The 144179-nt window shown below is 42.0% G+C and overlaps 1 protein-coding gene across 2 annotated transcripts; it reads left to right on the top strand.

Moving 5' to 3' along the window:
• The first annotated feature begins 54104 nt into the window (after positions 1–54104).
• Positions 54105–140184, top strand: CD44 (CD44 molecule (Indian blood group)). 2 transcript variants are annotated; one of them, XM_058663177.1, is made up of 19 exons: positions 54105–54412; positions 88212–88377; positions 91942–92075; positions 98190–98258; positions 100923–101156; positions 105476–105595; positions 107660–107788; positions 109150–109275; positions 111340–111453; positions 111932–112055; positions 114559–114671; positions 116089–116220; positions 118809–118910; positions 120738–120827; positions 121678–121884; positions 125848–125913; positions 129113–129184; positions 131414–131492; positions 137147–140184. In XM_058663177.1, the coding sequence occupies exons 1-19, from the start codon at positions 54340–54342 to the stop codon at positions 137349–137351; spliced, it is 2355 nt and encodes a 784-aa protein (XP_058519160.1). In that variant the 5' UTR covers positions 54105–54339; the 3' UTR covers positions 137352–140184. The 2 variants fall into 2 exon arrangements, with proteins under 2 accessions (XP_058519160.1, XP_012782505.1); XM_012927051.2 differs by lacking the exons at positions 105476–105595; positions 107660–107788; positions 109150–109275; ... (5 more) ...; positions 120738–120827; positions 121678–121884 and having other exon boundaries at positions 54145–54412.
• Positions 140185–144179: the final 3995 nt, after the last annotated feature.

The following is a 144179-nucleotide window of genomic DNA, read 5'->3' as shown; positions in this document are numbered from 1 at the left end:
CATGCTAATGGATAAACCAAGCTAGGACCATCTTTGGGGAGACTGGTACAAGAGAATAATTGACATAGACACTCATTAGGGCCGTCTACTAAGATCAGAGGTCACTATGCTGATTCCCATACCCAGAGCTATAAGGCAAGGTCACTCTCACCAAGCCTAGATACAGGTGCTAATATTGGGGAACCAGGATGTACTGGAAGAGGCTATGATATGCCTAGTAACCATGCAAGTCCAACCTTTGCCTCTTTGCTCCATAGAGCTGGAGGCATCCAGGGAAGTTTTGACCAGTCACAAAATACAAAGAAGCTGCATATTTTTGTATTTTTGAGAAAGCGTGAATCATGTAGTAATCTCACCGCACTCAAATAAAATATTTTCATTTTAAATTTTAGTTCATACTTTGAATTAAGGCAGCATAAACTTAGGGTCTCTCAACTCCTATCTTTACAGCAGCTGTCTGCAAAGAACCTCCTGGAGTGAGTAAACAGCAACCTCTCTGTGTGGTGAGCATTTAGCGCCTCCTGAGACCACATTTTCCAAGGGGTGGGAGGTGAGCCACTGGTGGGAGCCAAGATGATTTTAGGTGATGTGTGGACACCATTAATTAGCACTGAATCACACCCAAAATATTCCATTTCCAGCTTCTTGCAGTCCTTCTGATTATGCAATAAAGTTTTGCTGGTTTTCTCATTTTTAACCTCTCTGACACTTTCCAATTCCCGCTTTTAACAGTGATAGCAGACTTCAGGATCGGGGTATCAGAAGTAACCCCCTGCTGATCTATTCTTCATGTAACCAAGAAGATCTTCAGAGAAACCAAATTATCTCTCCACTTACGGCCCTCCAATGCAGAAGAAAAGCCCAACTCCCTTCATGGCACTCAGGGCTCCTCTGGTCTGAGATCTCACGCTCCAGCCTCACTCTCTTGCTCCCCTCCACTCGCTACTTAACCCACAGTGGTTGGTGCCTAGATTAGTTTCAGGATCTTCTTGCTCAGGTGCCCAGGTGTCAGCTAGTTCACAGGTACCCAGGTGTCAGCATCAGTTCACATCCTTCTCCTTTCAGACTTCTCCCACCTGTCTGTCAGCTTTGCAGTTGAGGGTTCCCTTGCAACTCAAATTGCCTCCTGCTCTGCAGGAGGCAGGTAGGTTTCCTGATGCAGAAAGTTGGTGTTTTTATTAATGTGTAATTTGTGTTGCCTACTTCCTTCATTATGCTACCCGCCACAAAGTCAGAAACTGCTGAACCCTCAGTACCCAGAACAGGGCCTGACATGAAGTCAATGCTTACACCTCCAGCACACGCTGAACGAGTGAGCACTCCCAGCTCGCACTAGTCCCTTCTGCTTGCTACGGCCCATTCTTCCATTCTTCGCTACTCCTTTTTAGTCCTCCTCCTTTTTCTGGCAAAGCAAACAGACAAACGAAACCAAGCCAAAACCTGGGAGATGCCAGAGCCCCCCCTCCCCAGCTGTGTGGGAATACTAAAACACATGTGCATTTGTGTTAATTTTTTCCCTTCTAGATTGGCCATATGGGGTATGGAGCGTCAAGGGAAGGGAATCCGGGGAATCTTGACCTGGCTAAGCTTTTGCTTTGTCCCAGCCAGCTCTCAGCTTCCTCCCACCTCTTGTTGCTTCTGTGTGCTCCCACATTCCTGCCTGGTGAGCTTTACTCCTCTGCACAGTGGGGCATTGGACTGGGCTGGGCTGGGGAGAGCCCACAGGCTCCATGTTTCCAGCCTGACCTCATCATTGATTGTGCAGCCCAAGAAACATGTGTGCTGGGCTGTGATGAATGATAAATCACATACACACACACACTCAGATCTAAGAGTCTGGAAGGGAGAGGGACAATGAAGGAAGGAGCCAGGGAGGCCCGCCCGGCCTGGAAAACTGCAACTGTTGGCTTGCTTCCTGCTGTCATCAGACCATCCCTGTTGGGTTGCCAGGGAGATGAGGAGGAACATTCTGGGGAGACCTCCTCAGAGCGTGGGTGGCTGCTGAGAGCTAGTGGGCCGGGACAACACCCCAATGCTCAGCCCCACCCCACCTTCCACACCCCAGAAGCAGCCATACACTCCCTGGAATGAGAGGGGCTGCCTTTGGAATTCAAACCAGGGCTGGCCCACATCTCCTGTCTGTCCCCGGCCTCTGGGAGGGGTCCATTGCTGTACCTCATATTTGAGCATGCATTTGGGTTACAAGGAAACACCTGTACTTTGTTGTTGTTTTGTGTTTTGTTTTGTTTTTTCAAGTGACAGGAGAGATTGCCCCAGACTGAGCTCAACTGGTAGTGGTGGCAGGGGTGTGGGCTCTGGGTGAGAGAGTGAGTTCCTTAATCACTTGGAAACTCTGGCCAATTAAGGGAAAAGGTGCTAGGGTTCCCCCCTCTGGCTGTGCTTGCTGTCAGTAGCAAAATGTGACTGGAAGTGGCCCCAGCAAGCTCAGAGAAAACACCACACCACCTAACTGCTAACTCACTCCACCACTGCTCGCCCCCATTTGAGGAGCCTTTAGGAGCAGACGGTAATTACATAATAAAACCAGTGAACACGCCTCACACTTTCATCTTACCGCTCTGTTCCCACTGCCCCCTCCAGACTGGTCGGTTCTCATCTTTTCCCCACATGAAGTAGGTTCCATCCAACCACCTACCCCTCAGCTCCATTTTACAGACCAGAAGACAGAGGCTCTGGGAGCTACCAGAAGAGCAGCAAGAAAGTATTATTTCAAGTGCAGATCCCATGACCCTAACTGCACGGTGTTTCCCAGTTCCCTTGTGGTAGACAAGTTCCTTAACAAAGTGCCTCACGGGTCTGAAGCCTGAAACCGCAGGGCTCACTGATGTGGCTTAAACGGCTGATCCAAGTCAGGAGGAAGAGAAGTCCAGGTCTCATGCGTACCCAGTGTTTATGTGTGTTCCTCGCTTGGTCTCCATAGCAACTGGCAGAAACAGAAATGCTTGCTGGGTATTTGTGAGGGGGTGAGAAGACAGCCCTCCAAGATCCGCTTTCTTTCAGCCCGCGGGATGACTTCTACCCATCAACTCCGTGACTTGTCCCAGCAGCCACTGGGTGGGGAGGAGGTTTCAATCAGCTGGAAAGGGTGAAGCTTTCCAATAGGTATTCGAATCACGCAGGACGGGAAGGCCTCATCTCCTGCTCCTTCTTTGGTGCAATTATTCATGGTGTCAGGAAAGGGGTTTGTGTTTATGAGCAGGGTAGGAGAGGTTGTGGTTTCCAGCTTTTTAAACCACAATGTACAGGGTGTGTCTCCATTTTTCTTATAATGTCCAAGTACACATCATTACCTAGTGCTCCCTGAAGAATCTAAATTGCTTTATGATATGTATGTGTCAGTGATGGGAGCAGAGGTTTTGAGCCAACAAACAGCATCTTTCTCAGAAACCTCCCTCTTGAATGCATTTTTCACGCTGCCTTGGGAAGTCATGGCTTCTAACCAGAGAGATCCAAGCACTGGCAAGGCTCAGGAATGGCCATGCAGGGCCATGATTACAGCCGTGACTCAGCTCCACCTGTGTGTATCATCGCTCAGCATCTCAGTTTGTGATTAGCATATAATTTATGGGGTAGTGTTCATGTTTTACATGATGGAAGCTCTACTTTGAGCACTTGGAGAGGAACAAAAATGAATGCCACTCCTGGCCCCCAGCCCCTAAAGATCTTACAACCTACTTAGCTAAACTCCTAGATAGCACCCAGCCAGGCATTACACATGTAACATGTGGCCAGATAATGAAACCCATGTGATAAACTCAACCCCTAAGTGGGACCCCAGTGGGACTGGATCTATGGGCAGGCAACCTGTAGGGACCACACTCAAGAATCTCACTTGGTGTTTAATGTATGGCCATGGCTGCCCTGCATTTCTTGATGGATCTTTCAGCTTGGGTTCTGTAAGGGAAATTTCATGGGACAGGGGTGATCCTGCCTTCTGCTGCTTCTCACTAGGTTCCTGGTGTCCCAGGGTTGGCCTAGTTCCTATCCACTTTTGGCCTATCATTATTGCAACCCATCACCCAGTTTGGTAGACAGGGAATCTTCTATCTGCCCTCAGCCTCTGCCCCCTGCAGGAGTCCAAGAAGGATTGCAGGGAGGATCTCAGTTGGGTGTGCAGACCACAGTGCCTTGGTGAGGAGTGCTGTTTCTTCCCTTGAATGGCAGTACCACAGTGCGTTCCGAAGGCAACTGGCTGAAGTCTTCTCACTACCCCATTCGTGTTACCAATGTCCCGCAGAGGGAAGTTGGACTCCTTTTATACCATGGGTTGAAAAAATGGGCTGTGGGAAGGAGAGATCAATTTTTCTGGCTTGACTGAGTTGACTTTTCATTTAGTACTGGGAGTCCACAGTCATACAGCTGGCTTAGGGTCTGGATTAATATACTGACTTAACTCCCTCCCCCTTTCTGTCCTCAGCAAGCCTTCAACAACTATTATGAGTAAAGCTTATGTATACCAATCCCGGTTTCCCATCATTTCAGAGGGTTTTGTTTGTTTGTTTTATTGTATTCTGCTCCTCAAAACTCATGTCAAGCATAAAATAGCCAAATTGACTTTGATCTTGCTGTAGTAACATTGTCTTATAGCTACATTTATTTTAAAGAATGCGTTGATTTATTTGAAAGGCAGGGTTACAAAGAGAGAAGAGAGACCAAAAGGAATCTTCCATCTGCTCATTCACTTCCTAAATGACTCCAATGACCAGGCCTGTACCAGGCTGAAGGTAGAAGTCAAGAGTTTCTTCCAGGTCTCCCACATGGGTGTTAGGGGCCTGACCTCCTGGGCCATCTTCTGCTGCTTTCTCTGGCATATTATCAAGGAGTTGGATAAGAAACCAAGACATAAACCAATGTCCTTATGGGATGCCAGCGTCACAGGTGGTGGCTTAACCTGTTGTGCCAGAATATTGAGACTATCTTATAAATACATTTACAGAATCATGATTTTAGGATTTACTGTGTATGTGATACATGTACCACACTGTTATTAACATGAGTATGTTGTGGAAAATCAAGCATAATTTAACACTTGTGTTGTAACTGTCTCTGTGCAATTTTCTTTAGAAATTGGATGGGCTGTGGCTTTGTTCTATAAACAAAGAGTTTATGCATTGAAAAGTATCATTTTGAGAAGAAAGCATTGCAAATAATGAGGCAGGAGATTCCTCACAAATTATCCCCTTCCAATATGCCCTCTCTTACTGTTCATCATCTGGATGACTGACTGCATAGTAAATTAGTCCTGGCACACATGTTCATAAGGTGTCTGTTGAACCCCATTTCCCAGGCAGTATACAAGAGGGAGAGACACATTACAGATTCCTCTCTATAAGAAGTTTTAAGATCTTTTCCTGGGGAAGAGCTATAAACATGTAGCTGAGGAAAGAAATAGCCAAGAGTTGATGCACACCTCATAAGTCTGGCTAACTTAATGCCACCCTACCACCCCCAGCACCAACCTGTTAGCCCAAGAAGGCAGCTGGGCTCATGCTGACTTTGGATAGGAGTTGATTACTCGCAGTTGGTTGGGACCTGCTGTCTACAACCTGCCATACAGAGTGGCTTTCTGTTTGCTTGTAGATGAACACTGATGTTGGAGTTTCCCTGTGGCTAACAAATATTCTCAAGGCACCCAACATATGAAACACCATGCTACATTTTAGACTTACACATCCCGCTCTCAAGACATTAATGATAAATGAGAAAAGGCTTATAGCTAAACAGATGACTAAATCACCGTATGTATGAAACTGGGCAGCAAGTGACAGTCACAAGTCAGATCTGAGCTCTGACCCATTTGGACTCAAGGATTTTGACCAAGCCCTACTCTCAACTTTGGGGTCTTTCATTGTAAAATGTATTTGTGTAGGGGCAGTGGAGTTGTCAGTCTGGTCTTTAGGTTGTCTTTCTGTTTTAAAATTCCCTGGCATGTTGAACCTTCTGTAAATAATCCATACCACATTGGCAACAATCTTCTTGACTTGTAGCTAGCCTCTCAGAAATGACAACAGAAAGTTTCATAAACGGGCCAGCATAGCGGTACAGTGGGTTAAACCACTCCCTGTGATGCTGGCATCCCATGTAAGCATCATTTTATATCACGGCTGCACTGCTTCCAATCCAGCTCCCTGTTTATGTGCCTGGGAGACCATGGGAAAATGACCCAGGTATTTGAACCCTTGTCACCCTTGTGGAAGACTCAGATGGAGTGAGTGAGTGAACCCGTGATTGGAAGTTCTCTCTCCCACTGTCACTCTGCCTTTCAAGTAAAGAAATAAATCTTAAAAAAAATATTTGTAAACATGATCCAAAACCCGAATGTCCTAAAGTACCAACATTCCCATCTTTATGGTTCAGAAGACGAGAAGTTGGGGATCAAAGTGTCAGGAGGCTGTCTCCTTCCGAGCACAGTGAGAGCAAACCTACTGATGATCCATGCTTCCTCAGTTCCTTGCTCGCTGCCCATCTCTGGCATTCTCTGTTTTGTGGAGCCCCACCTTCATGTTCACATGATGTCCTGCTCTGTGTGCCTGTTCAAATTTTCCCTTGTTATAAGAATATAAATTATGTTGAATTAGGCGTCCACCCTAACCAAGTTTAACCTCATCTTACTAAAACAGTAGTCTTCCCTTATGTGCAGGGTTTTTTTGTTCCATGTTTTCAGTTATCTGTGATCAACCAGTGTCTGAAAATATCAAATGGAAGATTCCAGAAATAATATATGGGTTTTAAATTACACACCAGTTTGAGTAGTAGTGTGATGGAATCTAATGTCCTACCTCAGTCCACCCAGGACTGAATCATTTTTTTCTTTGCCTGAAAAAAATCAACCCTGCTTGTGCTACTCATCTGTTAAGCCACTTAGTAGCTGTCACCATTTAAAGTGTGACATAAGCTGTACCAATAATCCAGGGCTTGTGTTCAAGCAATTCTTATTCTCCTTAACTAGGCTGTCAAAGTGCAATAGGAGTGATTGCAATTTGAACAGTCCAAAGAAAAGCCATAGCTCTTTCAAGTAAAAAGGTGAAAAGTAAAGAAAAAAACTGAGTTTGTTAAGATCTACATGAGAATGAATCTTCTGTTAATGAAATGCTAAAAAAGAAAAGAGAGAAATGCTGGGTAGTTTTTCTGTCATACTCAAAATTGCATAATTTATAGATGCAGAACGTGATAAGTGATAAAGATACTAGGTTGAAGATGACTGCATTGTGTTTAAAGAGCCTGGGCTTAAAATATGGCTCCCGACTCTACCTTCCTGCCAATGCATGCGCTGGGAGACAAGCATGGTGGCTAACGTTGTTGGGTTCCTGCCAACCATGTGGGACACCTAGAATGAGTTCCTGACTTTGATCTCAGCCCAGCCCCAGGCATTGTAGGCAGTTATGGATTTAATCAGCAGATGGAAGGTCTCATGCTTCTTTTGTTTTCTTGTTCTCTTTGTCCCACTGCCTTACATATAATTAAATTTAAAAATAAAGATGGGGAAAGGCACTAAAATTTATTATGGATAATATATGTAGGAAAAAACACAGCATACAAGATTTGGGGCTGTTTATAGTTGCTGCATCCAATGGGATTCTGTATTCAAGGATAATGAGGCATAACTGTACAATCTCACCTTAATGAAGTACAATTGCAAGAACCCTATTTTGAAACAAGGTCATACTCTGAAGTGTTGATTGATGTCACCATTTGAATTTTGAGGTACACAAGTCAACCCATAACAGCCTGAAACTCACTGTAATCTTTGAATCTACACTAGTCAGTGTTTCATTGTTATAGCAAAGTGCCTGAGGCAAGTTAACTTTATAAAGACCAGAGACTTATTGTGGCTAACATTTCTGCAAGTTCATAGCTCAAAACTGGGAAGGCCTCACTGTTTTGGCTCCTGGAGACAGTATCCTTGCTTTTGAGCCTGAAAGTGGAGCAGAGCATCAAGTGACAAGCCGCAGGGAGCATGTGTGCCATTCATCTCTGTGAGGTCGCCATAATGGTTTGGTCCTGGAGGCTCTACTCTAACATCAGTGAAATCTAATCAGTACCCAACCAAGCTCCATTACTGGATTCTATTTCTACCTTCTTAATATCACTAACAACAGATTTGGAAAGAGGGGGCAAATATTCCAACCATGCAGAGTAGTTAGTGCATTCTCATCCAAGATAATAGTTTTCATCTCAGACACTGTTTTTTTTTAATAGTATTTATTTTTATTTGAAAGGCAAATCCAAAGACAGAAGGTGATACAGAAAGGTCTCCATCCACTGTTCACTCCCCAAATGGCCACAATGACTGGAACTGAGCTCATCCAAAGCCATGATCCAGGAGATCCCTCAGCATCTTCTACACAGGTGCATGGTCCCAAAGACTTGGGTCATCCTTCACTGACTTCCAGGTCACAAGCAGAGAACTGGGTGAAAAGTGGAGCAGCCAGGACATGAACCAGCACCCACATGGAATGCTGGTCCTTGGAGGTGAAGGGTTAGTCAATTGAGCCATCATTCCTGCTCTCAGGCACTAGTTCTGATCCAGAATCACAAGAAAAGGTAACAGGAATTAATCTCATGTTTTTTTTCTTGGATACAAGTTATAATAATAGAGATTAGCCATATGCCTGTCTGTCTGAGGAGTGTAGATTAAACTCTCAGTGATCATTATTGAATCAGGTGTTTTACCCCCAAATGCAAAACCTACAAAATAACATTTTCTAGATTCTCTCAATGGGCATGAAGCACAAAAAGTGATTGTTAATGTTCAGTGTTGATCAGATGATTGTCCTTGCAAGTATCCCTTAAGCCCATCCCATAAAAATGAGGTGATCTCCCACAGGACTCCTCTGTTGTGTAGTGGGAATGCAAGGGATTAAACGTTGAAAGACATAGCCAGAATGTACTTTGGCTGAGAAGTTGCAGCTGGGCAAGACAGGAAGTGAGCTTCTGGAAGCACCAAAAATGAGTCCTCACAGCCACTCTTAGCACTTACAGCATCAACACTGTCAGATGATGAAAGCTGCTGTGGAAATATAAGCAAGTGGAGAGATGTCTGGCTTGAGTCAGCCAACTTTGGTGCTAGAGGGAAGATAACTGGGAGCAATAGGAAGCTAATTGTCTGTGTCACTGTGGGCAGAAAGGAAGTGGCTGGGGATCTAAGAGGCAGCTTAGTCTGTCCAGGGATGACCTTCACTCTTGTTTTGTCTGCTGAGGCTGTCAAGGGAAACCTGGCAGGATGACCAAAACCAAAGCCTGCTCAGTACCAAAGGAAACTGAAGTGAGGGATTAATCTCAGGGTGTTCATCTAAAGCATAACTGTTGCTGGTTGAAAGTTTATCATGGGGTGGGGTGGTGTGACTGAGGTGGAGCAAGCTTGGTTTCAGAGTTTTATTTCTGGTGAAGCTGTGTTCTCTTCCATGGTGTAGTAAGTTGATACTCCCGGTTTTTCATTTCCCTCTAAAACCCCTGTTTGATAGCACCCTGTCACTCTGATTCTTGCATTGGTCAATGCAACTTTCTTTGACTCCGTCAAAAGCTTTAACAGGACTTGCTCATTTCTGCTTGCCCCACTTGTCTCCTACTGTTTCCAGGATCCCCTACTCAGGCTGGCCTGCTGGAGGCAAGCCAGAGGCACATGAGAGGGAGTCAAAACATTCAAATGAGGTCATCATAGTCCAGTGATCCTTGGTCACCTAATAAATTGATGGCAAGCCCAGGAGTGAGTTCAGCTGACATCACAGGAACCCAACCCAGACTAGCAGGACCACCCAGCAAGCCTGGGGAATGATAAGAAATCAGGAATGGTTGTTATTTCAAGTCACCAAGTTTGAGAGGGATGACTTGTTACATGGCAATAACAAGTTGGCAAGAATGTCCTTCAAACAGGGATAAAGAAGTAGTCATCAACTGAGTTTAAGCTGTGTCCACTGTTGGAATTCAGTTATGACTCAGAAACTTCAAGAAGCTGATGGGGCCCATCCATCAAAAGGCTGTGTGTATGTGATACGTGCAAAGATATAACTCATCAAAGGCAACAAGTCAAGCAGAGGAGATTGGCCTGCGAACAAAGATTTAATTACTGAAGGATGAGAAGATTCCCCAGAAAGTCAGCTGTGCTAATGAATTCTGGTTTGGACTTAATGGATTTTGGTCAGAATTGAAAATACAGGGAAAGGTAGAAAGATGTAAGTAGAGGGATTGTTCCAGTAACAACTAAGTAGGACATAGGGGCACAACTACCCCAGCTTTGGGATCAGCACTCAAGCTAGTAAGCTAGCATAGCATTGGGAGAAATTGGTGAACCACGCACACGTGAGCATTCAGAAGGATTCAGCACCCTGATCAAAGACAGGACATTCCCCAGGAGAGAGGACTTAGTGACCTTTATAAATTGCTGAGTCAATTCAGTATTTATGAAAAGATTTATTTATTTACTTGAAAGGCAGAGAAGGAGAGATTGAGCTACTCTGCTGTTACAACTCCTCAAATGCCCATAAGGGCTAGGGCTGAGCTAGGTTGAAGCCAGGAGCCCAGAGTTACATCTGGGTCTCCCACATAAGTAGCAGGGCCCATGTACTTGGGCCATCTTCTGCTGCTTTCCTGAGCACGTTTGCAGTGAGCTGAACTGGAAAATGTAGCTGAAACTTGATCTGCCAATTGTGATACAGGATGCCAACACTGTAGGTGGCAGCTTAGCCCATTATTCCTTAACACTGGCCCCCAGTATTTTTTGCATTTATGCATTCAACAAATAATGAGTCCTATCCTGATCTCACTGTACTAGGTTCTGTTGAGGGGGACATGTATAAGACAACGTCCTGCCCATGAAAAAACCCACAGATTGATTCTCATTAAAATCAGGTTTTATCTTGTGTGCTCTATTAGGTAATAGCTGTTTACAGTGCTGTTTGAGGCATACATGAGAGGCTCAGTCTTAAGCCAGAGGAATACTACAATTGATTAGTGATGTCTACTTTGGCTATATATTAGAAATCCTGATGATCTAGATTTATATCTTGGTTCTATAACTAGTCTTTAGTCACAGAGCCATGAATCAGGCCACTGATACGTGCTTTATGAGAAAACCTATCTCCAATTTCTTCTCTGGAGGCTGAAAGAGAAAGGAATGAATGGATCCTGAGGAACAGATCCTGTGGTCTGACTTGGCATTCTCCTTTTAGCCAAACAGAGGAGCATGATATTTCCTCTGTATTCATTTCTACTCTTCTCCTGTAAATCAGAAAGACAATCCTGAAAACCCGAGGTTGGTGGGAAGAAAAATCCATGAGTCCAAAAATAAGCTCACCCACCTGCAGTAGCGTAACAAAGGCTTTGCAGGTCTAGGAAGCAAGTACTGAACTAGTGAAGCAAAGCACTGAGTTGGTACCAGTCCGTATCAGCACGGCACCAAACAGGCAGCAAAATGAAGAAAATCCACCAGTCAGGTGTCTTTGTTCAGCTAGTCAGATCTCTCAATGGGCTTTGGACATGGTTCATCAGTAGCCTTGCTGAGAAGCTCAGCATGTACTTTGATACACAACATTCAGGCAATCACAGGCAGAGAGAAAAATTTTTTAAGATATATTTGTATTTGAAAGGCAGCTTTACAGAGAGAAGCCGAGAGATAAAGAGAAATAATGAGGAAGAGAGAGAGAGAGATAGAGAGGGAGAGATAGATAGATAGATAGATAGATAGATAGATAGATAGATAATAGATAATCTTGTGACTTCTGGTTCATTCTTCCTAATGCCTATAACAGCTGGTCTGAGCCAGGCCAAAGCCAGGAGCTGGGGACTCCATTTGAGTCTCGCACATGGATGACAGTGACCCAAGCACTTGTGCCATCATCTGTTGCAACCCAGAGTGTGTATTCATGGAAAGTTAGTTGGAAAGGGAATCAAGATTTGATCCCAGGTGTTCCAAAATGCATCATGGGGATCCCAAGCCACTATACCCCAAATGCCTACCATTCAAAACACTGAATAATGCCAGGGAGAAACTCTCATATGGCAGCAATGGAACTCACTCTCACTTCTTGGAGCCACCATCCTCGCTGTGAAGATCCATCTAATCTTCCGACTGATGCTGGATTTCGTGTCTTTCTCCTACCCATTCCCCAGAAGGACTTAGATCCTAGGTGGTGGGAATAATTCAGACTCACCCAGTACAGCTCGGAACTCGTTTGTTTCTTAATGATAAAACATCAAGCCCATCAGTGGAGCATGTCAAAGTAACTACGGCTGGAAATGGAACCCATGGATAGTCATGGAAAGGTGTGAACTCTTCTCTTAGAACTCTGACTCTTCAAGTTTCATCCTTGCTGTTAAAAGAAATCTGCAAAGCTATAAGTGAACCTTTGAGAGGAACAAAATATGATTCAAACTTCCCTATGGCCGAATGTGTGGGGTTTGCATCATGGGAGTTAGCATCCGGTCTGTGAAATGCAAAATCACATTCTCCTGGAAGCATGGCTCTGTCATTGCTTGGAGCCAACTCCCTCTTGCTAATTCCCTGCAGGGAGTGGACTCCAAAACCGCTGGCTGCATGTCAAGTGCGTACATGTGAAATGAGAGAGGTTGTTCCAGTCAGTCACTAGAAATAGAGCCCGGCAAGAGCCCTAAACTTGGAAAGTACAGTTCATAGCAGTTTTTTTTTCCTGCTAAAAATAGAAAGATAGCTTTGCTGTGGAAGAGGCGGGATTTTGGTGTCCTGGGCCAGGAAAAGGAAGAAAGCTGCCCTGACCCATGGGGCAGCAGAGCTTTAGTTGGGTGAGAGGGTGGAAATAACTTTCATATTTGAGAAGTCCATCTCATAAGATCAGGCTTAAGTACCTTTGGTGTGACCATCCTGTTGTCTTTAACATGAAACATATGACTCGTCCACTCTTACCTTCATGTTGAGACCAGTGTGCTGAGTTGCCACAGCTTGCTTTCGGCGTAGAGCCCGAGGTATTCATACTATTTGTACTAGCTCCAAGAATAACCCAAGATTTTGGGAGAGGTAGTAGACCGATACTTAAGATGGTGTTGGGTCTATTGACTGGACAGTGCTAGGAGGTCTCATATTATCACAGGAATATGATGTTTGCCTTGCATACCAGGTAGGGTGTACAAGGAGAGTGCAGTTGCCAGCCATTAATCACTGGTTCCACCTGACATCACATAATTCAGTTCCTCCTAAAGTACCACTCAAGTATTTCTGATCAGTCTTAGAAGTGTGTCAATTACGCTTATACCCAAGCCATTGCCCTTTCCATTTGACACATACCATTTTTCTATTGTCCACTTCTGACCTCTTTCAATGGGCTCTCACATCTGTGATTCTTCTATCCAATAACTGTTTGGAGATGGCCCAAACTCAGGCCTTCCTGTGTATACTCCAGGTGGGCATTACTCAGCTCCATGGTGCCTGCAAATCTGTGCTGTTGGAGTTTTTCTCTTAGCTTATCTTTCCCAAGAGCTCTCACATGGAACCTACCAGGAGCTAGACTCAACATGAAAACATCTGTGATATCACTATAGTGGATTCCAAATCGTTCTACCCCTGGCACAATGAATGCTTGAATTGAATTTCTCTACCCAAATCCTTTCTCCTCAGGATTCCAGTCTCAGCTCTGTTTCCAATTTGATGAATGACCCTGAGCAAAGTATTTAACCACTCAGAGTTCCAGCTCACATTTCTGTAAAGCATATGCTAAATGATTGCTATAGTCTCTTCCATTCTAAAACGTGATGGTCCTTGGAAGCACAGTGCTTTGCCAACTAATACTGAAAAAGACATTAAATTCTAACATGAGTCAAAACTAGCTAGGTGTTCTGTAAATAAGATGATTATTTTCTTTCCTCTTTCTGATGAGAAATGGGTCTTTCCTAGATTTCTCAGAAAAATATCAGATATGCTCAAAAGGAAGCCGTTACATCTGCCATTTTCCTCTTGTCCACTTCTGGTCTCCTTCAGCGGAATCTCATGTCTGTGATTATCTCATCTGGTACCAGCTGGAAGAATGCTCACACTCAGGACTTCTTCTGCGCTTTAGGCCAAGTAGCCCAAAACCTCTAGATACTTCCAGGTTCTGTGGCATCACGCCTTGGTGACAGTACCTCGTGTTTCTTCACCCTTGCTGAACATGCTCTAGCTGCACCACCTGCATTCTGATCCTGGGAAATGCTGGACCTCTTACCCCAGAGCTTTGCCAAATTCTCGTTGTCACACTTGGAATGCTCTTCTCTTAGCAATCTATCTCTAGCTCTTTTCTCGTCATTGAGATATCCAGGGTGTCTTCTTGGCATATGTCCACTCCTCCTTAACTTGTTCTGTTCTAGGGGTTGGAAAACTATGGCTTATGAATCAGATCTGTCTATGCCTATTTGTTTCCATATTGTCTTAGTTTGTCCTTGTTCTACCATAACAGGGTGGAGTATTATGAGTGTGTATAAGTTTTAGGGACAGAGATTGACTCACAAACCTCAAAGCAGTTACCACTTGGCCTTCACATAAAAGGTTTACGAACTCCTACTTAATCCATGGCATCTTTGTTTATACAACACACCAGTGCCTGAATTGCTAGCTCAATCTGCTCCCTTATTTCTTGCTTGTCTCCCTCTACCTGCAAGTTGAAGGGCCTATCGATTTTGATCTGTCTGCTTTTTGTTAGTTCTTAATACAGTGCCTGGCACAGAATCAATACACAATGGTAGACTAGATGCAGTTAGGTCTGTTTTGTTTTGCTCTGTTAAAGCAATATGAAGTTTGGTGTGAATCTTAAAATAAACCTTTACCATCCCTACAATTCTGAATACATTCCCATGACTAATTATCCACATGTGGTATCATACGTTCCATCTGGAGAATTCACAGGTCTGGAAAATAAGGGAGTGGATGTAGAATTATCTCCCTTAGCTACTGCAAGAAATAATCTCCTTAGAAAATTGTTGTCTCTCCTTGCTGTGGCCTTGAGCTATACATGTTTGAAGGTCCTGGTGCCCAGAGAAAGACTGCTGTCCCTAGCAACCTTAGTCACAGTTCCAATACATTGTATGCATTCTTTATTATTGGCCATCATGGGCACTTCATGTCCCTAAAATATTGGACAAAGAGGGTGACCACATTCCTAAGGGATAATCCATGTGCTCTACACAGCAGAGGCGAGAAGGACCATGTTTGAATCTTAAGAAATTCCAAATACAGATGATCAGGGACTTAAGAGTACTCTATGCCTTTTAGTTCTGATCATTAGAAAACAGTGACATCCAAATAAAGAGAGTTCCATGCAGGATTCTCATTTTGTGGTTATGAAGGTTTCGGCAACAACAGGTAAAAAGACCTCGCCCAACCAGGGTTCTGGAGGAGGTTTTGGGAAGCATAGAATGCGTGGTAGAAGAAGGAAGCTATGATTATAGCCTTAACCTTAATGACTAGGTGTAGAACTGAATGCGTTGCCTGGAGATGATAAGTGGTTGAGGGAATCTTACAGCAGTTGAGACCAAAAAGGCTGGACTGAGGTGAGTGATTGTTATTTACTCCTCCCAGTCTCCTTCATGCCTTTCTCCAAGTTTCTGTGTGCCCTTGGGGAAGGATCTGTAGAGTTCTACCACAGATTTGCTTTCTTTGAAGAAAGCACCTGGGAAGGGGGAGGGGAGCTTTAGTGTTGATAGTTAACTTGGAAGTGAACTCTGGGAAGGCAAAGGGAAAAAAACCAATAGAGTATTGATTAAGGATCTGGTAATTGTGGGCAACTGTAGAATGTAAGTGCTTTGAGGACTCTGTGAGGCACTGTTAGTAAGGGTCCCAAAATGATTTTCACCAAGGTTGGGGAGTGCAGGGCCTTTATCCCTTGATGTAGATTTTGAAGATGCCAACTCTTGAATTTCTCCGTTGTGCCTATGTTGGCTAAGTGGTCTTCTACAATTTTAGAGGACGTCCCACACAGCAAAGTTGAAAATGACCAATGTCCTTGATATGGGACCCAGGCAAAGTCACAGAATGAGTCCACCAACTGGTGCTAAAGTCAGCTGGACTAACTGTACATGGCACTGCAGGTTATCAGCATCTTCCGGTTTCTTTCAGATGCAGGACTCTGTTATGAGCTAGAAGAGAGGAGAGTAGAGATGGAAGAAGGGAGAGGGGAGAGACACAAAAAGAGAAAGGAGAAGGGAGAAGAGAGATGAGTGAGGAAGCTCCCATCTGTTGGTTTTCTCCCCCCAAATATTTACAACATCAAGTCAAAGCAGTGATCCTGGAACACAAAGCAGATCTCCCATGTGGGTGGATGACCCAAATCACTGGAGCCATCTTCTGCTGCCTCCCAAGGTGTGCATTCATAAACTATAATTAGGAGCAGAGGAAGGACTTGAACCCAGGCATTCCAATATGGGATGTGAATTCTTCACTGTTGGCATGGCCACTAGGCCAAGGCCCATCCCTCAGTTACTCTTTTGAGTGACCATTTGTTTTGAGCCAACACTCTAACAGAATGAGCAAATCTTAGAAATGAACATACAATGAGCTAAATTCTAATCAACTAGTCTAGACAAGGTCTCATGTCGCTAAACCCACCACCCACACACTAATTTTTTATTATATGTTAAGAGACATAGTTTCAACTTTCTGTGATCATCAAGATCCAGGAATTTTGAAAACCTGTGCTTTTGGTGCAGGTTTTCTTTCAGAGATAGAGTATAAGTTTATTAATTATTTTTTACATGTGTGGCTTTGAAGTATTTGAGGAGTTGAATTTTATTTTGTGTTATTTTTATTTGACAAATAATTTTACGCAATTATGGATATAAAGTGATATTTGATATTTGTTTGCATTCTGGAATTATTAAATCAAACTATTAATGTATCTGTCAGCCCACATGTTTATCAGTTTTGTGGTGAGAACATCTAAAATCTCATCTTGAAGCATATGATGCATTAATATTAATTAAAATAAGAATTATATGCAAAATGTCCCCCAAAGCGTTCCTCCTGTCCAACTTTAAATGTTGATCAACATTTCCCCTTCTCTACCTCCTTCCATTAGGCTCAGAAAACTGCCATTTTACTATCCAGTTCCATGAGTTTGACTTAGTTAGATTCCACTTTTGGGAGATCATGCACCATTTTGATTTTCTGTGCTTGGTTATTTAATTTTGGGTAGTGCCCTTCGGATTAATCTATGTTGTTTCAAGTGACTAATTCCTTGTTTTTAAGATTGAATAGATTTCTAGTACACGAGTGTATGTCCATCACATTTCACATTTTCCTTAACTTCTTATATATTGATGGGCAACGAAGCTATTCCCTCTCTTAGATATTATGAATAAAGTTGCAGTGAATATATGACACTGTAGGAGAAAAGCAGCTTTTTTTAAAAAGTGAAAATTATACAATGCTTAGTTTTCTAAAACTATCCAAAGAGACATTTTCGTTCTCATTGACAACCCAGGTAAACCTCAATACTATGTTCGAGAATTTCTTACTTTATAACTTGTGATAAGAGGGAAAGATGTATTCTCAGATTCTCTTGTAGCTAAAGCAGTCATATGAAACCTGAGTGCCACTAATCAGGTACCTAGCCAGAGAGAAGGATAATGAGGCAGCTTTCTAGCAAAGATGGTGGTAGCAAGAGCAGGTGTTTTGACTTGGTAGTTATGATGCTGGTTAGGACTCCTGAGTCTTGTTTTGGGGTACCTGGGGTTAATACTTGGCTCTAAATCCTAACTCTACTTTCTGCTCATGCAGATCCTAGGAAGAAACAGTGACAGCTCAGATAGTTGGATCTCTGGCACCCAAGTGAGGAACCTGGGTCAAGTTCCTGGCTTGCTGCTTTGTAAAACCCAGCCCAGTCCAGACATTGCAGGCATTTGTGTAATCAGTCATGTGATGGAAGTTCTCTCTATCACATAAAAAAGGAGATGGCAACAGCAGCAACTCCACCTATGTCCTCAAAAATTCAATTTCAATTTCAGCAGACATCCATGCCTGGTTTTTAAGGCAGAAACAATGCAAGTGCCCAGTGTTGACAGTGGAGGGGTTTGATCAGAACCAGCTCTAGGCATGATTTTGGATGTTATCTGTGACTGTGTAGATTCTAATCCTGGTTTATTTGCTATGGAGTGTTCTGTGGGCTAATCAATATCTTGTTAAAAAAAAGTCAATCCTAATTCTGTTCCTCATTTGTTGCCTCAATAGCCAGATTTGGTGTCTGTATTTTGAAAATGAATGTACTCAAGTAAGAAGGATTTTTTCATGTATAGCCTTCATAGACATATAGTACCTTATGAAAATGACTTTTCAAATTAGTAACAAAAAAGAAGAAAGAAGGAATAATGCTAAGTTGTCAGTTTTAATAAATTTAAAAATACTTTATTGGTATATGAATCATGTACCACATTTCTGTCCCTGTGTAGAGGAAGGTTATAGGTTATGGAAGGGCCCACATTTAGGGCTCTGATGGGTTCTGTGACCTTCTTTTGGGTAGATAGGCAAATTCTGAGAGATCAAAGAATCACAAAAGTGCTAACAGTTGGATTATCATATTTTCTATTTCTATACTTTCATTGATCATGATTTGTGCCTCCTTTGTATATCAAATCTAACTCTACCTTTCCTATAATTTCTGTGTGTGTGTGTGTGTGTGTGTGTGATATTTTAGTTCATTTCTCCTACTAAAACTCTCCTGCCTCCATCTTACTGAGTTCTGCTGTTCATAGTTGCAGGTGTCTGGAATTCTCTCCCTCTTCTGGAACCCCTTGTGTACTAAAGGATAAAAATAGGCAAGTATTACATGGAGCCATGCCCATGCAAGGTGCTCAATAAATATTTGCTTCCACATGCCAACTCAACTCCAAGTATTAACTTCTTCCTTGCTCAAATATTCTGCCCTCTTCCTGTCCTTCTGGAGTATCATGACTAAACTGTTGCACAAGTAAGAAAACTCAGTTTGAATTTCTTTAGCAACAGAGTAAGGAGAGGTTTCTTTTTTAGAACATAAAGACCTTGGTATCTTCATTTTCAACCCAACTTAATGGTCAATCAACTCAACTTTCAGTTGGATGACCAGTGGTTTCTAGCTATGATACCATCTGTTATTGTGGTCACTGAGGGAGACATTAGCGTCTGGAATATTGGCTTTCAAAGGGCGGCTTGCAAACCAGCAACATCAGCCTCATCTGGAAACTTATTGGAATTTATATGAACATTCTCCGGCTGCACCTCAGGTAAAAAAATCAGGAATTTGAGGGAGGCCCCAAAACTGATTGTCTCCATGTGGTATGGTTACACTCAAGTTTGAAAATGATTGTTTCATAAGTGACTCTAAACCAAGGTTGCTCTTTGTAGTCAGCATGAGGGCTCTTTTAAAATAACATCGGGGGGTCCTGTATTATGGCTCACCTTGCATACACCAGGATCCCATATGTGTATGCTCGTGTCCCAGCTGTTCCACTTCCCATCCAGCTCCCTGCTTGTGGCCTGGGAAAGCAGTCGAGGATGGCCCAAAGCCTTAGTACCCTGCACCCATGTGGGAGACCCTGAAGAATCTCCTGGCTTTGGATTGGCTCAGCTCCGGCCATTGCGTTCACTTGGGGAGTGAATGAGCGAATGGAAGATCTTCTTCTCTGTCTCTCCTCCTCTCTGTATATCTGACTTTGCCATAAAAATAAACAAATTTTTAAAGATAAATAATTTTCAAGATAAATAAATCTTTTTTAAAGATAAATAAACCTTTTTTACAGATAAATAATTTTTAAAGATTTTTTTATTTTTATTGCAAAGTCATACATACAGAAGGGAGGAGAGACAGAGAGGAAGATCTTCCGTCTGATGATTCACTCCCCAAGTGACTGCAACAGCTGGTGCTATGCCGATCCAGAGCCAGGAACTTCCTCCAGGTCTCCCACACTGGTGCAGGGTCCCAAGGCTTTGGGCCGTCTCCGACTGCTTTCCCAGTGCACAAGCAGGGAAACAGTCGGGATTAGAACCAGGGCCCAAATGGGATCCTGGTACATTCAAGGCAAGGACTTCAGCTGCTAGGCCACCGTGCTGGGCCCTGAAAATAAATAGTTTTTTTTTTTTTAAAAGTGATCATAGGGTAGGGGTTCTGGTGTGGCCCAGGATACCTTGCCCAGGTCCTTGGGCCCACCTGTGAGAACTTGTCCTCCTCAGTGGAAAAACGGAGTAGTGGCCCTAATGAATGTGGAGGACATGGCAGCCCATTGAAGCCTGCAGAGGACATCTGGTACCATAGCAGAGGAAGGAGAACAAAGCAAATTGGACAACTACTCTAGCCAAATTATGACAAAAAACATCTGGGTGAATTGGAAGGGTTTCCTCATCCTTGGATCAGTGAAATCAACAGCATTTCAGAACTATACAAACCACCTGGGTAGAACCCTTAGAGTATGCACCATCCTGGCCCTGGGTTGATACTGGGATGCAGTTCATTTGTCTCCCCTATTCCCCCAGAAACAGGAAGAAGAAATAGAAAACTTGGAAACAATGATCACACCCACTTTTCCCTAACCCTTGATTCTTACCACCCTGATCAACTATCAAAAATAAAAATAAAAAAGTTCATGTGTAATGAAATAAAAGACAAATAAAAAATTATAAAATTTATTTGTCAACAAACTTCATCAAGTTCAAGATGCTATGTTTCCGGGAATTTAACCATGGTGGTGGTCTTTTTTACATTATTAACTACAGAAAAAGGAATGCCCTCTAGATATTTTTGAAGCTTAGCAGATGAGAAAATATCAGAAGTGAAATCAGGACTGTGAAATATGTAACCAGTGATTCCCCATTGGGACTCTCACCAAATTGCCCTAGTCTGATGAAGAGAATGAAAATGTATTGTCACAGAAAAAAGACCCCTGTGAAGCTTTTCTGGATATTTCTTGGGTAATTTTGCCAAAACAATATCATCATAGCGGCTAAAGTCCTCGCCTTGAACGTCCCGGGATCCCATATGGGTGCCGGTTCTAATCCCGGCAGCTCCACTTCCCATCCAGCTCCCTGCTTGTGACCTGGGAAAGCAGTCAAAGACGGCCCAAAGCTTTGGGACCCTGCACCCGCGTGGGAGACCTGGAAGAGGTTCCTGGTTCCCGGCATCAGATTGGCGCGCACCGGCCCATTGAGGCTCACTTGGGTAGTGAAACATCAGATGGAAGATCTTCCTCTCTGTCTCTCCTCCTCTGTGTATATCCGGCTTTCCAATAATAATAAATCTTAAAAAAAAAAAAACAATATCATCAGAAACATATGTTAACACTCTTTGGCCCTATTGAAAGTCAAAAAGTGTTTTTCATGAACTTCGTACTTGGCTTGGCTACTTTGCTTTGATTAGTCATTTATATTTCTTGGTAGCCACTACCAGGACTGTCTTTGTCTTCAAGATTGTACTAGTAAAGTTATGATTTATATCCTGTTATAATTCTTACAGAAATGCTTCAAGATCTTCATCTCACTTATTTAAAATTTGTACTGAACTCTCTTGTCTGCAGTTATCTGGGCGCAATAATTTTGGCACCCATTGTTCCACTTTAATTTTTGAAATCAGAATTGTGTGACCTAAATCCATTGAGATTTCTGTTGTATTGGATATTTTCTTCATTTCATGATTAATTTCATTGATCTACAGTTCCCTTCAATTAGGAAGATTTTTTTTTCCTCACCGTTTGTTATAGATGATCTGCTGTCATGGCCTTCATTCTCAACAACATCTGGCCCTTATTTCAAATGAGTTACCCACTTTTAAATTACTGATTGCTTTGGAGGTTTTCCTGAATCTCCTTTTGGGCCATGCAGTGGTGGATTGAAGGCAGCCATTATGAATTGTGGGTGGTTCCTGGGGAGGCTAGAAGGATGATAAAAGCTCATGCACTATGACATTGGATGTTTTCGGCAAATCGTAAAAACTGACTTCTTCTGAAATATAGCCAAATTTAGATACATCTCTGGGGACAAAATTCACTGTGTTCTTTTATTCACTGGTTCCAGGAAAGCCCATGAAGAAGCTAATATCTGCTATAAACCATGGGGCTCCAAAAGGGTACAGCGGTGATTAACACAGAATGTTTAGTTCCCCATGGACTGAGCTTGTGGCTAAATAAGGGGCACGCACCCGTAAATGATCTTATAATACCAGGCGTAAGGCTTTCGAGAGGGAACGTAGAATGCCCAAGGGACCTAGATTTTGAAGTTAAGAGTGTATTGGATGTAATTATGCTTGTCCATAAGTAGCAAATTCTCCTTCTTACTTAAGTCCTGCAGAACAAGCAGTGGTTTTAGTTTTAGTAATTGGAAATTTGAAATTTTCCCAAGTAGGTGGCTCAAAGATGTAGTCAGAGCCTTTGTTCAATCATTCCTAGCAAAGCTTGAATGGTCTCCCAGTAGCAAATGATGCCTAGAGTTCCAGAACCCATTCTACATTGTGGGCAGGGACAAGAGGAGGATCAAATGGCAAATGCCAGGTGAGCATGTTTGCAGAGTGTCCAACCAATGTCCTATCTTTTTTTACTTCAGTTGCAACTCATGGTACTCTGAATGCAAGGGTGATGAGAAATGCTGTTTTTTGCTCTGCACTTTGCCAGTGCTGACCACACTGATTTCCTGTTAGAAGGAGGTGAATAGTGACTAGGGAGACACCTCCAGATATGCTATGCAGATGTGCTCAATTAGCTTGCAACAGTGAACCAGACCTCACCCCCCTCAGAATGCACACTTAGCGAAGAAATCAGGTAACACAGCTATTCCCACTTGAACCCTTAGAATGTTTTTTTTTTTAAATGCATCATCTTCATTCCTGCAAGGCAAATGTTGAAGAAAGTGTGTGTGTGTGATCCCGTTATATGGGTAAAGAAATGAAGATATTGAGATTTTGCACAATTCATATTGCTGGCCAAGTCAAAGCCTGGAATATGTTCTGCTTCTGAATCCAGGGCTTTTTCCTCTTCAGGGACACATCTTGCCTACCCAACGTGGGCCCCTGAGGGCTGCAGCAATGAGGAAAACTGTAACAGCGAGGCAGAAGTCTCTTCTGGGGAGAGGAAACACTGGTACCTGGGACCTCAGAGCAGCCAGACATTTAGTTCCAAGCAGGGGGATCATCCATTGCTCGATTCTTGTTGGCTTCTTGCAAGGGAAGTGATGGTAGTTGCCCTGCAATCTGGAGCTTGAGGAAGGAGTTCTGTCATTGTCTGCTAGGACAGCCCCACCCTGGATTAGTTCTCTTTTCTGTCCCAGTTAGGCCTGGCTGGTTCCTTTCCCCTACAGGAAGATCAAGAAAGAGCTGCATTATAGTCCCTTCTTGCTCTGGATTCCTGCAGAACCTCCTTGGTTGCCAGCATCACATGGACTTGGCTCAAGGTGCAACTGCTCTAGACAACCTTACAAGGCAGAGGTCCTGGCTTTGTCCTTAATGCTTTCACTATTCTTGCATCTCCTCCAAGCTATGGCACTGCAAGGGTTTCCGTCCTCCTGGCCTGTTCTGGATAGCCATAACCTTAATGTTAGATGCTGAAAGGAAAAGTGCACATTTTCTTTTTTTTATTAATTATTTTGCATTATGTGACAGTTTCATAGGCTCTGGGAATCCCCCCCCCTCCCCCCTGGTGGATTCCTCCACCTTGATGCAGTATTACAGTTCAAATTCAATCAAGATTCTTTCCTTGCAAACATATACCAAGCATAGAGTCCAGCTACTTATTGTCCAGATGGGTTGAACAGTTTCTTGGGGAGACCATTTCTGGTCCAAAGTCAGAGCTGGTAGAATATCATCCCAGTCAATTAAGAGTCCCAATATAACATCAACAGCAATTTGCAATATTATGGAATTGACATGGTTTTGAGTAACCAGTATGTTAAAAAAAAAAAAAAGCAAGTCCTAACCACAACCTATGATTAGCTCATTGACATCTCAATTTTAGTTTATATACAGGACTGGCTGCTATATACCTTAAAATGGCTATAAGGTGCCATTCAGCTGTCTCGTGTCTATTTCATTTTAGTATTTAGCCATTTGTTGTGTTGAAGTATAATTTTGCTGATCTTGGCAGATTTTAGGATAATTTAGACTGGCTTGTAACTCTAACAAGATATTTGTCGACATTTAAGGTACAGAACATTTTTCTTTTTGGGGTGGTTTGCAGGAAAATCCTCAACACCATGGAAAAGTGCACATTTTCTTCAAGGGCCAGCAGCAGGGTATTAAGCTCAGGAATCAAGCTGTGGCAATGTGGACACTCAGCCACTCCACTGCTGGTCTGCTTCTTGGAATGCCTGTAGAGACTTACTGAAGGCTAGGGACCCAGTTCAAGTTTATCTCCTTTGGCAAAGCTTCCTGATTCCTATACCACTGCCTTCCTAGAGTTGAACGATCCCTATTCATAGCTCTGAGTGCTTAGGGTAAAGTGGTTATCCCCTGACTTCAGCAGACTCATCTGTGCCTTCCACCACCCTCTTTCATTGTGTGTTCCTCACCTTCTCACGTACTCAGCACTTAGTAGGTCCTGAGTACACATTAGGTGTCAAGCATTCTGGAAGCATGTGATGACAGTTTTTGTCAATTCAACCTGATGATCTTGTTGAAACAGGACAAATATAAAGCAATTCATATTTGTTGAGCCAGACGCTGCTACAGGCTCTTTGCATCTATTATGCTATTGAGTCTTTCTAATAACCCTATGAGTAGGTGTACCCTCTATTTTTCTCATGAGAAAAAAGAGGTACAGAAAACTTAGTATGTTCAAGGTCCCACAACATCGACATGAGAAAGGAACTCTAACTTAAGAGCTCAAACTATTAATCCTTTCTCATGCATGCTGTATCTTTCTTCTATGTTATTAGAGAGAGAGAGAGAGAGAGAGAGAGAGAGAGAGAGAGAGATCTATTGGCTTATTGACCAAATAGTCACAGCAGCCAAGGATGAATTGAGGTGAAAGCCCGAGTTGTGATCTCCATCTAGGCCTCCTCTATGGGTGGCATGAATCCCATTACTTGAGCCACCACTGCTGCCTCATAGACTCTGTGTTACTATAAATCTGGAGTCAGGCCCCAGAACGAAGACTCACACTCAGATACTCTAATGTGGGATAGAGACATCTCAGCTGCAGGACCAGACCACCCCTATGTGTGTTTTAGTGTCAGTCCCCACCCTCACCCGCCCTGCCAGTCACACAGGAGCCAATAACATGAGCAAGACATCCTTCTATGGATTCAAACAAAAAGGCAAGACAGAACCTGCCTCAACCCTTAACACTCAATCATTGCTCAATTGCTAATGTAGCATGAGAGGTGGGAAAGAAGCGATGAGGGCTGGGCTAGAGTGAGCACTGGGAAGCACTTCCGTAGAAAAGGTGTGTCTCATGCACCTGGCAGGGTGCTGGGGAGTGTCGGGGTAATGTGCAAAGGATGGGCAATCAGCTTCAGGTTTCTTTTAAGGAAATGTCTAGGGGGGCTTCTCTGGACTCAGAGACCGTATCAGGACTTCTCGGGAATGAAGCCACCAGAAGCACTGGGCTCCTGTGAAACTGGGACTCAGTGGAGCTGGGACCAGCACTCTCACCTAAAGTGTGGGCTGATCATCAACTATCTTATCAAGATGTGGCAGGGAGCAGTGGCAGCCAAGAGACCCAAAACCACGGCGAGACATTTGCACTGCAACACAGCTGCTGAAATACAGGGAGAGTGAGGTGACTTCTGTTTCTTGATCAAGTTCTGATGAAGAACAGTTCTTAGCGAGATGTTACTTTGACCTTGAGAGTAGGGTAAATATTTTCTCTCTTACCTGAAGGATTTGAGGAAATGGAAACCAGACAAGAAGGGTTTGCTGCCACCTGTAACTATCTCTTCTTCATCCAGTTACTGCCACACTGTTGGAAATGCTCCCATTAGTGACACGTATGGGAACTTTGTCTATGAATTGCCAAATGAAAAATGTTTACATGGCCATAGATTCTATAGTCATTAAAAAGCATTCAGATTAATGGGAAATAGGATAGATATTCCTTTAAAAAATTAGGAATTGAGCCACCATCTGATCCAGCAATCCCACTACTCAAAGTGCACTGAAATCCCAGTACACTCAAAGGATATGAAACTGGCATATCAAAGAGATATCTGTGCTTCCGTGTTTGTTGCAGCATTATTCACAAAGCCAAGAAAATGAGTCAATCCAAAAATATACAAAAAACACAAAAAGAAATGATGCCATATAGAATACCAATAAGGCCCTTAAAAAAGGAAATTCCATTATACCTGACAACACATAAACTTGGGGGGCATTATGCTAAGTGCAATAAATGAGGCACTGAAAGATAAATACTTCCTGGTATAATTTATATGTGGGACTGAAAAAGCAGAACTCATAGAAACAGGAAGAGAAATAGTGGTTACCAGAGACCAGGGGTTAGTATGATTGGGGAGAAGCTAGCCAAGGCAAGGACATAAATATTGAAGGACAAGAGGAATAAGTTCTAGAGATCTATTTTACAAAACAGTACCCACAGTTAATAACAACATACTGTATACTTGAATCTACTTAAGAAAACAGATTTTATGTGTTATCACCATACAAAAAGTGTGCGCAGTAATGCCTAGGTTAAATAGCTTGATTTAGCGATTTTACATTGTGTGCGTTTGTCAAAACATCATACTATCCACTAAAGTACATATGAAACTTTTGCCTGGTTGAAAATAAAAATTTGAAAGTTATTAAGATTTTGTATTTCAGATTAATCTCTCAGTAGGTTTGTAAAGTACTCAGGGCCTTGTAAAGTAGTTTATAAGAAACCCACTTGAAGGAGTCAGGTTGGTTTGGATCCTGCCCGTGACTAGCTACACTAGCTTGGGAAACACGCTTACTCTCCCTGTACCTCGGCTTTCTTCACCCCTAAGAGGAACAATGCTAGTGCTTACCTTGAAGAATCACCGTGATTAAAGCAGTTGCTGATGCAAGTGATAGGAACGATGTCTAGCACACAACAAGACACACAAACCTTAGCTGTTATTCTTAGCTCATTTGGTAGGTAGGTCCTTCTCTGTGCCACACACTCAACTGACGACAGAATGATCCAGCCTTTTTCAAGTGATCTTTCAACTCTGAGTCTGACCATCACAAGAGGAGGCCCTCTTCTTTTCTATTCTCCCGAAGCATGCCATTCCTTATCAAGACACTTCCTTTTATATGTGACAAATGAGTGATACCTGATTGAGACAGCTTGAGAAGCAGTGATAGGATGCCTAGGAGCAGGGAGAGTAATATTTGTTAATGTTCTGCAGTGTACCAGATCATTCCCTTCAGGGATCAGTAAACATTATTCAATAAAGGTCCAGTCAATATTTTAGCCTTGTGGCCATCTGGTCTTTGTTACAACCACTTAACGCTGCTATTGTAACACAAAAATGTACGTAGGCAAACACATCACTGAATGGGCATAATTGTGTTCTAGCATAACTTTATTAGGGATAGCTACAATCGAATTTGATAAAATTATGTTTCATGGATTGCACAATATTTTCCTTTATCCAAACACTGAAGAATATCAAAATTATTCTTAGCTTGAGCCTTGTCCACAGACAAGCGGGAAGCCAGATTCCGAAGGGTCGTAGTCGCTGACCCTTGGGACAGAGGCCCAGATAAACTTCAATCTTGCCAGCGCTGCTGGGACTCATGTGCATAGGAGGAAATAGCCTGAGGATGCTTCCTTACTAGCCCAGGAACTCACAGTAGTGAGAAGTAAGGCCAAGGTTCAGTTCCTCTGCACATCTGCAACATGACGCTCTTGAATCAAATTGCTCAAATCCCCTTTGCAATTGTCACCAACGTGGGGAGAAGTTGGGAGCCCCACCTAGCATGACAGTGGAAGATGCCTTAAGGGTGGTTCCCTGTAAATGTGTGATGATGGCACATACTTGGGCCTTTTAGGGGAGCACTAACAGCCAGCTAGCAGCATTGAAGACAATGCCAGAGCATGGAGCAGGCTTTAACATGTTGACTTGGTATGTGGTGGGGGCAATAGTGTTGTCAGAACAGACTTGCTCTGAGTTCTGTGGTACTGGTGGTAAGAGCCACCACCATTCCTTGATCTGTAGTCATCAGGAAGGTTTGAAGAGCCCTACATGGTAGCAAGCCTTGATGGAATAACCAAGAATGGTGGGCTGCTCTCAGGATCTCTATCTCACACAGAACAAAAGGTGAGTGAGACGTGTGTGTCTCTAAGCAAACTCAGCTATGAGGGTTCCGAGAGGGAGTATTCATGGACTGGGCAATTTCAAGAGGGTCCTCTGGGCTTTTTCCCTCTGTTCCCTACAATCCTGAGCTCACAGCTGAGCTAGCTCTGTGTCCAGCCCTCCCTTCCTGATGCACACAGGAGATCCAGGTGTGCCTTAGCTGGAGCTGTTGCTGCCAGACTGCAGCACAAGTGCAGCTGTGGCTGCCCGTCCTCAGGTCTGAGCTTGTTTAGGCTTCACCAGGAAGTCAAACAGCCCTGCCCAGTGCAGTGGGTGCAGCCTGCCCTGGCAACTGTGGCAGCTGAACCTGTCTGAACAAGGGTGACCGAAGACCCTGGCACCTGCCCTATTTTGTGATCTTTTAAAATGGTTGTCTCTGACATGAACACTCTCGAAGTATAAAAATCTAGAATAAGACAAAAGAGGAAAGGCCAGAAAAGTACCCATGATCTCATTTGCACCAAATGGCTGTTCATTTTTCCCTTCAAGTCTTTTTTCACTGTGTGTGGATGTTACTCATCCAGATGGAGGGATGGGGTGAATGCTGGGGCGGGGGGGGAGGTTCTGGTGCTATCTTCTATAAGGCTGTAGGATGAGCATCTCTTAAAGTCAGAGAAAGCTTTGCCTTTGCATCATTTTTACCCATTATCTGTTTTGGCAATTTCCTTCCCATAAGTGAGTGCAGGGGAATGCTGAGCAGTAGGATCATGAAACCTGATGGATCACTGGATCCAGTCCTTTTAGGTAAGGGTGCTGGGGCAGGCTCTGTGGTTTTGAGTAATGGAAAAGCACCAGACTTGTTTGTAGCAAGTGTTGCTGTCCCAGCCCTGTGTGACTCATGTAGCATCTTATACTTGTCACTTCACCCCTCTGGGCCTCTATTTGTTATCCTATAAGATGGGATGGTTGGATTGGCAGCTCTTCCAGTTCTGGTGTTCTATGACTAAGGGATGGCACACTCACTGGCAGGTTCTAGAAGCCTCTGCAAGCATTGGCTGCTGAAGGGAAGTTACCTCCCTATGGTGAGTAAGTTAGATTCCGGTTCAAGGCCAGCAGAGGAGCTGAGAGGAAAGAGGCTCCAATGCTGAAAGCACCTCTGGGGTAGCCAGTTTCCCTGTAGTGGAGCCCAGACCTTCTGGGCCGACTCTGCCTTCCTGGTCCCACCCCTGTATAGAGAGAAGCAGCTGCTCCTCGGCCACCACTGAGCTCACCGCTCCTCTGCCTCTGGCTCAGGTTATTAACAGCCGGAACCAACAGCTGCCAGCTGCCGATAAAGTCCTTAGACATAAACCACATGATTGGGCAGAAAGAGGGCCCTCAGGCAGTGCCAGGGTCAGAGCCTGGGGAGGTAGGATGGGGCAGCTGGTAGACCTGGGGATTTTAGAGCATCTGGGAAGGGGCTGAGGGAAGCACCCATGAGTGGGCAGTCCTCCTTGTTTCACTCTTTGCTTTAGGATCAGCAGCTGGCTTTTGTCAATCTGGAATTTCCAGAGTCCTTCAACTCTGGAGGCCAAAGCAGCTGCAAGACGGGAGGGGCACTGTAAAAGGGAAGCAGTAGGGTGCCTCTCTCAGGGCTTGGGCCATTTCTCATATTCTCTTAAAGAAAGGATAGCAGCAGGGGCTGGTGCTGGGGTATATCAAGCTGCTGCCTGCAGTGCTAGCAGCCCATATGGGCATTAGTTTGAATCCCGATTGCTCTACTTCTCTGTCCTGCTGCCTGATAATCCACCTGGGAAAGCAGCAGGAGATGGCCTAGGTCTTTGGACCCCCTGTCTATGTGAAAGACTCAGAAGCAGCTCCTGACTGTGGCAGCCATTAAAGGAGTGAACTCGTGGATGGAAGATCTCTTTTTCTCTCTGTCTCTTCCCCTTTCTCTGTAACTCTGTAACTCTACCTTTTAAATAAATAAAATAAATCATCCAAAAAAAAGCAATAAAAGTCATATTGACCTAGCTATTTTGGGGCAAGTATTCCTTTCCACAAGGCAATTTGGGATGTTTCAGTGGTGTTAAAGTAGACAGGTCCACAGTTCTAGCTGACATTGTGCCTCAGATAGATAAAGAAATTTGACCAACGGTCCCTAGCTAGGCAATTGAAAGACTGCCACTTGGACTTAGGACTATCTTCCCCTGAACTTGGTCTCCTCACAGCCTCAGCCTTGTACCTCTTTGAAGCTTTGTGCCAAGTTGGTCAGGTATCAGGGACCTCCTATGGTAGCTTTCATTCTTTTTCTTAAAAAGGGGCTTCCAAACTCTATAAAGAAACATTTTATCTTTTTTATGGCTTCATGGTAAAAACATATATTTTTAGAATCAGATCTTCTGCAATTTTATGTTTATTTTTATTGTTTTTGCTTATTTGGAGAGAGAGAAAATCTTCTGTAAGCTGATTCAATCCCCAAATGCTCTCAAGAGCTTCTACTGAGCCAGGTGAAAGCTAAGAGCCTGCAATTCCACCCAAGGCTTCCATGTGGTTGACAGTACTTGAACCAGCATCTGCCACATTGCAGGACGCAGTAACAGGAACCTGGACAGGAAGCAGAGACAGATTCAATAGCAGACACTCTAGGGAAATATAGCATCCCAGGCAGAGGCTTAATCCACTGGTCCAAAGCACCCACACCTGCCCTGCCTTTTGCAATTTGAATCCCATTTCTGCCACTCACCATCTGTGCTGCAGAGGCCTCAGACCTCAAATGGGACAACACTATACGTCTTACAGCGTTAGAGCTGAATTATTAAAGAGAAGATATGTAAAGTACTGTCACACAGTCAGAGGTTAATGAATGTTGGATTAGTATAAGAACTAGAATAATAGGAACCTGAGTCAAACAGCCTAGGTCGTAGTAGTGCTTCCTCTAGTTACCACGTGTGGACTGGGATTTTGGACTTTGGCCACTCTATGTCTCAGTTACTAAGATTTTCATAGGGAATAAGTGAATGCATCCAAATGCATGTGTGTCTATAGACATGTAAATACACAGACATGTATGTATACAGACTATATATATATTGTGTTAATTGTTCACAAAAAATGCAATTAAAGGATAAGTTTTTAGTGAAAAAGTTTTTGCAATTTATACATAGGGTTTTTTATAATGTATGTTTTGTGTATAATGTACATTTTAATATCCTTCTGGATATGTCAAAGTAACATGTTTACTAAATATCTACTATGTGTCTGACATTAACATACTAGCATTTTAATATATAGCAATGGGCATAAGGAAGTTTCTCGTGGTGGTTTTGATCTGTGTTTTCTTAATGATCAGTGATGGTTGAGAGCATATTCTCATCTGTGTGTTGATTGAATATGTTCCAAATTTTATCCATCTGTTTCATTATATTTGGAGGCCAAAGAGGAGCTGTTACCCCTGGGCTGAGATGGTTTGGGCTCCAGCCTTTCAAGGAATACCCTACCTTTGCAAACAACTGCTCATGGCAGTGGTAAGGAAGGCTCATGTGGTCCCCAAGCTCATCAGACACCAGGTGTATAGAGCACCTTGCAGTTGATACACTTTACCTCATCTGATCATCATAGCAGCCTTGCACAGCGCGAAAGATGGAAGAGGAAATTGAGGTTCAGTGATGAGAAAACAGAGATGGAAAGGGATTAGCTCTTTTGTTTGAATATTCTATTTTAAAATTTTTTAAATTATTTTATGATACAGTTCCATAGGCTCTGGGAATTCCCTTCACCTCTCCTCTAGTCTCCTCCTTCCCCACTAATTTCCTCCGTATTATTACAATAGTATAGTCCTTCATAAACAGTCATGAGACCATCATTCTGCTATTTAAGTGTATCCTGACATTGTAGGTATGGACAATGACAGTAAGTCCAGCATCCTATCATCAAGATATGTTTAACAGTTTCCTTTGGAATCTATCTTTGATTTGGAAGGAGAGATGGATACTACATTGTATCTTCACATATGGATATTGTTTTATTTTTAAAAATAAATATAAACAGAGCAGAGTTTACATATTTCATAGGCATCATTTTAAGGGTCTGGCCCAGTTAGTGCTTGGGTGGGAAGTCAGTTTCTTAATATCATACTCACTGAGACAAATAGGCACTGATGTGTCACAGACTTGGCATGTGTTCACCTTGTCTCAGAGCCCCTGTTTTACTATCTATTCATGACTCCACAGAAAGGGTTTCATGATGACGAATTCCCTTACTGGTTCAGCAATGACCAACTCAGTGTGAGGGAGCGTTTGGGAAGGATTTCTATACTTCGAGGAAGTGAGGACATGGATCTCCCTCTTTTTGCTGGATGTCCTAATTCCTGGGTGGGATGCCCACAACTGTGGCTTGTGTCTAAGGACCACCGGGAAACCAGGCTTAAGAGACAGAAAGTCAAGAGACGCATGATACAGCACAACGACTCCAGGTCCACTATCATTGAGGCAATTGCTAATTCATTAACATTTCCTTTACTTCTTGTGGTGTGAAATAATTTCCTTGTTTGGTGGGCTAAAATGCATTTTTAAAAGATTTATTTATTTTTATTACAAAGTCAGATATACAGAGAGGAGGAGAGAGCACGAGGATGATCTTCCGTCTGATGTGAGCGCAATGGCCGGTGCTGTGCTGATCCGGAGCCAGGAGCCAGAAACTTCCTCCAGGTCTCCCATATGGGTGCAGGATCCCAAAGCATTGGGCCATCCTCGACTGCTTTCCCAGTGCACAAGCAGGGAGCTGGATGGGAAGTGGAGCTGCCGGGATTAGAACCGGGGCCCATATGGGATCCCGGGACGTTCAAGGCAAGGACTTTAGCTGCTAGGCTACAGCGCTGGGCCTTGAAATGCATTTTTAAAAATGATTTTTTTGGCAACTGAGGCAATCCCACCAATGACAAAGGGGATGAGAAACTGGTATGGAATAGGTAAAAGACATGATTCAAGAGCATAGATGTTAGATCCTTGCATTCCTGTTATACAAGTCCTGGCTAGGGGGTCTCGGTGATGGAGTACAGTAGGTAGGGTCCTGCCCTGGGATATTACTGCTCTTGTCCTTATGGATGCAGAAGACAGTGACCCAGCACTTGCCCAAACTGGAAAAAGTGAATCTGTGGAGGTGTTTTTCTCAGTCATAAAGCTGATACTTTGATTTCTTTCTACCTTACTTCTTCTAAAGTTTTCTTTATTTATTTGAAAGACACAGCGACTGTTAGTCTATTGCTCCTGTATACTCTGCTATTCCTGCGTAATTTATTTACTAAAGCATATGGGTTTTTTTTTTTTAATGCGCCCTGTGAGATCTGGAGCATGAATTACAAATGAAGTCAGCTAGGGTATTACAAAGCTCTTCAACAAATCTTGAAAGAGATGTGGTAACGACTGGATTTTTTGATTTTTCCACCCTATGACAGTAAAGAGACATGAGCGGAGTGAGAGAATTTGACCTTGCTGGATTATTGCAAGTCAAACTCATTTGCCTCAAGGAAATGTCTTTTGGGTTTCAGCGGCATGGTGTAGAGTCAATGTTAGTAATAATTAGAGTAGAAGTAGTATTATTTCTAATGAAGATAGCTTGAGTGTCAGTTGTGCTATTTAATCCTCTCTACAACTCAATAAACTAAGTATTATATTACCTTTGTCTTTCATTTGAAAAAATGGAAATTGAGAAAGATTAAATAATTTGTCCAAAGTCACACGGCCAACACCAGGTTTTAACCCAGTCATTGGGACTCCATTTCTACTGCTAACTTCATATGCAACCAAACTGTTCATAACTATTCCACCTTGGATAATTAAATGGAAGAAAAAGCATATTATGAATGTTTCTCTGCAAGTATTTTGTATCATTGTAACCCACAGAAGCAGCCTCAATGTAAATCAGTGAAGTATTTTAATAAATTATTGCTGCTTTCAGTAAAAAAAAATGCTAGACACAATTAAAAATAATGATTCTGGAATTTACTTGAAAAGGAGCAATGGCAGGGGGGGGCAATTAATTGGCCAGCTGTGTGGTATAGTCAGCTAAGCTTTTATCTGTGGTGGCTGCATCCCGTGTCAGTCCTTGTCCTGCCTGCTGTCCTGCCTATCCAGCTCCCTGCTCACGGCCTCAGAAAGCAGTGGAGAATGGCTCAAGTCTCTGGGACCCTGTACTTTCATGACAGCTGGAAGAAGCTCCTGGTTTCAGGCATCTGGCTACAGATTGGCTCAGCTCTGGCTGTTGTGGCTACTTGGAGAGTGAGCCAGCAGATGGAAGATTTCTCTCTCTCTTTCTCACCTCTTCTTTCTGTGTAACTCTGCCTTTAAATAAAAATAAACATAAAAATAAATCTTTTTAGAAAGAATAGACACCCAATGGAACAAAGCAAAAGAGAAAATGATATGTTTCATAATGGCCATGATGTTTTTAAAAAGCCTACTCACTTAAAATCAAACACTGAAATTCCATTTCTTTCTTTCTTGCAAGAACAAAAATAACAATTTCCTATAATAAGTGTGAGTTCAATGATGGTTTTTTTCTTTTACTGAAGGTATTTCCAGCACTATAGAGGCATTATCTTTTCAGGAAAAACAGAACAGATTTGCAGAGTTAGACCCATGGACATGTACGCTTATCTGTTGGGAGAAGGCTCACTGGGTCCACTGGGCAGGGGCGCTGGAACTTTGTCCCTGCTGAATAGTGGCTAGACCTGATCCATCTGGCAGATGCTCATGGGTTCGACATGTCAGGTAGGGTTCTCCTCCTCTCCTGAGCCCAGGCTGTTTTTAAACTTGAAGCTGCCAGTGGAAGTTCCTATTAGCATCTCACAAGAAGGGACACTATGGCACTGACTCCAGACCACTTGAATTCTGAAGCCCAGTGCAGCTCTAAGGTTTTCTGGAGCTTGTCCAGTGTGCCAAGCAGAGCTGTCCATGGAGCAGGACAGGCAAGAAGTAGAGACAACACTACCATACTCTTCTCCAGAGCATGCATGGAGAAGTAGGAAGAGAGAGACAAATGTCAAGACAAAGGATGGCTAAGAGTCTTTCTCAGCTGGGGGACTCAAAAGCAGGCAGTACAAGGAGCACAAGCCCCCGCGGATGCGGAGTGAACAGGGCTTTGAGTGAGACCAGCTTCCTTCGTTAACTCCTCTGCTTCTGGGCTGTATGTGAGCAAGCTGCTCAGTCTCTCTGATCCTTAGGGTTGCTGTATTTAAGCAACAATAGCCACACCTCTCATGCACAATTAAGTGGGATGCTCTGAGATGGTGCCTTACCCATCAGGTAACATAAATGAGGCCTATGTTGCTGTCTTTTTCTTTAACAGTGGGGATGGGACTCCCTGAAACCACTTAGCGCTGGCTTAGCTCCTGTCATTGCTCCAAACAACAACGCATTTCCTATTCTCGCTTGGTTCATGATGTAGGACTACTCCTACTCATTCTCCTTTCCTCTCCATCAAGGGACCATGATGGGAGAGGTACCATGAAGGTGAGGATGCCCTGAGGGTCTAAATGCGTGTGATCAGAATGGAAACACAGTTAATGGCTGCCTGCGGCCACCTGGGCCTAACATTGTGTAGGCGGGGGAAAAGAAGGGGACAAACCCAGGCTGTCAGAGTGGGGACAGTAGCACCACCCAGGGTGGGGAAGAGAGAGTGAATTTAAACCAAAGCTGGTGGGAGGAAAACCAGGCTGAGAGATATGAGTAAAGTCTATATGAGGAGAGGCTGAGAAAGGAAGGCGTAGAGAAGATGGGGCAAGAGGGACACAGAAATGTAAAAACAAAACAGTGAGGACTAGAGCACTCCGAAATATCTGAACAATTGCAGAGTCCCATCATCCTCTGCATCCTGGGGACATCAGCCCTCAGGGTCCAGCACTGTGAAGGCCAGCTACCTCGGGAGGAGAGCAGGCTCTGTTACCAGGACACTCCCCATTGGCTGAGGCAAGGCCAGTGGCATTGCTGCTTGATTTGTGTGCAGAACTCCATGCCCTCCTATGCCAAGGGTCTCCTTGCCCCATAATGCTAAAGCAGAGTGAAGAGAGTTGCTACTGTATGAACAAAGGTGAGAAACAGCGTGGGTGGTGTCAACTGCCCTTGGTATGATCTCAGGTAGGCCGGGAAAGGGGGCAGTGGGGACTTCTGAGCAGGGCAGACTTAGGTATGATTGGAACCGAAGCCACATTTCTTCCTGGGTCTTTTCCCCCAGTTCTTCCAGAGCAGTCAAAGTTCTCAAGCTGTCTTTTACATCTGCCATTTCCAGATGGACTTGCCCATGAGTGGTGGTCTTGTATACAGCCCTTGACCCAAAGGCCAAAGGGATTTTGTTAGAGTTTAAAAGTTCCCGTGGTGGGCTTTAGGCCAGTGGGTAGCTAGCTGGCAGAAGTGGTGTTGGAAGGGCCTTGCTTGGAAGATCCCATATTGTGATGGCGTCTTCTGTTTCCTGGGTTATTCCCCCTCACCATCCTTATTTCTCAGCGGCCACCTGGCTGGGCCCATCACAGCTTTGTACAGTGGGCTGGGTAGACACCTGGGCCAGAGCCTCCTCAGGCCTCACCGCCCACAGGTCTTTGATGAAGATGACTGGGGCTGTCTCTCCAGCTCTATCACAGGCAGGACAAATCCACCTAGCATGTGACGGAGATTGCGCTCAGGACCAGGGCATTTCTCTAGAAAGAATATCAGTGTCCCTGTGGGCATGTACATGCCTGAGGACACTCCTGGGTGCATGTGTGTATGCCTGCCTGGATATGCTGGTAATGCTTACTGCCTCTTAATATCTCTTTAAAGGTTCTTGATTCAAAACTACAACATGTACATACACAAAACCCCAACGGAAAACTTTTCAGATTACCAACAATTTAATACTATTACTATGGTTGCGTTGTGTTGTTTTAAAGAACTTTTATGTTTTGGAGATACAAGTGAAAATATTTACAGATTAAAAACATATGATGTCTGGAATTTGTTTCAAAATAATTCTGCAGAAAGCAAGACAAAATGGGCTAAGAGTCGGCAATTGTTGAAAGTGGGTCATGGGTATGTGTTAATTCATTGCCCTCTTTTTTACACACACACACACCTGTATTAAAAAGCTTCATAAAGTTTGAAAACATATATCCTTCTATTAAACTTCCACTTATTTGGGGGAAAATCATCAATAATTTTAACCTACATTTTTTTCAGTTGTTTGTCTACATATAAGTGTGCAGAGAAAGAAAAATATATCAAAAATTAGAACCTGGTGCCATGGCTCAGTAGACTAAGCTCCTGCCTGAGGCTCCAGCATCTCGCATGGGTAAACTAAGCTCTTGGCTCCAGAGCTCAGCTCTAGCCACTTTAGCTACCTGGTGAGTGAGCCAGCAGATGGGAGATATTCTGTCCCTCTTTCTCTGTGTCTCCTTCTCTCTATAACTTTGCCTTTTATATCATAACAAATCTTATAAAATAATTTTTAAATAAGGCCTTATTGATTTTATCAGTATTAATGTTTTATTCATTCTATTTCAGAAATTTTAAAATTATGGTTTGAACTAATTTGCTCTGATTATTCTTAAAAATTAGATATCTACAGTGAAATAGTTTTGAAAAGGGTTCTATACCATGGCTTCCTGCTGGAAATTTAAATTTACTTGGTAATGAACTACCAGAAAGCAGGGACTCCATAGCTTTGCTCACCACTGATTTCCAAAGCCTGGCTTTGGAAAACATTCTGTAAATAGAACATTTCTGTAGTAAAGAAATCTGTTAGCCTGTATGTAATTGAGTATTTTCCAAACACAGTTATCTGCAAAAGCCTTGAAATTAATATTTTGGGAAATGAATCACATTTTGTAAATGATATTAAATTGGGTTTCACAAGGTTGCATTGAGTTGGTAGAGAACGGCTATGTGGATTATTTCCTTACCTGGAAATGATGTATGAAGGGTCACAAAGTCAATCAGAGAGTTAAACCCGTGCTGGCACCCCATTGTCTTTCTTTTTGCTTCAATCCTTCTCCTGATGTCTTAGGTTGAACTTACCTGTTCCTCAGGTGGAGGAGAGTAAGCAGGAGTACTTGAGGCAGGCCAGGTGTCTCCTTTTTCATCAACAGAGTATGTGGCCTAGGAGGTGGAGAGGAGCCAGGGGTGGAGAGAGAAATACAGGAAAAAGGCAGTAGCTTCCTCAACTCCACCTTCTCCTCTTTTGCCTGGAGTCACAACTGGACTATACTTGTCAGTTTTCATTGCAGTCTAGTGCAGCTCTGTGATTGGATTCTAGCAATGGAATGTGAGTGGAAGTGACCTTCTCACTATCAAGCTTGACCCCCATGCTCTCTTTCCTTCCTCCATGTTCTCCACCAGCCAAACGGAAATGGCCCTGGCCAAGTTGGATATGGCGTATTTAATATTGCAGAGCTTGCATCAGCCTGGATTCCCTATCACATCTTCCCAGAGGTTATGATGATGGAGAGGTGATTAAAAAATTATTTCAAGGGCCAGTCTTGCAACTCATCAGCTTAAGCTGCTCCCTGTAGTATCAGCATCCCGTTTGGGTGCTGGTTCATGGCCCAGCTGCACCACGTCTGATCCAGCTCCCTGCCAATGGTCTGGGAAAAGTGGCAGATGATGTCCCAAGCACTTGGATCCCTGCCATCTGTCTGGGAGATCTTCATGCGGCTCCCGTATCATGACTTTGTCCTAGACCATTGTGTTCAATTTGGAAAATAAGGCAGAAGATGGATGATTTTTCTCTTCCTCTGTATCCGACTCTGTTTCTCCCCCTCTCTGTGTAACTTAGCCTTTCAAATACATAAATAAATCTTTAAAAATTAATTTTAGCTTGTTAAAGCTATTATCCATTGTTGAATATGTTTATTACGGCTAAAATTTATAAAATCGACCTGAAAGGTCAGGTGAAATTGGGTTAGGGCAGAACCTAAATTCAAGAGAAATCCAAGAGAAAAATGAACCACTAATAACAATCATTTAGGATTGGGATTGTGGTGTAGCAGGTAAAGTGTCACCTATGTTCCTGGCATTCCATGTGGGTGCCAGGTTAGTGGTCTGGTGTTGCCCTTTTGCTCCACCTCCCTGACAATGGTCTGGAGAAAGCAATAGAAGATGGCCCAAATGTTGGGGCCCTTGACAGCCTTGTGGGAGACTTAATGAAGCTTCTGGCTCCTGGTTTCAGTATGACCCAGCCCTGGCTGTAACAATAATCTTGGAAGCAAAACAGCAGTTGGAGGATCTCTCTCTATGTCTCTCCTCTCTCTGTAGCTCTGACTTCCAAAAAGAGCAAACAAAGAAATGTTTTTATTATTATTATTATTATTGGAAAGGCAGATATACAGAGAGGAGGAGAGATAGAGAGGAAGATCCTCCGACTGATGGTTCACTCCCTAAGCGGCCGCAATGGGCAGAGCTGAGCCAATCCAAACACAGGAGGCAGGAACTTCCTCTGGATCTCCCACGCAGGTTCAGGGTCCCAAGGCTTTGGGCCGTCCTCGACCGCCTTACCAGGTCACAAGCAGGGAGCTGGCTGGGAAGTGGGGCCGCCGGGATTAGAACTGGGGCCCATATGGGATCCCGGCACGTTCAAGCCGAGGACTTTAACCACTACACTATCACGCCGGGCCAAGAAATACTTTTTTAAAAATAACAATCATCACTATTTTGGGGGGGTATGTGATATTTCAAAGCCCATTGTGAATTAAAAATGATTACCATATGATGTATTTTAGTTTTTACAGCAATCATATTAAGCATTAAGTGAAGGATATAAGCTAACACATATTGAACAAACCGTCCAAAGTTACACAGCAAATTAATAATGTTCTTTTCTAGTATCATTTGCTCTTTCATAAAAAAATGATAAAGCTAAAGAGGTTATGAGGGGACTTTAATGAGTGGTGGATAAGGTTGGGCCAGACAGAGGTGAAAGCTTAATGAACTTGCAATGGGGCAAACTGAGCTACACAGTGACCATTTAACCAATCTCTCAATTCAATTCACACGTCAGTCCCTAGATCAGGTGCCTTCTACCTACAGAGTCTTTCTGAACTACACTAGTCAATATCACCACGCTTGGACTCCATTATTGACTATTTCATATTCAGTGCATTGCACTCTGCTTGGAGCATTAGTAGGCTTTCCTTAACACACTCAGTTGTTATGTTTACTCTCATTAGTTGCTCATTATCTTTAGTCAAGTAGAAAAATTACTTTCCCCCCACGTTAAACTCTTTGAAATTCGATGGGTAGTTTTAGCTGACAACAGAATGATGTGTTGCCTCTGGATCAAAGTGTTTAATTACTGATTCAAGAAACTCTACTATTCTTTTTCTGTTGCATCAATTGTGTTAAGTTGGAGATACTATAAGACTAAAAGCCCCCCAAATCAGTGAGTTATTGCATGCAAGACAGTGATCTTCAAGTAGTTCCTGAACCACAGATAATTTTGCAAGACAAGTGGACACCTGGGTATTTGTGTTAAATCAGTGCGATTTTTAAGAGATGTTGTTACTAAAGCATAACCCATACTATCTTGACTAACACAACTTACTCATCTGTCATGAGCAGAGATGTCAAATATTAACCACTAGTGTGATCATTGTCTCATCCTACAGACATGTTAATCCACTGAAGAACTTTCATGCATTAAACTGTAAACCCTTCAACTCTTTCTCATCCCAGTGACACAAGTGTCTTTATTAATTTAGGGGAAATCTACTGGACATTCCCTTGCAATTAACATAAAATCCAAACTTCTTACCACAGCCAACAAGGCTACCAAAGAGCTTGTCCTTACCCTCTGCTTCAATCTCATTTCCTGTTCTGTGCTGAGTCACTCAGCTTTAGCCACATTAGTCTTTCCTGTTCCTCAAAACACATCAAAAAAAACTCTCACTTAAGGACTTTACCTTTTCAGTGTCCTTTTAGTAAAGCTTTTCTCTTATATTTGTGTAAGTTTAACTCAAATATTGCTTCTCAGATAGATGTCTCCTGACCACCTTGTTACAGTTGCCCTGAATCATCTACTCTCTTTCTCAATGACAATCAAACATTGCTTTAACTAATGGGCAACTGACCTGTCAGTCTTGACCTGGGTGATAATCTTCTTCAGGAGTAAAACATCAGTTTTTCTTAGGATGCATAACATACAATATGTCTGCTAAATTACGGTCTGATGACTAGATTTTAGATGTTCATTTGTATGATGGCATTTTGTATTGTATTCATCTTAATGCACTGGGCTAATACATCTCTTCATTTTTCTCTCTTTCTCTTCCTTCTCCATATCCTCTCCCTGTTCTCTTCAGCTCAACAAATCTCTTTCTCACCACATAACACTTTCTAGAGCAGGAGCTACTGTAGCTTGATAATGATGTCCAATTTTGCCCCGCCACCACATGCCTCCATGTTCTGTGCCTATTCTTTTATCTCCAGGAGTTGATGTCTAAGCTCATTAAGGACTTGGCTGAAGGATTTTACCTGTGTAGTGGAGTCCAGAAGTTTTACTCTTTGTGGATTTGAAGAGAAGCAGCCATGGATCAGCTGAAAAGTTTTACCTTTGAATTACGCTGTGTTCATGAAGAAGCACATGTTGTCTGAGGAAGGCCAGAGACTGGGAAGAAAAAACTCAGATCTGCCACTCACTTCTATAGCCATGCACCTATGGACAACTCATTAAGGACATCTGGTTTCTGTAACAATGAAAGAGAGTATTGCTTCTTTATGTTTATGTATGTGACACAGGTTGTAGCAGAACTAGGTAGTGAAAAGAGTATGGAATTTTCAATCAGAACACTTGAAGTTTAGAGTCAGAGTCCTGAATTCAAGGCTTGAGAGTGGACATGTCCATGACCCATTTGAACCTCTTTACCCATTTGTAAAATGGAATAACGTCCTTTTGTATTCATCTCTTCTTTCTGGCTGTAAGGAAGAGAAATCATATAAAGCCAATATGATCAGACTTTAATGGTTTATTATAAGAACCAAGGATATCTCAGAGAAGACAGGCCAATGATGCACACAGGGAAGGAGGGGCAGAGAGACAACCTCTGTGAATGAAGATTGGTGGAATAGACATCCTAGTCTTTGTGTAGGAACCAAGCAGGAGACAGAGTATTGGCATGCAGGTAAGAAGAATTAATGGCATAGGGAAGCCATCAGAACACAAGGGGTCTCTGTACACAAAATCTGAGAGTATCCAATCATTCAGATGGGAATAAGCAAGGTTACACAGTTTTTCTTCAACATTTACTTATTTATTATTATTATTGTTATTATTATTATTATTATTTTATATTGATGATTTTACATAGTTGATTAGGGCACAGGGGCTACAGGAAAGTGGGTAAGATCCTTGTTTCCACATTCTCTTTTTTCCTTCCTGTACCTGGGGGAAGGGAGGAGATAAAGGGAGAAGCCCCACCCAGCCTCCCAAAAATCCCAGGGTCCCCGATGTGGTGCATGGTCCCAGGGCACTGCTCAAATGGTTTTGATAGTTCAACAGTTCTGAGTTGCTGTCAATCTTACCATTCCAAGCACAATGAAATCTCTCCAGAATCCACTGGCTGGCATAGTCCACCTTAGCGTCTCTGTTAGCCCAGATTTTCACTGCCAACATTTGGCTGGGGTAGTCGATTGATTTGTTCTATCCTCCATCCTCTACCATGGTACCAGGTGTCCTCTGCAGACTCCAGTGTACTGACATATCCTCCATGTGCATTTGGATATGCTGTCCACTGCGCTGCCTGAGCTACTGAGGAGGCCCAACTCTTGCACATGTACTCCACGGTCAGACTATGGAACCTGCACTTCCCCTCATGGTTGGGGTTCTGAGTCCAGCAGTTCAGTTGGAGGGATTCCCAAAAAAACTTTGTATGAGGTGAACCCAGACCTGATTCTTGTGTGTGCATGCCAATACAAGGTCTGGCACAGTCCATCGCCCCAATCAGCTTACACATATGCTGGTAGTTGCAATTACTAGGTCAGTTCTGTTTCCAGTCCTGTCTTCCACACGAACCAATGGGTGTTGCAGTCCAGCCCGATCCTGCCCACCACACACTTGGCTCCTACGCAAACCAGTGGGAGCCTCAACCTAGTTGGAGCGATGTACAATAACCATCTCCAATCCTGCCCCCTGACCTGATTCCCATGCTTGCCAGTATGTACAGCAGACTGGTTCAGTCTATTACACATCCCATTCAGCTCTCATACATGTCTATGGGTGTTGAAGCCTAGTCCAACCCAACCAGCCCCACTATCCTGCCCACACACGTGCTGGTGGTTACTACTCTGTCTAGCCATGCCTGCCCCCGTTCTGGTTCTCATGCTTACCAGTTGGAGTGGCAACCCAAGAGAGAGGTCCCCATTATTTCCCTACTGGGCCCACTCCCACTCCTGGATCATGCACTCTCCAGGTGGTTCTTCAGTTTAACCTGACAGAATTTACCCCCTATGCCCGCATGTGCCAGCGAATGCTCTGGCAAAGCCCAAGCAAGGCACACTGACTCTGACATATGCTTGCACCAGTAGGAACAGTCAGCACAGCCTGGCTTTTCCCTAAATCAGCTCACATGAGGCCAACAGGTGTTACAGCCCTGGTCAGTCTGATCTGCCTCCATCCCAACTCACACTCTCTAGTGGAAATGGTGGTCCAGCAGAGGAGCCCCATGCAACCCCCCACCGGCTTTGCCCCTCAACCTCCTCATTCTCACATGTGTTGGTTGGGTGCTATGGCCTGGTCTGGCATGGCCCGCCTCACATTGGCATTTGCCAGTGGGTACTGTAGCCTGGTCTGGCTTGGCCCACCTCCAATGCAAGCTCATGCTGGTGGGAGCTACTATCCAGCTTAGCCCTGCCCAGCCAGCACCCAGTCCCAGCCCCTATGTGTACTGCCATATATTGCAACTGAACCTAGCATGACCCACACTCTATTTTGGTGCTCGGATTCACCACCAGTGGTGATGTGAACTGGCACAGGAGGGTCCACTCCTAACCCGTGCCAAATGTACGCCAATGGGTATGGTTCCCTGACCTGGTCTGGGCTGCTCGCTATCATGGTTCTAGTGCTCACCTTCAGGGACTGTGTCCTGACAGAGGAGTTTCCCAGGCTCCTCCATCAGAACCTCTCCCAAAGCCAGATCTCGCACACACCAGTGGGTCCATGGGCCAGCCTTACTCAGTCCACCTCCTATCCTAGCAGGAACAGTGGCCTTTCCTGACTTTCAACCCATTCTGGTTGTTGGGTGTATTAGTTCAGCTAAGCCTGTTCCACATGCAGACACAGCTCATACATGGCTCAGCAGGGGCATAAACCTAGCCTAGCCCATCCTACACCTACCCTGGTCCTCACGAGCACTAGATGGTGCTGAAGTCTAGCCCAGTCTGGTGTGCCCAGCCCCAGTCCACACTTGTGCTGAGGGACACTGCAGCCATATTGACACCAGAATGCAGCTCCCACTCCAGCTCACACACTCACCAGTGGGAACCACAACCCAGCCAGGTTGTCCCTTTAGCTCCCCAACCAGGCCTGTTCCCAGCCATAGATTCCTATGTTCCAGTGGTTGCTTCGATCCAGCTTGACATAACACCTCACCTGTCATGACCTTTGCCTTTGGATACTGTAGCCTGGCCTGACCTGGCCTTTCCCCTATCCCGACTCTCGGTGGTGGGTGCTGGAGTCTAGCACCTGCTCAGTCTGCTCCTATCCCTATTTCATTGAAAACAGTAGGTCTAACACCTAGCTTGGAATGGCCTGTGTCCAGTCTGGTTTCTTGTCTGGTATTCCCCTTTCCATACCCACACAGTAGCCAATAGTTGGAACTACTTTGCCCAGCTTGCCCGACCCCCAGGCCTGGACCATGTGATCACCACTGGGAGTTATGACCCACTAGGGGAGATTCTCACATTCCCCCACTGGGCCCACTCCCAGACCCAGATTTCATACATGCCAGCAGGTGTTAGACCCTTGCCTGGCGTAGCCTGCACCTTCTTCTTGGCCTTGAATAAGCTGGCGAATGTTGTGGCCCAGCCCACCCCACACTCTGTTTTAGGATGCACATGCTCGTGCAGCAGCCTGTACCTACCTGCCCAGATTGTTATCGATCCCTGTCCTATGAGTAATGGCAGGTTCCATGGTCACACTTAGCTCAGCCCATCCCCACCTCAACTCTTGAGCTAACCAGTGGGACTTGTATTTCCACAGGGTCAGGCTCACACATCCCCCACAGAATCTACCCTCAGGACCTGATTCTCTCAGATGCTGGTTAGTGTTATGGCCCTGCCTAATGAGACCCACCCCCTATTTCGATATTTGGTCAGGTACTAGAATCTAACCCTTGTAGACAGATCTCCAGATCTAGCTTTCACATGGACTGGCACGTGGTGGTCAACAATGTTCCATGATGATAAGCCCTACTCAGGACTCACATGTAGGCTGGTGTATCTATCTGACCCAAACAGATTGTCCAGACTCTCCTCTCCAAACCACCAGGTCTCAGTCCCCTCATGTATCTGAAAGTGCAGTTACCCTGTCTTTGGGAGTCCCTCAGGATTTATTCCTCACCTACACGCACAGTGACCTTATCCATGGATGTCCCTAAGCAGCAATTCCATATCCCCAAGACTCCAGAGCTTGCTGCCAGGCTGCCAGTGAGCAGAGCCTGGTGCAATTGGTGCACTGGCTGCCAAAACTCAGGACTTGCTCATCGCGTGGCAGCAGTGGCTGTGGCTAGGGCCCTCAGTATTGAGTCTGACCTGGGATCAGGTACCCCTCGTAGCTGCCAGGTTGCTGGAGGCTCCCACCACCCAGCCTTTAGGTCGAAATCCCCTAGGTCCCTGATCACACCTAGCTCTCAAGAGATCCCTTCACAGCATACTTACCATGAAGGGAGAAACCTCTCGGGCCCAGGCAAGCCCAGGCACAGTTTAATAGAGAGAATACACCTGACAGGCATCTTGGTAAAGATAGTACTGAGAGCTGACAAAAATCCACCTGATAGACCAGGCACATGTCCTAGGAAACAGCTGAGGCCGAAGAGTGAAACACACTTGCTGGACCAAGTGAACATCTCCAAAGAGCTGAGCACTGATACACATCTGACAGATCAAGCTGGCATCTCAGGAAGGAGAAGTACACAGACTGAGAGCAACACACTTGCCAAACCAGACAGATATCCCAGGAGAGCTCTGGGCACTGAAGTATACCTCACAGATCAGGCAGGTGTCTTAGGAAAGAACTTAGTGTTCAGACTGTATTCAGACCGGGGCTTCAAAGGGAAAGTGCAGACCTTTTCACAGTTCCTCTCTTCGCTGCTCTATGTTCTTCTGGAGGAAGGGCTTCCTGGGTGTTAAATGGTAAAATCCTTCCCAAAGTAGTATTACCCAATGTTTATCAGGTAGAGTATCCCACTTGGCCCAAAGCAGAGGGGATTATCCCTAGAAAAGCTTCCTTGGAGGAAGACTGCGTCCACCAATAAAGTTATCAAGGTATAAACAGAACTTGATAGAGTAAAACTATTTTCTTTCTTCCTTTCTTTTTTAGATTTATTTTATTTCTATTTGGAAGGCAAATTTACACAGAGAGAAGATGAGAGATAGAGCTCCTCCATCAACTGGATCACTCCCCCAAATGGCTGTAACAACTGGACCTGGGCTGGTTCTAAGCCAGGAGCCACAGTTTCTTTTGGGTCTTCTAGGTGGGTGCAGAGGCATAAGGATTTGAACCATCCTCTGCTGCTTTCCAATGCCATTAGCAGTGAGCAGGATTGAAAGTATTCAGCAGGGCCTCAAACCAGTGTCCATATGAGATGCTGGACTCCCCAGGCCAAGGCTCAGCCTACTATGCCAAGGTGGTGGTTGACAGACTGTTTCTGGGGCTTCTAGAAGCTCCTACATTCCTTTCCACAGGTTCCCCACCCCCACCGCCCACCTCCCTACCCCAGTCTCCTCTCACATGCATAGGTCAAGTTCTAACTGCCTATCTCATGTTGGTGATGGTGACACTGCTGTTGATTGTGATGATGGTGGTAGTGATGATGACAATAGTGATGGTGGGGATTCTGGTGGTGATGATGGTAATGGGTTGGCAGTACTTGTGACAGTGGTGAAGTGATGATTGTGACAAAACCAATAATGTATACATTTTGTTTGGCATATAAGTAATCACACAGGGAACTGATGGAGAGAACAATATTCAGGCAACCTCCAGGATTTAATCACATTCTATACATGTGCATATGACTAATGCAGACCATACATAGATGTGAATCAATGGGAACCCCTTAAATATCTTCCAATGTATTTAACAAACCAAAGTGGGAGGAAGAGGCAGAAAAAAAGGATTCTGGTTACTATGTATACCTAAAAGAAACATAATTGTATTTCTTCTAAATAATAGTGCATATAAACTATAGATTCATTTATGTTCCATCCAGTTATCTTACTGCATAAAATCATACAGTCTGTACTCAAATTTCATCCTCAAATACTCATATTTCTAGATGTGTTACAGTTTGTTGTGGCTTAGCAGTGGTTTTATCCGCAAAGGTTCATATGTTGGGATTAATGCTAACCTCATAGAGTGAGTTAATTTTCTTGAGAATAGGTTGTTACTATAAGAACAAGCCTGGTCTCTCTCATCATCTGGTTTCCTGTTTCCTTACATGAACTATCCTCACATGATTCTACCAACCGCATGATGCCCTTGACAAAGGAGCTGCCTCACCTTGATGGAGCCACCTGATCTTGAACTCCCAGCCTTCAAAATTGTGAGCTAGATAAACATATATTTGTTATGAGTACCTAGTCTTGGTATTTAGCTATAGCAATATAAAGCAGTCTAATACACAATCCCAACACTGGATTTTATTCCATTTGTGTGTTATTTTGATCTGCAAAGGCTTGTGTATAAACCACTTTGCAGCTGATATGGACAATCTGGAACCTTTAGCATTTTCAAGAGGCACAGTCGCATCAGTTGCTTTAATTGCTATCATTTGAACTCTGGAAAGATTTAGCTCTATAACCACACTAGCTTAGTTTGAGATTAGTCACTCCAGGTCAGTTATCTCTCATGATTATTTTCCAGTTACCAATTTATTTAAAATTTTTGAATAGTTATTTTCAAAAAGGTATTTTTTTTACCATTGCTCATTTGCATTGCAGAATTCACACTGTGTGAGCATAGAGAGTAAATTGTTTAAAGCTTAAAACTGAACTGAAACGACAAGTTTTCTGTTCTGTGCTCTTTTCTGGGAAGCAGGCCCCTAAAAGAATTGATTTATAATCTTGGAATTTCATGATTCAACCCCACCTCCCAGTCTCTCAACCTGAGTGCCTTGTGGACACTCCGTCTAGCCTGAACTCTTTGCTGAGGGACAAGAATTAGATTACACAGGCTGAAACCATCAGGCCCCAATATTTTGGCAAAACACTTTGTCTGCCAGAACAAGCAAGGAGTTGGCACCACAACAAATTTTCCCAATCTAACCACCTCAGCTGGGACACTGCTATTTCTCTGATTACTGATATTGACTATAATATTGATGTTCTGTCAAGCTGTCTGTTTCTGCGTATTGAAACAAACAATTCCACAAACACTCCTGTATGGTGTAAGGGAGAGATAAAAGAGTCAGAATCTTTCAGAAATTTACACAATTATTTGTGGAACATGTTCTATATATGGGAGACAGGTGTCTCTCAGACATGGAGAGCTCGGGATATACTGCGTCCAGTACACACACGTCCCTGTTCTCCGATAGCCTAGGGGTTGGTGGGTCATTGTGTCCCATTATAAAGTAAGCCCGCCAGTAAATGGTCTGATTGCTTTATTTCCCTGCTTACTCATAGTCAACTATAAAATATCATTTCTTATTTTGTGGCTTGGTAACTGAGATGCAGTGAGGTTATGTCACTGGGCTGATGAGGGATGAGCTGGTGTTGCTAAGACTTGGGCTTTCTCGATCCGAGGCTGCTGACTCTATTCTGGAGTCTTCACAAATGACATGACCTCATGTTCATCCAGATCAGTTCAAGCTCTTTTCCAGTCTCCCACATCCCATCTTTTAAAGAAGTGCTTTAAGTGTGATAGGCAACAAATATGCAGCTAAAACTCATCATCTAGTCTTTAAAGTCTGGAAAAGATTTGTGTGACCAATTGTGTTAGAAATGTATGTTTGGAGTGGTAGGAGGATGAGAGGAAGCTCAGAGAATGATCCAGAAATTCCCAAAGACAGGCTTGGAGTCAGTAAGTCACCTGGTTAACTACGTGAATTGAGTCATTTGTGGCACAGGGGCCAACAGCTTCAGTCAGTCCCTCAATAGACTGTCGGGAAGCAGACAGATGAAATACTCCCCACAGGGAGAATAAGCCTAATTACAGCTGCTAGAATTTGCATGCTCAGCTGCAGTTTGCAAAGCACTTTCAGATCAATTTTTTTATTATTATTGATACTGATTATTTACTAAACTAACTGCAGAAAGGATCAAGATTTGAGATGATCTTGTTGAGTGATTTTACACATATTTTTAAACAATAAAATCCACTGACAAGATGCAATCTCATATATTAAAACTGACCTCCTAAAATTCAAATGGAACGTCTAGGTTCCCATGGCAGCCCACTCAGAAGCCTTTGCCCTTACCTCTGACTCTGTTTCTAAGGGATTAACAAGGAACTTCCAGTTGGAAACACAGGGAGGCAAAGGTTATTCTTACAACTCTCCCTTCTTCCAATAAGAGAAGGCTGGAGAAGCACCAGGTGTGCGAGGTCAGGCCTCACCCACACAGGAAGCCCATCTGGGCTGGCTCCCACATGGTCAGAACCTGGAGCTCCCCTGGAACTATTTGCTTCCGGGTGATTCAAGAAAGGGTACCTTTGGTCACAGGCAATGGCAGGAATAAGTCTTTCCCTTCGTTGGCAGATTTGCAGTGCTCATCATCCAGGCAGCTCACATGCACTGTTTTTGTTTCAGACATCAGTGCCTGGCATCTTGGCAGGTAAGCTGCTGAACCACTGTGGAATGGGCCCTGATAATGAGTGTGCATCCCCACTCTCCCTGAAAATACAAGTAAAACAGGAAACAATCAAACCGGCTGAAAAACTTGTACTGAATGAAGAGGAAGGTTCTGGAATATTGTGAATGTATAAGTACCACTGGAATTATTCACTTACAAATGGTAAGTTTTATGTCACATGCATATTAACAAAACAATAATTTTTAAAACTTCCATCAGCTCTTTATTTCTAATTGGATCAAACTCAAATTCTCTGACATAGTTACAATCTGACCTCTGTGTGTTCCTACGTCTTACTGTTCCCTTCCCCAAACTCTTCATCTGAATTAATATTCAAACAATTTTCATATTTATAGTGTTTACACTATGTACCTACATATTAATGCTTAGTATATGGAGAACTTTCTAGTCATTTAGTCCTTGTCAGTTCTATAGCAGTTATTCAACAGTATCAACTATCTAATGTAGTAGTAGTAGTAGATGCTATTACTGAGCCCATTTGACATTTGGGAAAATTTGGTATGTGAATGCTCATTCCTAAGATGTACTCAAGTTCACACAGCTAGTAAGAAAAAACAAACAAACAAACAAAAAACAACACAGAAGAGGAAGCTCAGTTTTCTGCCCCCTAAAGCCGTGGTATTCACTACAGAGGACTGTCTGTTGGTATCTTGCCCCTGCACCAACATTTGTAACAACAAAAAAAAGGTCCTAATCTGCCCCTCAACTCTGATTTCACCTCCTCTGTGAAGCCCTCCTGATATTCCCCAGGAAATAGTATGATTCCCTTCTCTAGGGCTGGTAGCTCCTGAATACACATAAACCTGTCTTTGGTATCCATATGGGATTGGTTCCAGGATCCCCCAGGGTTTCAAAATCTCAGAAGATCAAGTCTCTTATAGAAAATGGTATAGTGCTTACCAATAACCTGTACAAAGTGTCATACATTTTAAGTCATCTATAATTATTTAAATCGTCTAATATGCTATAAATGCCATGTAAATAGTTGCTATATTTTTATCATCTAGGGCATAAAGAAGAGAACCTACACATATTTAGCACAGACAGTGTTTTCTTTCTAAATATTTTCAATGCACTCATACTGAGGACTATTTAGTAGATTATTTTATACTATAGATGGCAGTCTGCTTTTTTTATTTTTTAAAAGTATTTTATTCATCCACTTTTTATTTGAGAGATAAACAGATAGAGAACAAGACGGAGAGAGTTATCATCTGCTGGCTGACTCCTCAAATGCCTGACATTACCAAAGTCAGGAGCCGGGAGTTCAAATCAGATCTCCCACACAGGTGAAAGAGACCCAAATATTTGAGCCATCATCTTCTGCCACATAGATGGGTATTAGAAGAAAGCTGGAATCAGAAGGGGAGCCAGAGCTCAAACCCAGGTACTCTGATGTGATATATGAGTGTACCACGCAGTATCTTAACTGCTGTCCCAAACACCCTCCTCAGTATTCTTCTTTCCTATTAGAACAGAGAGTCCTGAGATGGTCAGGTACTATCTACCTTGAGTACCTTTCATGATCATCACTAGTGTAATGAGTAAATGGGCAAGCAGGTAGCTAGGTGTCTCTCTCCTCAGTTTTCCCATTTCTTTCAATAAATTACAGAAGCCTATGTTCCCTTGGGAATTCTGGCATTATCCTTCAGGACCTCAACATAGCGATTGGCACTTTATTTTTCTATGTATCTCAAAAAGCAGGAAGCTCATTCAGATCTACCCTCAGTAGTTCACATTAAACTTAATTTTTATTTCCAAATACTAAACCATTGTATCCTTTAGATAAAGATGGAACTAGAATTCAAAAATGCAACTCAAACTGGAAGTGCCTTCCTGAAAGAATATGACAATCTCTTCTCATCTTTGAGATTCGCTGTGTAGGATAGGCAGAGGAGAGTTGATTAATGTTGGCATAATATGTAGAATAAATGAGAACATGAAAGAATTGTTTTTTTAATTAAATTTATTCATTAATTACATTGTGTTGTAATTTCATAGGAACTGGGATTCTCCCCACACTTCCCCACACCCTCCCCCCATGGTGGGTTCCTCCACCTTGTTGCGTAACCATAGTTCAAGTTCAGTTGAGATTCCCTCTTAGCAGCATATGCCAAGCATAGAGTCCAACATCTTATAGTCCAGTCAAGTCCAACTACTTATTGGGGAGACCCTCTCTGGTCTGAGGGCAGAGCCAGCAGAGTATCATCCCGATCAAATAAAAGCACTAACATATTATCAGCAACAATTAACATCGTTATGGAATTAATTGACATAGTATTGAGCAGCCAACATGTTAAAAATAAATGCGATTTCTTAACCCCATTCTGTGACCACCCCATTCACATTTCCATTTTATAGACATTTCACAAAGGAACAATCCCAAATGGCAAATAAACATGAAAAAATGCTCAAGTTCCCTGGCAATAAGGGAAATCCAAATTAAAACATCAATGAGGTACCACCTAACGCCAGTAAGAGTGGCCCACATGAAAAACACCAACAACACTTCTTGGCGAGGTTGCGGGGAAAAGGGAACCCTACTTCACTGCTGGTGGGGCTGCAGGCTGGTACAGCCTCTATGGAAATCAGTATGGAGAACATTCAAACAACTCAAAATCGACATACCGTATGATCCAGCAATAGCACTCCTAGGAATATATCCAAAACACCTGTTTTACGAGAAACCAACATGCACTCCTATGTTCATAGCTGCACAATCAGTAATTGCAAAAACATGGAAACAACCAAAATGCCCATCAACAGAGGATTGGATAAGAAAGCTATGGTTCATCTACTCCATGGAATACTACTCAGCTATTAAAAAAAAACAAAATGCAGTTCTTTGTGGCCAAATGGGCCAAACTGGAAACCATAATGCTAAGGGAAATGAGCCAATCCCAAAGGGTTAGATACCACATGTTCACCTTAATTTAAGAAGATATGATGTTATGCATAACATGTTATGTTATGGATGTTATGTCATATGTAGTAAGAAAGAATTGTTGAATATGTGGTTTGATGAGAGGACAGATAAAAAGATGGATGGGCATGTTAATGATGGGTGGGAGATGAATAGGTAAATCAATCAATAGAATGAATGGAGAAACGGATGTTTCTGAGTTGAGCTACAAAGGGATATGAAAGGGTATGTACAGAAGGATGGATGAGAGGATGAGAGTTGTATGGAAGGAGTGTAGAAGATACAGGGATGGATGGTGAATGGACAGATTTGTTGGACTAGAAGATGAATGAAGAAATGAATGGATGGATGTGAATAGATAATAGGTGAATGATGGGCTGGCTGGACATTTGAGTCCTGGAAATACGTGAGCTAAGACTGGAGGATATTTGGATGGGAGAATGGAAGGATTTTTCAGAGAATGACTGAAATGAGTGGGCGGAGGACGAACAAGTAGATTTAAGGAACTAAATCCCATCCCCAAAGTGGTCGTTAGCTAGTTTTCCCTAACCGATCCTGAATTCAAACTCCACTTAGGGATGTGAACTCATTTTTCTTTGAATGGAAGAAGAAAGCTTTCTCCCTCCTTCCCCTAGGAGGAAACACAATCTCCTCCACCCCAACTCTTTACCTTTCAGTGCAGGTCTAGCCAGGATCCCAACTCCTCCTGCAAGACATCCACCTGCCTGGGAGACCCAAGATCCTTCCCAAGTCAAATACAATAAAGAAATCTAGCAGGAAAGGAGAGGCAGAGGCTGAAGACAATGGCTTGAGGTTTTAGGGGTTCGATTATCCCATCGGCCAGACAGGCAGGCTAGTGCAGACAGCCGGTGTGACCCGGGGCGCTGGGAGTCCGCAGGCAACCGGGGTTTCCAGTTCAGTGGAAAAGCAGGCAGGGGCGAAGGGCTGCGCCACGGAGGGCTGGTACGTCTTTAAACCTCCGCTGCCGCGTTTAGTCACAGCCCCTCGCTTGGGTGTGTCCTGCGCTCGCTCCCTCCCTCTTAGGTCACTCTTTCAAACTCTTGAATAAAAACTGCCTAACTTCCGAGGCGGCCTCATAGCTCAGGGCCCCCAGCCTCTGACAACCTCGATCCGCCTACCGCGCCCTGTCTTCTGCCGGCGCCTGCCCAGCTCCCTGGAGCCCCGCAGCGCCAACCACTTGCGCTCTCAGTTCACTCGGATACATCATGGACAAGTTTTGGTGGCGCACAGCATGGGGACTCTGTTTCGTGCAGCTGAGCCTGGCACAGATGCATATCGGTGAGTGCCCGCCTTAGCTCGGGAACAGCGGCCGGGGTACCTGGGGTGGAGCCCCTTAGGTCTGCCTTGGGAAAACCGAGTGGGTAACAAGGGTCTTGGACTGAGTTCAGGAAAGCAGGGCTGGAGAGTGTGCTAAGCTGCAGGCGAGTTTGTGGATGGGAAGCACCATTTCACTGGGAGGAAAAGAGAGCAGAAAGCTGCCAGGAAAGGCCTCCTTCTCAAGATTTGGGTGAGGACGCTGAAACTGGATCGCATGGCACAGAGTTAACTGCACTGCTGGATGCCTGCAGTCCCAAGAGGTGGCAGGGATGCAGGCCAGAGCTGGGACAGGAGTAGGAGCTCTGGGCAGGGTGGTCACAGAAGTGATCAGTAAGGAGGAATGGGAGGATTTGAGCTTCCCAAAAAGGGGTCTTGTGTCCTAGTGGCTACCCTATGAGGTTGAGTTCCAGGATCTTACAGTCTGGCCCCCAGCCCTGACCACCCTAGCCTTGAACTTGAATGAGCTCTCTGAATCCAGGTTCTGGGTGCCTAAGATTCCAGCCTGGGGCATGGAGTGTGAATAAGAGAGGCAATGACTGGGCAGCTGCCTAACTCTGCCAACCTTCTGTTTCTGCCAATCAGTTGGGAAATACAGACAGTAATGTTGCTTCTGCTGCCTGCCTGGCACCCTCAGCCCCACAAGAAGAGTCAGAATTCCAGTTTACTATGAAGAGCCTCAGAGCTGGGGTTCTAATATCCCAAGCAAATAGGACTGGTGCCTTTCAGTAGCCACAGAATGGCATGCAGTGTGTGAAATGTCCCAGCGTGGCTCAACTCCAAGCACTCCTTTTCTTTGTCTATATATGTACTGATAATTACATGGTTGATTTGCTTATCACTAGCAAAATTAATTTTTCTTTTAACAAGTACCAGCTGTGTCATTAAGACAGGCCTGTCCGTAGCTAATAATATTCAGCAAGTATTTACTAAACTCATTTCAGGGTATCCAGGAAAGCCAAAGCCACAGTCCCACATTGAGACTTTCTATGAGCATAGGCAAGGACCTAGAACTTCAGTTCCAGAGCAGAAGCAATGATAGTAGTCGTAATAATAGCAAGAACAACACTAGCCACCATTGAGTGCGCAGGCTCACTGTGTACATCATTGACCTGTGCTATCTCTTTTTACTCTCATAACGGCCCACTGGGAAGTACCCTGTGGCTGGATCTGTTTTTCGGGAGGGAAACCAAGACTGGAGAATTTTCAGTGAGTGTTGATGTTCACACAGACCAGAGTGTGCTGGCTGTGAATTCCAAAGGCAAAGCTTAGAGTATATTCCACTCAGTGGGACAGGCAAACTAGGAAAAGAGGGGCCTTGGTGGACCGAAGACCTCAGGGGAGGCTCTGGAAACTGGAGCTCCAGCAGATCCTTGAAAGACAGAAAGGCTCAGGATGGGAGTGTAGAGGAGAACACTGGGGCCTGACCTCAGAGAAAAAGGGTAGGGGATATTTCTGTAGGATTGCCTAAGTGGCTATGCTGCCTTTCGTTGTCTTCTTGTCTTTGCTTTGTCTCCAGTGTGTTCTGACTCCCGATTCCTTCCAACCTGTCTCTCTGCTTCTTCTAAAGGGCTCTACCGTCAAGTATTTGGCATTGCTTTTAGCCTTAAGGTTCTCCCTGTGGGTTCTCCAGGCCTCCCTGGAGTAGTGTCCATGGGAGAAAGCACCATGATGGTAACTGCCTGAGCACTGGCTTTCATGTACTCAGAAAGCTGTTCAGAAGGAACTGAGACTTGGAAAGGAGATGTGACTTAATAGAAGGCCCGGTGCTGGAACGAAAGATAGGGGAAGGAGAGAAAGGAGTTGTTTCATTTTGGGGAATGGTGGGCTCTAGAGGACATAGGGAAAACTGGCAGGAAGCAAGGCTTTGGGGGAGGAAAAAGAAACACCCAGTCTTGGTATGCAAAAATAAAAGGTAGAGAAATAACCAATGATAGTGTAGCTGTTTTGGAGGTAGGAACTCTGAGTTGAAGAACAGCTTTGTTGAACCTGTGGCAGGAAGAAAGTAGTCTTTGGTGAACCTGCCCCTCCAAGCACCTATTTCTTCTTGTCATTGCCTGGCAATTGTACCCTTGGTGTTGGGAAACAGGATCGTGTCTGGTAGCTCCCAGGCTGGGAGTGGCAGGCACGTTCTGCTCCCACTGATTCTCCTTGGGAGTTAGACCTATGGCTATATTTTCCCACGTGGAAGGACCAGGAAGGAAATTGCATCCCTGCTGGGGTTAACACTGATTAATTCCATGATTGGCAGTCACACGTTGGACATCTACCTCCTTGGAAATGTATGGTGACAAAGACATGAGCTCTGACTGGTAGTCAGTAGGAAAAAGTTTCATTTTCTTCCAAATTTCCCCATGTAGAAAGGGTGGTTGAACATTATGAAATTCCTAGATTATGACAGATTCCCTTTCATTCATTCAAGAAATATTTTCTGAATCATTGTCGCAGATTCAGAGATAGACTCTAAAGATTGTTTGGAAAAATCCTTCTTTTTTTTTTTTTTTCCAAGGATATGAAAGGCCCTGAAGAAGGGAGGGGAAGGAATAACTTTCCCTTTCAAGACTTGCTAGGATGTTAGGGAAGGGTGCTTTCCCACATTTGGTCTAGGAAATACCCCAAAGTGGAGTATGGCAGGTTCTGGCACCCACCCCTGCCGTGGGCAGGGAGGGTGTGGTCTACCAGACACGCCTTACAGTTCCATAGGTTACTCCACCATGTGCTCGTGCAGGTTAAGCAATAAATCTTGTGTGTTTAGTATAAACCTTGTGTATTTCAGAATAATCTTCTATATTTCTTAGCTGATGCATTGGGAAGATTCTGTGGGACTTCTAGCACATCATTGGATGCTTAGGAGCACCCATCTTAAAAAACCTGGCACTCTACTATTATGCTGTATGATCTTGAGTTAAGTGGATTCCTAAAGCCCTAGGAAACACCACTTACTGAGCACCACTGTATGCTAGGCATTAAGTCAATGGTTGGCAAGATTCTCTTATTTAAGTCTCGGAGCAGCCTTATGAATTACTATTCTACACTCCATCTGCCAGACGGAGTGAGGGAGCTTCAGAGACAATGCATGACTCACCCACAGACCAAGTGGTAGAGCCGGGATTCCCCCAGCTGAAATTTTCCCTGCTAGAATCCAACATCTGTACTTCTTGCATTTATTACAGTACTTGTGGACGATTTGGAGAATTGAGGGTTGTTTTCCCACCCTTCGGGTCCTCCGGTTCTCCAGTCCTATGAGGCTAGTGCAGGTGAAGTCTGGGGAGAGTGGCTCTCTTTCTGCCCCTGCTGGCAGGCTTTAGACTCTTAGCTGTTTTGCCCTGTCTGGGCCTGGTCTTTGTCTCCCCAGGCTTGGCCACAGCTGTCAGGGATGCCAACCTAGTAATTTGCTTCTAAAATAAGTCAATTTCCTTATCTGAAGCCAGCTGCCCTTCTAGACATGCTCTCATTTGCAGGGCAGAGAAAAAAAAGAGGCTGTTTCTTGTCTAAGAGACAAGTTAGGGCAATGCTCTCTTCCAGAAAATGAAGGAAGGCCTTGCAGAGGCGGATGTGCTGACCTTGCAAGTGCTTCAGATACACTGACCTTGAGAACCTATTGTCACATGCTCATCAGCAGCTGTGTGTGCCCTGGGAAAAAGTCTTGCAGGACCCAGGCTGACATGGCTCTCTAGTAAACTCAGGGATCTTCAACAGAAACCCAGTGAGGAACAATAGGTGACATGTGGCCAACCAAGGGAGGTTTCAGATCTCCCTGCTGCAGTGTCAGAGGCTCCAGGCTGGGGTCCTCTGGTAGAGGGGAGTGGGTGGGATGTAAGCCAAGCCTCCCCAGCGGCCAACACTGGCTGGGAGTGAGTTTGGGGTTGGGACAAGTTATCAGCTTCAATTGTGTTGCCCAGCACCTCCATTTCAGCTGACTCCACCCAGGGCCTGAAAAGGAAGTGGTTCTTGTGAAAGAATGAGCTGCAGCAGGTGGCAGATGCTGCCACACACAGTGCAGTTTTCAAAGGGAAATCTTTACTGTCTCAAAGAGAAATTCTGGGGTTTGCACCACCAGAAGCTGATGACTCAGTTTCCTTTGTGTTTCTGCTTGAAAGGGAAGGAGACAAATGTTCTTTAGAATTACAAGGCTAGGTCAATGCCTCCTACCTGAAATATGGAATCCACATTTTACTCACTCAGCAGGGTGAAATTTTCCATTCATAGTGCACTCCCCCCCAGACTGGACAGCCCAAATTTGAGAGGCCAGCACAGTTTACCAGGGGCTGCAGTTCTGTGTGTATGCATGCAGTCAGTGTGCATTCCAGATATTCCAGAAGAATTAGGATCTTAACCATAGAAGCACTTGACCAATTGGCACATGCGATGCATTTTGACGAAATGTTTACATAGCTTTATACAGAAAAAAATGTGTGGATTCACTTTGTATGGCTTCTTGCATAAAAATTTCACACCTTTACAACTTCTTACTCAATTCAGGGTCTGAATGACTTGACACACAATTCAGAAAATGTGTACACTTCAAAAAGAAATGTTTAATATTCTCCTGCTGTTTCTTGAACTCAGTGTGTGAAGTTCCTGTTTGGCTCTTGTTTGCTGGATGGAGACATAACCACACTGTGAGTGTGTCTGTAGCTGTATTAGTACATGCATTTGAACATATGTGCTGTTAAGCATGCAAGTATGACTGACCTGTCATCTTTTTTAATGCATATTTATTTCATTTATTTGAAGGGCAGAGTTACAGAGAGCCAGAGACAGAGAGACCTTCTATCTTCTGGTTCACTTCCTAAATGACAGTAATGGTCAAGACTGGGCTAGCTAAATGCCAGCAGCCACGAGTTTCATCCAGGACTCCCATGTAATTGCAGAGGCCCAAGGACTTGAACCATCTGCCATTGCTTTCCTAGGCACATTAGGAGGGAACAGGATCTGAAGTAAAGCGGCTGGGATTTGAACTATGGCCCATATTCAGGATATCAGGTGGTGGCTTAACTTGTTACACCATAATGCCTGCCCCAAATATGTCATTCATTCTTATGAGGGTCCTGCACTGTGTTGAGTCCTCAGCAGAATAAAAAGTACAAAAGTACAGCCTTACATTCACGAATGTAGTGATTCTCAATGTGTAACCCAGCGCCACTAAGCCACAGCTTGGCCAGTTCACAGTGCAAAGCTAATAGCATTGTAGATCTGAGATGAGGCAAGGAGGCCTTCAGCAGTCACCAAAGGCATGGGAAAGTAGGCAGCAGTGCGGGCAAGATAGTGTTTGAGTGCATGAGGAGGAAATGAGCAAGGGTGCGTCTATTTCTGCTACCTTGCTCTTGACCAAGTTAATTAACTTGGGAAAATATCCAACATTTATGTGCTACTCACTCGATACACTAAATAGTTACAGCTGGAGAGTAAATTATCAGGAGGTAGTCAATTACCAGTCCTTTTCCCAGAGGATCTCACCATCTGGCGAAGGCAGCCTCGACACCATTGGTATGGATCAGGCAATTCTTTGTTGGGTAAAGAGGAGATGCCCTATGCATTGTAGGACATGAGGCAGTATCTCTACATCCGATGATCTGATAGTATCCTCTCCCACTCTGGGTTGCAGAAACTGAAAGTACACACAGATAATGCCAAGCTAATGACAGTGTGGCTAAACCTCTGTCTCCTGAGGATCACAAGTGCAGTGGGATGTCAACCATCCCATAGCCTCATTGCTGAGAAGGTGGTATTCCATTCTCAGAGTTCCAGTTGGCTGTCTTAAAGCTTCACTATAGAAGCATGCAAGGTCATTTCGTGTCAGTTGATGGTACCAAGAATTGCTAAAAACATTCACATTCTCCATAGAGGAGAAAAATTCTAACAAAAGCCCAACATGTCTTCTTGTATTCACCATCTAGGGGGTGTACCCCCAATGAAAGTGATCATGTTGTATTCACTTTTTGTGATCTCTGGGCCCAATGATAATCTATGGTTGCTGATAATTGTTGACCTGGAACAAGTGTACAGAATATGGACATAACCATATCACCATATACAGAAGCATGCTGGTCAGTGTCCTTAGTGTACAGACATTTTTATGTTGTAGATGGTAACAGTGGTGATGACTGTGTTGCTTGGGACAAGGCCAAAGAGGACTCCTGGTTGACCATCCACTGCAGGACTCATATTGGGTTTTTCCAGAGTACACTCATAGGATTGTGGCTTTGGTGGCTGTGGATGCTGGAGTAAGGACAGATTTCTTGCTGGTTGGGCCAAGAAGGGAGTGGGAGCCTGGTAGAACGATAACAGCAACCCCAAAGTTAAGCCTCAAAGCACAGTACTCCCCAGCTACAGCCAGGGTAGAGGTCAGGTCATTTTATTTTAAAGCTGCTGCCTTGAGGTTGGAACCCTCAAATGGGAGGTTCATAGTTCTCTAACCTTCTCTTCTGGAGGTGGCAAAAGTGGGAGACCAAAATGCATCACTGAAGGTTCTGGCCTTTTCTGTGGGTCTCTTGGATCACCATCAAGCTGCTGTTCAATTGGCTAGCACCACAGCTTTTGAAAGAGCACCTTGTAGGGCAGCCTGGCACCTGATGTGTAGCCACATTGGTAAGGCAAACCATACCTCCTCACCTGGGGGCTTGCCAGGTGGGACAGGTCCTGCCTTCCCATGGATTGTCTGTCTGGTGAGACTCAGAAACTGAGTGAGGACATAGGTGTTGGAGTTGGGGGAGAAACTCCTAGAGGCAGGAATGGGTTGCTTTGGGGGTGTGTCTTCAGTGTGTGGGTGTGTAAGTGTCCTCTTAAGGGCAAGTGTGGGCACACAGATCTCCAGGTGGGTGGGGAAGGCCTGAGTCACCCAGGAGGTCATTTGCCAAACTCAAGACTCAAAACCTTTCTTGAGTCTTCAGCTTTTGAGAGTAAAGGTTCATTTCAAAACTCCAGGGGGAGAGAGTTTTTTCCACAAAGAGCAGTAGCATTTGCAATTGTGTCATTGCAAGTTTCTTTAGATGGTGAAAATACATTCCCCACTCCCCCCTTTTTTAGAGCTCTTGCACTTTTGGGACTTGTTTCTTTGCAGAGAGCAGTCTGTTTTTGTGAGTCTAGGATCACTGTTAGTAACAGTAGCAAATAGCGTCATCCCAGTTGTTTCCTGCACACTAGCATGTTTCATTGGTGCACCAGACCTATGAAGGTTATGTGATCTTACCTCCTTTACATGTGATGAGCTTGAGTATCTAAGTAACATGGGCAAAACCATACAAATGAGCAGTGAAAGAACTGGCATTCAAATGTAAGTGATCTTACAAAACATATTCCTTTCTTTAAAGATTTATTTAACTTTATTGTAAAGTCAGATATATAGAAAGGAGGAAAGACAGAGAAGAATATCTTCCATCTGCTGATTCACTCCCCAAGCAGTCTCAATGGCTAGAAGTTGAGCCAATCAGAAGCCAGGAGCAAGGAGTTTCTTCTAGGTTTCCCATGCGGGTTTAGGGTTCCAAAGCTTTGGGTCATCCTCGACTGCTTTCCCAGGCCACAAGCGGGGAGCTGGATGGGAAGTGGGACTGCTGGGACATGATCCAGCGCCCATATGGGATCCTGGCACATGCAAGGTGAGGATTTTAGCCACTAGGTTACCGCACAGGGCCCAGAATTCATATTCTTAATCAAGATACTGTAGTATGTCTCTTGATATATTAGGATTTGAAGGTACCTCTAATAGACAAGAATAGTCATACCTGGTGGTACTTGTTTTTCTTTTTTAACCTCAGTAAAAAAAAATTTTAGAAACATTCTCTATTTAGGAACCTCTCTGTGGTGGAGTCTTAATACCCACAGAACTGGCTTGGACTTTCCATTCTAAACACAATGCCAGAACAAGAGGGTGTAGTTATAAAAATGAAGGAGAAAGAAACTGTAATGGAAACTTCCTCCCATTCTTATGTACTCTGAGTGGCTCATTCATTCCAATCCCTGAATAGAAGTTCTACTCTCTTCTATGGGATAGAAAGCTGGGGAGAAGGTAGGGCTGAAAGTCATGGTGAATTGAGTTGCTGGTTCATTATCACTTCATTATTTGTTACCAGACAAAAGGTGAAGGTTGATTATTGGCATTCCTCCATCACCTAGAACTCCGGTTGGTAATCAGAGAAGTACAGAAAGTGAGCCAAAACAATAGCTTATGGGAACTTCAATTCTAGAGCCTACCATTAGCTAGAACTAGTGAAGGAGGTGTGTGTCTGTGGGTGGGAAGAGTTCTGAGAAAGCCACCGGGAATCAGCTACATACATCCAGGCACAAGGAATTCAGTCTAGTTGTGCTGTAGTTCTTCTTCATAGCCTTAGCCTAAACAAGATATCCTGGTTCCTGTTTGTCCCAGCAGGTGACCATCTTTTTGGAAGGTAAGTGAGTTTTCCCTCAGTATCTTGGCTGAAAAACAAGCCACTGGGGAGGGAGGAGGAAAAGCCCCCTAGGAGCTGTAACTTAGTCTACAGGAAGAGGTCCAAGGCTTTGGACTTAGGGACAAGAACTCCTCCAAGATTCCCCATTGGTTTCAATTTCAGTGCCTCTTTTTGCATTGAAGTGGGCCTGCAGAGTCTTCTAGAAGGATCCAACCATCAATCACAGAACTAGGCAACATTGTTTCCTACTTTCCTTCCAAAATACAACAGAGATGATTCAAGCCTCTTCATAAGTGTTCCAGGTTGTGTTTGTTAAGATGCAATGCAAAACAAGTAATTCTAGGTAGCACACACCTGCCTTTGGCCTAGAAGCTCATTTTTGCTCAGGACTCTGGGCCAATCATCACAATCACTGAAAACATTAACAGTGCCTAGTATGGGAGATGAAAATGTTGCCAAGGTTGAGTGGGCCAAGTCCAAAATGCAAGAATCCAAACAGCATCAAGTCCTTTCTTGTATCACACAGAAAACCAGCTGATGAATCAACCTTGCAGCCAACAGTAAGTTGCAGAGCCTACACCTGCTGTCTGCAAGGAAGGCACAAGGACTCAGGTCCCCCACCAGGGTACAGGTCATGCAGAATCAGAGCTTGGAGAGGACATCTGCCTGGGGTTTATTTCTGCAGTGGTTCCTCTGTGGTGGGACTGGTTGTCATCATACAAATAGCCTTAAAGGTCAGGGCATCCTCTGGGGTCTCCTTTGTGAATTTTGTTTTTCCCTGTTGTTCAGTAGTTTTCCCCCCAGACACTTCATAAAAACCCACATGTGTGTCTTCTTTTTAAAAGAGGAAGTTCAAGGCATGCCTCTTAGCTCTGTACCGGCCTCTGCTCTCTTTCATTGTTGAGTAGAACTTCTTAGGGATAAGCCCATGCTCTAGGTGTATGGTTATATTTACTAAGACTCCAGCTATAAGTACAGTTCTCCAGTTAAAGTAATTGCTTCATAAATATCTGGATAGCTGATTGAATGAATAAAATTTCTAGACTTGTCTGGTAAAGCAATTTTCCTCATTGCCTTTTTGTGAGTGTTATGGGTTCTGGACAATTCTTTGTAATCCTATCTCTCTCTCTCTCTCTCTCTCTCTCTCTCTCTCTCTCTCTCTGTTTAAATTGTTGTTATTGTTTTATAATGCAGTTGCATAAGCTCTGGAGTTTCCCCTCCACCCTCGCCGAATCTCCTCCTCTCACTGATTTTTGTCATGTTATTGCAGTAGTATAGTCCTTCATAAACAGTCCAAGTCCATAATTCTGCTCTTTAAGTGTACCCTAACATTGTAGGCATGGATAATGACAGACAGTCCAGTGTCCAATTGTCAAGACATATTTAACAGCTTCTTTGTATTTCTTTGGTTTGGAACTAGAGACACAAACTGCATTGCATCTTCACAACTAGTTATGGTAATTTCTATTACATAATTACTATACTTCCTCTTAGATGAAAAGCTATAAACCAAAATCAACAACAGGAACAGTAATTAAAGATTTACAACAACATGAAGTTAAATGACATGCTATTGAATGACCAATATGTCACTGAAGAAATGAAAAAGAAAATTAAAAACCTTCCTGTGGAAAGCAATGTGACTATATGACCTATGTGTCACTGAAGAAATTAATAAGAAAAAAATTTTGAAGAATTTAAATTAAAAGTAAAAATATAGATCCCATGAGATGTAGCAAAAGCAGTATTAAAAAGGGCATTTATAATTTCTCCCCTGCATTGTTTCCTGTGTTTTGTAGTAAAGTAGTCTATCAAGTGTAGTCTTGACTCCAACTTTCTGCTCTTTACATGGGTCATGACATTGCTGGCATAGGCAAAGGTAGAAAATTTACGTTCTGTTGTCTTGGTATATTTAGAAGTTTCATTAGGGGGTCTACTTTTATTCAGTTTTAGAGATGCATTCTTTTGATTTTCTTTGATTCCTGGTATTCTGGGTTGCATTACATCTTTGATTTGTGAGATTGCAAGTATATGTTTGTTCACCTTAGTTTTTGTTTTGCATTCTTGATGGAGGTTGTCTTATATTAGAGTGAACATATGATATTTGTCTTTTTGGGGTTGGCTGATTTCACTGAGCAAAATGGTCTCCAGTTGGGAGCATTTGGTTACAAAAGGTAATATTTTCATTGTTTTTAATAGCTGAGTAGTACTCCATAGAGTAGTTGTACCACAGATTCTTTATCCAGTCCTCCTTCAATGGGGATATAGGTTGTTTCCATGGCTTTGTGATTGATTGCATTGCAATGAATATAAAGGTGCAGCTTGCTTTCCCATGTGTATGGAACAGTTCTTGTGGATATATTCTCAGGAGTGGGATAGCTAGGTCATATAGCAGGTGAATTCTCAGTTGCCTGAGTATTCTTCACACTGACTTCCAAAGTGACTGCATCAGTCTACAATGCCACCAGCAGGGAGTAGGGCACATTCTCCCCACATCCTTGCCAACAGGTGTTGTTGGTAGTTTTCTTTATGTGTGCCACTCTCACTGGGGTTCAGTGGAACCTCAGTGTGGTTTTTATTTGAATTTCCCTTACTGCTAAGGAACTTGAGCATCTTTCCATACGTCTGTTAGCCATTTGGATTTGTTCCTTTGAAAAGTGTCTGTTCATTTCCTTCTCCCATTTGTTAACTGGTTTGTTTGTTTTGTTGTTATTGTGTTTCTGGAGTTCCTTGTATATCCTGGATGTTAGGCCCCTATCTGTTGTGTAGTGTGAAAAGATTTTCCCCCAGTTTGTTGATTGCTTCTTTACTTTGTTGATTGTTTCCTTTGCTGTGCAGAAGCTTTTTGATTTGATATAGTACCATTTGTTTGTTTTGGTCTTGACTGCCTGTGCTTTTGGTGATTTTTCTAGGAAGTCTTTGCCTATGCCTATATTTTGTAAATTATTTCCCACATTTTCTTCTAATAGTTTGGTGATTTCTGGGTGTAGGTTTAGATCCTTTGTGCATTTAGATTTGATCTTTATGTGTAGTGAAAGGAAGTAGGGCTTTGGAGGCGGTACTGTGCAAGGCGCAAAGGCTCTGTAAAGACAGATGTCACTTGACTTCCTTTCATGCCCAGAAGAGCTATGAGGTTGGGGAGCTGCGTACATTGTGTCCAGGTCAACATTCAGTACGTAACTTTAAATCTACATGGAAAATCTAGCATTAAGAATTGAAATAGGGGGAGAACCCAAGTATCTATGTAATTGTGTCACATAATACAATGTAATTACTGAAGTTAAATAATAAATAATTAAAAAAAAAAAAGAATTGAAATAATTATTATGATTAGTTCTTCTCTGTTACTGATTCATCATGTTGTGCTGAACAAGTCACTTCACCTATTCACCTCCATTTTTCCACGTGTGAAATATGAAGGCTAGGTTCTGGTTGATCTCTAAGCATTCAAGGTTCTCATGTTTTATAAATGTACCTACTAACCTCTAAGCTTCATGAATCCTAATGAAAAGAATAACACTGAAATAAAATGCATATAAAAATGTGATGGTTGGCTTGTATTAAATGTTGGAAGCAAATTATAAATCCATGTTAGAAACAAATGTATGGATACAGATACAGTTTAAATTAAAATGAGCAAGTCTACTAGAATCAAGATGCCCAGAAAACACCACCAGATCCTCTCCATTTCTCAGGAATGAGGCAAATGAAGAAGTTAACAGAGAAGTTAACCAAATGTTCTCATTATAGAGCTAAACCCACATCAACCCAGAATTACTAGCAGAATCTGAATATAATAACCTTTACCTTGTATTGTAGTTTTAAAAAGCATTGCTTCAAGTACTCAGAAAAGTCAAGCCCTGTAAAGAAGAGAAGATTATGCCCTTCAATCTCAGAGCTGTGTTAGCATCTTGGATTCTGAACTTCCCCTAAGGGATCTCTATAACCTATGGGTGTAAAATGAACCACAATAAACAGCCAAAGCAGTACTTAAAGATGAGTTCTAGTATCCTACTGAAAACAGGCAGGGTAGCTATGATGACTACAAAAAGAAGAGGAAAATGCACCTAACTTTTTGTTTGTGTAGATATCTGTACCATATATAAATACACATATATATTTATATCCACATAAATATATAAAGATATATAGTTTATGTATTATATATTTATTATTTTTATATTTTATATTCATTATTTATATATTCTATATAATCTATAGTACATACATACACATATAATTGTGTGTACATAAGTGAAAAAAATCACTGGGCAGGATAAGCCTGTGAGAAAGTGAGTTCCTGCATACACTGAGAGCCTTCCAAATTTCCACTAATACATTTCTTTTTTTTCCCATAAATCTAGAGAAACCCATGCTCAGAGGAGAGAAAAAGTTGTCATAAAAACTACATTTCTTGGGAATTTGTTTAAGTGAGCCAAAGGCTAAATCCCTTGTCTGGGCTCCAGTCTTTTGGAAGTCCATTCTTCTTGCACTTATTTCAAGCCTATGTTAGAGTCTCTGACCATTAATCTTATATGAAATCCCAGATGGATTCAAGTCTCAGATCATGTGCAATCCCTTCGATGATTGCTGACTTTGGTTCAATAATCTGCATCTCCAGGCAATCATAGGGATACAGTATTCTGTAGGTGAGAATGCACAAGTAGGCAGCAAATGTTTCTCTATCCTAATCACAGGATGACTGTGGGCAATGTCCTTCCATTGAGGGCTATCTGTTTCCCCAATTATAAGATGGTTAAGAATTTGATTAATTCAAATCTTTAAGGTGGCTGCATGATTTGGCACTGTGGAAAGAAGTGAGGAAAGTAGAAGAGCCAGTTTCTGTCCTCAGAGTGTTTAGAGTTTGGAAAATGAAGGGTTAAAGAAGTGGAAAAAGCTACATAAGACTATTACATACTGAGTGTTGGAAGATCGGGAAAAATAGTCTCCAAAGAGCCACAATCATACGACAAAACTTCCAGAGATTTGATGATAAACTGAGTGCAGAAAAGCAGAGAGACCAAGAGAACAGAGAAGAGGGTGCCCAGAGAAGGGTTGAGGCATGAGCTGAAAGTTTGAAGTGTAGGTTAACTAGGGTCAGAAGGGAGGTCATCCTGCTTGGACAAGAGAATTTATGTTGAAGGACACTGAGGGATGAGGTTGGACATGTTCTAGGCAATCAAGTTACAGGGACATTGTCTGCTATATTCAATTATTCTGCCTTAGAGACTCAGAAGTTCTATGACTCACTTGTCAGACACCACTAGCAGTTCAGAAGCAGCCTAGCTGTAATACTGATAGAGATAGAACCTTGGTAACCTTGCTTGGATTGGAGTGTGAATCTCAAGCCAACTGTACAGCAGTGAATAGCAAAATAGATTTTAGCTCTTGGGTGAGATTTCCCATTGATAATTAGGGGTTGCTTGGAGTGCTATACCAAGAAGCTAAACCTTACCTCAGCTATAAAACTGTGATCTATTAGTGATGTCTGCCATGGCAAAATAAGAAAAATTAACAAACACCCACTCCAATACCTGTGTGTCGTCCTCTATTTTTGTGTAGAATTCTTTGTGACTTCAGCCATTCTTGAGTCTAGCTAACCAGCCATACCATGGACACCACACTTTTCGCATCAGCAGAAAGGCAATCTCTCACCCAGAGGAATCTTTTGAGTTGCTGGAACCTTCTGTTATGATTCTGTCTTCTCATTGCCCCAAATGAAGTTGGATGCTGGGAACCAGGAATCACCTCTGTTTCAACAAGCGGCAAACTTCCTGGCAGAAGGCCCCTTCTTCCTATCAGCTTCTCCATCTGCAAATTGAGAAGACAAAAATGATGCCTCGCCCATGGAGCGATAGGGGAAGCCTTTGAAGATGAAAGAACTGCATGCACACGTTAATTACAACTTCTATCAGCCCTGGAGCCTCTGCATTCTCAGCTGTCATTGGGAGTTCTCCAGTACCTCTCAATTGCAAAAATAACAACATTTCCCAGACTGGGTCCCACTCCTAGCATCCAAGTCAAGAACCATTGGATTCTGAGCTCAACCTGGCTGGCCCACTCAGGGCCACTCAAGTTTCCCTACTACTGATCCCCAAGGGAAAAAAGTAGGCTCATTGCTTGAGCAAGTAAGATAAGATAGAACCAAAGTATAAACAAAAAGCTCCATGGAGAGTCTACTGGAAATAGCCCCTGGGTAAGATTAGGACACTCTGCTCTAATTCCCACCCTATGAAAGTCTAATTGTGTGACCTTGGGCTACTGGCTTTATCTGGCTAATGCTACAATATACTGTGTGAACTACCTGGGGATAATAATACCTCTGCCACCCCTAGACCTCTCCACCTTTGCCTGCTGGTGTGAAAGTGTTTTGTGCTGGTAAGCAGAAGCACGTGATGCAAAACTACAAGGTCCTATTCTTACCTAAGGCCACTTTCGCCTTTATCTGTGTCTCCTGTTGCTGGCTGACCCCAATCATTGAAACTGTATTCTTCGGAATGCTCACCAATCTCCTCAGAGCTGCCATCCTCTCCTTATCTGGGGGAGCCTGTATTGGCTCTGGGCTTCTTGGTTGTGCCGTTTCCTGAGGCAAGCCAATACACCCAGGCTAGCAGGAGGCTGGGGTGCTCTGCCAAGGCAATTCTCAATTCTCTTGTGGGATAGCTTAATAAAAGTGTTAGAGAAAAGAGGTAGCATGTTTACCTGATGCTTTGCAGGGCTGTTGGTTAAGCTTAAAAGGTGCAAGCAGAGTTGAACCCAAGCAGCCATCATCGTAGTATACGGATCCTAGGAGGGAGAAGAGGAATCAGAGAAGGACCTTAAGTTAGTGACCAGGTGTAGTGACAAAGAGGCAAAGATGTCAGAACGGGCAAGTGCTTTGAACACTATGTAGTCCTTTTGTTTTGTTGGGCAGACAAGGAAAGGAAAAAGGCTCAAGGGTTGTGAGTGACTTGCTCAAGGTCACACAACTAGTTAGTTGCAAAACCCCAGTCTTTTGATTCCCGGTCCTGTCCCCTTTGCATTTCACTCTGAGGTGACAGAAAAGGTGCAGACAAGAGGACAGCATGCTAATCAGGCCAAGATTTGGAGTGCAAAGAGAGGAAAGCTAAAGTGCCAGTTTTGCAGTGGCATGATAGGAGATGATGTTTACACTTTACCACAGCTCTCAGTGCACTAGGGGCTAGTTTATTATGTGCCTGTCTTGCACATCCATTGTCAAAGTTTATAAAAATCCAGTGATGTAATCATCATTTATTAGCCAGAAGACCCATAGCAATCTAGCCTGGGCTTTGCCCAACCTTTCTGAGCATCCTAAGAATTACATTAACAATCGATGGATTTCAAATGGTTGAATTGTTTACTCAACACATGTTGACTGAACACAAGTAGGTATTCTACTATTATGCTCTGGGGATACAGCTTTAAGCAAGAGATGCATAATCTCTTCTCTTGTCAAGTTTTCAGTCTGCCCAGAAAGACTGTAGCCAATTAATAATGCCTATATTTAATTACATGGTGGTAAGTGTTATGAAGGAGAAGCATGGGACTTTATCACAGAGAGGTTGGATCTGATCTAGGTTTCCCGAGACCTGTAGGGTGAATGACATCAAATGTGTTTGCAACATTCTTTACAGTTCCTTGCAGATCCTACTTGTTGGACTTCTCAGAGTACTAGTCACTATCAGTATCAAGAAATAATCTCATGTATGAAGGGCAGAGCACCTGACAGCAACCAGAATAGCCCTTTGTCCACTGCCTCACATTTGAGTCATCCTAACAAGTGAGGAAAAAAAAAGAGTTTTCCTCCACAAACTTATGAAAGTCCTTTTAAAAAATATCTGCCCTGTATTAATCTGTGGTGGAAAGAGAATAGCTCTGAGAAAAGAAAGGTGTCACGTGGTGAAGACAAGGCCAGTGAGAAAAATTTACAACTTCCGTAGGGATTTTGAATGCTTAGGCTTGATTTATAGTGAAATCTCATCCATTGTGTTGGAAGTGACTTGGTTCTGTGGCTGAATCTTGGGCCCAGAGTTTGAGTAGTAAGTATGTATGCGTTGGTTTTTAGGATGACTTTCAGTGATCAAACTGCTGTATTTCTTGGGCCCAGACAAAGTGAACAGCTTCAGAGCTCTGGGCTATGGATGCTTGGCCATTTTGCTACATGAGCCTTAGTTGTTTAACTCCTTTGCTGTGAATGATTTCTTGGAGACGATGAGAGTAGATTTATTCGGAAGAGTGGGCCAAGTGTGGCAGGCAAACAAATCAGGTGTAAGAATAGACATCATAAAAATATTAAGCAACTGATAAAACATAGACAACAGGTAATTCCCATGATCAGTGGTAAACAACTCTGTCTTGTACCTAAGTACAGATTTTGGGCTATTCCCTCCAAATGATACCATCCTTCTCATCCACTTTTGCTCAAATGTGCCAATTTGGATAGGAGACACAAAATAGAGTTATAACTGTCGTATTTGAACATCATCTGTACATTGAACTATATGATTCTTCCCATCACGTGCATCTTAGTAGCCCCTATCAATAATTATCAGTGGAATATTTCTGCGCAGAACAACCAGCTATCATAATATGTTATCTCCAACAAGAAGTCTGGGCACAGGATAATTCCAGGAGCTCAATGATACTATCAAGATCTGGACTTCCCCCCCAAACCCTCAACTTTCTATTCTGCCACTCCGGTGTCTTCCTGTGGTCTAGAACTCCCCCTATGCTCTGAAACCGCTACCCAGTTTCAGGCATCTTATGAAAAATGATCAGTAACCAATAGCAGAGGATGCAACACTTATTTAGAAGCATCTATTTTTAAAATGAAGGGTTGATTTTGTCAGAAGTCCTGAATTGACTTCTAATTGAGTGATTCATGCCCACACCTGACCTATCACTAGTAATAAGCACTCAGACAACATTGTTTAGACATATCAATGATGATCCACTTGCTGATGCTGGGAATCTGGCCTCACCTCCTCCAAAGCACAAGTTCAGGGTTTCTGAACACTACTAGGTTTCAGTTAGATTAGCCTTTTTTGCATTGGTAACAATATCTACTATAATGAATGAGGCTCCAGTGAGTTGTCATCCAGTGGTATAGTTGTGATTGACACATTTCTGGGCTAAGGAAAAAAGGCACTGCTAAGCTTCTGTGTTCCTGAGCCACACCCTCAACCTGTTTTTGAGAAGACACACCTCACAGATAGTATACACAGGAGACACACTGTGGGTTGAGGTTTAGATGGTCTGTGGCTTAATCACACTAACAGTAACTTTATCCTTTCTTCTACTCTACAAAAGAAAATCATTATTAGAGAGTTACCTAAAATCTGTTAGAATTTGCAATAAATAGTCAATCTTTTGCACACTTGAGTAATTTATTATTAGAAACTTATTACTTGTAACTCATCCTAGCACCATGTGTGAGAAACACTACTCTAAAATGACCCATTAAAATTGAATTTCTATGACCTTGAAGGAGCATCTCATCTTGTAAATTAAAAAATAGTGACTCCCCAGGAAAATGGCCTGCTTCCTTTTCTACTCCACTATTCAACTAGAGTGTTTTAATGTGCCCCAAGTTTTTTTCAGCTCCATTATCTGGTCCAGTCTTCAAATTAACTTTGAGGTTGGCATTAGTATCCACCTGTATGGGAAGAAAGTTAATGACTTTTTCAAGGTTAATAAAAGCCAAGTCATAAGTAATTTGTACAAATTTGGCATAGAAACCCTAGTTTTCTACTCCAAAGTTTTTGTCCATGTCATCATACTGCATGAGCTACCAAAGGACAGATTTTCTTTCAGAGTCTGTGATTCACTTTTGAATCTTATATTTAACAATTTTTCTTCCTAAGAGTTTGAGTCCAACACTCAAGGGCTCAGTACATCAGCCTTTCAATAAAATCAAACATGACTAGAAGGATTCTCTGGGCCATACAGTTAGCTCATGACACTGGCATTGTGATTGGAAGCCTTCGTGAGTTTTTCACTGTTTTTTAAAATTGAAGATTTATTTATTTTTATTGGAAATGCAGATTTACAAAGAGGAGAAACAGAGACAGATCCGTCTGCTGGTTCACTCCTCAAATGCTGGCAGCACCTGGAGCTGAGTCAGTCTAAACCTGAGACCTCTTTCTGGTCTCCCACAAGAGTGCAGAGTCCCAAGGCTTTGGGCCATCCTCCACAGCTTTTCCAGGCCACAAGCAGGGGGCTGGATGGGAAGTGGAGCATTTGGGATGCGAAATGGCACTTATATGGGATCCTGGAGCTTGGAGGTGGAGGAAAGCCATTGAACCCCTTTCCATAGCTGGCAACACCTAAGTTCTCTTCCATGGTTTCCTGCCAGGGCACCACAGGGCAAACTAAATGTATGCAACATCTGACTACTTGGGATAGCTGTGAAGAACAAGGAAGAAACACTTTCCGTTTAGAGATGGGGCAGTTGGGACCGGGTTTATCTTGGATACTCCAGACTCCTTGTGACTGGAGGCAGAAGGAGGAGCTCCCTACAGCTCTGTTCTGAGACATATTTGGGGTTAAACTCTTTTCAAACCTGCACTGTGAGATAATGCATAGGCTTGCTTCAGAATTGCTGTTCATGACATAAAAAAGGTGCCCAATTATCTCTTTGTGTTTCCTGTGGTTTACATTGTTTGGAATTCTAACATCAACAGTCACTTTCGTGTTCAGCATTTTTGAAGGTTTTAGAAAGTCCATCTGATTTCTTTTTAAAATGAGTTTTTTGACCCCTGAAACCATTCAAAACTAAGCCCATTTTCAAATAGCTTGGCAAGGAACATCTTAAAAGCCAGATTTCCTATCTTCTAAAGGCTAGGATTGAAGGTCTTTAACTCAGGGTTTTGAGTGATTGAGCTGTCAGGGACCCTGGGGAGATTGGAGTATGAGTCCTGGAAAAGGCCCTCTAAAAGCAGAGCAGGTTCAGAAGTTAGTGTTGGGTTCTGGTCTAGCTGTTTTAGTTATATGGCCCTATGCAATTTACATTACCTCTTCATGCCTCAGTTTTCTTATTTTTAAAATAAGGCATTATATCTCTGGCTGATGATCATGTATGTGAAGTTCATGATAGAACAGCTGGCATGAGGTGATGATTACTGGAATGATCATAATAACCTTGGCATTCCCCCTTCACCATGCAACCCCCACTATGTTCCTGCCTTGCTTGGGAAATGTTTCCAATGGCCTTCAGAAGATTTTCATTGCATTTCTGGGCAGATCATGAGCAATTCAATCTCATTACATTTAGCAAGATGAGCACACCCAAGCACTGACCCCCAACATGTGCCTACAGGAACAACTCCTGCTGAGTCGATACAGCAGCCTGTGATGTTCTGGGAACCTTGGTTACTGCTAGAGCCCTTGAAAGCTGATGTGGCAGCACACTCTGGGTCCTGTCTTTACTTGCACAATTACAGGTAGCCTCCCAGGCTGCTTGTTTCAGCAGGATCAGCCTTTCCTGTCTTCTGTCTAAGCCAGAAGAAGAGCTAGTATTTTCTTTCACCTCTGATCAAAATGTTGCTTTCCAACGCTGTCCCCTGGCCTCAGAGTACAGATAGGTTCTTTTTTTTTTTAAAGATTTATTCATTTTATTACAGCCAGATATACACAGAGGAGGAGAGACAGAGAGGAAGATCTTCTGTCCAATGATTCACTCCCCAAGTGAGCCACAACGGGCCGGTGCGCGCCGATCTGAAGCCGGGAACCTGGAACCTCTTCCGGGTCTCCCATGCAGGTACAGTGTCCCAATGCATTGGGCCGTCCTCAACTGCTTTCCCAGGCCACAAGCAGGGAGCTGGATGGGAAGTGGAGCTGCCGGGATTAGAACCGGCGCCCATTATGGGATCCCAGGGCTTTCAAGGCGAGGACTTTAGCCACTAGGCCACGCCGCCGGGCCCCAGATAGGTTCTTGAAGGCAATTTCATGCAGCAGCGTCCTTCTCACTTGGGGGATTTGAGAGTTTCTCAGAGCTCACTTGAAGCATGACTTTTGGATTTTCCGGTTGTAAAAGGTGGAAGTGAGTGGGAATGAGTGGTGGGAGAAGTGGGCAGGGGTTGCTGCTTCTTAGAACAGTAAGTGCCCATCCATCAATCATTCCAGAACTCCAGTCTCTCATCTCCAGAAAGACCTCTAATTGCCTTTAACTGCCTAGCTGTGCTCTCCAGGCCACACCTCAGAAGTGAGTAAGGCGTTTGCACATTTTAAAAGGAGTGTTTGCATTCATATCAGGTTCTCCCTTGGCTTTTACTTTCCACAGAGGATGACTTTGGACTGTTGTTTGGGATGAAGCAGCCGATTATCAAAGCACAAATAATTTTTCGCAGTATAAACACATCACACATTTAGATACTAGGGCTCCCTATGGTATTCAGCACAACTGAGGTTGGTAACCCAAGGTTTTATCTTCCTGTGAGCAGAAACTTTGAGATTCACTAAGAACCTGTCGTCATCTGAACTCTACCCTTACATTCATGTTTGCACCCTTCTCTGTGAGGTTTGCAACAAACACATTGAGCAAATGAATGGCTGAGATGCATCAGAGCCACTTTATAGGCTTGACAATTGAAGTTCATCAAGAGGAAGAAACTGGGCTGAGACAGCCCTGCTTTTAAGGTAATAGAACTGAAACTAAATCCTGAACACCTTGTCCCTTTAAGCAGCTGTTCCACAGTTTCCCATCCACCTTTATGGGGTTAATCCTTTTCTTCCAACCGTGCAACTGGAGACCTTGAAAATTTAAGGCTTTCCTGTTTCCAGATGATCTTGACTCCTTGAGAGTTAAAGGACTTAGAGCAGGGCCGAAACCCTGGGAAGTATCTTCAGCAAAGGAGGTGGTGGGAACTGCTCCCTCCTGGCTCTTCTCATGGGCCTTGGAGCCTCCAAGACCACCAAGGATCAGGGAGCCAGCAAGTGGTGGGTGGAATCACAATCCCCATTGTCCAGATGGGGAATGCTCAGTGTGGCTTCTGGCCACACTGGGATTGTCTCTGAAAAACGATTTGAATTGGCCCAAGATGCTGAAATTCCCTACAGGGAGCACTGGGGCTCTTTGTAGTAATTTAGAATGATTCTCTCTAAGGAGATCAGTAACTGCTGAGTTTCTCCTAATTGAAACCGCTCTTTTCCTGTAGCTCTGTGGTGGAGACAGCTCTGGTCTCTGTGCTGAAAGCCCTCTGTCGCTCACTCAGTGTAATCTGAGGAGGAGGCTGCTGACACTCTCTTGTTTTGTCTGTTCTTTCCCCTCTGCTGGCTCCTCCACCCTGCCTGGTAAACTTACTGCCCTGATGCCAGAACGAATTCTGCTTTCCTGCATACAAGAAGGGGGCACTCAAGTTTCTGGATTGTTGGCAGAAGGGAAGCAATGTAGACTGCTCCTTCTAGGAGCACAGGGCTGGGTAGACAGGGAACCTAGAAATCATCAAATCCAGCTACTACCGTCTCTGACTCAAATGGGTTCTTACACCCAAGCCAGATCACTCACCTACCTTCTACGTGTTCCCTTTACACCGTACTAAGCCCAGATTCTCAGAATATTTCTTTATGAGCCCTAGAAGGCAAATATGAATTCCAAATCTAACCCTGTGTGTGTGTATACATATGTCTTTTTGTGGGGTATCTTACCCCCCAGAAAATGAATTAAATATACCCATTAGTTCATTAAAAAAGCTAGCACCAGATCATATCTACCACCTGTCAAAGCAGCCTCTATTATTGTCTATTATAACATCTTATTTTCTTTCTAGTGCTGTTAGTATCTGCAATTACGTTGTTCATATATTAATCACAAACCCATATGCTGCCTTTATCCCCATACTAGAAAATAAGCCCCCAGAGGGTATAGAATTTGCCTGTGTTTCCAGCCTTCAGAGTTATCATTGGCACAATGTGCATATGTTATAGAAGTTCCTGTGAACCCATACCTTGTGCTATGCCTTATTGAGGCTGTTGGTGTTTTGAGAGGCAAAGATTTCATCAGAAGAGGCTCATTTGTCCTCACTCGGAGGTTTCTGGCACTCCCCTCAGTGACTCTGGTGAAAGAATCTACTTCCAGCAGGTGTAATCCCTTGTCATATTCAATGGCCAATTATTTGAAGAAAAATCAAGACATCATTTGTTTGTTTATTTTTGACAACTTCACAGCAGGTCCACTTGCAACTTCATCTACTTCCAACTCCTGGATCTTTTCATAGGACATATTCCTTAAAAGCAGAAAATAAAATTGGGCCCATTCTAGCAGAACATGAACTCAGTGGCAAAAAATGTGAGTCCAAATCCTTTGGCTTGAGTTGGAGTTAAAAGCTTGTCTGAAATGAGTTCTTTAGAACCTGGCATTTGAAACTGGCATCTGCTGTTACAGGAGAAATTTTACAGACTGAAATCCTGGGGAGAGGTATGAATTACAAGCTATTACTAACAGGGCACTGGAACTGTGTTAATTCAGGAAATCTTTTGACCTAGATTTTACAAATACCTTCAGGATCCAGCCTCTTTCTTGGCAAGAATTTTTCTTTGAAATGTTTTCTTTGAAATGTTTCTCATCTGAGGAATGAGAGGTGGGCATTTGGTCTAGCAGTTAAGACACCGGAGTCCCATAGTGGGTGGCTGGATTTGAGGCTTGGCTCTGGCTCCTGATTCCGGATTCCTGTGAATGAACACCAGGGAGGCAGTAGGTGATGACTTTAATAGTTTGCTCCTGGCCGGCCATGCTGGATTTGGCGCCTGGCTCCTGGTTTTAATGCAGCCTTCCAATGATAGCATTGTGGGTTTTTAGGGAGTAAACCAACAGAAGGGCATTTGCTCAAGATCTTGCTCTCACTCTTTCTCTCTGCCTCTTCAAATGAAACAATATCTGAAGACTGGATAACACTAGAGTTCTTGGGCTTGGGAGGAGATCTTGCACATACTTACACATCTGTTCATTTTAGCATCTGATTGAAAGAGATGGTGATAAGAGAGTCTAAGTTATTAAGATGTGACCAGGAGACTTCCGAGCCCTCTGAATTTAGGATCAGTATAAAGCCAAAACTCCATGTAGTCACTTGCAATGCTTCTGTGTTGAAGTTGTTTTGTTGTTGTTGCTTTTTCAGCCAATGCACTTTGCTATTGGTGTAGTTGAAGAGGAAAATGGTCATCCAAAGGCACAAATCTTGTTGTCTTGATCAGTCTCAAAGTTAATACTGCTTGTAAAGTAAGCTCTGGGTGAAAAGGAACATTGGAAACCAAGCATCAGGGCTACCAATGACTTTGTTTCCTGATAAGCTGCAGTTCAGGCATCTTCCTAGAAAAGTATGCCTCCTCACCGACATTGAGTTAGGCTTTGTAGTGTGATAGGAAAAATGTGATACTCCATGGGGACTGTCAGGCCCCTAGTGCCCCTCAGCATTGTCCCATCTATGCAGTGAGGTGGTGGTGTGGGGAAGTGTTAAGCAGCATCAATCTATGGAGTATCCAGTGATAGATATCATCTGTTGTGGAAAGAGCAGATGTCCTCCTGGGAACAACAGAACTGCTGATCTGTCTGCTAATTCCAGTCAGGCAGAGATCCAATCCATTCATTGAGCCTTTCCTCTCACTATAGTCCCTAGAGGGGCAGCTCTGTTTAGACACAGGCCTCCTAGACAATACAGGGCTGATATTTTCATGAAATTCTCTCTGTCTTTTGTGGCCTATTAGCTATTTCCTCCAAGGAGAGTGTAATAGAAGTTCCATCCACCAGCTCTATTTGTGTGGCATTAAGCAAATATTAGCCCAATGGAGTTCAAAGTATCTGGAAATGAGCATGATGTTTCTTCTAACTTGGAACTTCCTTAAGCCAAGTGCACCAGTAAATGACTAAGAAAGGAGTCAGTTTGACCTGTAAATGGTGTCACTTGAAACAGTTCTTAGTTTCTCTTAGCCTCTGCTACTGGGAAGCCTAGCCAGGGGTCAGCTATTGGAGCTCCAACCTCCAACCCTCTTACCCCACAGTTTACTTGCATTTCAAGCCTCCAGTATGGGAACCTGTGTGTTCCAAGCATGAACGTGTGGTCTTGGTAAACTGAATCTTGGCTAACTTCATGCCAGAGGACAGGTTTGACTACTAGGTCTTGCTACTATCACAGGAGGATGTTGGGTCATTTGTATTTTGAGGCTCCTTTATTTCACCTGTGAAATGGAGATGGTGCTGAGAGCTGATCTCTCAAGGATCCTCCAAGATTCATCTGATGTTACACCTGCTAGAATGTTTGGAGTACAGTCTAATGAAGTGATACCTCCATTCACTCAACTTTTTTTTTTTGAGAGGATGTTAGATAGGCGGGCTATGTGTTGAAGCTGGTCTCTAAAGGCCAGCTCTTTTCCTCCTCTCTACTTGAATGGCTGTGTCTTTAAGGACCAGAGGATTCATTACAATTTCTGCTTATACATACCTTGTAAAGTTCACTATTAACCCAATGCCTACAGAACACAATTGAGACTTTGGTGTCTCTTCTCTGCATTGTGAACTAGGGACAATCTGTGAAACACTTAAAGTTGCAATGTATTTTTTGCTTTTGATATCAAGGGGGTACAATGCAAAACTAGGATACCAAGCATGTATCATGTGTCAGAGCATTTCATGTAGGTTACAGCCTGCGAGCTGCAGGACACTGTGCTAATCTCTGTTTCTGCAACCATCACACAGGATAGCTAAACCTCCTGGCACATTGCAATGCTTGCTCAGTGATGGTTATCATTGCTAAGATTGGCTCTTATGACAGTGTCATTGTGGAAGTGCCAGGTCCATTGATGGAATTGGGAATGGGCTCAGCAAGTATGAGCATCGAGTGGGTTGAGGCTCTGGGACCTTTGTCTCCTGTCTTGCTTGAGCTCCTACTGGCCCAGTTCTGCTTTTACTGATCTCAAATGTGGTTCTTCCTCAGATTGAAAAGTGTCACTTCTATCTCTGAGAGTTGCTGCTGATCCTCACTGCTTGTTGACAATCTGAGATGAAAGTGCAGCCCCATAGAGCTGGGGGAGAATCAGTAGACCTGGAAAATGGGAATCAAGGCCTGAGTTTATGAAGCTCTCCATAAGGCTTTGACTCTCTTCTTTCCTGATTTCTCTGTCTGTAACACAGGTCTGTTGACCCTGCCTTCTGGAGCCTCTTGGAATATTAAAGTGCAGTGTAGTTGGTGAAAGACACTCCTCCAGGGCAAACTCACCAAAGTCTACTTTAAGCTGATCTACACTGTTCTGCATATCATGAAACCCAGATGTGTCTTAATTCCTATAGGGCTGTTTGAGAAGCTTTGGGACATTTCAACATTGCCTTCTAACTTCCTGGGAGTCCTGAAGCCTGGAAATGCCCAGGAGAACTGCACTGAGTCATTCAAGGTCATGCAGCTTATAATTAACAAGATTTAGACTAGAACAAGTGCATCATATTCTGGGAAAGAGGCCCCTTACTCATTAGTATATCAATGACCCACTCATCACCTCTAAAATGGAGATATTACCTATGAGTCACAGTTTCTTAGCCTAACTTCACTCTCATGAGTACTTCGCCCAAATCAAAGATAGAAAGTTCCTCCAAGTTCCTAGCTCTATACATGAGCAGGAGCTGTGTGCAAAATAGATGAGGCAGAAGTACTGTAACAACTCAGAAAAAAACAATCCGCACAAAAACCTAAATGGAACCATCTGTTTTTCTTTTTTCTTCAGTGAGCCCCTGATGTGCCTTTCATTTTGTTCACCACATCCTGGGTTTGTACTAGTCAATCTGCTAAATCAATAAGATCCAAAGAGAAGAAAACAAAGGTTTCAAGGCCAGAGGATTTCCTGGTAGCCATGGCAATACACAAGGGTATATACACACTGTGGTTTCTTTCTCTCCGCTGTCTTCCTGGAGACTTGCACCCCAAAGACGACTTGAGCTTTTAGAAACCTTGTGCAGCAACGCAATAGTTCTGGGGTGCATTCTCCTTTGCCAGAAGACTCTGTAGGACCCATAAGCAGGAGGTCTGAATAGTTTTTCCATATCCTCTCCTTTCCCCAGTCACCATCACTGCACTGGGAGGGAGGAATGGCGTCAGAGCTTTCTGAGTTGTATGCTGGATTGGTTGAAGGTCTTGGTTGAAGGGTAGGAGAATGTTTAAGAGCACTCTCTGGGTTCTCCAAGAGAATGGCTGTGATGAGCCCTTGTTTGTTCAATGTTGACCACCATGGCAGACTCCACGCTCATTGACAAGAGACTGAGAGATTAGTGGAGCTAACCAGGCACTGGGAAGTTGGGGTGCACTTCCTTGTAAGTGCCAAGAGATGAATAGCTCAGTTGAAAGCAACCCAAAGGCACACTCTGAAGGAAATGCTCTGGGCATGATTGGGTATGACTGTTCTCTGTGCTCATTAAACCCTCATCCGCCTCCAGGGCAATTCCAGGATAGACTGAGTCACTCAAGACTCATGCTCTGCATTGGGCAGCCAAGGGCAATTCAGCCACCGAGTGTGATTTTGGCCTCATTCAAAAAATGAATGCTGAACAATGCATCCTTTGACCAGGCTCCCAGCACATGGACATCAGGAGATGGGGGCAACAGCTGTGAAGGCAGTAGGAAGACTGCCAGTCTTCTTCCTTGGCCAGCCTGGGTGGCAACAGGGGCTCCAAGAGCTAGAAAGACTCCCAGAAGCATAGTTCTGGGCTTTGAAGACATCAGATAAATGAAGAAAAGAATGACTCTTTCGTGTCTTGTTAAGACCATGGATTGTGGCTTTACTGGGGACAGTTTGCTCAAACCTGTGATTAATTACAGCTCTGTAGCAAGAACACTGGAGCGGGAGTCAGGAATCTGCAATTACAGACCCCTGGGGTTCTGCTTTTCTTGTAACTGCCTGGGTGACCATATTTAGTCTTTTTGACTTTTCATTCTCTGTGTCACAAGAGAATTTGGTTGGATATTCTCTATTGCCTCTCTTGGTGTTAAATGTGGGTAATCCAATTAGCTATAAGGCTATTTAAAAATTGGCCCTCTTTCTAATCAGAATCAGTTTAGTTAGGGTTATGAGTTGAGTAATCTGCTACTTTAGACATGAGCTCAGCAAATCAGAGGACAGAAATAGAATCCTGGCTTTTTAATGATAAACACTATAAAAATAAAGTATGCAGAGAACTCCCCAACTCATTGGGCTGCTACTGTCTGTGTGTGGCTGACTCCCAGAGCTCCACCAGGTTGGGGACAGACTGCATAGAGAATTAGGATTCCAGCTAGCTCATCCCAGATTCTTAACTTAGTCTGTCTCATCATTGGACTTTGGCAACAGATATCTCAAAATCTTACCAGGACAATCTCAGGGGTGAAAGCTCAGCCCTGGACCAACCTGGAATCCCAAGGCCCTCCCAGCATGAGCTCTGCCTGACTTCAGCCAGAGTATTCAGAAGGTAAAAATTAGGAAATGTGAGTATTGTGGGAGGATTGCTTGGTTTCACTTCTCAAAGAATCAGGGAAAGAGCAGTGGGTAGAGTCAGAGAGACCAGCTCACTGCTGGAGAAAGATACTGCCTGTCAAAATTTTAGAGCCTTCTCTCTCCAGGGAGAGTAGCAAAGGTCCATTACTGATGTTATTTTCCCCTACAGCCCTACTCTTGGGCACAGGCCCTGTCCTTTAATCCTCATGGTCTGGAACCAAAGAAAGTTTGGAGAACCGACAGTTGCTTCTCATTGAGCATGATAGGATGTCTCCGGTCTTCTGGAGGCCTCCATCTTTACTGCCTTTTCTCAGGAGATCAGTTCTCAGAAATGGCACTAAGAGGGGGTGTGAACATGCCATGCCTATCACTGATGATGGCTTGAAAGCTGAGATGGAGAAGTCCAGTTGCAAAACTGTAAATTGGTCTCCGAAGCAGCAGAAATTTCCAGAAGCCAAGCTTTGGGTTGAAGATGTTTTGAATGTCCAATAGGAAGTTCATAAAGCCCAGTTAGTGATACTTTAGCTGTAACATAGGGAGGGAATCTGAGATGTGATCTTTGTGTAGCACAAACTCAGCTACTTTTACAGAGGTGGGGGTGACAGAGGCAAAGAACCTCTGTCTATTCATTTATTTACTCAACATTTGCTTATCATAGAAGATTGTGTTAGCTGTTGGGGATAGGATGGTAGAGAAGACAGTCACAGTTTCTGCTGTCATAAAGCCCCCAGGGAAGATCCAAAGATGCCTGAATCTTGGAGATTCTGACTGATGGAATGACTCCGAGGGAATGATTTCCTGTCCTCGTTTACTTGGTTGTATCACAAAATTCTGTTAAGAACCAGTGAAACCTAGCAGCTCTGCCGCACTGAAACACCTGCACCTGAACTTCATTCTCCCTGCAGTCTTGCACACAATTTCACAGGTTCACAGACACCCCCCGCCCCACTGTGAAGACCATCTCCTGGAGTGGAAGCTGGAAACCCTTGATCTTCCGGCCTTGTCACTAGCCAGCTGTGTGAATCACCTCCACTCAGCTCTCAGGAAAGTTTGGGAAGATGTAGATAATGGCAAACTTAGCAGGCAAATTACACAGTGCTCTCTTCCCATCTGATGTCCCTGTGATTTCCTACCACTGCCGCTGGGCAGTGACCAGGACAGACAAAGGAGATATTCTGCTCTGTCTCTACAATATAGGCCAGGTTCAGGAATGTGCTTGGTGATTTTATTGGAGATACCTGTTTTCCTTGAGCTGAGGCTTAGGGGAAATTGTAGGTAAGATCAATGATTTAGCCAGTAAGAGTAACTTTAACCAGGAGCCTGCTGAGTATATAGCAGAGCACATCGGTTGAAACCCTAACTCTCTCACTTTGGTGACTGTGGGCAAGTTACTGGACCAATTGGTTCCTCCATTTCCTTGACCCTAAAATGGGTTTGGAAATAGTACCTGCCTCACAGCATCTTTGTGAGAATTAGGTTCATTGAAGTACACAAAACAACAAATAAATATGCAACATCCATTGTCTCTAATTACTAAGTGATATGCGACTTTCCCAGTGTTGGATACTTCATCTGACTTAATAGTTCAGAAAATCCAGGCTGATTAGTATTGCCATCCTTTCAGGGAGAAAGGTATGCGTGACTAATGAACTGCATAACCTGAAGTAGGTTGCAGAGTCTAGATTGGAACCAGCTTTGGTTAGACCCAAATTTGGCTGAAATTCAGAGCAACCTTCCTGCAAATGTAATCCTATTCCTGACAGGTCCCCTAACAGGTCTGTTTCCATGTAGGTAGAAGAGGCTCCTGGATGCTAAATGTTGTCTCTCTGTCCCCAGCCCTGAGGTGATGAACATGATAAAGTCCTGTTTTTGTTTTTGTTTTTTTTTCTCTCAGAAGGTTTCTCTATCAATCTGAAAGTAGTCTCTAATGTTCAGTGTTTTCTGTTGAACTCACCCTGTCTGCTAGAGGAAGGGATTTGCAATAGTTGACTCACTGCATGATCGGGAGATTTATTGGAGGCCAGAGGGCTCAAAGAAAACCACTCTTGATATATGTCCAGTTGGAAAGGCTTGTCTGAGAGATGCAATTGGCCATTTAATGTTAGCCTCTTAAATTGAAGTGGATCTCAAATTGCAGTAGTCTGTGCATCTCAGGAGCACAGGCAGACATCTAGGGAGTCCTGCCTCCCTGTGGCAGCCTGTGGTATGGTTAGCATGGGCTCTTCCCCGGGGGTCTTCTGTGGCTACTCATGAATCAACCCTACTCTTAACAGTACTTAAGCCTTGGAAGTGGTGTCTGCTAAGCTCTGGTACAGTTGGAAGGTCAGTTAAAGCCACCTGCCTTGGGATTATATGTAGTGTTCCAGTGGTTAAGGCCATAAATGCTTGGTGTCCAGGTTGGTTGGATTTGAATATCAGCTCCATCATTGCTACCTCTGTGAACCTGGGCTTTTTTTTTTTTTTAATATATTCTCTTCTCTGTGTCTTAAGTTGCTATATCTGGAAAGTGTGGATAAAAATATAAACTACTTCCTAAGGTTGTTTTAAGGATAAAATGAGTTCATTCTTGTAACATGTTTGGAACAGTGCCTGGCATGGACATCATTAAGTGCACATCAGTATTGGCTGCTCTTACTGCTGTTGGGACTATTACTGCCCTTTAGGGTAGTAATTTAGATATTTATGAGTGTTAAAAAGCCTGTTGGGAAGTCTTGATAAGTTGTTGGGGCTTAAATGATACAGAGTTCTGAAAGCTTGGTCTTTTATAAGACAAGAAGAACCTTCATGAGACAGTTGAACTGAAAAGAAATATTTGGCACCATCTGTGCAATCCCCAAGTGGCTCAATGCTGTCGGGATTAGGAACTGGATATTTCCCAGAGATTAAGATAAATGCAAGTTGTGAAATTTTCACTTTGCTTAGGAAGCCTGCATTCATTCAAAGGCCCTTTGCAGATAGTTACAGCACACGGGTCCTGTTGAAAGTTGAGTGTATGTGTTGTGTCACATCTTGGCTACCCATGGGTACACAGACCCTGCACTCATTTGCAAATGTATTTCCAGGCACCATGATACAATGCAAATGCACATGTGTACTGTCTATAAATTCCTGTTGGCTGCTGCACAAGAAACTCAAGAGATTTTACTCAGAAGTCTTGGCCTCAGTTGCTTTCTCTTGCATTTGCATATTATTCTATCTGCCACGTGGCAAGCCAGAATTGATACTATAAAGAAGAAACTGCCATTGCACATCAGCCCACTGTCCTTGTCTCATACTTTTTTTTTAACCTGGCAGTGATAGCAGCCACTTGGGCCTGGAGCAGACAGGTGAGTGACTCATTGAGTGTCTGACCCAGGACTCCTTGCCAGCCCCTCCTCCAAGGAGCTGTTTCTCATTTGTGTGCTGGACAAGGGAGGCCCCGGAAGGGCTGTCGCTCACAGTGACAGTTTTCTTTTGTAGGATTGGCCAACTGAGACCAAAGCTGAAAATGTCAGTAAAAGCAAATAGTATTTCAAAAGAGCCTTACGCATTTCCTTCCTCTGTTCTCTGCTGCCTCATCAGCCAAGTGTTGCGGGAGTGGCTTAAGGAGACATGTTAGACCTGATAAGGAATTAACCACATTAAAGCATCTTTTCCCTGGCTCTGTTTTCCAAGTGCTAATTTTTCTTTTTTTGAAACACTTGCATGCTTACTATTCAACCAAAACAGAGGACAAATCATTGACACTGGCTTCTGTCTTTACAAGCTCCATTTCTTCTTCTTCGCTCCCCCCGCCACCCCAGGTTCAGAAACAAGGAAGGTAGTGCTGACTTCTAACCGTTCTGTTATCTCATTTTCCATTTGTCTTTTTCTAGTGGTTGGAACCTGCTTCCTGTTCAGGCAAGAGGAAGCAGTGGTTCCCCATTCAATTCAGTAACAATGGCTGCATTTTGTCATTCTTTAACCATTATTTAGGTGCCTCTTCTCTTTCTCCAGTTGCTCTGATGTGAAAGGTTCTTTGAGCAGCTAGTAAAGTGGTTCAAAGCTTGGTTTTTGGTGTTAAACCCACCTGAAATGGAATTTCAGTTCTGCTATTATCATTTAACTGTATTATCCAATCAATAGTGTATATGAGGGTACTGCAAAATGTCCATGGAAACACCTACACATAAATTTCAAAAAAAAAAAAACATTCTTCAGGAAAATACACATTGTTAAATTCACTTTTCCATGAGCTCTTTGAAATATTATTGAACAGAGATACACCTTCTAAGAGTATGTTGAAAATAACATGACACAGAACCTGGGTGATGAGTACTCAGAGGCACTGCAGTCACAGATGCCCCCTCACAAAGCTGTCATTCCAGACACATTCAACGAGGCTGAGATTCAGAAAGGAGACAGTGCGCTCTGGTTGGAAACACTCACTTGAACAATTCACTTCTTAGTTTTCTCATTGATAAAGAAGTAGGTTTTTCTAACTACCTCTGCACCTGCCTCTGGGAAAGGTGGTGTCTGGGTTACAGACAGTTCTATTGATTGCAGGCTGGCTCCCAAGTAACATGAGGGTAGTGCCGAGGGTAGCACTAGGCCAGTGTCCAGAACCAATTTCAGTGTGTCCTCTGAAAGTAAGATGGTCATTAGGCCCAAGCAAGCAGTGTAGAGGACCTAAGTCTCACTGGGACAGCTTCAGTGAGTTAACTTTTCTGTGTGGCGTCTACTTAGGTGCAAGCTGGAGTCAGTGCAGTTGCAGAAGAATAATGAGTTTCCAATGAAGTCTTTGAGGCCTTTTGAAATTGCCACACAGGACCAATCAGAACAAGTTGGTTTCTTGTTCCCTATGTAGATTTCAGATTACTGTCTGCAAAACTCATAAGAGTACTTGTATCAAATCATTCTTCACTCAGCTGATAATAATTGGGCTTCATTTACAATAAAACTCTTGGAAGCAGCTAGCAGGGATCTGTCAAAATGTAAAAAACTATGTTTCTGAGGAAATGTCAGTGAGTCATGTATTGAGTCAGTGATTTTTGTTGAGCCACTACTCTTTGTCAGGAACTGCTGTTGTAGGTATTGTAGGTCTACTTCTATGAAGACGTGGAAGGCCTTTGCTTTCTTGTAGCTTTCATTCCAGGTTGGGGAGGCAGCAATCAGTACACCAATAGGTGAACAGCTTGTGAAGACACAGAAGCCAGATATCATGGTAGAGACTGGGCACTTAATAAACTACTCAGAGAGGGATTCTATAAGGCAAGAGAATGAGGAATTGAGTTTCTCGGTTATGTAAATGAGCCACATAAGTAACTCTCTCAGGATAGGACATTCCAGGCCAAAGGACAGACAGCTACAAATGTTCTAAGATGGGAGGGGACTCATGGTTCCTGAGGAAATGAAAGAAAGCTTTGTGAATAGAGCAAGGCTAGCTACATGGAAACAACAGAGGGGGCAAGAACCAGATCCTATTGTCTTGGCCATGATAAGGAACATTATTTTGTGCGCAACAAGAAGCCATTGGAAATTCTAGGCCAGTGAGGCACACCATCTTACTACAGGAAGATGCTCTCAATAAAAGAGGTCTGAATCTAAACTGTATATTCAGTGATACTGCAACTACACAAACATGTATGTACATATGTTCTTATATTACGTATGCATATATTATGCATGTATGTGTATGTGTGTTTTCAGTAAACAAACTGGGAAAAGATACCACTGTGTAGCAGTCAGTGGATAGCACATAGGAGTAATACGGCTTTCCCCTATCTTACTTCAAGTTTGAACTTCATTTAATAATAGTGCTGTGCAAGGCTGGAGTGAATTTTGAAGGCTCTGGCAGGCAGAGTAATTTAGTGTTTAAATGAGTCTACCCTAAAATGAACTCTTGTTTATTAATCTACTTTTATGTAAAAAAATTACTGATGCAAAACAATCTAACATTTCTGTTTCATCCATAGATTTGAATATCACCTGCCGCTACGCAGGTGTATACCATGTGGAGAAAAATGGCCGCTATAGCATCTCCCGGACAGAGGCAGAGGATCTGTGCAAGGCTTTTAACAGCAGCCTGCCCACCATGGCTCAGATGGAGCAGGCCCTGAAGCGGGGATTTGAGACCTGCAGGTAAGAGACCAGCACCTGTTCCTGCACTGGGGGAGCCTGGGTCCAGAGGGTGGGGCTGAGAACTGCGAGTCTGCTCTGACAGCTGAGCAGATTATTGCCTCAAGAGTGAGCCCCACCCATTAATTTGGCCACGTCAATCTGGAACCGGTATGGCCACTGGAGTTTAAAGTTGGCTTGAAGCACCTTTGTGAATCATCCATGGGAAGTCCAGAGGAAGCCATTAAAGAATATATTGATTGGAATCTTCTTGCCTAATGTACTTCCACAGAGCTATTCTTGCTTTGATAGCGTGGAAACACAAGAAAACATACAACAAATGATGTATTTACACTAAGGATGTGTCTGGTAGAGTCTTGGCTCTGCAAATCTTGGCTCAGAAAACATTTTTCGCACAAGTTTTTGTTTTCTTTTGGTTTCTCTCCTGTGTTCCTCTGGTTTGACAAAGTAAACAAAAAGACGTATTATTCAAAGATGTGTTACCATCAGGGGCACTGAAGGGGCTCTTACAAGTGATCTCAGCCTTCTGTAGAGCTTTTCTCAGACCATCTTGCTCCTAGAAAGGCAGAGCAGACAAGAGGCTTAGTTTTTGAATTTCCGAAGGTTCTGTGGCCAGTGTGCACATAAAGAGCAAACAGTGGTGACAACTGCGGCAAAAAAAAAAAAAAGTGTTTTGCTTTGGTTTGTTTTCACTTAAGGAAACCTGGGTAATCTCAACAACTGCTCGGAAGTTTCCACCCCAGCCTGCACCTGTCAGACCCTCTGTGCTTTTGCAATGTCCTTAGGTAACACACTTCCCCTTTTATCTTCACTGCTCACATGTACATATCCACAGATGGTTTTTGAGACTGCAACCCTCTTTAGGGAAACCACCAAGTCCAAGTTCAATGCAGTTCTCCTTTCCCTTGGTTACAGAGGCATTCATCTTATAAACAGAGGCTGTAACTTTTGCCGAAAAAGAAAAGGATAATCTTCAGCCTTACTTGCACTAATATGTGACCAGTAGCCACATTGATGACTTAGATGAGTTGAAACTGAATACTATTAGGAGTTTAGTGTTTCATTGGGAATAGCTACATTTCAAGTGTTCATTGAGTGACAAACAGCCAATAACTACTCTGTTGGATGGCACAGAATGTGATATAGTTCAATCATCAAAGAATGCTCTGTAGAGTAGCACCACCTAAACATAAAAATCTCTACATGCATCCAGAGTACAGGGGGGAAAAAATAAAAGAACAGAGAAAGGGAAATTGCTACAGTAGCTACATGAGCTATAGACTGCAGCAAAGGAAGGCCAATTAGTGAACCCGCTTATTTTATTCCCAAAACTAATTGTTTCAAGATGGTCCTTACTGGGTCCCTAAGCTAAGTAAATTCAGTAGATTGGCTTTTGATTGTGAGACACAGACGAGACATTTTTGCAGTATATATATTCTCTTATGCTGAGAGCAAAGGAAATTCTTAATCTTGCCAGTGGCCAATCACCAAACACTCAAAGCTGAAAGCTCTGTTTCCTTGGTCATACCTTCTCCCTTAAACTTTAATCTGTTAGATGAGTTGCTATTATGCCACTTTGCAGGTAAAACTACTGAGGCTTAAAGAAAATCTGCAACTCATCCTGGGTTACATAACTTCAATAGAGGATCTAGGATCTAGTGCTGCTTAGTCTGAGCCCAGGGCAAGATTTTCATGACTTAGATTTTCTAAGAAGCTTGGGGCTAAGGGGCAGGGGAGTGTGTTTGCTTAGGTTCACTGAATATGAAATGCTTCCCTGTGAACAGTCACATGTCACATACTGACGTGTACAAACATTTAATGCAACTTCTGTGTAATGCAACATGCTAAATGGACAAGCAGCATACTGTGGTGGAGATCAGCAATAACTTTCAAGGAGAATATTTTTAAATATAGAATGTTGGTGTCACACCTGTTGATATCATGTATGAGGGAACAGGTTAATCAAGAAATATTCTTTAAAAAAAATAAAAATAGTCTTGTCCAATGGCTCAATGGCTAAATCTTCTCTCTGCAAGCACTGGGATCCCATATAGGTACTGGTTCATATCCCAGTTGCTCTATTTTCTACCCAACTTCCTGTTTGTGGCCTGGGGAAGCAGCAGAGGATGCCCACTAGTGCAGGTGGAACTCTGCACCTATATGGGAAGCCCAGAAGAAGCTCCTGGCCCCTGGCTCCTGGTTTCAGATCAGCTCAGTTCCAGCCGTTGTGACCATTTGGGCAATGAACTAGAGGATCGAAGGTCTTTCTGACTCTCCTTCTCTCCATAAATCTTATCTGCCTTTCCAATAAAAATAAATATTTTTTTTAAATGCCCCCTCCCAAATCTGTCATTTCACTCATTGCTTGTATTTAGTATTGCAAAATTCATTTCCATAGTCTCCCTCAGGTGATTCTGAATGATATTTGTCACAGAACTCACAGTGAAGTCTCAAGGGCTGGGACAGAATCTTAACAGCTCCTCTTTGTCTGCCTCACCTTGATTAGTAGCACTTCTCAGATACATGAAAACTTATTCATATTTAATTGTGTCCTTCCCCCAACCAAGGTAAGGAGACTTTGGGGAAACAAGTTATATTCAGATGAGAAACTAGTCATGCATTTTATCGTTGCAGTAAAGGCATAATGAGTTCTTATAGCTCACATGCACTCCCAGCTCAACACTACTTCCACTATAAATGGTATTTTCTGAACCCACGTGTCTTTTTGGAGGCATGTTGCATTTGGGGAAAAATCTGCAGTTAATGAATATGTAGACATCAGGATCCTCCTAGGAGACTTCAGGCTCTGTATGTTGCATCTGAAACGGTCTCCATGCATGGTGTGCCCCCAAATCACACTATGGAATTGGGAGACATGATCAGTATTAGTCTGTGCTGCTTCCAGAAAGTTCCTAAACAAAATGAGCCATTGTATTCTACTTGCTTGGATAATATTACTTCTATTTTAATGATCGTTACTGATGAAAGAATCATACCTGGGGTGCTTATATGGCAAAATGTGCTGTGTGTTTGTCCCATAGGCATTAAATTTTATGTTTAGAATAAGAGTGTGAGGTGAATGACTCAATCCTGAAAAGAAGAGGATATGAAATTTGGCAGGTCTAAAATGAAAAACTCCTCTTATTTTATGGGAGCCAGTCTTTTCTATTTTCTAGGAAGATGCTGGCAACTAGAGTAAACCTCCCATTAGAGCTTCCTTCTTCTGCAACCCATATTAGTTTCTGTTTGTCTAACTCTACATTTCTGCCCACAAATTGTGCCTGGAAGTAATTTTTTTCTTTCATATATCTTCTTCATTTAAAAAAGATCTATTATGATATTTTAATCAAATCACTGTACAAACCTTGCAGATCTCTTGGACTATCTGTGTGCTGCCTTTCTTGGATTTCACACAATGTCTGTGTCAAAACTTCTAACCCCTCTGGGGGAACTGAATGGAGTATTGCACTGTGTTGAATACTGTTTGATGGGAGATTTTCAAATTTGCATCACAGCCTTACAGGTCAGTTCTCAGTGTAAGGGAAGTCTCTTGTTTTTCTTTGACAGGTATGGGTTCATACAAGGGCACGTGGTGATCCCACGGATCACCCCTAACTCCATCTGTGCTGCAAACAACACAGGGGTGTACATCCTCCAATCCAATACCTCCCAGTACGACACGTATTGCTTCAATGCTTCAGGTGGGTCTTCAGCTGTTCATCTCTTTGTTTTGTTGGCATGTTATCCTTTGGCGGCATGGTTGGCACCAGTTCCATCTGGGTTTAAGTGAAGATTTGTGTAGCTACAATTCATTTTACAGATGCTCACAGAGTAGTTGTGCAGTAGAAGCAAGGTTCCTTTCTCTGTGGTTAGGGAGGCAATTATTCAACAAATAGCTATGAGAAACCTCATCTAAAGTCAACAAATGAAATAAGAACTGAAAGAAAGGAAGATGAATACAGAGAGAAGAGGGCTGTTTTCCTGAGAATGTGGTCAGGGCAAGTGACTCAAAGGCGGGGCATTAAGGATAACTCTGATCTGGGTGATGGAGAGAAGTCACTGGCAGAATAAGGAGCCAGTCCCAAGTCAGCAGCATACGAGCATCCTGGTCTATTCCATAAACTTCAGAGAGACCAGCGTGGCTCAAATCAAAGATCAGAGAGGAAACCGCCAAGGAATGATGTTAGAGCGTTAAATGGGGACAGATTACATAGAGAGGTTGGCTCATTTTTTTTTTTTTAAAGATTTTATTATTATTGGAAAGCTGGATATACAGAGAGGAGGAGAGACAGAGAGAAGATCTTCCATCCGATGTTTCACTCCCCAAGTGAGCCGCAACGGGCCGGTACGCGCCAATCCGATGCCGGGAACCAGGAACCTCTTCCAGGTCTCCCACGCGGGTCCCAAAGCTTTGGGCCGTCCTCGACTGCTTTCCCAGGCCACAAGCAGGGAGCGGGATGGGAAGTGGAGCTGCCGGGATTAGAACCGGCGCCCATATGGGATCCCAGGGCTTTCAAGGCGAGGACTTTAGCCGCTAGGCCACGGCGCCGGGCCCAAGAGGTTGGTTCATTTTGTCAGAGAAAGTGGAAGTCCCACTATATGGTTTTAGTAGGGAGCTGATGCAAGCCAATTAGCTTAGCTAAGATAGAAAGACAAAGATATGGAATATGCAATAGACCCTTTGCCTTCTTGGATGCCCCTCATCTAGCTGCTGAGAAAACTGAGAATAAAAAGCTAAATTAAGTAAAATATGGAAACACACATTTATGAGTCTAACTCAGCTCCCAGAAAGATTAGAGAATTCAATACATTGACAATTTTGAGTCTTTTGAGAAATATCAAAACCACAAATATAAATTTTTTGAAGGCCAACAGTCAAATCTTACACCTCAAACTGAGCCTTCTAGTCCCCATAGAGGGAAAGATGAGTCCTCCAGGAAACTCTTGCCCATCTTTTTTGAAACTGTTTTTCTTAAATATTGGAAGAGGCTGTTTTAAAAAAAAATGTCTGAAAGTTACTCAGGATACTGTTCACATGATATAAACAGATCTTGTATATTTTAGTAAAATATAAAGTCTGTGCAGACTTAACTGAAGAACTGTTACTATAAGCTGACAGCAGTGGCTTTGGGCCTGTGCTATTGGGTCAGCACTGGAGATCAGGATAGGAATGCATAAAATCTAGAGTTTAGAAAAAAGGGAAAGTGTTGAAATGCTGAGTGTCAAGTCAGCCAATTTGGGGAAATGTATATGCAACATATATGTGCATATCTATGCATACACACGTATGCATTTATTTGATTTATATATTTGAATGGAATGACAGATTGAAACAGAGCTTTTTCCTCCACTAGCTCATGCCTCAAAGTCTGTAACTGCCAGGGCTGACACAGGCTGAAGTCAAGAGCCAAGAATTCCATCTGGATCTTCCACATGATTGATAGGAACCCAAGAACATTGGCCATCACGTGTTGTCTCCTAGGGGGCACATTACCAAGAAAGTTGATTAAAAGCATAGGTGGGGCTCAATCCCAGTCACTCTGAAAAAAGATGTGGGTATCTCAGTTAGTAGCTTAACCTGGTGTGCCACCCCATGACAAATATGTACAAGTCACCAAACCTATGGGAAGATTAGCAAAACAAGGAAGCAAACCGTGGGATGTTTACTCCTTTCTGCTACATGAGCAAAGAACACAAATGAAATTTAACCCAAAGGAGAATTCAACTTAGGTGAAACAACACATAACTTGTATCCAATTCCCATACCCATACTCAGAATATCCATTTTAAAGATATTATAATTTAAAAACAAAGCAAATCAAAAGGAAGTAGACACTGCATGGCATGGATTTCAGCCAACCCTGTCCTGGGGTAAAGCAGCAAAGGAAGACTTTGGGAGAAGTTTGTGTTCTAGGTGAAGAGACTTGTTCCGTGCCAAAAACTGTGCATATTTTGGTGACTCTAGGTCCTGCTTTTTGCTTTTCCAGTTGAATAATGCCCACTGAGTATATGCAGTAAATTGAACAGTTGTTTACCCACATTATCTCACCTATTTTACATGTGGACTCTCACCTGCCAGAAAGAACTTTAACTCAAAAAGATAGAAGCAAATGCTGTTGTATTGCCTGGACATGAAGTTATGTGGGCAGCCTGCTGCCATGATTTTTCTCCCTGCCTTTACTTTTGCTCACAAGGCTAGGTTTATTCACAGAGCAGGGAGCAGCATTGATTAATATTCCACCCTTTGGAGGGTAGGGAGTTAGGTTGTTTGAGAAGCTTGAGAAGTGTTGGTGGTTTATTGCGTTCCAAAATGATCTGATTACAGTAGTAAAATGAAAAGTAAATTTCTTCTTTTTTTTTTCTATCTACCCAACTAACTCAGTGTTGATCAACTACCCTGATTTTTTTTTAAGTTTAATGACAATTTTATTGGTTAGCTTTGTGTAGTCAGTCCTGAGGTAAACAGAGTATAGGAAAGAACCGGAAGTTGGAATTCTTAAAGAAGTTAGCGATCTTACTGAAGCTACAGGATGAAAAAGAGTGACACTAGAGAAACATATGAAAACGTATGGTTAAATAAATTCAGATTGTCTCGGTTTAGAGCCAGGTTGATCCTGACAAGTTGCTGGTCAGTGAAAAGCATCTGATGGGAAGGTCCTGGATTGTTTTAGCATAATATCTGGAAGCATGTGGTGACGTCCAGTGGTGCCATCTGCTAATGAACTGGCTCCAGGGATCAAAGCCAGTGGGACAGGAGTTGATGTCTTCCATAAGCCTAAATTTTAGTGGTACTTTTGGAAGGCACAACCTATGGCTTAAAAATGAACTACAAGGAAGATGCTGAAAAATACTCTGTTGGTTATTGCTTCATCCCTCTGTGGTGAAGGTCCACTAGGAGCCTTCTGAGTGAATATGTAGAAAACAGATTTGAATTACTTTTTCCAAAATGCTTGCTTTCAGTAGAATGCTTCATTCTTTTGATAAGATAGAATTTAAAACAAAACAAACACAATAAAAGACAAAAAAACCCCTCCCACATTCATTTATTATCTGCTTGTTCATTTATTTGGGAATGCTTATAAGATACCAAGGATGCATCAAGTCTTGAGGAAGGTGCCTTTCTATTAGTGCCTAGCTATTAGTGGATGGCTTGAATAATTACCATTTCTCTTAGATACTGTGGTGAAGTGAAGCCAAAGGTTTTTTTTAATAAGGTAGCCCACCAGCAGGTTCCTCTCACAGTCCTTACAAACTTCATGCTCAGAGACCCCTACCAGGTTAGTTTGCCCAACATTGCTGACTCGTTAAACAGAATGAAAAGTGGTCTAATGAAGCCCTGGGTTTGACATGGAAGCATGAATATATTGACTGCACATTTGGGTCACAGTCTATGTTAGTGTGCTTGCCAGACTTGACATTCTTTATGAAAGTTCAGGTGAAATGGGGCGTGAAGGGAGTCTGCATGAGCAGATTCTCTCATCATTATCAGACTTGTCTCCTGTTTCTGACGTGCCCTATTCTGTATTCAACTTTCTTCCTGGTAACCCTTAGTGCATGGCTGTTGTCTGTGGTTGTATTTGCATTTGAAGGGAGAATGTTCCATAAACTTTGGAGAGAATTTTCTATCTCCAGCCATGTTTTCAGGCCTGTTTTTTTTGTGGTGGCGACATGCTAACATCAGAAGCATCTTTTAGGTTAAGCCTACCTCCAGTAACATCCCCAAGACATACAGGATAGAATCATCACCACATCTGCCTAATTAGCTCCATGTCCTTATTTTAACTGAGAAGAGTTGAAATTTTTTCTGAAGATTTATTTATTTTTATCAGAAAGACAGATTTACAAAGAGAGGGAGAGACAGAAAGATCTTTCACCCACTGGTTTATTCCCCAAATGACTGCAATGGCTGGAACTGAGCTGAGCCTCAGCCAGGAGCCTCTGCTGGATCTCCCAGACAGGTGCAGGGTCCCGAGGCTTTGGGCCATTCTTCATTGCTTTCCCAGGCAACAAGCTGGGAGTTGGATGGGCAGTGGAACAATCAGAACACAAACTATATAGTATCCTGGCACTTACAAGGGGAGGATCAGCCAATTGAGCTGGGCCACAGAAGAAACTTTTTGAACTGAATAAAAAGCCAAAGAAGTCATAATTATGATTGCCAGCATGAACCTATAGAACTCTGAGAGACAGGAACAGAAACAGGATCTGTCCAGTAGGTGTGGAGTAAACGTTTTACAAAAAGAAGTGAACATCTTACAGGTATAACTTAGTTACCTCTTAAAGTAGTACCCTTTAGAATTTATCTAAATGTTTCATGATGTTTAAATGTTTAAATAATCGTATTTGCTGATCATTTGGAGGTTAACATTACTGGAAGAATGGACTATTGGGAAGTGATGCTGATCATTTTTTTTTCCTTTTCATTCACCTGATACATATCTGCTATATGTATCTCTGGCCTGGCCACACATAGTGTTCTGGCCAAGGCAGATAGATGGGTGGCCAAGACAGCTATCAAGATCATTTTAGATAGTGGTAGAAGTGACTGGATGAGAGCAAGAGACATGCAGTGATGAAAGGAGGAAAGATAGTAACAAAGGGTTGATTTAGATCAGATGGTGAGGAATGGCCTCACCAAAAAGGTGATTTTTCTCTCAGAAGTCTCTTTCTGGGTAATCTTTTAGCTCAAGATTTGCATGAGTGATTCTCCTTAAAACCTAATTTTTTCTAGTTGAATGAGTAAAGCTGACAGTTACTTTCACTATGAGGACAAAGAAATATTCAATCAAAGAATGTCCTCTTTATCTGTAGAAGAAGTGGTCCCAGCAAGTAGGAATCAACAAACATGTTTTGTTCGAACTATGTTTTTGTTCAGTGTTGTGAACATTTAGCAGTTTATGGTAGGATACTTAAAATGCTTGTGCTAACAGCCTTTTTCATGATAATAATCAGTCTGCCTTTCTCCATATTACCTTTCATTCATCCATCCATCCAGTATCCATCCATCTACTCATCAACTCCTCCTCCACCATTCATTCATCTAACCATTTGTTAGTTCATTTACCATCAATCCATCCTACCCTGTGGTGCCATCCATTGCTGTGGTGGATTTTCAGGGCCAGCTGTCAAGAGGTTTCAGAGAGTGCCACTCACAGGCAGGGCCGGCCATAAGTGACTCTGTGGGGTGATCAGACAGACCCACAGTGCAGGCAGAAATCTTTATTCCTGAAGAAGGAGGCGAGGGAGTAAAAGATGAATGGACATAGGTAAAAGAGGTGACTGTGATAAGAGATTCAAAATGAATAGTCTTTGGAAGCATTCTAGGTACTGTGGGAAAAGTGGCCAGATCAGAGCTCTACGTTGAGGAGTGGTCTTTGTAGAGAAGGCACTTAGAAAGATTATAATATAAGTGGATGTCTTAAAAGAACACTAGAGCCATTTGTTCTGAAACATTTTAATCAAGCAAACTAATTACAGATTGTGCCATTTTCATCTTTCAATTGTCCTGTTGGCGTATATAGATAAATACTTGTTTGCATGTATATGACATGCTTTTAAAAAAATATATATTTCTGTAGGTTTCCAAGACTTCAAATGATTTCTTATGTTGGTTCATATATTTCTTAATTTTAAAAAATATGAAATTGTATAAAAATGAATCCATGACAAAGGCAGGGATGTTCCTGGCAGATTTATTAAGCATCAGGAAAAAAAAGTTATTTGGAATAAGCTACAATAAAACTACATCCTAACTGAATGGATGGGGGTAGATTTTGTTGAAGATTTTCATGCCTTTTTTCTTTCCTACCTTGTAGCTCCAGCCGGAGAAGACTGCTCATCAGTCACAGACCTGCCCAACTCCTTTGATGGACCGATTACCATAAGTACGTATCTCTTACCTCGATTTCATGATCACAGTCTCAGGAGAGGGTCAGGTGTAATTCCTCTGGCATGTATTAGAATAGAAGCTCTGCTACTTCCCTAAGTCTGAGGAAGATTGGTTCTAAGTCAGTGTTCTTTCCTCGTGTCCAGCAATGGCTTGGTTATTGTCTGGTTTGCTGTTTGCTCCAATGCATGGTTTCTTAAACTTCAAGCATTCTAAAATCATGTTCACATTCTTTTGGCTTGCCTATGTATACCACATTGTAATTCATTTTGTATTTTTTCTTTAATCAACTCGTACCTTTCTACTTAAAATACAATTTTAAAACAGAAACTGCAGATATAAACAGCAACATAACTTATTGTAAAAGAAGGCAATTTCTGGGGCCTGGCGCAGTAGCCTAGCAGCTAAAATCCTTGCCTTGAATGCGCTGGGATCGCATGTAGGCAGCAGTTCATGTTCCAGTTACTCCATTTCCCATCCAGCTCCCTGCTTGTGGCCTGGAAAAGCAGTCACGGACAGCCCAAAGCCTTGGGACCCTGCACCCATGTGGGAGACCTGGAAGAAACTCCAGGATCTTGGCTCCTGGCTTGGGTTCAGCCCAGCTCCGGCCTTTGCAGCCATTTGGGGAGTGAGCCTACAAATGGAAGCTCTTTCTGTCTGACTCTCCTTTTCCCTATAAAATCTGACTTTCCAATAAAAATAAATAAATCTTAAAAAAGATAAATTTTAAAGTAAACTTAAATATAAGAGAAATTTAATAATGTTCTTGATTTCTAGCTGCTTAAGGCTCTAAGTCTGAGCCACATTCTCTTTTATAGGGAACAGGATTAAGAAGTGTTACGTGAGTGGGTGTTTGGCATAGCAGTTAAGATGCCTCTGGTGATGAACATATCCCATACACAATGCCTGAGCTTCAAGTGCCAGTTGTACTCCCAACTCCCATTTCCTGTTAATGTGCACATTGGAACACAAGGGATGGTTCAGGTAATTTGGTCCCTGACACCCATGTGGGAGAGCTCCTGTTCTCTGTTTCATTGTCTTATTTGCTTGGGAAGAAAGGACTCAATCCACATCTCCCACATGAATGGCAGAGATCCAACTACTTGAGTCATTGCTTGCTACCTTCCAGGGAAGCGTCAACAGGAATCTAGAACTGGGAGCAGAGCTGAAACCCAAATCCAGGCATTCTGAAATGGGATGTGCACATCCCAAGTCTTGTGTCATTGCCTGTACCAAACACTTGCCTTTCAGCTGGAGTTTTGAAATAGGTCAGTCTATTAACCTGGATCTTACAGCCTTTGGGTTCCTTTTTTCTTTGAAAGTAGCACAATTCTGAAGCAGTCTGAATTTGCTTTTTCAAAGCCAGGCCTCGACACTGTGCATGGCTGTGATGATGCTGGTGCTAAGGAGATGAGAATCCTTCCATACCATACAAATTTAGCCTCACAATGCTAGGTCAAAACTGTCCTTGGCCTGTGCCTTGCAGTTGAAAGGTCAGACCACTGTGGACCTCCTTTAACATGAACTATCTCTGTTGGGTCTGATGTCAAGTTTTAGTTTCCTATGACCTGTGTGATCTTACAGAAATGATTTATTTTTTCTGAGCCTCTTGAAACTCAAGAAAGCTTATCTAATACATGCCAGCCTAGAGTAGCCAATCAATTCATACCCTGATTTTTTTAGTCCCCACAGATCTTTCTCAAGGTCCAGACTCAAATGGGTGGGACAATGAAATCCTCATTAACTTTCTTCTGCCGAGACTATTAAGTCTTTGGATTTTATCTTGTTTAGGTTTCCTTAATTGTTACACTTTGGAACACGAGATAGGTGGGCAAAAAAAATCCTGAATCTTAGCAATGCAATATAGTAGAAATCACTTTCCATTATGCCCATCTGTATGGTACATAGCCCAGACTTGAAGGCAGCAAATATTATGGGGGAGGAACAATGGACAGATTCCTTGGCTTGATTAAAAACCAAAGATTCTGATCTTTACATCTGTGCTGGTTAATTTGAAGATAGGTTTTCACAGAGGATGGCAGAAGCTCTGTCAATATTTAAACACACTGATGTCCAAGTTGAGACTGGAAGTTCTCTTTAACTGCCTCAATTTGCTCCTTAGAGAGAAAAATCAAACTCCTCATCGTCTTGAAAATCAGTCTTCCCTGTTGAGGCTATTAATCTGTAGCTTCAAATTCTTTCTGGGACACATGGACTTAATACTACCAGATTATATGTGCAACTCAGAGAGGGAAATAGGGAGCTGGGTGGAAGAACTCTCATTTGAGGAATTATATTTTCGAGTAATGTGATGAACTCTTTGCTTGCAATGCTGATGTCAAACACACCCAAAAGGTAACATTATCCTTGGCTTACAAATAAGGCAACTGAAGTTTAGAGAGTTAACTTGCCTAGAGTGATGCCCAGCTGGGTGTCCCACTGCATTGTTCTTTCTCCTCTCCATTTCCAGGGCATGTGGGAGACAGGGGCGAAAGCATTTTCTTATGTATCAATCGCTGTATCCTACCACCAGATAGATACTGCTTTTCATAATAAAAAAAAGAAAACATCAAAGTCCTTCTACTCTACCTTTATCTGTAGTCTCCTATATTCAAAAAGCATCATCTGTGGTGGTTCTGAAGGCAATCTCTATCTCTCCCAGATATTGTTAACCGGGATGGCACTCGCTACACCAAGAAAGGAGAATACAGAACAAACCCTGATGACATCAACCGTGGCAACCTCAGCAACAACAGTTCTGATGAAGATGTGAGCAGTGGATATCCTGTGGAAAGGAACACACCAGATGCTGCCATCTTCCCTACTCACTTGCCAACCACACACTCAACTGCAGAGCGTGACACAGACTATCCCTGGAACAATATTCCAACTACCAGTAAGGAGGATGAAATCACCTTTCTTTATAATAGCCATTCCCTGACAAAGCATTTCATCTTTCTGTGTTAAATGCACTCCTCTGTTGACTTTGAGCTTTCTCTAGCATTTAGGTGACATCATTGGCGAAGCTGGGCTAGCTCCCTGGGCATTGACTATGACTGCCTGCAATTTTTTCCATCTACATTGTTTTACTTGGTGTAAGAAATGCAATATCGGAAGAGTTCTTTTCTTTTTTTTTTTTCAAGAAGGACTTCCTTTATGCCTTCAGCCCCAGGGAGTGTTGTGGTAATCCAGACATGATCCAAAAACTGCTTTCACACGTACAGATTTCTTTCTTGTTCTTGATTATTTCATTCCATACCATTCCATCAGCCCCATTTTTATAATTGTGTTTTATTCATGCAAGTTCATTTACTCACCATGACTTATTAAATAATGCCCTGCTTTTGGTCTAAGGAAATGTAGCTGCAGGAGTCTTCTGCTCCGATTATATTAGCTTGATAATTCTATAGTCCAATCTGTATTCCATCTGTGTGGGAGGTTCCTGATGCCTATTGCATGTGTGTGTGAGTACTGGATAGTGAGTGGACGTCAGGGCTGTGTTGGATGACTTTGACGTTTGCCCCTTTGAGCTCCAGTTCCATTCAATAGTGTTTACATCTCCCTCTGGCCTCCTGCACTTCACTCTTTGTTTTCTTGCTGTGGTTTATTTTAAAACAGACTTCCAGATTGGCCACATTGCTTCCTTTGGAGGACTGTTCAAATTCAACGAGAGTTTCTGTATCTGGATTATTTTTCATAGTGTGGTGTAGCTTTTCTGTTTCCCTGGCTATGTTTCATGAGAGGTAGAACTCTGGCTTCCAGGTAGGGTGGCAGAAATTTATTGATTTGTGAATACTCCCAATTGTGACTTTTTCAGGTCCTTGTCACCCTGAAGCCAGGGACTCCTCCACAGCACTCTTACTTAATTTGTGGTTACTTGATCAACAGGGCTTTAAATTTCTCTTAGCAGTCTGCTGAGGGGTTGACACAAATGGATTTGGGGTTCCTGCAGTTTTTAAAGCATTTCAGAAACCAGGTCTTCTTATCCTGTCAATGCTTTTCTGCATTATTTGCTCTCTGGAAATGCCATCATCTTTTTGTTTGTAGTCCCGTAAGGAACTCTTTTTGAAAGTGGTTTCTGCAAACTGGGAAGGCAGTTCTACTGACACAACTTGTACCAGTACAAATACCACCCTAAATTACCATTGTTTGCCAAAAAGGAAAATCCTGATGAAATACACTTTGTGGGGATACAATAGATTAACAGCCATGCCAATAATAGCCTATATGAGATATTAATTATTAAATGTTTTGCATGTTGTTTTAGAAAAGACAATTCATGTATTTTATTTTAATTTCTGAAAAGATTTATTTATTTATTTTAAAGGGTTGCAGAGAGAGGGAGAGACAGAGAGAGATTTTCAATCTCTGGTTCATTTCCCAAATGGCCGCAAAAGTCAAGGCTGGGCCAGGCCAAAGGCAAAAGCCAGGAGCTTCCTCCGGGTCTCCAGATGCCCTTGTACATCCTCCACTGCTTTCCCAGTCATGTTAGCAGGGAGCTGGATTAGATGCGGAGTATCCATGGACTGAACCAGCACCTATGTTTCATGCCAGCATTGCAAATGGCTACTTAGTATGGTACACCACAATGCCAGCCCAAAATATATGTTATTATCTTCTATAGTGTATTTCTTCAAAATTATACCCATTCTGGGACCTGGCATGGTAGCCTAGTGGCTAAATAAAGTCCTTGCCTTTCGTGCTCTGGGCTCCCACGTGGGCACCAGTTCATATCCTGGCTGCTTCACTTCCCTTCCAGCTCCCTGCTTGTGGCCTGAGAAAGCAGTCCCAGATGGCCCAAGGCCTTGGGATCTGCACCCATGTAAGAGATCCTGAGGAAGCTCCTGAATCCTGTCTCCAGATTGGCTCAGTTCCGGCCATTGCAGCCACTTGGAGAGTGAACCTATGGATGGAAGATCTTTCTCTCTGACTTTCCTTCTCTCTGTAAAATCTGACTTTCCAATAAAAATAAATCTTAAAAAAGATTGTACCTTTTCTGCTCAAGGTAGTCATCCGGTATATTTGGAGACTCCTTTATGTAAAAGGTAAATTCTAATGCTTACGTTCTAGTGGTAAACACAATTAGAAAGACCCATTGAACGGAAGTAGGGATTAGGGAAATTGTCATTCATTGAACCAACGTTGGAGATCTTCTCTGTGTCAGGTCCAGCTCTAGTTACTGAAGCTGTGAATTAGAACTATGTTCAAGGACAATATACTAGTCCAAAATTCAAGAAAAAAGATGGCTATAAAATGTTGCTAAAGCATAGTTCAGGATTTAGATTGAGTGCAAGAAATATTCTCCTTCTTTCAAAAGACTTAGCTGTTAGTTTTAGTAGGTAAGAAAGAGAATATAATTTGTGCACCAGAGGGAGTGCAAAGTTAACTTAAAAGGCACTGAAGTGCTATGGGATCTAATAAGGTTAAAGGCAGCTCCAAGTAGATCAATTAATGAAAATAAAGTTTCCAAAGAAATCGATGTGGTAGAAACCTGAACATAGCATGCAGCATACCAGAAAAAGTACTGATGGGTTTTTTAGTAGAATTAAAATTTCTAAATTCATCGAAGAAATTCCCCAAACTTTATTTCAGTTGGACTGCGAGTTGGGTCATAGTAAGAGGAGTGCCTGTCAGCCTTCCTTAATGCATGCTGGAAGTTAGGGTCAAGAGGAGGGCTGGCTGAGTGTATCAGAGAAGCCCGTCATGGCTCAGCTGGTTCATTCCTTCCTTAAGGATCCTTAGTGGGTGGCAAAAACTTGGAAAGAATTTGCTTTCCATCTGAGTAGGTCTGGACTTCCTGCAGACTATTTATTACAAGTATTATTTTTGGAAGATTCCCTCCTGCAAGCATTTCATCAGCTTCTTCGTATTGGTGCTCTGGAATTCTTTGGAATCAAGAAACCTAAACTAATTCAGGAAGCAGACTGCTGCGCTGGAGCACTCTACTTCTGTGTGCCAATTTTTTTTTTTTTTTTTTTGTCTGATGTGGCTGACTTGAGTGGGGAAACTTGGACATTCTTCTGGCTAGGCAGTAGCTTTTTCCGTTTTTCTCTGTCACGTAACTCCTTTTGGGAGGAGCAAATAATACCTAGTCCTGTGTTGCTCTCGGATATTGATCTCCTGCTGTGCCTTTTTGTTTTTGGTAGTGTACCTGAGAGTGAGGATCAGGGAACCAAGCATCTTTCATAAAGATTCTGAGATGAAAATGAGGTGTTCTCAGGCTTATCTGGGGCATCATGGGAGAGACCGGCTGAGATATTTCTACTTTTTCATGTGAACTTACGTATCCTTCATGAGATGTACACAAAGGGCTAGTTGTTGGCTTTTGGTGTATGGTTGATCAAAGGCTCTAACTTGAGGTTTGCAGACTTTCAGGGTACATCATTAGATATTCAAAGCCACATGAGATCAGGCAAATGCTCAGTGTGTACATGTAGGATCGCCTTCCTTCCTTCCTTCCTTCCTTCCTTCCTTCCTTCTTTCTTTCTTGGTGAGAGAAGCTACAATTTTTTTCACAACAGATTTCCAAAAGAGTATATATCTTTAAAGTGGTTCATTAAAATCTCAAATGGCTTTGATGGTTATACTGATGCCTTTTGTTATTCTTCTATTCATCTATTTCAGATGAATCTGACAGTCAAAGGAGAAACTTTTGTTACTGTACAGTATTCCTGACTGCCCTTCTCATTTGAGAAGAATCCAGAGTTGTTCTAAGTTTGGCTGTTTTCTTTTTTCCAGAAGCACAAGCTTATTTTGAATCCAAAGTGACAGAAAATGAGTGATAGGTAGATATCTGAGAAAGCTTTATCTGATTTCAACACTTTGAACACACACCCTTTGCCGAATTCTTGCTCAAGTATAAAGTTTGACTTGAGGTTACTGAGTGTGAATGGAGTTTTGAAGTACTAGCTGTTTTAACTTGCTGCTACAACTCTAGACAGATTTGATATTTACAGATAGGGATCCCCAAAGCTGAATTCAAGGGATTCAATTTGCAGAAAGAGTAGCATTATGTTGATACTAATATGAAATTTGTATTTGTGAAGTTCTAAGATTTGGGGGAGACTTCAGGAGGTTGGAAAGATAAAACTGGCTTTGGCTTTCCTTTTCTGATCTCCATTCTGTAATGCAAACTGACATTCTGTCTACACAGAACTGAGAGTAAAAGTTCTATTGAGTGGAACTCACTAAATGATATTTTCGTAGTTGATCCAGTTACTCCAACTGTGCACTCAAGCAGCCATGCAACAACTCAGGAGCAAAATAACTGGATATGGTCCTGGTTTGGTAATTCACAACCTACAACTCAGGACTCCACAACAACAGCGACTGCAGGTAAACAACTATATCTTTTGCTTATCAGTTGTTCTGAAATTTAGGTCTGTCAATGACAAGAAAAAGGCAACCCACTGACCTTTAATGAATAATAAGGAGCAGAGTGATGTTATTATTATCTACCAGAGAAGCCAAAGGATCTTAGGCTTGACTGGATGTTCTTGAATGACCTCTGCTATCTTCTGGCACCACATCTGTAGAATCAAAAGTATGTTTCCTACAGAGATTTTGACTATGAAGTTGATTCAGAAAAATGTCCTCTAGAAAGAAGTGTATTAGAAAGCATATACTCCTGCTTGCTGCTAATCTAATTGTCACAGCTAATAGTAATAATCATAATAGATGGAAATGCTACCTTGAGGATTTGGACATTTGAAAAACTGTAGCACAGGAGAAAACCTCATGCCCCATGTCAGTCTAGGACACTTAACCAGATCCATAGTTGCTTGACTATTATCTCTAAATCCCTGTAAAGTATTTCATTTTGGAACTTTGGGGGAGGAGATGTTCCAAAGTCAATCATGGGAGATTACACACGTCTCCATTTATTGCTCTTCATTATAGAATATGGCTGTATTTCAAAATAATTAGACATTATATCTGCAAAACAAAGTAGCAAAAATGCAAAAAATAGCCCTTTACATTTATTTAGCCTATGAGATGATAAACTATACCCTTTGTTTCTATAAATAGCAATGTAAAAAAAATAGTGCTGATGTCATGTCATTATTGCTATCTCACAGTGACTAAGTCAGGCTATGAGTATGTTGGGGGAAGGCAGAGTTTGCAAAATAAAGAAAACGCTATTTTTTAAATGTTTATAACATTCATCTTCACGAATCTTCAAAAATGGTGTAGAGGAAAAGGTTTTTGGTGCAGCATTGCATGTTGGGTCAATTATGGCTTCTCTTGATAACTAAAAAAAAGAAATCTAACTCATCTTTCCTAGATATATGGGGATCTAATGAAGGTTTCAGCCTCTGTTTGAACTTGTTCTCAGGGTTTTGGTCCACTATTATCTAATATTCTTCTGCTTTGTGGTTACAATTTCAGCCCGTGGGACTTTCCAAATCAAGACTCTTGCTTCTGGTCTTATTGGTGGGATCATTGGGTTGCTTAATCTCGGTCATCTTGATTTACTATCCTACTTTTCAAACAACAGAATTTAAAATGCTTTGCCAACTACAGTATTGAGAAAAAGCTTCCCTTCAGCCAGGTTGCTAAAGTGTTCAGATCCTAACTGGAGAAAAACAAAAAGGTATCTTCTGCAGTCTTCTAATTTGGTGTCATTTTTCTTTTTGTTTGGGAATTCTGGAGTTATGTGTCTGTAAGTTCTGGATAAATACCATATCCTAAATTCTTGGGGAATGATATTGGTTGGTCATGAAAAATTATGTGGAATATCAGGGGCTTGAACTCTGAAAGAGCTGGGTTTTCAAATCATTAACTATCAGACTTTGAGAGGATCTTAAATGGTCTAGCTTAAGCATCACATCTAATCATTGAATCTCGTACATGCAGTTCATGCCAAGTGATTTTCCTGATGGTAAGAAAATAATAATTTTATGAAGAAGCTCATTATTGGATAGTTCAGATTATTGTTTTTTAAACCTGGTATTTGAAAGAGCACCCATCTGCCTGAGATTCCCAGCACGGGCTCCAGTTTGGACTCAAGAGAGCAGAGACAAATATTTGGTTTTTCTAACCTTCTAGACTTGGAAACACAAAGGCATCCATCGTTCTGCCCTTCAGATATCCCTGCAGCTACTCAGCTTTCTGACTCCAGACAAGTCAGAAACTTTAACAGCATATATATGTTTTATCTTTAAGATGAAAATTATGAGCCAGGTGATATTTAAGATCCTTTCTTCTCTGAAGTTTTATAAATGGGCCTCCCAGAGAATTGGAACTTCTTTGCTTTCGACCTTTCTTTCCACCATATACATACACCATATACAGTACAAATTTTTTTCCAAGCAGGAAAAGAATAAATGTATAGGAATACTATTTCTTAAGAACAAATAATTAACCTTTCAACAATCAATTCAATCATGGTTACAACAGCTTTGATGAGCACTAATGGTACAGCTTCTGAAGCCACAACCAAGAGGCCTGAAACACACGACTGGCTTTCATGGTTGTTTCAACCATCAGAATCTAAGAGTCATCTTCACACAACAACACAAATGGCTGGTAATGAGTTATAATTATTTCATATTATTTTTTTCTCTTGAGAGTTTGAAATAGCTTTCATTGAGCTATGGGATGCTACTGAAGTCTGAAATTCATTTGTGATCACCTTAGAAGATCCTGTGCTATCAGATCCAAGTGTTTGATGTAGAGCACTAACAAACAGATTTCTTGTTCTCTGGAATTGATATTATAGATCTTAATATAATAAGTACCTCAATTTTACTATAGTTAATTTAGCATTAATATAATTCAGTATTATAAATTAATATTATAGAATCTCTAGAGGTATAGCCCAGGAAGAGGCTAATACAAAAACTGTGAAAAGGGGGCAGATATTTGTGGATGACGAAACAAAATTTTGGCTCTGGAGATGTGTTCATACATATTTGGAAACTACTGGAGTGAAAATAAGATAGTGTAACTAAAATGTCACACAAAATGCGATGACTTCCATCCATGGAACTATTCTCAGAGGTCGCAAGAATAGTTAATGGAGTTAATAGTTATGAGAATAATTATGAGAATAGGTAATAGTTAATGTCCTCCAAGATATTTGGCATGTCCAAGTTAATGGAGGATATTAATAGTCTAAAAGGCAATCATTTCATAGATAGCCTGAATCATGCTCAATATGTAGTAACATCCTTTTAGTAAAGGAACAGGCTTAATAACTGCTACAGCGGGGTAGTAGTCTTCTAGCTCCTTTCTGTGATTGCATCTAAGATGAAAAACAGACACTCAAAATTGACTGACGTTTTCTTTTCAGTCAACTTTTTTGGTTGGCTAATAGATGTGAGAAGTGGTTCCTCCCACGTTTTTGGGAATTGCCTTGTACCTTTCATTTGCAGTGGAAGCTACAATGTGTTGCTAGAGAAGATCAAGACAAAACAACCAGTAAATTTGAAGCACAACTGGGGGATTTAGGAATGACCAACATATGCTTAGATCCCGAGATTTCCTACAAATGTTTTAACAAAGCTCCATTCTGTTATTGACATTTTGCTTTAATGACACATAAACCTAAGGAGTTAATAATAAATTAATGTGAAAGCACCAGGGGAGCTTTGTTTGCCTTTTTGCTTTGAGCTGGTTTGATTTCTCTGTGAGAGTTATGTTTATATTTTCCTTTAGCCTTCTTAAACACATATTCAGTTGTAAAGATTATTGCCAGTTGTTTTGCAAATCTCTGCATTAGCTTCAGAGACTAGGGCATAGGAATTTGGCATATCGAAGTCAACTGTATCTTAAATGTTCTTCTTAGAACTGGGAAATCCATTATACTTCCTGTGCCAGTGTTTCTTCCTATGTCAAATGAGTTGCTTGGCCTCCAGCTCAACCATTAATGTAAGTCACCACAACAGGTACGGATTCAAATACAAACTCAGCAATCTGGGAGTTAGATGAAGAAAATGAAGATGAAAGAAGCAAGCACTTCAGTTTTTCTGGATCAGGCATTGATGATGAAGAAGATTTTATCTCCAGTACCAGTAAGAAAATCCATTACCGTAGAACCATTCATGCAAATCTTAACAATTCATCTGCAGGGTGCCTAATAATATTTTTTTTGAAAATATTTAAAGTGAATACTGAGTGCACCCTTGGATATGCACTCCAGAAGTGTCTAAGTTCTGAAACTTGACTGAAAGCAAAGAAACAGATCCAGTTTTAATAAATGAATAGAGAGCCAACGAAGGGAAGTTAAAACGTTAGATGTTAGTTCATTGTAAATAATTATGAAGCCAATTATTAAAGTCAGGTAGGGAAACCATTGAATAAAAGATCCAAGTTCATGATCATTATGAAAAGTTTTTGAGATCATTGTTGAAATGTACTGAAAAATGTACTGAAAATTTTTTAAAGCTTGCAAAATTTGAATCCTGCTGGATAATTATTTCTTCACATGTGTATCATGACCTAAGATTTTACGAAGTGGAGCTTGGAATCCTGAATCTGACTCCCTCACAGTGCTGCTTGTCCTTGGAGAAGAGTCTGTGTGGGGTGTCCTCTTATGTCTCTCTGAGAGCTTCTTCTCCCAATGGGTGGTGTTCAGGAGTGGTGAGGTTCGAAAATACCTCTGTCTTTAAGCTGTGTGCACTTATGGACTTGATCCAATAAGCACAAGAGATGAACTAGGTATCTTTATATTCCAGCTTTAAAGTAGAATATTCTTAGATGAACCACCTCTGCAGAACTTGTTCTCTGGAAAAAGGAAATTGATCTTAACAAGTACAGAATGATACTTAAATAATGAAAAACCTCTGAGGGTTTACTTTACTGTTACTCCATCTACAGCTCAGGATATTATCTTGCTTTGTAAAGCAGAACTTTCACAATACATGTGGTCTTGATACTTGAGGAGCTAAACTCCCTTGAATATCAACTGGAAAAGACCAACCTGCAAATGTTTCCTGATCAGGATTCAAGAAAAAATTTGTCTTATTATTTTTTCATTTTTAATGTTGCATAGTTTCCAATTTTACTTATTTCTCTGTTTATCACCTATGAACATACCTCAGGATACCTCTTTTCTTCTGGGGAGATGATTGTTGCTACTTTTCAGTATTTATTGAGAATATGGTCAATTATGTATACCTGCTTTTCATGAATAGAATTGAACCTATTACAGTTCTGAAAAGAGGGTTTTTTAAATTTTTAAATCAAAATAAAGTTTGAAAGAATTAGGATGTATTTACAAGTAACCAGATTCTGATCTTGTCACAGCCCTTCTGTGAAGTGCATCTGTCACCTCTTTCAATTCTGTGTTGTCATGTTTTGGGTTACAGTATAAGGGTTCTGGCAGATGTACACTTTCGTTTTTGGGTGTGCTGCTATCATGGTGGTTGGTTTCCTGTGGCCCTTTTCTATTGAATGTATGTATCTTGTTTCTCTGTCATGGGTGAGAAGTGGCTTGCTCATGATCTATGATGCTTGATGAAAATATCAAGAGTGTTTGCTAAGCATTCAGAAATGTGTAGCGGATCCATATGGCTATTTTAGATAGATATTCTTTCTCAGAAACATCTACAGGAAAAACTGGCTCCTCAGGATGTTTCTCTCCTAACCCATATCACTAACAAAATGAAGTGATTGTCATGGTCATCTACTGTCATCTTCTCTGCAAGCTGAGGATCTACCTGTAGCACACCTGCCAGTGAAGCACATCCCTGGCTTGCACGCCCAGAGGGCTTCTACAGACTGCACGGACAAGAAAGATTTTGATGTCTTGGGCTATCCTCGGTGGAGGGCTGGTCTTCTCAAAGCTGTTCTTCTCACTGCCACAGCTTCTTTGGCTGCTTGCTCCAGAAGATCTCATGTTCTGAACCTGAAGGTATTCTATGACAGAATGCAAAGGACATTGAGATTCTTAACAATATGGCTGAATCAAGCTGAAGGCCTTTGCTGCTTCTCCTCCCTCCGTTCCCATGCAGCCATCTATACAACCTGGTATAGATGACTAACTGCAGTCTACAGAAGGGAGAAATGTGCACAAGAAGCAATGAAGGTTCAAGAAATAATTATTGTGCTAATTGCCTCGATCATCATTATCACAGCTTCAACCACACAATGGATTTCTGACCAAACAAAACAGAATCAGGATTGGAGCCAAAGGATCCCAAGCCATTCAAATCCGGAATTACTACTTCAGACAACCACAAGGATGACTGGTAATGGGTTATGCACATAAGCGTTCAGAAATGTGTAGCAGATCCATATGGCTAAAGACGTGTCCCCTTCCAACTAAAGCCAATGACACTACAGGAGTGAACCATTAGGACACAATAGGAAATTTAGTTTTATGATATCATATTTCCTAATGAATTTTCATGAGGATACTCAATTCTATTTAGAATTATATATCAATCATTCTATCTGGACACAAGAAATTTTATGTTGCTTTATTATAAAAGTCAACAAATGGTGTTATCTTTGTTAAAATGATTATGGGATAATAATAAGTAATCATGATAAAACTGCATGCTCATTGAGTAGACTAGCGAAGTCCCTCAAAATGATTGAGAGTAGACATTCAGAGTTCATTTTTAGACATAGAACCGTAGAATAGTGTATCCAATAATGGGGAAACGCAATCACTAAAGTTTGCTTGATAAGAAGTCACAGTGTACTTAACCATCATCACAGCAGACATAGACAGAAATGGCATCAGTGCTCAACAAGAAAACTGGACTCAGGAACCACAGCCTCCTCTGATTGACCATGGGCATCGTGATGAAGAGGACACACAGCATTCAACAAGCACAAGTAAGAAGTCTGGTGGCCAACCCTCTGGTGCAGATCAGTTAGCAGAGACATTCATGAGAACAGGAATGGCCTTGTTAGTTACTGGCCGCACATTCTATTTATGCACAACAATCTGCAAATCCTCACACAGTTTTTTAAAATTGGAAGAAAGATGCTAATCTGTCAGATTGCCCAAAAGATCAAAATGTTTAAAGAGCAGATGATTCTTAGAGCTCCCATGTGGGGGACTTACATATGTTTATGGAAATGCATAATGAGAAGTGCATTCTTTCAGTGCTGAGTAGAAGCATCTGGAAGGAAAGGTTTAGTAATGAAATTGTCTTTGTTTTCTGTAAATACTTTTGGTGAACTCAGTTTCCTTTGTCAGTTGTATTTCTCATCTTGTTGGAGAAAACATCACTTATAGTCTTTAGAGGAAAATCGATGGCTAGTATGGTCCATATTTGAACTCTACAATGATCTTTTTTCTATTTTTAAGTCTTAGTTATGGTGCCTCAGGGTTGGCTTTCGTGTTCTTACTGTTATTTCCTTTATGGACAAATATCTCAATTTGTAGAACAATCTCAATCCTTACCACTTGTTCATGAGAATAGGACCAGGACATCCAGGAAGAAGTTTGTATTTTTTCCTGTCTCATCAGTCCTTTTGAGAAGAACCTATGTTATTTGGAATAAAAGAAGTTTTATTTGGAATTACAGCTTGTATCATATTGAAAACTGGTTTAGCATCATTCTCACCACCATTAATAGTCCTAAGGGGAAATGTAAGAGGATGTTTCCTAAAAGATCTGGACTTTAGAAATTCATAATTTGAGGGATGACTTCAGGTCACAAAGAAAAATTTCAAACACCAGAGAGGACTTAATAAATCCTTAGCACAGTACTGAACATGTCCAATTGTGTCATACATCCTGTTGCTTCCCAGTAGACCTGATGTTTACATATAGATTGTGGATAGAATTAAGATAGATAGAGAAAGAGAATGAGCAGAAAGCAAAAATGCAATAGGATTCTGAAGCCATCTAACTGGGGAATCTTAGAAATTGTAATAGATAGTTTGCACCTTAAAGTTGAAGAGCTGCCTAAGAGATTTGGAATTAATTGAGCCTATTGTAAAAATGTAATTGGAGAGCATCAATCATGACTTGGAAATTATTGATAAACCAAATAATAGATTTTGATAACCATTACAATTTTTTTATAAATTCTTGCAGACATTAAAGGGATTCTGATTGTAATGGGCTTTATCAAATGAACATTTCAGTTTCTTTTGCAATGAAAAAGCTTTTGCTTTCTTCTGTGTTCTGATAATCTATTTATATTTACATAAAAATAAAAAAGGAGTTACTGGGTACTTAAGGTTTCATTATGCTTATAAAAGCAGTGATGAAAAGACTACTACTCTTTTTTTAGTTTTTTTCCTTTTTGTAATCACATTTAGTGTTTTTTCTAACTTCATTTTTGTTAGAAGGTAACTTTAAAATTTTTACTTTTCTACCCTTTGGAAAATTGCTAATTCCAATAATAGACTGATATGAAGGTAAGACAGTTTTAATTTTATTTATTATTTTTTATGATACAGTTCCTTAGGCTCAGGGATTTCCCTTTCCATTCCCTCTCTTCCCTCACTGTTTCCCCTATATTGTAACAATCACTTAGTTCCTCAACAATAGTCAGTAAATTTTTATTTTAAGAAAAATTTCTTTGATAGCAGATGGGACATTTTCTAAGATAATAAAAAAACTTCAATTTTAAAAGTCTCAAATATCATTTCTTCCTGTTGAGCTAGAAATTAGCTGCAACACATGAAATGCTGTTGTACCAAGTGTTATGTGGAACCTGAATCGTAAGTGGAGAGGTTAGGACTAAACACAGCATGAGGGGATACGAGTCCCAAGCAGTGGCCTAGCACAGTTACAGTATCACCCTCCTCTTCAGCGGTTTTAGATACCACAATGTTATTAGTCATGAGAATAGCTCTCAGTCATCTCAGCAGTTTCCATGTTGGATAAATTCATGGCTGTTGCATTTCCACCCTATGAGGTTATGATTATTTGATCTATTTGGGAAATCCTAGTCATACAGTGATCTCAGAAGTTGTTTTGCAAAATGCTTCTTCCTCTTAAGTCTAAGAGCAATGACATTTTTCTTTGAACAAGCAGTTATCTCTGACAGTATATATGAACCCATAAAACAGAAAAAGTAAAGTAACATTGAGAGCTCCTGGGCTATAACCTAGTCTTTGTTCTAATATGGCCACATGATTCTGAACAAGACAAGACCCTGTGGGTCTCAGTTTTCCATCTGCAAATTTAAAGGATTGGGCAATTAGCTTCTAACAGCCCGTCAGAATATTCATGGCCAATCTCCTTGCTGCCTTCTTTGTTCTATCCGCATTTCTCTATTTGTATAATGCATTAAAATGGAAATATATGTAGTAGTTCTTGGCAAGAAAATTGGACAATCATGGCTCACCAATGACATTCTTCTCACAGCCTGGGCGATACCTAGTAACACTACAGAAGAAACAGCTACCCAGAAAGAACAGTGGTTTGGGAATGAATGGCATGGGGGGTTCCCCCAGACAACTGGAGAAGACTCTCAGTCAACAGAAGGGATAACGGGTAATGGATAATTTAATGAGAAAACTTGAGTGGAAACTTCCTTTGTAGTTAGATGCTGAGCAGGAAAGACACTGAGCAAGGAATACTTGTCACAAGATGTTAAAATTCTTAATAAGCTGCAATTACTAGAGCTTAAACTTTAAATATTCATAACAAATCATCTGAACAAGAATGGTATAAACATATCAAAGAAATAGTAGAAGTCTACCCTTGAGGATGTCATTTTTAGATCTGGTTTTATAGATTTCTAGTGAACTTGGTGAAGAGACCTTATTTTATAAAATATTCCCTGTGGGCTTGTCAAAAAATCTGCTGTGTGTTGTGCGTTTAGATTTTACAATATGATTTAATGAAATCTGGGGCTTGTGAGAAATATGTTTCCAAAACCTCAGTGTTGGAAGACATGCAACCACACATTATCAGAAAAGAAAAAGAGATGTATCTGATGTCATTTGGCATTTTAGTCAAATAGTTGGTAATTTCATTTGTATAATATTAAATTTTTCTTATCCTTACAAAAAAGGTCATTTCTCTATTTCTGAGTTGTGGTGTTTATGGAAATTAAACTCAAGTACTGTCATCATGCCTGAAAAATGCCAGAGACTCCACAAGTTCCTGTGTATGATTCTTTTGTCTTTGTAACATAAGTGTTTAAATGCACCACACGTTATAAAGAATGTGAGTTATCTGGTATCAAGAATAATCTTTCCATTTGCAACATAGAGTACATAGTGTCCTTTGAATACATAGCAACACCTGAATGAATTCCAGTGGAACATTGGATTTAGTGATTGACTGTGTGGGATGGTTGTTGCCAAGGGGATGATTCTGCAATATTTTCTGCCTTTGCTTCTCTACTGGCTTGGAATCAAGCAGGAGTATGCTTTGTCTCCTTGCACAATGAATGCCATAAACCCAACTGTTAGACGATATGGCTTCTAACGGAGGTCATTGAGGCTCAAGAGATGAATGGCATTTGTTCTTGTATTTGGCACTTGAGAGGCCATTACTGGTTGCTGCTCTAGATCTTTGCCCACCTAACATGCATTTCACTGGTATTCAGTTGTCTGAGACTGACATCAGCTGCACAAGTGTTTATACTTCAGTCTTCTTTGGGGCACTGTGACAGCATGGCATTGTTCCAGGGGCCATCTTTTGTCCTCTTCCGTTAATGTCTATTGCTCATCCTCTGTCTATTGATGATATTATTCACATTTATCTGTCCTCTAGTTCACATGCTGATTGCTAAGAAAATGAGCATGTGTGAATCCAAGCCTGCTAAAATTATTCTGATTTCTTTACCCCAAAAAACATAATTTCATTGTGCTGTCAAAGGAAAAAAAATATTAAAAAAAAAAACCCTCAGTGTATCCCTGGCCAATGTCAAATAACAATTCCTTGAATTGCATGATCACAGCAGCCTCAGCCCACAACAGCCATCTCAGTCAAACAGTGACAACCCAGAATCAAGAGGACAGTTCCTGGACTGATTTCTTCGACCCTATCTCACATCCAATGGGACGAGGTCATCCAACAGAGAGAAAGATCGGTAATAACCTCTGAGCTTTTTATGTTTTCAGCTTTTGGGGCCCACTAATATTTTTGAGATCCAGAATATTTTTCTGGAACTATTCTCTTGGTTTGAGAACAAATCATATTCCTAAACAACTTGAGGCTTCTTTAAAGTTAGTGTTGCTAAGCGTGATATGCAAATTAATCTGAATATGAACTCCTGGTCTGAGAATAAAGAATTTGACAGAAGAGTTAGTGCTAGACTGATAAGAGTGGAAGTCATTTCCTCTGAAGAAGCATGCTCCAGGAGTCTTTTCCATTTATTCTAAGTGCAAGGTTGTCAAAGATAAAAATGATGATTCAATGACTATTTTCACTGACATTAAAAGGTCAAAAACTGATGAATACTTATGGTAGACAGTAATGAAGAGGCTCAGAAACTATATTATTATACTCTCCCTATATTAGGAGACAGTACCCTGTAAAATATTGTGACTTTATTTAATTAATTTTTATGTTTCTAAGTAATTCCCTTTGTCATAATAAGCAACAGCTTACTTGAGGGAATTTTCAAAATTGAAAAGTTGGTGATACCCTTCCTCTTTCAATTATAGCATGTTGAAGAATTCATGTTCCTTACAATATCATTAAATACAGTTACTTGTGTAGTATGTTTAAATAAAATGCAAATGTTATACAGAAATGCAACATTCCCAAAAGGGAGATAAATAATTGTAACCAATATGGGAATGGGATTTTTTCAGTCATAGAATTGAATGTACTATGAAGATCCAAATCACCAAATATGTATAACAAAAATCTTACTGAAATAATTGTGAAGATCACAATGACTCCTAGTATTGAGTAACCACATAATTATCTCCAAAGTGAATCCAACAAATTTGCAGTTTCATTTGTTGGACGTACGTGTTACCCAAATATTAGTGATGCAGTATCTCTTAAAGTGCAGTGCATATTAAATGTTTGCTAATGTGTAAGGCATTATGGGAATGCAGAGACATACCATTCATGGCCCTTTCTCTCATGAAGTTTAAAATTTAGCTGACAAATAAAAATATTTAGCATCCCAATATACCTGAAAAAATAAGTCAGTAATTAACACATGTGAACACTGCCAATAGTAAACTATAAAGAAATTCAGACGACTCCTGCCCCTCTCTAAGGAGCATCAGATAAAGTTGGATTATACCTGAAGTTTTTGGTAAATCCTGGATCTTTAGAGAAAGGAAGTGCAGGGAAGGCTTTCTAGAAAAGAGACTTCCATAATAAAGAAAGACATCAAATAAGAAAAGCCAAGTAAGGAATATCAAAGTGGATAGATCTGTTTGTCAGAAAGGAAAATGCCTTTGTCTGCACTATAGTACGTCGAAACAGCACACATGTGTATGCACTTGGATGCTGGGAAGTCTGACAGCCTTTTTAGAAAACCAAGCCAATAAAAGAACTTCAGAACAGTTAATTTCCATATTGTTGAAGGCAGTTCTTCTAAATGGAGATCATATCAAGAACAATATGATTGGTTCCAGCTATAGGAATGGATCGATACCTCGTAAAGCTTCCACTTGTAGAAGAGAAGATGAGCAAATATGTTATCAGCACAGGAACTGCTCAACAACACGCAGAACATTCTCTGGGATAATATCCATCTATGGTTTGGAATGAGTGAGCTCGACTTTCTTATTTTTGAAAGCAGATAGTATAGTCACAATTTTGTACTCTGAAGGTCTTAATATTTTCTTCTTTTAGGATATAAAGGCTACAGTGCCAATGCAGCTGCTCTGTATTCCTACACTATCTTCTGGGGTCATTTGGAAATGATCAAATATCCTCAGAGGCAGCTGAGTGGATGAACTTTGAATTGCAGAGCTACTAATATTGATGCTTTTCTTCCATAGGTTTTCAGGTCCCTGTTTCATTCAAGACATTCTAATGTTTCAATAGACTAAATCCATAATAAAATACATTTAGAAAAATTTCGGTGAAATTTCTGTACCACTAAACATGGTACTAAAATCTAAAGATGTCTCAAACTTGGCGTTGGCAGGAAAAATTCCTCATTAACATCCACCACTTCTGATTTCTTGCCCCTCTGTACTTCCTGGTACCTCCACCTGGGCAGTGTGGAATGGTGATTTTATGTTTTTAGTATGTGTTTATTTTGTGACATAAGAGAAGCTAAATGAGAAACAATGCCATTAAGAAGTTATTATGCCTGGTAACAGAGAAGTGGCAAAATAATATCTGTGTAACAGTGTGCCTTGTCTTTTCCTCGTGTTCACATTACACTTGTCTAGGAAAGACCATGTGTAGGAAGAGAGTAAGTCACACAAGGGCCAGGCTTGAGAGTCATCAGGGCTCATGTCAACTTCTGGATTCAGCAAACACAAACAAAAATCACAGCTTTCCTACAATTCAGCCCTCAAAGGAAAGCCTGTTACTTCTTGTGTTACTCTTTTGAAGGAAGTAATGAGGATATTAACCAGTATGTGCTTTCTTTTCTCATATCCAGGTTTGAATATAAAAATAATTCACCTGTAGACCATAAACTGCCTTAAGGTAGCAGTTGGGGACAATCAGGAAATAACATGTATTTAATTCCTTCAGATACAGAGACCAGTCCCAGTACAATGCCCCAACCAACTCCAGATCCAAGTACAGGGTCAGTGGAAGACGTGGAAAGGACAGGACCTCTTACAGTGACAACTCGTAAGAATGATGGCATTTGTCTCTATTGACCTGTCTTCCTGTGTTAGCTCCTGCGCACATTAGTGAAGATACCATGCTTGGTGGTGGAACGGTGTCTTTCTTGCCATGTGGGTCAGCTCAGCCCCAAATGCACAGCTGTCTTCATTGCCTAAATTTCTTGTGGTGTTTTTAAACATGATTTATGCCTTCATTCTTGGTGCCTTTTACATTAAATGCCTTTATTTACTTGTTTTTTTAAAAGATGTAAGAATAGGAAATTCTATTTAACTTCAGCTATTCAGTAGGGGCTGGGTCTGGCCTAAGCCAGGGACCTGTAGATTCTTTCAGGCCCCCTCAGATGGGTGCAGGGACCCAAACACATGGGCTGTTGTGTGTTGTTTTCTTAAGCACATTAGCAGGGAGCTGAATCAGAAGTGTAGCAGCTGGGATTTAAGCCAGGACCCATACAAGATGCTGACACTGCACACAGCAGCTTAACTCACTATTCCATAGTACTGGTCCTCTTGCCATCTCTTTCTCATTCCCATTTTTCCTCCCCTCAAGGCAAGAGAAAGATAGGATTGCTTTCATGGTTGTGAAGAAGACACTTTTGGAGTCAGATAATCATAGAAATTAAGGAAATTCCATTAGTGCACAGGGTAAAGAAAAAGTCATAAGTAAGATGCTAAATGTCTAGAAAAAAGCAATACTGAACTTCTAGTAGCCTTAATTTCCACCATATATATGGGGTATAAAACAATAAGCCCAAAATCATTCCTAATGTCTCTACAAAAATATGAAAGGAATCCAGAATTCAGAAAGCTTCATTTCACTGCTTATTACACACAATGACTAGTGTCCTTTATATGTGTCCATTGTCAGTGATAAAAACAGCTTAAAAGCAGATTCAAATAAACCTGTGAATGGCCCCCGGCAATGAAGGACTTGGGCTTCTATTCCGCATACTTCTTGGCTTCTGCTCTGATAGTAGAGTTTGGGATTTGGTGAATGTCTCTCTCTGGGCATTGTTACTTATTTGGTGGCAGGCATGGCTTCAAGTGGGTGTTTCTGGAGTGCCTGCACCTGCAACTCAGAGGTCAGAACCTTTCTTAGATTATAAAAGAAATAATACCCAAAGTGATTTTGGATATGGGCAATCATTCAACTTGAAATGGATCTATGTCATTGGGAGCTTTGTGTTTGCCCAGCAAGCATTTCCTTGGGGCAATGATGAGAATCCATTCCCCAAATGAGATTAAGAACAACAATAACAACTTACAAATAGAGTAAAAGGGTGTTTTAAATTTACTGGTCTTTAAAAGGGAGTTACCTATTTCCTTGTATAAATTTGACCTGAGTTTCTAGAGCAGGCTATTCCAAATGCATATCTTTTTCTTGGTGGATTACAGATACGCTGCAGATCATAAAAGTGTTTATTTTTCCCTGCAGCACACTTCTTGACATACAGTTAAGCACTTTGACTGTTGATGGGAACACTGGGACTCAAATATTCTTGTGTTCTCTGGATTTCCTGCATGTTTGGAAGCAGTACTACAATTGGGCCAGAAGGAACCAGGGTGGGCAAAATTTTGGCTCAAACTTCAGCATGGCTGTTTACTATATTGGTTATACTCTGGGGTTAAGGAAGAGGAAAGTGGTCAACTAGCAGCAAGCCAGAATTTTTCGGTATATTTCCTGTCAATCCTGTGAGAATGTCATGTACACACTTTAGTCTTCTCATGCAGTGATCCTCCTGCCACTACTGTAGCTTGCTCCGCCTCATTAACAGATAACAGGATTTGTATGACAGCTCTAAATTACTGCTGAATTCATCCCTCATCAAAACAGAACAGGGTCCATTTCAGAGCTTCTCTACATCACATGGAGGCTTGGAAGAAGATAAAGATCTTACAACGATTTCTACTCTGACATCTGGAAGTAAGGATGATAAAGCCCAGTTGGATTGGGCAGCTGATGAAAATCATTAAGATATGGGTGCTTTGTGATGTCTTTGGTGGAGGTTCCTCCATTGGCTGCTGTTATGCTGTTACTTTTGGTCAATAGGCCTGTGTGGTGACGGTTCTCGACTTTTCTGCTTTGTAGACCTCTTAGAAGCCACTATAAATACAAACTGATTTCTTCATCTTAACGATTAGGTTTCTTAAACCTGATTAAAATAATAGATTTTTTATGTATGATTGGTAACTGGTATGAAAGTCTGATCATCTCACTCTCTGTATATCTTGAATTAACAATATGATTTTGCCATTCAGCCCCTGGAATCACTCATAGTGTTGGAGATAAAGAAGCAGTACATTTCTGGCAAAAGAAAAATTGAATGAGAACACTCATGTCTTTTAAGTTTGTGTTTGTTATTCCAGTTGCAGGAAGGACAATGTTACTTTTTAGTCCAATGGTGTGTTTCTTTTACCTCATTAGAGGTAGAGCCAGTGGACAAAGAGCTTGGTTGGGATCATCTAGTACCTGAGTTGACTTAAGGTCACAGTTATAATAGTATAAACCTTCCCTTAATAACCCAGGCAGACGGTGCACCAAATTCCTCTTCTGAGTGTTAGGATCACCAGAATTTCTTCTGTTGAGTGATGTCCAGGTGGCATGTATTGCAAAATACTGATATTGTTCAATACCGTGAGTAAATCCATTCTTTGGCTCAATGTTCATGGGTGACAAGTGGGAAGGTTTTGCAGCAATTGCACATTCTGAAGATGAGCGAATGTGGGTGGTCGTGTGGAAATGTGGGTTTATCATTGATTCCACCTCTGCACAGATAGGACTGATGGCACAGGTGGAAGAAGAGGTGGACATTTTTCTGCAGACTCAACCACTTCCTCGGAAGGTTACATTCCTCATTATGCAGACACACAGGAAAACAGAACTCTCATCCCAGTGACCCCTGCTAACACTGGGGCCTTTGGAATGACTGAAGTGACTGTTGTTGGGGATTCCAACCTTGACCTTGATCGCTTCTTACCAGGTAATTTGGCCATTTGTTATCAGGTTTGCTTTCCTGTTGAGAGAAACAATGTGCTCACATTTCAGAGGACATTTTTATCAGTGTGTTACCAAAGAATGCCTTTCAACACTGGATGTCAATTCTAATGCAAGCAGACCTAATTTTATTTTAGGTAAAACAATGCTTCCATTTGTTGATGTACTTTCCTTTGTGTGGGTTCAATTATGCTTTAGTTGTTATGGTGGAATTTTTTAAAATTTTTTTATTATTTTCCATGATACAGTTTGTAGGTATAGAGATTTCCCCACTTCCCTCCTCCCTCTTCCTTCCTTCTTTTTCTCTCCAACCATTCCCCCCCTCATTTCATTACAATAGTACAGTCCTTTCATAACAGTTACAAGTTTATTGAAGTGCATCATGGAATTGTAAAATAGACAAAAGTAAAACATCTGGCATTATATAACTGCCAAGTTATATTTAGCTGTTTCATTTGGAGGCCTCCTTATATTTGGGAGCAGATTGGCTACTGCAATGGATCTTCACTTCCTGGTATGTTAGTCTCCATTATACGGTTAATTTATGAGAACAGATGTATGTGCTTGTTCACCTCTGTATTTATTTTGTATCTTAATCTTGTGATGTATTAAGTTGAGCCACATGATATTTTTGAAACATCTGATATTGTTATAGGTCAAAATGCTTGACTATCAGCAATTTGATTTGATTCAACGATCTTCAAAAAATTTATGGAAAATGCATAATATGAAAAATCTATGTGTGAATTTTACAATAAACACAACTTCAATCCTGTTTTTCTATGAACTCTTTGAAGTATCCTATTTTATGCTGCCTATTCGGTGTAGTTTATGCCACCCTGCAGATACATTTCCAAATAGCATTATCTTTGCACTGAAATTATTATCTTTTATCTTACTGGTGATGGGTTGAATTTATTTTTGGTGATGGACTGGTGGATAAATCTCTTCTATTTATGATGCATACTTAAATCTCCATGGTTAAATCTATTCATAATGAATAGGAAATGCTTCTCTATGCAAGAGATGACTGAAGTTGGTCTAGTTTGACATTGAATCCACATTTGAGACTATTTCTCAAGTAAGCAGTTCTCTAGACTTCTGCTTTTTTTGTTTGTCCATTTTCATTAAGAAATCAACATCAACGAAAGGGAAACCTGGAAACCGCTCACTTTGGTTAAGAAATTGAAAACTGATTTTCTTCTGGTGGCATCAGTCACACAGAAACCTCTTCCTACACAACTGCTAAAACATGTTAAAGCTCGCTGGGTTGAAATGTGTATTTTTGTAGCAGAAATTCACCAACCTCCGAAGTGGATAAAATTGATTTTATGAGAACTCATTATACAAAAGAGATGGCACTTGTGTTGTTCTGACTAATGAGGAGAAAGATAGTTCAGAATGTCATTCTTGGGCTCTTTCTTCGTCCTCATCATCACAGATGTCTTGGAAAAATACTAACCTCAGCAATAATGACAAGATAAAGCTCTCCGTGCTTCTTATATCTTTTATTTCACATTCTTTTGCTGTAACTGCTTGAAAATTCCAAATATCATCATCAGTATCTTCTGGAGAAATGAATCTCAGGTTGTGCCTTGTTTACGTTGGGAAAACAAGTCCTGTTGTGCAACCTAATGGATTTAAATGTTAAAAAGAAATTTGGGGGCCCGGCGCAATAGCGTAGTGGCTAAAGTCCTCACCTTGAAAGCACTGGGATCCCACATGGGTGCCGGTTCTAATCCTGGAGGCCCCACTTCCCAACCAGCTCCTGGCTGTGGCCTGGGAAAGCAGTCGTGAACGGCCCAAACCCTTGGGACCCTGCATCCACATGGGAGACCAGGAAGAGCTCCTGGCTCCTGGCTTCGGATTGGCTCAGTTCCAGCCATTGCGGCCGCTTGGGGAGTGAATCATCGGATGGAAGACCTTCCTCTCTGTATATCTGAATTTCCAATAAAAATAAATAAAACTTTAAATTTTTTTTAATTTAAAAAAGGAAATTTAAAGGCTCGTATAGCTTGTTAGTAAAAAACACTTTCTACAAATTTGGTATTCAGATATGCTGATTTCTTCTATATTCCATGGTAGTGTAGACAGACTTTCATGGTTCTCCACAGATTAAATGATTACTAAGTAATCCAATTGTCTTCCTTGGTTTTCTTTCAAGTGTAAGTTTCTTTTCTGACTACACATTTTTTCTCTGTCTTCATGCTGTTATAAACCTAAACGTTTGGAATTGTGGTGGTACTGGTGCTATAATGACAGTAATGGTGGCGGAGTTAGTGCTGGCTTTGGTGATTTGGATAGTGGGAGTATTGGTGTGGCATTTCAGCAAATTGCTGTTTTCAGTTATTTTGACCATCAGCCAAGGAGAAAAGCAATCTATCTCTTCACTATAATTACATGAGTGATTCTGGGGGACCTGTAATCAAGGCAATAGTGCTCATCAGGCTACTGTATCTTCTTTGTGGACATCTTCATAATGGATGACTACAAAACCATTGTTCTGTGTTTATTTGTTTTTAAACTCCGAAATACAGTGAAAAATTGGACGAGTGGGTCAGGGCAGGGAGTCAGAATTTAGGTTTTAACAATTCAAAAACTTGTGTCAGACTAACGCCTTCTAATGATGGATATTTGAGAAGGGGTTATATTAACAATTGGTGTTAAAATACATACAACTTCAAAAAACATTGTTTGAAAGTTATTCTGATACTAATACACACATTATTCATATGTTAGCTATCATCTCACCATCATGATTTTCACTTTTTTTTTTACTCTGTCTTCCTCTTAATGAGTAATGGAATTTTTTTTTAAAGATTTATTATTATTGGAAAGCCAGATATACAGACAGGAGGAGAGACAGAGAGGAAGATCTTCCATCCGATGATTCACTCCCCAAGTGAGCCGCAATGGGCCGGTGCGGGCCGATCTGATGCCAGGAACCAGGAACCTCTTCCAGGTCTCCCACGCGGGTGCAGGGTCCCAAAGCCTTGGGCTGTCCTCCACTGCTTTCCCAGGCCACAAGCAGGGAGCGGGATGGGGCTGCCGGGATTAGAACCGGCGCCCATATGGGATCCCGGTGCATTTAAGGCGAGGACTTTAGCCGCTAGGCCACGCCGCCAGACCCATGGAATTTTGTTTTTGAATCTTTACATCTTTCAAACCCAGAACTCTTAACTGTGAACCAGTTTCTTGAAATATCTTTAAATGTCTCATGTCCTGAGCCGGAAGGCCCATTTCTAGCAATCACATTTCTCATAATCAGACTTGTAGCATTCTTGTTTAAAACACGCCATGTCTCCTTGAGGTTTGTGAGAACCATGCTAGTATTCCATATCAAAATTCTTGGATTTCCACTCAAATTATACTTTTTGTGATTGTCCTTGTGGAAGCCATGAGTGGTGGCCTGTATTGTCTCAGTTGCCTTACTTTCAGTTGAAGTTCTAGCTTACTCATTCATTGATTAGGCAATGAGAAGTAATTAAGACTGTGGTCCCATTCATCCCTTGTTTATTATTATCTTTTCCCTACCTTTAACAGCAGTTAAGAAACTGTGTGGGATACCCAGATCCCATATTAGAGTGCCTAGGTTCAAGTCACAGACCCACTCCCAATTCCAGTTTTCTGCCATCACTTACCCCACAAGGCAGCACGCGATGGCTGATCTAGTTGAGTCCATGCCATCTACATGAGAGACCTAGATTGAATTCCTGCCTCTTGACTTTGACCTGGTCCAGTCCTAGCTGTTGCAAATGTTTGGGCAGTGAATCAATCAATGAGATCCCTCTCTCTCCCACTTTCTAATTAATAAAACAAAGGGATAGGAATTATTTCCCAAAGTGTTCCATTTTGTGATGGACAGTTTGAAGATGCCAACATAAGGAAATGGAGCTGGCAAGGTAGATGGAAACACACAGTACTGACCATGCTTCACTGTTCATTACAGGAGACCAAGACTCATCTGTTGACCCCAACAGGAAGTACCATACCACTCATGGATCTGAATCAGCTGGTGAGTTTGGGGCTACTGTGGTCATTTACTGTTATAGCCATTGAGCCTGATGGTTATGAATGATGTTTGAGTCAGTCTTCAGAGAAATAGTTCACGAACTTCCTCAGTAGGTCTCCACATCACAGGGAAGCTTAGTAAATCACATAGTAAGTCCCACCCTTAAAGTTTCTGATTGAGTAGGACAGGGGTGGAGCCCAGACAAATTCCCTGGTAATATTAATTCTGTTGGACAAGGGCTGCACTTTCAGAGCTACTGCTCAGGAGAAACACTTTCCATTGGCAAGGTCAGGAGGAAGTCAGAGAGTCCCAACCAAACATGGCACTACAAACAGAGTGATTAATAGCATAGGCTTGGATTTGAGCCCAGTTTTCTAAAATTAACTGAGCAAGATTTTTAAGGCCTTGAGACTCAATTTCCTAACTAATTTTTATCCCCCTATTTCAGATGGGGAAATGAAGAATCAGGAAGGGTAGATAACTGGGTCAAGTTGACATAATGGGTGAGAGGTAAAGCCAGATTTCAAGTCCTAGAGTCACATGTGAATATGCTTTGCAAAGTTCATGAGAATTGAGAGAGAAGTTTGTTTTGGACAAAATAATTGTAGCCCATGCATAATTTTGTAAAGACCTCATATTGCCATTCATAAACACAGTTTGGAGAAAGCCTTTATAATAGTCAAAATTACTGCCACGCATGCATTATTCCATTGAGTTCTGTTTACAGGCACTCATATCACTCAACAGAAAATTTTGCTTTAAGCAGCAGAGGTCTCACACAAGGTTAGCTTATGTGTGATCACTCATGCTGGGCCAGCCGACTTATGGGCTCTGCCAGTGCTGCCTCCTATCAATCTGCATGCCCCCGCCCCCCCGCAAACCAGTCTGCTAATTCAGATAAATCATTGTCCTCCCTCTTCATGTCCACGTTGAGGCGAGAGTTGTCTCCAGTTTAAATGACCACATATTTAAAGCAAATCTGAAGATGGATATTGACATCCATCTGTAGCAAAAAGAAAAGCTTGTTTTGGACAAACTTTATTTGACAGCACTGGGAGGTGGGGCTCATCACAAAGTCAGACTTGAGTCTCAGGCTCACTGTGGCTTGGTACTTGGCCTTTCTCTCCCTCAGTTGCATTCTTAGGGAAAGCAGTTGTCCATCATCTAACTGTTTCTCATGCAGAGTTCTTGTGAGAAATACAGGGTATCAGGAATGTGAAAGCATTTTGTGAACAGTGGGGAGTGTCTCTAAAATGCATACTCCCTAAAACCAAAAGATCCCCATCTACTCTCCATGTAATGGTGGAAAGGCATCCTGGACATTACCTGGGAACCTATTAGAAGTGTATCGCCTCTGCCCAGACATACTGAATCAAGATGTACATTTTATTCAAACCCCATTCATGCCCAGTATTCACATATACATTGAAAGTTATGTGTTAGATTGCTTTCCCACCATGGAGCCAAATGAATAGGCTGTGTATACACTTTTGAGCTTGAATCTCATCTCCCAACCGTGTCATCTTGTACCCCTCTCTCAACCAGTTAGTTCTATCCTGGCTGTATCTGTGCACCTCTGGGGCACAAAGCAAGGCCTGTTTTCTCTTGTCCATCTTTGCTGGCTTTTTCTTGAAGCAAGAATCAGGTGGGCAGGAACCAATCCTTTGTCTGGGTGCTGTGCAGGTGTCCATTGTTCAAACAGGAGGTTTCATCTTGTTTTACACACACTCAGATCTTTCCTTGCTGGGGGCACTCTTTTTGGAAAATCAAAATAGAGATTATGCTCCATTAATGGACTCCCTTTTAAATATCAAAGGCTGCTGTGAGTCAGAAAGCAGACTAGTGAGAGTGACTGTACCCTGTAGGTGTTTTTCAAGGCCAAAGATCTGCAATTTAGATGGCCAGTATCCCATGACTTGTGCACCTGCCAACAACCAAGGACACTGGAGGGGAGGGAGAGAAAGTGCCCTGGACTCCACTGTAGACTTTTGGAGTAAAAGATCACTGTTAAAATGGGATAGGGAGTGTGGAAACAGTCAGACACCTGCTAAAATGTGCTTTGCTCCATTTTGAGTTTTAGCAAAAGCATTAAGTTGTGTGAACAAGAGCCATCCTAGCCAAAATAACTATTGTAACTAAGATTTTGGTGCCTGCTTTGCACAATGTAAAGAATGGCTCTCTGGAAAGCTTTTATGTGAGGTCCTGCCACGTTCATTCCTTCACTGGCCAAGATGACTTCCCTGGTTTTTGCTTAGTTTTCCTTCCCTTGATTGAATCTGCACCAGCAGATTCTAATTCCATAGGAAATAAAGTTCATTTTAGTGGGACATTCTCAACTGTTGTTTTGCAGTACTAGAGGAAGTATGAAAAAATGAGGCTTTAATTCACCAAACATCTTTAAAGCTTCTTTTACAGTGCGATCCTAATGCTGATAAGGCACCTGTGGCCGTGACAGGTAGATTCTCTGGGTTACAGTGCTTCTTTCCTGGAGGGTTTGGCTCATCTCCTGATCTTGTTATTTAGAAGCAGGAAATGTTCAGGTTTCTGCTAATAATGATTTTTCATAGATGGGCCATGACTTCCTAGCCTGTTTTTGAGGGTTTTTGTATTGGTTTCTGTGAAGATAATGTATGCAATTTTTAGAATCACTTTGGACTTTCTGAAACATGTGAATCTTCTAGGAAATTTTGTGAAGATCTAATTTAATAGGTTTGAAGTAAGGCTAGATTTTTTGTATTCCTGGCAAGCTCCTAAGTGATGGCTAGGTTATTGGTCCAGGGACCTAAACAACTAGTTTATTACCAACACTATTGTGTCTTTCTTTTAAACTCTGTAAAGTTAGAAAGTGTATGATACTATTATCTTCATTTGATAAATGAGAAAACTGAGACTGTGGCAGACTAGCCTGATCTAGCACTCAGACAGTGAAAGGCAAAGTTGGCACTTAAATCTAGGGCTATCTAGTCCAAGAGTTCAAGGTTTTCATCATTATACTACACTGCTGCTGAGAATTCTCAGATTCTTTGATAAGAAATAACATTTCCAAATATGAGCCCTAAGTGAACCTACTTAGGAGGGATAATCTTTCGTGTCATGCTTTATAAACCTCTGCGTCTTAAATATGCAGTTGCTCAGTGATTCGGGACTTGGAGGTTGGTCTCTGTGCTGCAGTGACTGACAGATGTTGTCTTTCTCCACTTAGGTCACTCAAGTGGAAGTCAGGATGGTGGCATCAACACAACTTCTGGTCCCATAAGGAAACCCCAAATTCCAGGTGAGTTTCAAACTTAGAAGCACAAAAGGACAATTAAGACTTCTTTCTCAGAATGTCTCCAGAAAGGGAGAGATTCAGGTAAAAGCACATTGTCATAAAGGACTATCCCAGGAATTCTTGGTATGGATGAATGAGAGTATTATAGCCACTTGATAGGAAAGGACTGAATGTTCTTTTCTCCCTGAATGCCCTGGGTATTGTGGATGGCCTAATCTCACATTCAGACCTGCCCCTGACTGTCCCAATGAAATGCCATGATTTGAATTAATTTAGTTGTATAGTAGGTTGCATGTGCATTCAATGAACCAGAGCTTGTGGGAAACAAATAAGTAAAGCTTCCTTCCTAAATGAGTGATATGAACAGGAAATGAGTGAGTGAACGGAAGTTGCAGTTCCTGGCCTGCTTCTTTCTCCCCAGTGCATTTCCCCCTGTATTTTGGGGTTTGGGGTGAAGTATATAATTTTCTTCTCCTATTGCAGCAAGGGAGAAAATGGAAGGGTCCTTGTACTGAGCAGAATAAAAACATTGTTCCGGTCCCAAAATGACATTTTTTTCCAGGGATGCTCTACTGTTCCAGACTAAAGAATGTTTCAGGAAGTGTCACAAGTGATGGGAGCGGGCAGGACTCCTGGCTCCCTCTAGCATTAAGATTTAAGTAATTCGGTGCAAAGCCTTTGGCTTGGAGTCAAAGTGGAGCGTTTGGGAGGAGGATTGCAAAAAGGAAAGATCCTTACTTGGGTTGTAAATTGCCCTTTTAATTTCCCCCTCTTCAGAGGTCTCTAAACTGGTTTGGGAAAGAGAAGAATGTGATGTGTGTCGTGTGGCTTTGCTGCAGCTTGCCTGAGCACCACTGAGGGCAGAGCACATGGAGAGGGGGACATGGGATGCCGAGGAGTGCAGGGATAGGAAAGAGGGTGAAGTTGAGCTGTCAGGCACCACGATTTTTCCTAGCTCTAGTAAGAGAGAATGTGTGGCGTCTCACAGGGCTGGGATTGGATGAAGAGAACAGAACAGAAATGGTATTCCCTTGTCAGCCTTCACATCCCTGACACTCTCATGACTCGTCTAAGTCAGAGAGAAGTGAGCAAAGAGAGTGTCAAGCAAGAGACAGGAAACTCAACACCTCCAAACAGGAATGGGCAGTGAATGACTGTTCATTTTTCTCTATACCCAAGCTCTGGGTTATTGCACATATACAACCCTCTTTGCAACTAAATTAATTCAGCTCATCAAGTCGTATTTTAACCCTATTGTAGTCTGAGCTTTAAAACAAATGTATAATATGTTATTAGTCCACAAATGGTACATAATTACTGAAGATGCTTTAGAAATTACACCTGAAGAGTGAAAGTGTAGATCACTTGTCTATTTCATTATCTGAAAAAATGGTCACTATTTTAATGTTTTTGCTATCAATTATTAAAGTTATTAATGTGATTTATATAGGAAAATGTAATTATCTTATAGATGCTATGTAGTCAACATTCTCTGCTGGCTACCCATAGCTTGGCATGATATTAAAAATTGCTCCCCTGTATCATTGTACATTATAAAGTGGGTACAACCTTATTTATTTAGCTAATTCCTTCCTGTTGGATAGTAGGTTGTTTCCAAATTTTGCTATTATAAACAACACAGTAATCAACATCTTTACAAATAATTCTGAAGTCCTATGAATTACTGAAAAGGTAATTGCAGAATCAGAAGCATTAATATTTTGAAAACCACTGTCAAGTGTTCCGGAATGACTCTTTCAAAAATGTGCCCATATTTACCCTGCTTCTGCTTCTATTCCAGTATTCTTTGTCCTCCCTAAAACTGTGGCCTCTATTATTGTTCTTCCTTAAATGTAAGACAAATGCTCTTGCATATAGAAAAAGAATGTTCCTTGCGAAAGAAGCCCATATTTTCTTTAATCTATTTAGTAATATCTTACCAAAGGCACTTGCAAGTTTTAACAAGTAACTCTATACCTTAATGAAAACAAGTTTCTGCAAGAGGGACTTGAAAATCCTGCCTGATGATAAAAGGTTAAATACAAGAGGTCTACTGGACAAACGCCTACAGTGAAACTGCTCTCACCTGCATGTTGGCTGGTCTTTCCAGTCAGACCCCCTTGCCATGCTGCTTATGGTCTTTGGGTCAGGGCAATTTCTGCAGTAAGGTTTTTCATTTCACAAAGTCTTTTCCTGAAGTTCACACATTGTCTTGTGATTCATTCACACCAGAATGGCTGATCATCCTGGCATCCCTCTTGGCCCTGGCCTTGATTCTTGCTGTTTGCATCGCAGTCAATAGCCGGAGAAGGTAAGGGAGTGCTGGCTGGGATTATTCACTTTGGGAGGGCATCGTTGAGAAGAGGCTTTGTCTCCTTGCTGTTCAGAAGAGCAGCCTCAGCACACTGGCAGCTTGTTGGGAAGTCACAATCCCAGGCCCAACCTCAGGCCTCCAGTATCAGAGCCTGGATGTGCTAATTGCTCCCAGGAATCAGAGGCACAACATAGTGTAAGAAGAACTTCTTTGTCCCATTCATTGCAAAAAGACAACACCTTTGGATATTTGGAACATCACTTTAAATAATAACTGAGTCTTTTATAGTTTTTAATTGTTTCAGGGTTTCACTAAGGTCTTAAATAAACCATCTCCCCCAGGACAGATTATGAACCTACAAGGGGCTGTCAGAAAGCTCATGAAGGAAGTAGAATTAAGAGCAGGCATTTGGCTTCAAGATCAAGACATCCCATATTTGGTTGCTTGGACTGAAGTTCCAACTCCAGCTTCCTGCCAATGTAACCCCTGAGGGTTGTGTAAAGATTCAAGAGGTTTTCATCTTTTAGTCTATCTGAGGTCCATGAAAATTTTAAGAATCCTCATTCGTAACAAGCATTGATTTTGTGTTTTGGTGTTGTTTTTTTCTGTCATGACTTTCTTTTCTATTATCTGGAAGATTCAGGTTGTATTCCAGGAAGAGTCCCTTCACTATGGGGGCTATCTATGCAACAATGGAGAATGTGCCTTAGGAAAATCTGAGTGAAGCCAGTCGGTGGGCTGTTTGAGCCCCTTCGGGGCTCTCCTGTCCCCCTCCCTCAGTCACGACCTATCATTTTCTGGACTATTTACACAACACATGGGCTAGTTGGAGCCAGGACCAGGCTCCATGAACCACAACACGCTAAGTGAAGTGAGGGAAAATAGCAATTGTAGCACAAAAGGAAATGAGTTAAGGGAGCGACATCCACAAGAACAAGTTTAAGTTTCCGATCTTAGATATTTTTGAGATATGTTACTCTTACAGCATGCACACAAAAGCATTAAATGTTTTGTGAATATGCCTCGAGAATGTCTTTTCTAAGATAAAGAATCCTGTTTCCAAGCAGGGCCACGTTGGTTGTGCCTCTCAATCATGTCACAGACTAGAAGGTACCCTTTAGTTTGGAAGAAGAGCTGGAGATAATTTCAGAACCTTTCTCGTTGGCTTTTCTAAAGTAACAATTAATGCCAATGCTCTCCACATCCTGTACCACTCCTCAATTATCTAAATTAATATAGCAAAGCTGATTTATAGTAGTATAAATTAATAAATGTACTTCATTAAAATCAAAGAGTCATGTTAGTATTTATACCTTTGAGGGCACAGCTTAGGAAATTAGTCATAATAATTAATAATGTAAGGGAAAAAAACAGGCATTGTGGGGATGCTAAAAGATCTCTAAGTGCAAAGGGAAATTGATTGTTTTCAGTTGCATTTAAATATCGTGGCTTGGGGAAGCCCTCACAAGGAGTCTTTATGCTTCCCCTCAGTTTCCTGGTGTTCCCATGGTTTGTTTTTGCTCAATTAAATATGAATTTCCTATGGCTTGAGAATAGCTGTTTTGTTCCGGGCCCTAGAATGTACTGTTTTTGCATATATATAGTCTTTAAGTTTTGTGCATGTCACCATGGAAATGTTGGCACCCAGCACTAAGGAAGTTGGGGAGCCTTTGGAGAAGCCTCTCAGCTGTCCCCTGTCCATTGTGGCTGGTTAGCTCTCACCCTCTCCTGTCTTGTCTGTAGCACACAGGGGCCTCAGAGCTCCCCTCCCCCTCTCCTCAAGACCTGTAGTCACCCAAGCAACAGGCAAACAAGGGCAGGCAGGACCCAGCATAGTGAGTATCTCACTCAGAAAGTAGTTACTTGAATACCATAAATTACTGTGTCCTGATTTGGTAATTGGAAACAGATTTGCCACACTGCTAAAAGGCGTTTAGCGACTGCACAGGATGCTTGATGTCACTGTGTCTTTAAGACTATCAGTCCCCTTTTAATCGTCATAAACGACGACTCTGCTCTGAGCATTACATTCAACAGAGATGCAGAATCCTGTTTTCATCTATGGAAGTTGACTTGAGCATGAGGAAGAATAGATTTTAAAAATGCCCTTTCTTCCATACGAGAATCTTGAGGCTTTATTGGCCTGTTGATTTTGAGTCAGCTGCTGTGTATTGAGAGCATCTTGTGGCCAGCATTGTTACACAAATTATGGTAGAAAGACCAAAGTTGAAATATTGTTGTTCTCTAAAGTTGACGTGCGAAGACAGAGGGTGATAAAGTTCCCCCGGGATTGCATCATCTTCAAGATGATGTGTGGGAGTTCTCTTATTCCTTTAGCTGTCGCCACCCTGGCCATAGCTCACAACAGCTTTCTTTGCCAACTTTCCTGTAACCAGATTCCTTGATTTACAACTTTTCCATGGAAACCATCCCTTACTGATGTCACTTTGGAGCACATTGTTACTTGGCTGGAGAGGTACCTTTCCCTTAAAAGATCTCTCTGATTAGCCTGAGGAACAGAAAGCCCTTACAGTAGAAAGCTTCAGATAACAGGAAGGATTTAAGAATGCTCCTGAGCTGGTGGTGCAGAAGAGGCTGCATCAGCCATTGATTCATTTCTTCATGGGAATAATTGCCTTCTCTGGAAACCTAGAGGGCAGGCAGTGATTGTTTTTAAATCTCCATGATGTCTAGAAATGTCTGCCTTCTCTTATGGTCTAGTCTAACTTGCTGTAATCTGTGTTCATTTGACATTCTTCTAGATTAACAATGATAGAACTTTTTTGGAGTGCTGAAGAAGTTTTGCATTTTCACTGTTAAATACAGGACTAGCCCCTGCAGCTCTGAACGCCTGAACTGTGGCTAGTTCGACTGCAAAAGTGAACATTTAGTTTCATTGAATATTTATCCTTTCAACTTTGACCAGCCTTGTATGACTGGTGTCCATTACTTAGGATACTGAATTTTAAAACAATGCAATGAAATCCTTAAATACCTTTAGGGGTGGCCAGGTAAAAGAGACATGGGATCAATTGTGAAGTTACTGCCTAAGTCTGTTTTTTCTTAAGATTTATTCTATTTACTTGCAAGGCAAATAACAGAGAAACAGAGAGGTCACGCAGTAGATAAGTCTCACAGCCAACCTTTCCAAGGCCTTCCTGGCCACATGCCCTGCCATCTCTGGGGAGGGCATCCACAATCCCAGCCTCCATGACTCTAACTCACAGTTCAAGTGTCCTCCGCTCTCTGCCTCATCAAGCCTCATGCTAGAGGAAAAGGATCTACTTCCTGAAGGACAAGAAATTAATGTTTATGGCCTTGGCAGTCCAACAGGCAATGGCCCACAATCATGAATAACAGAGGCTTTGTGCCTACAACTCCCAATATCCAGTGGCCAAGTGAACAGTTCTGACTTCATACTGTATCCCAGGCTCCAGATGGCTGGCAGCTCTGATAGAGCCAGAAGGGGCAGGGCTTTTGGTCACGAGGCTTTTGCATATTGACCCTGTCAGTCTTATTCCTTATGGGATGTTAAGTCAATAAGTTATCAGTTTCCACTGCCGTATAATGGGATTATTGTATGGATTATGGAAAACTACTTCTAATGTGTCTGGAATTCAGGAGGTAGGCATTTACTGGCTCTTTTCCCCTCTTTCGTCACCTTGCTTGCGTGTGTAAGGCTGTGCAACTTTGCTTCCGTTTAGCACAATCTGGCTTCTACATGTGCAACTAAGATAGTGTTTCAGGAAAGAGGAAGTATTGCGCTAACTGGGGAGCGTGAGTCAATGCTATGATAGGACCCCCACGGGCAAGACTGTTGCTGGGTGCAACAGAGATCATACCAGACAGGTCTAGGATGTATTAAGGAGTCTTTATTAACAAAGTTTGGTGATAACAGTGTCCACTAGAAATTAACAAATAGCAAGACCATGTGGCAATCCAGTCTGAATCAAAACCCTGAGAGAAACAAATGGTCATTACCATGAAATCTGTTCATTAAACTGAAGACCTATGTCCCAGCTTTCCCAGCAATAGAAGTTATCTTAAGAGACACACAACAAACAACCTAGACACACTTACAAAGCTGTAACCATTCATCTTTTCCTGGCTTCTCTGTCCACACCCATGACTGCTAGGCCTCACTTCTCCTGGAACTCTAGAATGTACACAAATTAGAAATACAAAGCACCTTAGCATTAACATCTTCACTGACCTGCCTTAGCAGTGAATAGAGGGTGAGGAATACAGACATTCAGGTGCCATGTTTAGAAACTCCCTGTCCTCAGAGTCTAGCTGCAGGAAGCCAGAGAGCAAGCAGGTACAGGGGAGGCCAAGAGTTAGAGCGCAAGAGCAATGGAACCACATGACCAAGAGAGCAAGCCCCTCCCTATCATGGGCCTTTACGGTTTGTGAGGGGAGTGATTATGAATAATGCAATACTGCCTGCTCTACGGTTCCCAGTGATGATACGTGAGAGTCACAGGTGGGCAAAAAGGATTATGTGAGATAGGGAGGCAGAGCTTCCAAGCACCTGACCCTGAACTAGCTGCCTACCCCACGACAAGATCATGGCCATGTTCTGCATTTATATCTGAAATCATCTACTAAAAATCCTAAAATAACTGAATAATTTGTCTTAAATTCTTACATCTCCTATGGCCAAAGTTCTATGAAAGTTAATGTTAGGAAAAGATATGATCATATGCTTCTAGTAAAATGTCCCATTTTTTAAGTACAGGCAAAAATAACGCCACAAAAGCAAAAAAGAAAAAAAAAAGGTGTTAGTGCTAGAGGAAGTGATGGGACATTTTTCATTACACAGATCAGAATGACACACAATCACGACATTGATAGTTTATCTGTCTGCAGGAACTATGAAGTGCTTCAAAGAGGAAGGCGTTTCTCTGAGGCAGCATGGTGGAGGAAGAATTAGAACTTGAGAGTCAGGTAGACCAAGATTTGAGTCCAGACTTTTAGAAAATGTTGAGAAGCAGATAGGGAAGGAGAAAAGAAGTAGGAGGGGGGTGCAGAGAGAGAGCGAGCCAGGGAGATACCCCTTCTTGTGGGTTTCTTTCCAAATGAGTGCAACTAGTGAGGGCACTGAAGCTGGGAACTGGGGTCTCAGTCCAGGTTTTCCGTTCGTATCAAAGGAACATAATGGATTGAATAATGGCTTGCTGCTGCACGAACTGGAAGGTAGACGCGGGCCCGGGAGTTAGGAATCAAACCCAGGCCTTATGAGATGGAGCACTGGCATTCTAACAGGAGTTTTATCTGCTACCCCAAATACCTATTCTGAATCCTGATAGTTTTATTATTCTCTGAGTAACTGGGGGGCCAGTAACTGATTTCTTGGACCCCCGACGTCCCTTCACTTTTGTTATGGAGTAGTGATAGTATCAGTTTTCTCTGATCTTGGGCACCTCCCTGGGTTGGGGGCCAGAAATTTCATTTTCAGCAAAGTTTCAGATGATGGCTTTGCTGCTAGGATCTCAGGAGTAAATAGAGAAAGTCCCTCAGCCCAGTGCTTGCCATGTAGAAAGTCAGGTAAATTGCAGTGATGATCACTGAATTGGTCCACAATGGTGTTGTTGTTGCTGGGGATGACTGAGTTGTTGTACCCTTTCTCACATGATTTTTAAACGCCTTAGGTGTGGGCAGAAGAAAAAGCTGGTGATCAACAATGGCAATGGAACTGTGGAGGACAGAAAACCCAGTGGACTCAATGGAGAAGCCAGCAAGTCTCAGGAAATGGTGCATTTGGTAAACAAAGAGTCGGCAGAGACCCCCGACCAGTTCATGACAACAGATGAGACACGGAACCTGCAGAATGTGAACATGAAAATGGAGATGTAACACCTATCCCACGACCTTGGAAAGAGGCAGCAGTTGGAGATCTAACAAAAACAGGGAGCTGGGACACTGAACAGATGCAATGTGCTACTGATTGTTTTATTGGGGATATTTTTTAGCAAAAAAACAATTTCTGTTCCTTTTTTGTGTGTGTTTTGGTTTATTGTTTTTAAGTCAGGTCCAATTCATAAAAATAGCATTGCTTTCTGACATGAAGACTCAACCAATAATCCATAAGAATTTGATTGTTCCAGTTCCTCGCTAGAGGGCTTTCATCTTCCGAAGTGTGCTATGGATGGCTTCTAACAAATGCCACACTCTGTCTTACCAGTTCCCAACCTTCCCATTCACATCACCTCCCAAGTGATAGCCACCAGCTAAGGACATTCCCCAGTGGTAAGAGGGATGGGCCCTGGAGGGGAAATTTGAATGGGTCCATATTGCCTCTCCAGCAACCCAGTCCCTGGGCATTGTTTTCCAGTGGAGTAGGGGTCAAGGGTGTTCTGGTTACACACCCCTTTCACAGACACCTTCTGGAAATTATTCATTTGCTTCTGGGAGACACCAAAAGGGTGAAGCTATTTATCTATAGTAAGCTATTTATCTGTGTTTTCAAAATATCAAACCCTGGAGGTCCTCCAATTAATATGATTTTTTTTAACTTACTTTGTAAGAGTTATAAAAGGATTTAAACTGATTTGTAATAAATATCTATTCTTCTTCCATCTTAATCTTCTGTGCTGTGGTCCTTCAGAGTCTAACCCAGGACAGTCTGGGACTCTAGCTCATCATGATGACCTAAGAGTGGCCTTTGTTGAAGTCACCTTAGAGCCCATCTGCCCTCACACAGGCTCACTCAGCCAGCTCTCATGCAGGATCAAGGAAGGCAGCACTGTTTCATTTGTGAGGCTGTTTAGCAGCTTTCTGTCCTGTCCTGGAGTCAGGAACATGAGCAGAAGAGCTTCAGCCTTTTGTCTTTAATGGCTACCTGTTCTCTCCCTGTAAGTAGCATTGGACAGTCCCATTAGGTTTCCATGACCTACCATATCATGTGGAGCAGACAAGGGTATTTCTCAAAAGGTTGCAGGGATTTCTGTAATTACAATATCATCACCAGAGAAGCTGGTGTATGGCCAAATATGAAAATGATGGCTGTCTCTTCGGGCTTCCCTTGGTAAGTCCTTTGCAGCATTTATTTGTTGGTCAGGATGTCTTATTTCTCCTGGAACTTCCAAAGTCTACACAGCGTAGAAAAATCTCTTCAAAGTAGCAATTCCTATAAAATGAGAATCCTTAAGTTCATCCTTTAAAAATCCATTTGTTGCCTAAACAGAGTTAGTGTATAATGTTTCTCAGATCAAAAAATGAGAAAGACAATAACTTCCCACCTAAATCAGAAGGGGTTTACACAAAGTCTTGGCTTGAAAAGCTTATTCAAAGCAGAGATGCAAACTTTGGACACTTATTTGCAATCTCTGCTCTTCCTTACCTCACCCCTGTCTTCCCCTAATCTTTATCCTTCTCCCCTTCTCCCCCTTCACCCTACTAAATGCTGCCCTGATCTTGAGAAATATCCTTCCTCTTTGGTGAACACCATTGCTCAATTTTGTATTCAATTGTCTTGCTTTTGTTCTTTCTGTTTTTCAAAGTTCAATAAAAAAAAATAAACATCATGTCACTCTGTTGTTACTGATGCCAGGGTTAAAGTGTGTCTTGTTTTCCAACAGATCTCCTGGATCTCCCAAGGATCCAGTGGGCCTCACTCAGGTTCTTTAATGCAAATGCAGTCAGGCATGTGGGATCAGATGCAGGACCCCACGTTTTCTACCTGCCTCTAAATTCTTTTGGGTACCACAGCTAAGAGATAGTTTAGACCTTTTCTAGACATTTTTTCAAAATAGCCTGGGTTAGGAAATAATGTTTAACTTTATTTTGGAATTAAATGTGGTCTTGCTTTTCTTATTGTTGGTGTCTTCAACTTGGCTATATACCACTATATTCTCAAGATAGAAATGGAAAACATAGAACTTCCATTGGAGAGTTAGCCAAGTCTTTGCAATATCCTGAAATACTGCCTGAAGTTCATGGGATAGGAGTTGTTCTCATCCATTGAACATGGTAACCATGATCCTGGAAGCATAGCTTGGTACCAAGCACAGCGTTCTGGAAAGTCATCATGGCTGTCCAGTTGACATCGGCTAAGCCACCAATTTGAGCTTTGTTTATAAAAATTAGGAGCCAACTTTTAATTACTTCACAAAACAACTTGAGATCTTAAAATGTCATTTTGCCTTGCAACTTTAATCTTGCATGTCTCCTAAGGTCTTTATTTAAATTAGTTCTAGGTAAAAAATCAAATGGAATAAAACACATCTTCAAGTTTCTGTTTTGTAGGTTCTAGCCTAGAAGTCTACATTTTTCCAACAGAATCTCTTAAAAATCTTTAAGAGGTCTGTAACACCAAGAAGTAATTTTGAATCCAGCAGAGGAATACCATTGCATTAGAGGAATAGAGGAAGGAGACATCCTATTTCTCTGGCAGAATGAAATGTATTTGGGAATAAGACTAATGAAGTCCATTCATCTTGGGGATTACCGTTATGTCCTTTCGTAAATCATCTGTATTGTTTTCAGAGAAGAGCTCCTCGTTCATGCAGGTGCAAGGACCATTGCTGTTGTTACTCTGATTTCTGTGAGCACACCCTTCCTCTCTGACTTTTGTATATTTATTGATGGACCAATAATACTGAGGGAAGCATGATATGTATATTGCTTGGTTGAAAGCACTTATTGGAAAACAGTAAAAAGCTAACATTAAAAGGCTCAAGAAAATGGACTCAGGAGTCTCTAATTTATGGGAGAAGAGAGGCTGACAGGCAGCGCTGTGATTATCTGCTCTTGGGGTAAGCACATAACTAAAGGTTTCTGTAAGTGTCTGATGTCTCACAGGTTATCTTTTTCTTAATGTTAAAATTACATGGTGTCTTCTTGTGCAGAAGATTTCATTTTCCATGGTAGGTTGAGGTTCTACATTTTTTCAGGCCAATTGAGATACTGTGGAGTGTTGGTTCTTTAAAAGCCAAGAACTATTTTTGAGCTTCCATTTAAAGAAAATAGAATAAACATAATTACTCCATTTTATCATATAAGCACAAAGAATAAGTGTTTCCAAAAGGAATAAACTAGTGGATTGAAGAGACTGGAAGCAGAGACAGTAGCAACAAAAATTTCAAGTTGGAAAGGGTCGGTTAATTGCAACTGGTTGAACAAATTTGGAATCCTAAGCTAGGAAGCAGCCTCCTGTTCATGGCAGAACAACCATAATGTTAGCTCAGGAGTTGGCAGTGTTAGATACTCTGGAAGAGACGGGGGAGGTGGGACTAACTTTAAAGTCTTTTTAAGGAGCAGTTATAGGACCCCGTGCTTTTTGTCTAGCAGCTAAAGTCCTTATCTTGAAAGAGCCGAGCCGGGATCCCTTATGGGTCCCGGTTCTAATTCCAGCTGCCCCGCTTCCTATCCAGCTTCCTGTTTGTGGCCTGGGAAGGCAGTCAAGGATGGCCCAAAGCCTTGGGATCCTGCACCCGTGTGGGAGGCTTCTGGCTCCTGGCTTTGGATCTGCACAGCTTTGGCCATTGCGACTGCTTGGGGAGCGAATCATCGGACAGAAGATCTTCCTCTCTGTCTCTTCTCCTCTCAGTATATCTGACATTTAGAGTTTATTTTCTAGGAGGGGCAGAATCGAAAGTCTCTGGCTAAGGGGGGAAGTAAGACATACACACCAGACATTAGAGTTAGAAAAGGTGGAGCCACACATGTGAAGTGTTGAAACTCCCTTGGCTTCCCCACCAGTCAGGCTCCCAGAACACCAGAAGTTAGTCATACATCCTTCAGGCACAAGGAATTCTGTGAGAATCCTGAGGAATCCTGTAACTCTTATAGAAAGCCCTCACGTTGGTAATGGGGTAGTGCCCAAGGGAACTGGCTCAACAATGTGATCTATATCGACCTAAATCTACGTGCAATATCCTATCTCTGATCCCAGACAAACTTAAACGACTCAGCAACCCTTTGTATCTCAATCTCACGCATGACCATCAGACATTGGAAGAGCACACCTACTACTACAAACGATTTATCAGGTAGAATTTTTGTTTAAATCCTTAATTGCCTCAGTGAGACAAGAATAAATGGCAAGTAAATAACAGGATCCATGAGGCAAGAACACAATGCTAGGATAAAAAGGAACATTGAGAGAACATCTCAAATAGAAACTTTCAAAAGGTTAAACATAAGAAGACAAATTTAAAAACACATTCAACAAAGGACTTGGAAGATAAAACTGAAGAATGATCTAAGAAAATAGAACCGAGACAAAAACAAAAGCAAAAATAGACAAACAAAAGTCGAAGAGGAATACATTAGGATTAGACAAGGAGTTTATCAGGGGAATACTAGGATTTTCAGGAGAAAGTTGAGAAGGTGAAATCAACCTCAAAATAAATTAAGAAAGTATTCCAGAAGTTAAACATGAATATTTTGACTCAGAATCAAGTGACTGTTTAGTACAATGGATGAAAACAGACTCACACCAATTCACTTGGAATGAGAAGATTATCATGGAAACTTCTAGAATGGGAAAACAAAAATACAGAAAAGATTTGGACTTCACAATTACATTGAAAGACAGAAGATCATGAAATAGTGCCTTCAACATTCTGAAGGAATTGTTTCTAAGCTAAAACTTTGACTAGAAAAACCACAAAATAAGTATGATGCTAGAGTGAAGAAACTTCAGGTTGTGCATGGCTCCAAACTTGTTCACCCATTGCCAGCAACTCCCACAGAATATATATTTAATCAAAACAAGGGTTAGCAAGGTAGAGGAAGGTGTGGATTTCAGAAAACAAAGTAAAGGGAATTCCTAAAATGACAAAGGAAAATTCAGATAAAGCTGAGATATCAGCTATACTGAGGGTCTAGAGAAGAAGCTTTCCATACTGGAATATTGACTAATAATTGAAGAGCAAATAGGGTGAATAACACCAGATGGTTTCAAAGTCCAGGAGAGAAGTGCTTTGATTTGAGAAGAAAGGCACTGGCTTTCAAAGCAAAACTAAAGGGCAAGGAGCACTGGAAGCAAACAGCTGGCATCCCATGATAAAATTTTGGCCATCCAGGTTGTGGCTGCACATTAACCAAAGCTGGACATCTGCCCAGGAATTTGATCATTCCCTGCAGGAAGTTGTCTCACCCCACCTCTGCCCAGGATGAACTCATTTCTCCCTCTCCTCTGTGCTAATTCTTTACCTTGTCCACGTGTCACTGGTCTCTCACACTGTAGTTCCATTAATTTGCCCTTAGGTTTGTCTCTTCCACTAGTGACCACTTTGAGGGCAAGGCCTTTCTAATATAGAATTGACATATCTCAACTCAATAATATTCCTAAAGTTACCACCTTGCAAGTACTCAAGATGAACTGAATTGACGTAGCTTCGAATCTTCCCTCTAAGAAGTTCCTATTCTGTTTTTAGCCAGTGATTCCCCTGGGGATTTATAGACCTCATGGTTCCCAAACCATACATATTGAAGTGACAGAACTAGGTAATAAGCCTCTACCTGTCCATGGTCTCTGAGTTCAGTTGGTTTATTGCCAATTGTCACAAACTTAGTAAACTATATTTATTGTTACTGTGGGGTCAGTTTTCATATTATGCTAATCATGTCCACACTCGGGAGCTCTGTGCCTGGTGAGGTCATAGCGAGGTTCTAGAAACAAGTGGAAAGGATTGGGATGAGTAAGGGAAGACACGCTCACATTTTAGGCATATTGTTAATGGAATTTGTTTAGGAAGGCACAAACAGCCTCATAGATGCTGTGTCAAGTGCAAGGGAAAAAATCAGGTCATAGATGAGCATCACAGTGTTCATGATGCAATAGGGAGAAGGAAGTATGGCAGGACACCCTCACCTCATGCTCCACTCTTGGTCTATGTTGACTATGGCCTTCAGCACCAGGAGTTTGCCTGTTGGGACTCTCATATTCCTCAGAATAACCTCAGAAAAGGCAACAGAGGTTGAGTTTAAAAATGGTGGGTCTTTCAATTCAAACCTACCTCCTGATATTTACTGGAATTATTTATATGCCTCAATTTCCTCATGTGTAAAATGAGAGTAATTTTGTACTAGAAAGGCCCCTTGCGGTGCGGGGTTTAATGAAATAATATGTATAAAATGATGGGATGCAGTAGATGTAGACAGGTTCATCCCCCGTGTTCCTGCCATGTCAGACTTCGTGTCATGATACACTAAGCACCTAGTTAGAGCAGGGATCTTGATTTTGGAGAAGCCAGGAATATTTCAGCTCCCCCAAACTCTTCCTAAGAATTGCACTCTTAAAAAAAAAAAAGATTCTGTTCCCACTGAGACATTTCCAAATAGCCACTGGAAAGGAAAAGAGATCTTCCCTACCGCTTTCTGGAGAAGTGTGGAGCTTGGATGTTTTTTATGCCAACATTTTCCCACAGGGAGGTCCTCTCAAAGTCGTGCTGCCAGAGGAATGCCAGAGTGGGAGAGAGAGGAAATGGAGTTGAAATTCTAGGAGCCCAACTATGGAGACACCTGGGAAGCTCATCCCACAGGTTCTCAACAGGAAAGACATTAGTGCAACTCACATTTCAGAGCTCCATGGCAGCTCCACTTTTTACTCACCTCTTCCTTTGATCATTCTTGAAATTCCATTCAGAGCTAAGGAAAGAAATGCCAGGAAAAGTGGAAGGGTAAAAACAGAGGAAAGAAAAACAAAGAGAGAGATTTCGGCAAATGTTTTGAGAC

This window comes from Ochotona princeps, chromosome 4 (assembly GCF_030435755.1).
Source record: "Ochotona princeps isolate mOchPri1 chromosome 4, mOchPri1.hap1, whole genome shotgun sequence".
NCBI classification, from domain to species: domain Eukaryota; kingdom Metazoa; phylum Chordata; class Mammalia; order Lagomorpha; family Ochotonidae; genus Ochotona; species Ochotona princeps.
Note: the sequence above shows the minus strand (reverse complement) of the source record. Positions and strands in the feature narration are given on the sequence as shown.

What these genes read in the sequence shown, in the direction of transcription:
- CD44 (XM_058663177.1), top strand. Translation starts at nt 54,340, where the DNA reads ATGGACAAGTTTTGGTGGCGCACAGCATGGGGACTCTGTTTCGTGCAG. An exon ending in TGATGGACCGATTACCATAA is followed by an intron (nt 98,259 to 100,922) that starts GTACGTATCTCT and finishes TATCTCTCCCAG; the next exon opens with ATATTGTTAACCGGGATGGC. An exon ending in GACAACCACAAGGATGACTG is followed by an intron (nt 111,454 to 111,931) that starts GTAATGGGTTAT and finishes TCATCACAGCAG; the next exon opens with ACATAGACAGAAATGGCATC.